Raw genomic sequence first — 115,206 nt, 5'->3', positions numbered from 1 at the left:
ACACTGCATCACCTTTCTCAAATCATTACTCTCTAATATGATACCACTTTGTACGCTTATGTAAAATGCTGTATAACGTTTCTCCTCCCTTTTACTGTGTGACCGATCGCTCTTTTTATCAATGACCTCATCTGAATAAATGTATATAAAAGATTTGTGCAAGTTTCATGAAACTGGAACTTAGAGTCACTTCTTGTATAGGACACTGCTAAGTGTAGGCTTTGAAAAAGGACCCTACTTTGGGGAGTTGTTTCTTCTTTCACAGTGCAATGATGCAACATGTTTTTAATAGAAATGAATGCCGAAATAGAGTATAACAGGGTACCCAAATTTAAAAAAAATCGAAGGTGGTGTTTTTTTTTATTCGCATTGGAATTTTTCTTTGTTTGATTTTTTTCCCATGTTTGCCTAAATATATTGTAACTATTGTGTCACTCAGATACCTTATTTATTTTTTCAATAATAGCCATATATTAGTAAAATAATGTCTGCAAGTTATGTAATAATGATTAAATTATTTCATGAGATACAGATTTCCAAAGTTTGCCATTTGTCGTTCGAGCAGGCATATTTGGCAATTTTTAGAAAACTAAATATATTTTTAATAAATATTATTACTTTATATTACAAGCAAGTTGTACCCATAGTTTGTTTGTAAAACGTTTTAAAATTCTATTAATTTTATTGTTTTAATTACTCACTTTCAAACTTGCCCCCTCCATCAGTGCGCGTTATTGCAACTGTCCACCTCTCCCTGCCTTACGATTTTTCTTGTCTCCAAATTTTTTTTCTGGTCAAAACTAAGTGTGGATTCGTTTATACCAGACACTAGACAATGTCATATAAAAACATCAGTTGATTTAAAAATGTCGACCAGCCACCCTTTGGTCGATCTTATCTGAAATCACCCCGCAACAACTAGCTTGCTCAAGCAGTTATGAGTTGTATTTGTCCCGGTGTCCCTGTCGTATTTGTTGTATTCTTTGTTTTCGTCGTTTTCGTTGCGGTAAACGCAGCAGACGCAAATGTCTGAATCAGCCCTAAATATAAATATAGCACGTACTTTTTGCCAGAACGTAAAAAACTAATCAATTTTTCTTTTAAAATTTGTTTAGATATGGAAGGTAGTTCCCTCAAACAATTTCAATGCTTCCAACCATGTGCTTCGCAAAAGCGGAAAATCGCATGTGTTCTGAAGTAATGTGAAAGGGTGCGCGAAATTTCGCATGTGCGTTTCATCGCTCCAACGATTTCGTAGAAGAAAATCGCACCATGTGAATCAGGCTTAAAGCCTGATTCACATGGTGCGATTTTCTCCTGCGAAATCGGTGAAGCGATGAACCGCACATGCGAAATTTCGCGTTTCCTTTCACATTGATTGAGAACATATGCGATTTTTCGCACTTGCGAAGCACATGGTTGGAACCCTTGAATTCGTTTGACGATACTAATTTCGATATTTAACAAAATTATAAAATTTTCAGATTTATTTATTAGCTTCTGGTAAAAAGTACGCTGTATACTTATATTTAGGGCCGACTCAGACGACTGCACTCATCGACTGCATTCGCATCAACGAAAACGACGAAAACAACTACTACGACGAACGCGACAAGGACACCGGGAGAGTCACAGCTCATAACTGCTTGAGCAAGCTAGTTGTTGCGTTGCTTGGCATGTCGCGCAAGGCGAACAGTTGTCCCGGTGGCTTCGTCACGTGGACGATGTTCCATATTGAAAGATGGCAAGTAGCAGCGCGTCTTGACTTTCATAGAGCATGATGGCCGCTGATGACGACGAGTTCAGACTGCTCTGTAAAAAGGAATACCTACTTCTGCGGAAAAAAAAAACTCCTGCTCCTAGACGGCAGCCCGCGGTGATGGCGGGTCAGGCCGTGCTGGCAAAACAGAGCCAAAGAATCGGAGTTTTACTCATTGGTAAGTCGACTTGTGCTTTTCTGCGAGCAGGTTTCTGGAATACTTTTTCTCTGCAGACCCTTTTTATGCTGCACAGCGACCCGGAGCAGTTTCGAAGATATTGCCGGATAATGCGGAACGCCTTTGAAAGACTCCACACTCGCCTGGAAACAAAGCTTACGAAGCAATATGTCGTCAGAGAGCCCATTTCGTCGCGGGTGCGGCTTACTATCACTTTGAGGTAAAATGGTATTCTCTTTAAACTTCACTGTTTGGAGTGAATACGAGGTGCAATTAAACTGGTTTATATGGCGAACTCATTACTAGTTTCTCGGCTTGCAGACATTGATGTACACAGCAATGTTTTGTTTTTATTCAGGTACCTGTCATCGGGAACGTCAATGCAGGATCTTGCACTGCAATTCAAGGTTGGAGTGTCGACAGGGGCATCCATCGTGCATGAGAGATGTCCGCATATATGAAAGGTGCTTCGCCCAAAACACATGAAGGTAAGCAAAGAAATCTGATTTCGTTTTTGATAACTTGTGGAAAAGAGGACGGTTTCACATGGAGCGATTTTAGTGGCGATTTCGCAGTTGCGACGGCGCTGTTGCGGCAAACAGGCAGGTTCAATGCGATTATGAAATAATCGGAGCTGCGTCAATTGCCAAACATCTTTCGAGACGTCACCAGAGCCGCTGCGACGGTACGAAAAGACAGCCAATAAAAACGCGCCTCATCCAAAACCAACCGTATCCTTAGTGTCGCATGCATGCTGTGAAAGAGTCGCTGGCGTCTCGTAATGAAAAAAACACTTGAAAATGGAGGTGGTATTCCGGTCGTGTGGTATTTACTGGGGGCCATAGCTTGCGGCGGTTGCTTTTGAGAGCACGTGCTGTTTGGGAATTTGCACAACGCTTCTGCAACGTATATTTCACACCGTCAAGATTGTTTATCTTTGCAAGCAGTACGTAGCAGTTCTTTTTGAGCTCTAGCTGCGAACAATGCGCGCCAATACGGCGTCCACTAAATACCGTCTTTAAAGATGTAGATCATGACGAACAACAAGACTCACAGTGGTGGTCTTGGGAAATTGGTGAATTTAAGTCCCCCCCCCCCCCCCCCCTGCCCCGGTGTACTCTTTCTACACACTACCAAACCACGGAATCATCCAGAATTCTAAATCAGGGGGTGTTGCAATTATTGGGGGGGGGGGGGGGGGGGCTGTTAGGAGGGGGTGGCCTTAGGTCTAGATGCATTGGTCAAGAAATTCTGAGGGGTGTCGCCCCCAACCTGGAGATAGATAAGGGGGTGTTGGAAGGGGCTGGCTTTAGGTTTATATACATTGCTTAAGACATCCTGGGGGGCGGGGGGTGTCACACCCCACCTGGAGATAATTATGGGAGTCGGGTGTACAAATCACTGCAGCTAACTCGTCCTTTGCAGCTGCTCCTAACTATTTCCAGCCAAAATATCTAAATGAATCATGTTGAAAGCTTTACTGTCAAAAATGGATTCTCAAAAAGTTTACACAACAGAGAGCCATTGATTTATGATTCTAGGGACGAACTTGGGAAGAGAGGGCTGCAGACCTGAGGATGTTGAGGGCCCCAATGCTATTACTGCGCCACCTTCGAAAGACGGGGTCACACATTACGCATCCTACGAATACAGTTTGCAGACAAATAGTAATTTGAGGCACCGCAGCATCCCCGCTTTTTTATGTCGCACGGCAACCAATGAAAGGAGCAGCCTGGCACGCGGCTTATGAAACACAGATGCGTCAGTGAGTCGCGTTCGATCGATGTCTGCAGACTGTTTTTTGTCTTTTGTATAAGCAGTCTGACACCGGCCTGACTTGGGCATAATATGATAGCTTACAAAAGTAAGTGGTGTGTACCTGGAGCTGGGCTAGTTGGCTAAACATGCTTCTGAAAGTTTCCAGCTGAACGTAGAAAAAAAGGAGCGAGGGAGAAAAAAAAAACAGACACACAGCTTTTCAGATCCAGTTACAAAAGTATTCGCAATTGTTCAGCGTCAACAAGTATTTCTCATATTTGAGGATGCATTTATTACCAGTATCACTATAGGTAAAGATTACATGAACGGCTTTTAAATAACAACGTAAAACCATGTGTGAACTTTGTGCTGTACTTCTATCTCCCATCAAGAATCACAGACCAAGGGAAATTGCCAAGGGCTTTGAGACAGGGCGGAATTTTCCTCATTGTATGGGGAACGTTGACGGAAAACACGGACATATCGAAGCCCTTGCCGATTCTTGAAGCCTGTACTATAACTACAAGGTGCTGTTTATGGGTCTACAAATTTGCTTTAACACATATGTTTTGGAAGAGCGCCTGAAGTGACCACGACGGCCATCAGCACTACTCTGTAGTGCTGATGGCCGTCGTGGACAACAAGTCGAGGTTTATGGCCACAGACGCTGGAGCGTATGGCCACCAAAGTGATGGTGGCGTCTTCAAGGCATCAAGGATAGGACAGTGCCTCAGTCAAGCTGCCTTGAATTGTCCACCACCAAATCTGCTGCCATCTTCCCATGTTATCGCCGCGTCCGTCTTCGTTGGAGACGAGGCATTTCAACTGAGGTCGGACTTTCTGAGGCCCTGTCCTGGTTAATACCTCAGTGATTATCTAAAAATATTCAACTATCGACTGTGTAGAGCGAGGTAACCTTTAGAATTGTTGCACTTGCATTATAATAACAAAAATCACAGTGTTGTCTTTGTCACATTTCCAGAAGGTGCGTCCAGAACGCATTCGAAATTTTGGCTACTAGATTTTGCATCTTCCGCAGGCCAATCGACCTCCTCCCAGACCCTGCCACTGGAGTCGTCCGCGCAGCTTGTGTACTGCACAACTACCAACAAGACGACAAGTTGCACAGGCTAAATGCCAATGCTGATTGAAGTCGACCACTTCGACAACATCGTTGATGGCCAGTGGCGCAAGGAGGTCTCTCAACAGGCAAACGCGTTGCTCCACCTACCGAGGCTGAGATCGCGGCACGTCGACCAATCTGTCCGAAAATGCAACATAGTGGCCACCGCAGTGAGAGACCTGTACCGCAGGTACTTGGTAAAGGAAGCTTCAGTGTCATGGCAAAGGAACCGCGCTGGACTGAAATCCTAAGTAGTGTCAGCGGTATGGTGACAAATCACGAAGTTTTCAAGTTTTTGTGTGTGAGGATCGTCTGACCTATTTCCGGTGGAACAGGGAGCTGAGACCACCATTACAACAATATTCTGCCACTGCGAGTTCGCTACTTTTGAACGGGTGCTCTGGTGAGAGACGGCTTCCGTGTGAGGGCCACTAGGACTTTGAACAGAGAAAGTGAAACATCTGTATTGTACCAAGACCGGTGCTACTGGAGGGGGATGAAATTAGGGACTCTCTCTGTTCATGTACGCTATTAATGTGCTTAACTAGGGGTGGACGTAATTTATACTCTGCCGCCCGTGGAGGAGTGACACAGTCCTCTGAGATCCTTGGTTGGATAAGTGGGACGAGTGTTTTCAGCGCACGTTCTGCAAGATCCTGAGCTAGACGCAGTCCTTAAAGGGAAGCCGGCACACTTCTTTAAAAAAAATGAGATAGAGCTTGATTCTAGCGTAGTTTTATCCCGTGGATATGAATATCGCGTTCGTTTTCCCCGAAAATGTAACTTCACGCGAGAAAACACGAAAAACACCCGACCCGTCGTGGCGTCATAAGAGGGCCTTTCGGCCGCAAAGCTCGTGTCACTCGAGGGCCGCGCATGCAATCCCTAGCTTGCCAGGTGTATTCCCCCGTACTGGCACAAATGTTAACATCTTTTTCTGCCCTTCTTAAAAAAATAAAATAGCAAGAGTACGCGTGCATAGCTTTTGTGGACGCTGCTGGAAGGAAGGTTCCGAGAACTCCTTTTATGGCGACACGCTCCCGGAAGGAGGGCCTTCGGTGGTATTCTAAAAATGATTTTCTGGAACCTCCATGCCCCAAATTATAAAAAAAATAATTTCGATATTCGAGATCCTGGAGGTGAAATGAAGACGACTTAAGTGTGTTTCCTCAAATACAAAACCGCTTCAGTTTCCTCTTAACTTGGTGTGTGAGAGTTATTTGGCTAGTCTCCGGAAGTATGTGCATTTAGGTGGTTCATGTAGATCTGCAACGTGCTGGCGGTAGTGTAGTGTTGAGAGGGAGTGTGTTTGTACACGCCGAAGAAGCGTAGCATCTGCCCTCTCTGCAGTGTGGGGTGGGCTGTAGGGGGTTATGTGGTTACGACGAAACTATAACAGAAGGCACGGCGAGTTTTCTTCTCGTCGTGCCTTGCGTTGTAGCTTCCTGGTCACGTAGGGGTCGATTTCGTCTGGCCATTGACAAGGGGTACTCGGATCGTCGGTGGCGTGCGTAGATGAGTGGGCGGCCTTGCAACACCGCCGCACAATGCAAATATTTGCCTTTTGGCGCCGGTGCACCCCATGACTCCAGCAACGTGTTATGTTCCTCTTTATTCATATTTGATGTCCGCCAAAAAGGTGAGCCTGTACTTGATTTTTTTTTCTTTTGTAATTGCACCTTTTTTTCTTTTGTTAGTAGTTATCTTTCAACATTTGAAGCCAGCAATAAAAAAATTGATTTCTGAGTCACCCCTGCATCATGTCATCTCTCTAGTTCATTTCCACCCCGGACCTGCTGCCTGCAAATCAGTCAATTTTTTTGTAGAAAATGGGTTGTGGTCTTTGCACCTTTTACGGACAAACTGGCGAACACTTTTTGTGGCAGGTATAGCCCAAAGTATATCGACAGAGTACTGGCTGATTCCCCACAGGGTAAGGTGCTATTTTACTGTTTTCGTTGGACCTACGCTGCCCAATCAGGTCTTTACTTAACACAGAATTCGTTTTATCGGCCGATTTTCATGAAATGAACGACACGCTGGACGCGCAAAACACATTCTGTACTTCCTCAGTGTAGGTCAGCATGAACAAGCTAACGTAAATGTTCAGCTTTTTTTTTAATTCAAAACAATATTAGCGATTGCGAACATGACAAAAACACTGAAGATAAAGGAAACGACATAAATAAAAAAAACCACAGGTTTTCAGATGAAAAAAAGAAAAAAAAAGCCAAAACAATCATGTTGGTGAAATAATCGCAAACTATGCACAAAACCAAATTGTCACAGGATTTCTATGACAAATGTCACGCGTGGCACGTGTGACATTTGCGTAGGGGACTCATTGAATAGTAAAAAGACCCTTTCTTGAAATCTGTTTGGGGATCTGACACGAAGGTCTGTCCAGAAACCGAGAATCGCTGATCGGCACTTTGTAATTAAAGCCATTTTACACGCGTGTCGCTCGCGTAGCACGCGTCCAGCGCGTTTACATATCACTTAGTTATTCTCACTATATGTAAAAATGTGAAGCTCGATTTTTATCAAACGGCTTTAATAACAAGGTTCTGTTCAGCGTTTCTCAGTTTCTAGACAGACCTTCGTGTCATCTGCAAACCGATTTGAAGAAAGGATCTTTCTTCTATGCCACGAGTCCCTTACGCAAGGTGATCGAACAGAAGCGTCAATTGTTACCGCCTGCAATTTTACAAAGGAAGCAACCACAACCCTCTCGTGGTACGCAAACGCCAGTTCGTTTTAATGCCGTACTGAAGCTTACATCCCCCGGCGAAAAATATTCACATGGAAGAAGCACACCCGCCGCCCCACCCCCGCGGCGAATTTTGAAGACGACGACGTAGGTGACGCATTTTTCGTATTTTTGATTCCCACGTTGCTATGACCACCGTGACGTCTTTCACGAGCCGCGTTTGATTGGCTGTCAGTCCCCTTCGCAAGAGCGGTCGTTCGCAAGGAAAGTTTGGCAAAATACGGAGTTGCGAATTAGTTGAATTCGCACCGCAACTGCGTTGGGCCGCAAGAACGGCGTCGCAATTGCGAAATCGCAGGCAAATTCGCACCATGTGAATCAGGCATAACTCGTTCGGTGCCGCACTCGGCGGCCGCCGCCGTGCGTGCGCTATGCCGTACTCGTCGCTTGCATACCCAAAAGCTAGCGAGTGGAAAACGAGTGAACTCGTTCGGTGCCGTACTCGGCAGCTGTCGCCGTGCGTGCGGTCTTCCGTACTCGTCGCTAGGCCTAAATTGTCTTCGGGGCTCCATGGACGGAGCGGCGTTGCTCTACGCCGCGCTGCCAGTGACGTACAGTACTGGTGCCCTCTCGCTTTAGCGCTGCGGGTCAGTCCCACCCACGTAGCATCCAATGTCGTGCGAACATTCCCTGGGTGTTCTGAATGTTGAAGGAACGTTAAAACACCATTCGGAACGTTCTAGGAACGTTCGTATGCGAACATTCCTTACAAGGTAAGCTGCTCAACATTCTAGAAACGTTTGTTGGCGAACATTCGTATGCACAATCTTCTTGGAACGTTCCCCTTTGAACATTCATATGTGCAACATTCTCGGAACGTTCGCTTGCCAACATTCCTAGAATTTTCGCAGGTGAAGCCAACTTTACGGAGCGTTCAAGCAACCTGTGTTTCGAAACACCATCCACGATATGCCACCTTGTGCCAAAAATATGCAAATTAAGTGTAGGTTTTGGAAACTTAGCATAAGGGATCAGTTTCATCTTAGACGAGTCTACCGAGGAATGTGAGATAAGGTGTAAGAGAAAAGTAATGGTCTTCAAAATTTGATAATGAGCTTGGCACTCACTGCGTATGTAGAGGGGCAGTTTTGAATAGACCTGATTTTTAGCATCTCGGATTCAATACCTTGAAGAAGGAATGTCTCGCTTGAGTGTGAAATGCCGTAGGTATCTGTTCTTATGCTCGGAGTGAGTAATCGGTTATGTATGCAGCATGTTTTATAAGTAGGAGTAAACTGCCGTTATAGTACAGGGTCTGGCTAATGCGCTAGAAAAGCGGCTAGATTGCGCTAGGCCTGGAAAAAATATATTCCGATTAAAAAATATTGATCGCTGTGTGAGGAGATTTATTATATGAATATATGTAGTACGGCTCAGTGGGGCTGTAAGCTATGCAAGCCATAATTGTGGAATCTTTGAAACATTCCTCAGAGAATGTTGCAGATGTTTTAGGAACGTTCTTAAAGGGACACTGACAGGGTATTTATGCTCGCCGAGGTTTTTAGTTGTACGTGACATATGGGAGCTCAACTACCCAGAACAAAATTTGCAGCTCGAAATTCGGTTTCTTTCCGCCCGAAAACCGCCGATCAAGAATTGGCCGGTTCGAGTCTCGCTCACTCTCTTTTTCGCGGTCACGGGCCGTTTTCTAAGGTATCGATGCGACCACCAAATTTAATCAAAGTCGTGGGTCACTGAAGGCACACACTAAATATTAAAAATAGAAAAAAATATGAAACCCATTTTTTGTGGCTTCTAAAAAGCTGTAAATACGTTGATTGAAAAAAAAAAGTTCCACAGACAACCGGAAGCATTCTGTGCGTTCGTCGTTTCGCGTATCGTGGGACTCGCGGGAACGGCGATGGCAGCGGACGACGGGCGTGGGACCTCTATTTCAGAACTGTCGTTCGCGGTACCGGCGAATTCTGTCTACCGTTAAAAGAGAAATTTGGGACTGATCAAAAGAATTGGTATTCATCCTGTACGACACGCCCGGCCACCAAGCCGATTTGCACGAAGACGTCGCCGAGCCGTCGCTCCCTTCTCGTGGCTGAAGACAACGCTCGCGCAAACGTCAAGCACGACGTGTCTACTTCGAGTTGAATATGCACGCGTACGATTTCTTTACTAGGTGCGAATGTCCCCAAAGCGTGGTGCTTCCCGACTTCGACCCGGGAGTGCTTTTGCTAGAGAAAAATCGACAGCAAACTTTCCAAGTTACAGTTTACCGGCTGAATTATTACTAAGGAAAGAGAACTACTAAAAACGGGATGCCCCCAGTAGCTCAGTGGGAAAGACGTCCGCTTCAGACGCGGTGGGACCGGGTTCGATCCCCCTTTAACTTTTTTTGTTGTTTTCTTCAAACAATTTCCGATGTTTACATATCTTTTTTTTTTTTTTTTTTTTTACAATCATCACTGAAGAAACGAACAAAAAAATAACAAACAAATGTTGTGGACGATACTTCGCTGAACTAAACGGTATGAGATTTCCGTTTTGACACTTGCGAACTCAATGTAATCACTTTCCACAAAATGCAAGGAGCATATAAATCAGGTAGCGTCCGCTTTCCGAGGTGCCCGTATATGTTCTACAGGAATTGCAGCCAGCCATTGGTCCCGATCCCGTTGATCTTTCGGAAACTCTGTCGCACAATGCCACTTTTTTTTCGGATGCAGGACATGTGAGCCAGCTCTTCACGCAACATCTTGGGTTTATTCTTTTCGGAGCCGATCATGGAAATTCACCACGGGCACTCACTACTCATCTCCAACTCCTCAATGTACAAAACAACTCATCTTGGAGTACATAACAACGAGCGGAACAAACATAACTGCAAAAGAATCGCACGGCAAGCAGTTCCCGCACGCCGTATCGCACGCCGTGTCGTCTGCTACCGAAGAGGAGAGAAAAAAAAACAAAAACAAAACGCACGGTCGGGTGCATAGAGGTCGGGTGTAGCCACGTGACTTCCGCCAGTCACTGTCTTCTCTCCACTTCTCCGACCTCCGTCGGGTTTCGGTTTCGGTTTCGAGCAGTTGCGTCTTTTGGCTTTATTAAAAAAATACGCTACTCTGTTGCAAAATATTAATTGGGTAGTCCTCCGACACCATAATAAAGCGCCTGGCAAAAAATAAAAAATTTTTTTTGGGGGGTGTCAGTGTCCCTACCTTGTTAGTATGGTGATTAAATGTTCTGTCGTGCTCAGAACGTTCTAAAAATATCCCATAGAAAACATTCCTCGAATGTAGCGATAAGTGCCTGCGCCACATTCTGACAACGTCGAAAGAATGTTCTTACGTAAATTTGCAACATTCAGATAATGTTGCAGAAGTTGTTTGGATGTACTGAGAACGTTCTTAGAACCTTGTTAGGATGTTTCAAATGTTGATTAAATGACCTGGTAATGTTCTATGTCGTTCTAAGAATATCCCATTGAAGACATTCCCCGAATGTAGCGATAAGTGCCTGCGCCACATTCTGACAACGTTGATAGAATGTCCTTACGTAAATCTTAAACATTCCAAGAATGTTGTCTATGTTATTTTGAACATTCCCGGAATGTTCTCAGAACGTTCTCGTGCTACGTGGGCAGACACGAAGCTTTGAGGCTCTCCAGAGTGGGCCGCGGCGCCCGAACTCTCGTGTGCTGGGCTGTACACATCTGTTTTTTTCGTTCTTTTTTCCTCGGGCGCATAAAAGCCGAAGTCCAAAATCCACTCGTCGAACAGCGTTCATCCACACCTTCTCCAATTTCCGGTCCGTAGGAAACTTGTGAAAAAGCACCTCCGGGTTGTGCAGCGGGTTGTTTAAGCAGCCCACAGCGCTACAAGTTGTACTCGGCATCTTTCGAGGAACAGCTGGGCAGTCTTGGGCGCACCGAGTTGCTCAATGACTCAACACGCAAATCACAAGCCGAAGTAGCTGTGGTACCGGCTCAAAGAAGCGCAGTCCGCACAACGCCCGGACCGGAGGAAAAAAAAGAGAGCGATACTGACGTCACGGCCCAATGTTGCCTTAGCGATCGGCAACCCGCTGGCCGCCCGCTAAGGAGCAGCGGCTCGCGGCGGGTCGCATTTTTATTATCGGCATTAGTTGAAAATGCGGCGTCCCCCGGACGTAATTTTTTGGGTGGAGTCGTATTTTGTGTCACTACAGCGCTACCAGTAATTTATTTCATTTTGAGTTTTGGCCGGAGTTGCCCTTTAAACTGCAACGTCACGGCGCATGCAACGCTCTCGTTTTCCTTTCCCCTTTTATTGCGCTCTCGAGCTGCTGTGGAGGGGCATGGTTTCAATGCAACTTCCAATACATTTTTTTAGGCAATATGGGCATAAAGTAGCCCACTTTTTGTGATATCGGTGATGTTTCAAGTTGGATTAAACAGAATCAAGTGTTCGCAATGAAAATCGGAACCACTTTAGATTGTCTGTATAAGGACCGACCCGACTGCGTTTCTCTCTGCAGTTTCCCTTCCTTGAAAGCCAGAATGATGAAAGTTGAAGGCAAGCCCGGCATGTCGCCGCTGGAGCGCTGGACCAACCGCTGGGACACCGGCAGCCTTCCCTGGCAGCGTGACCACCTGTTTCCGTAAGCAAAAAAAAAAAAAGAACGCCTATTTTTTTTGGTACACTCCAGAAGGCACTCTGATCACTTAGCATTTGTAGGTCCTCTCTATCATCCTGATGCCTCGTGACGTCATTGTGTCAGGTGACAGCACGCTCTCCTGAGCGTTCACACTGTCACTCGACTTCACAATGTCACGTCATCATTCTCTCTTCGTCAAGGATCGCCATCCTCTCCGTCGAGGCTACATTCCACGCACGGACCAGTGTACTAGCTAGAGGCCAAAGACCCGCTCATGACGTCATCGTTTGTGGATCCCCGACCCGCCCCAAGCGGCAAACACTCGAAGCTCGACGGAAGTCGTCGCCAAGCCGCATGTCTTGGCGACGCGCCGCGTGCTAGCGTCGCGCTCGTTGCGACGCGCTGCGAAACGCGCTAGTGGTGACACTGACGCAAAGTACGCAGCGCTGCCCATGGATCCACCAGCGATGACACTTGGAGAGGAAACTTGCAGCCCTTGTCTTCTAGTAGGTATGGCACTGCCACCGAAGCCCTAAAGGCTGTCCCTATAAATGCTATGCATTTGAAAGAAGTTGATGACTCGGCCCGAACAGGGTAGAGCGAGAATTCGTCTTATACGGCGCACAGGTTTGTCCAGTTCCGGCGGACCTCGTACGTTTACCTGCCGCATGCGCCGACGTGCATTTTTTCCCCGACCTCAATTATTGAGGACATGCCATCGAGCGTTCCCTGCGTGCCGTCGGGGTGCCCTTTGATTGGCGTGTCCCGCACTGCGTTTCAATGCGCAGACGCAATTTCGAACACTTACTCGCCGTATACTATTGCATCCGTTTCACGGGCATCTAAAAGACCTTCAGATAGAACTCGTTTAAAGGGACCATAAAATGACCTTTTTGCTTTGGCCAGGTAACTTTTACATTCAACCTTCAACGTTCACTGAATGTTGAACAGGCATCCGTTTCGGTTTATTAAGGTGTATTCACACGAAGGACTTTGTCCGCGGACACGTTCCTACAAAAGGCGTGACGTCACCTCTTCTGGGGTATGAAATCGGCCATGTTTCTGGCGAAAACAGCCGTCAAAACCAAGGGACATGTCCACGGACCTGAAGAACATGTCCTCGGACCTGATGTATCTTGCGTATCACGTGGGCGAAGGTCACAGATTATGTCCGCGGACCTGCCGGACCACGATGATAGGAGTTTTGAACGCGATCCAATTCTGCCTTTTTTCGAGTCCGCTGTGGCCCGCGGACAGGCCCGGGAACCGATCGCGTGAAAGTGCTCGTGGTACACTTCGTTGCACGAGCGGTTTTCTCTTTTTTTTATATGCCTCTCACGATTTTCCTACACGGATGAGCCTTTGCTCATTTTCCAGTACGATTAGTACGCACGAGCTACAGCTGTGGAAGATGCTCGAGGGTTCCTGCGCATGGTGGAAAAAGGAGCCGAAAAGAAAAAGAAAGAAAAGGACAGAAAATTGGTTTCGATACCAACATGGAGGCCAACAAGGCTTCACGAGTTGTGGCTTGTGCCATCATGATGACGGATGAGGAAGTCGCGGAAGCACCTAATACCGACGCAAAGAAGCCATGGATTAAAGCATGGATGTCCAAGAAGAAGCTCGGTATACACAATCTACTCTATCAAGAACTTCTGGAGAGCGACCCCGTAGAGTACCGTCGCTTTCGGCGCGTTAACTCCGACCAGTTTGCTGAGATTCTCTCGTCAATTGCATCATGCATCCAAAAACTTGACACTGAAATGCGTCCAGCCATCCCAGCCAAAAACAAACTTCAACTGCCGCTGCGGTTTCTTGCCTCAGGTGTGTGGTTATTCTTCTTACTTTTGTCCTTGTTTCAGCATATTTGAGAACTACGCTCGACTGTGCCGTGTTTCTTGTTTTCTTGCGAATTTTCAAGGGAAAGTCAACATTCCGCATTAGCCACAGCGCCGTCAACGGGTTCCTCGTTGAAACTTGCGACGCCATTTACAAGATGCTGGGACTAAAATATCTGATGTCCCCGCGGACAAAGGACGAGTGGCTGGCAGTAATGAGGAACTTTTACGAAACATGGCAATTTCCGCAATGTATTGGAGCGCTGGACGAAAAACATGTCACAATTATCAGACCTTCAAACTCTCGATCTGTGTATTTTAATTACAAGAATACCTTCACTATTGTGCTTTTTGCTCTTGTGGACGCAGACAGCAGGTTTTTGTAGATTAATGTCGGCGCACCCGGGTCTGATGGAGATGGAGGTATTTGGAGGACGACACCACTGCGGAACGCCATCGAGAACGGAACAGCCGGATTGCCGATCTCTGGACATGTACCGGTCGACGTCCGATCCGTCATCGTGGGAGAGGACGCCTTCCCCTTGTCTCTAAACTTGATGAATCCGTACACTGGTACAAATTTGGATGAAGAAAAAAAATACATTTAATTACAGGTGTGTTGTCTACATCGTGTCATTTCTAAACATCGTTTTCCTTATAGTTTTATTTTTTTTTTTTCAGATTAAGCTTAGCCAGACGGGTAGCAGAAATGCGTTTGGCATTTTGACAAACCGTTTTAGGGTTTTGCACACCGATGCCGAACCAGAAAGGGTCACCTCATTCGTCAAGGCAGCGTGTGTGCTGCACAACTATTTTCGAGCTGCACCTACGCTTTTTAAAGCGTCGAGGGAGGACCACCAGCGAAAAGGGACAATCTACTTCGGGCTACGAAGTTCCAAAGGGCGCTCCGGGGCAAGAGCTCTGGATGTGCGTGAGCGCCTACGGAGATGCTTTCATCATCATCATTCATCATTTATTATCCTTGAAGGCCCTTACGGCTATTACATAAGGGAGTAGTACATTTGCTTTTTGTTTTTTCTGAATAGAACACTTTCGCACGCAATTTTAACGCAATAGAAGAGGGAACTAGTCGGATAAAGCAGAAATGAAAGTGATTACAGAGGCGGCACATTTACGTGTGTCAGTTATGGTAACAATGGCATTTGGTAGTATGTTCCAATCGTTTATTGCCAAAGGCAAAGTTGAATTACTGTATGAAGTAGTTGACGAAAAAATGGGCCGCAACTTGCAGGAGTGATCAAAGCGGGGAAAAATCTTTAATGACGAAGGCGCCGTCGCGTGGCAGACAGAACAGGCGGGCCTTAATCTGTGGATAAATAACAAAATTTAACCTTATCTGCATGTGCAGACATGTGCAGAAGCAAAGAACGGGGAGTGTATATATAGATACCATTTCATGGTCTGTATATTGCTTTATTTACTTAACAATCGTTCATGCATGTTTTGGCACGTTTACCACCAAAACGTTTTGTGTTATACTCTAATTGTTCAACTTTATGTAAATAGACTTCCAAGAATCTTCAATGTTTCCTTATTTTTTTTATTTCGTCATGCTATAATATTGGTCACAATCTAATACACTGGCCCACTCCAACAAAAACAGCCGTCAGTTCCGAATGTAGTAAGTACGAAAGGCAAAGGATACAAACACTTGTTCGTTTCGAAGTTTCCCTTTCACATACGAATGGAAAATGCTAATTTTGGTTTATTATTTTTTAGTTTGTATAGGGTGCGTTGAATTAAATTCATTATTACTGTCTGTCTAGGTAACGCTTGACTAGTTCCAATACCTCAATTTGACACCGAATAAAATTGATGCCATTCAGGTTTTTCATATGTGACCTGCCACTACTCTTCCGAAGTTGTCAGCGTCGTCGCCAATTTGGTTAGTTGCGAAACTTTCGGCAATTTTAGTGAAAGCAACCGTGCGCTCTTTCCACCCAGAGCTGGAGCAGTCATCTGCTTTCCTTTTTCCGTCATTGCATTTTGGGCGCTTCACAGGAGCGCCAGACGCTTCCACATTGGGACTCGTTGTTTCGCGCGCTGTGCGTGCGGAAGACGTGCCAAGGACGGGTTCTCTCATCTCGGTCATAACAGACGCCAATTCTGTCTCACTGTCCATCTGGAAAGGCAAAAGAAATACGAATGCGTTACGGTAGAGAGAGAGAGAGAGAGAGAGAGAAAAAACTTTTATTTTCGCTCCGAGTCCGGAGCTCCCGTTACGGTAGAGGAAGCACCGCTCGCACGGCAGAATATTGCAAATGTCGGCCATTTACTGTTCAGAGTATTGAGGGAGAGATAAAGAGAAAGATAGAGAGAGGGAGACAGAGTTTTAGTAGTGAAGGGAGGAGGCCGATTGGTTGCGTGATCAATAGTAGATGTCACCACCGTAATATTGCGGGGGAAGCGAGAGTTGTTTTTTTTTTAAAGAGAAGCGGCAGGTCGGGCCCATGAAGGCTCACCGGCGGTTAGCCGTTTGACTTGCAAAATTTAAGAAAAGAAATAAAGAAGTTTACTCAATGGAGGACTCTGTACACTCCATTTGAGGTCCAAAACTGTTTCGTGGCCCTGAAGCTTGTATGAAACTGCATTCCGGCCAAGACACAACGCGCGGGCTGCCGGCAGTCAAACCCTGGGATAGTGTCTCGCAGCTTCATCCAGCGACTACCAGCACTTCAAGAGATTTTGATTAATACGAGTGAACGAAACAAAATGCTGAAACGTGTAGAGCAAACCCAGAGCTCGGACGTCACTCAAGCTAATGGGATTCGGTGACCTCCATCAACGAACGCTCCCCAACGTTTCATTCGATAGGTCTCAAGAATCAAGTTGAACGAATCGTTGAACCCGCCAAACGTTACCCACTCTATTGGGATCCTGTTGGTAAAACTCGTTTCACTCCCGGTAAAGTACAGGTTTGCTCCGATCCAAGAACAGGAGAGTGCGGTAGAACCTCCATCTGCCGTTGTACGTGTACACTGCAGCTTGGCCGCTCTTCGTCTTCATGATCTTTCCCTTCTCCCGTCTGAAAACGCGTCCCTTATTTAAAGAAAAAAAAAATAATTTTTTTTTTAAATATTAGACAACAATAAGCGGACAAATACAACTCGGAGTCGACACTAACTAGTCTTCCGTCAATGAACTTGCCTTCCGAATAAGGCCCATTCTGGGAGTAGCGCCGTTCCATTTCATTGGCAATCTGTTTCCAGAGCTCTGATTTTATGCCGTTGTTGTGGTACTGGTGGTTTTGAAGGCACCAAAGCTGTGGAAACTCTTTTACAAGTGCAATTAAACACAGTGTCGCTTCATTGCTGAGGGCCTTCATCGTTGTTGTCTTCAATGCCAGGTTCATCAGGCGTTGGTGGGATTGGAATCGGCCGTCACGTGCGTTGCGTGGCCGTTCTCTTGTAGCTTGGAACGCGGCGAAGCACAACCAAGGCTCTCGGCGCGAGGTGAGAGCGTTGGGAAGTACCAATCCTGAACAGTATAGCTCGTGCAACGAAGGCAGCGAGAAAGGTACGAGCTCGGACTCATAGTTCTCGCCTTGGTTCACGGCAACCATGGAGTATTAATTCGTATGTGCTCGGACTTGCACAAGTCCGCGGACTTGTCCGTTGTCACGTCGAAGCCACGTGATACGCATATTTCACAGGTCCGCGGACATCGTTCGCGGAATTCGTCCGCCGTGTGAATGAAATATCGACTTTTTTTTTTTCTCTCCAACTGACCGCAAAACAAGTTGTGGCGTAATTTTGACGGTCGTGACGTACTCTGGCAGAGGAACCAGAAGTTCTCTCGGCAGTAGGAGAATGGCGGCGGCGAGGTTAGGAGTGTGCCGGTAGGTTTTACTGCGCTGATGGCGCTGATGTCACCGACGTATTTTCTGAATCGGCGCCTCTCATCGCCTCGATAGCCATGGATACATCACAGCTGAGCGAGATTCAATTAGATATGTTGCGGGTGAGGGTGACGCGGGCCCGCTGCGACGCTGGTCGAAACGGGGAAGTCTGTGTGTGCTTGGATGCTGCGTGCGATGCTCCTCGGCACCACACTCATCCACGAGTACGCACACTTGTGGGCCTGCAGAGCCGCCCCGAGCTCTTCCCGCGTTCCGCCTTCCGCCGCACCCGCTGTCGCTCCCAACTTTCGCGTCGCGTCCACCCACCGGTCCAGTCTCGGCATACACTGACTTGACTCGGCTCAAAACCAAGCCGAGGTCCTCACTTTCCTATTTCTTTCCTTGTCAAAACAACAACAGCAAAAAAAGAAGAAACTGCCCGAGTTGGGGACAAAACATTCCGCCGCACCCTCTTCGAGAGCGGACCTCTCCCGCGGTTCCTAATTAGCGGGGGCCGCGAAACAGCACAAGCAGATGGCCCCAGTTCTCTCGCTCAACCCGCGGGGCAAGGGCGACCGACAAACGCTTGCGCTCCCTCACGAAATCTCCAAAATAGAGGAAAAAAGTCGAATTCTGCGACAACGTGGTTCATCGAGTGGCAAGCGGTGAACCTGCAACTGTTTCTTTTAAACCACCGGACTGCAGAAACTGTAATTCGGGCACTTCGGTACACTGCAGCCTTTCGCCAAGCGATCGATCACAAACGACGCCGACCAGGAGCAAATCCGTTCAGCAGACGACGCTCGGGGATCGACTGCGCAAGCGCAGTAGGGTCTTTCTATTGCTTCGTTTGCCCTACACACTTAAAATTTTTACACCCTTATTCGTGTAAATGGCTCGTCCTCTGGCTAACGCCTTTATTCGTGTAAGGGTGTTAGCCGCCGGAGGTGGTGAAAATCGTGTTAACTGCTAACACCCTAAAAACAATATGGCGGCCAGTATGCGACAGGCGATACGAGCCTGGCGAGCCGTACGCGGCTTCTCGCCGGAGCAAGAGCATACGGCTCGCACGCTCGTTTGGTGTCATCTGTAGGCGCAAAAAACTTTCCAAACATCTCTATGTCCAAGCGCCAACACCGCAAATAATACGAGTAAGGCCGAAACCGCTGGAGACTGAACAGCCGAGACTGTCGCCGAAGTCTCGCTCGGCCTGCCCAATGCCGGTCGCATTTTCATCGCATCAGAAGCGCTTATAAAGAAGGGATAGCTTTACAAAACACTGACAGGCTGGCTTTATTGAACAAAACGCCCACTTGCCGTGGACAAGTTGACAACGAATCGCTCCGACACCCTCTGTCGACAGCGGCTAGGAGGTATCGCACTCGCGCTCCGTGTGGCTCTCGATTAACTATTGCCTGTGCTCACCTCTGTTACGTGCGTTATCCACTCAGGAACGTTTGTGCGTGAACAGCGGCATTCAGCACCTAGAACACGCGCTGGGGAAGCCGCCTAACCTCCTTTTGTTGCAATCAGGCAGCATAACACGGCGACACAGCTGCCAGCGGAACCGAACAACTCGGAGCGATCAACACGACGGATGGACTAATGGCATCCAGCCCTCTAATAGTTATAGATCACCAACCGCCACACTTTTCAAATTGGGCGGCAACAATCCCCATCTAGCAACGAAAACAAAAAGTGATAAACATTTGAAAAAAGAAAACAGCAGTTTTTTTGCTGCCCACCGCGCGGTTACATTCACTCACGACATCGACATACACACAACACTGTATATACACACGAGCATACAAGCACTGATCAATTGCACAACACACAACGAATAGTCCATACAACCTACTTATACAAACCGCCAAAAAAAAAAAAAAAATTGGCTTGCTCATGTTCATACAGCCTGATGCGCCTCAACGGGTAATCGGTCTCTTAGCTGTAGATGAGAAATTTGGCCAGTGCGGTACAACCGCTAACCTGGGATTTTTAACGTGCATCACGCAGTAGTGATCACACGAACGCGTGCCGGTACGAAACTCATCCAGATCGAAACGGGCGGGGGCGGCGGGGATCGAACCCAGGAGGTTCCCAGCGCAAGCTTTCGCTCCACGCTCCGAGCTGAGACGCGTTAGCCCACTCGGCCACTTCCTCCCTTACAAACCGCCAACTGCCCCGAGCGGTATATATGCCCTCCTATTTCGCGCATCGGTTAGCCCAGTGACCACGCTAGTCTTAATCAAGATATAAAAAGATTACGCCAATTTTATTTTTCAATAATATTTTTTCTGCATTTGTCTTAGGTATAGGCACACATATCCCTTAATAACTTATTACAGCATAATGTATTATAATGATACGCGCCTAACTTCTAGTAACTCAACGTGAGTGACGAGAAAAAAAAATCGTGTGAATTCTCTCTGGCAACCACACTCGCGGCGTGGTTGCTATGGCGACGCTGTCGGTACGCGCGCCGGCAGCCGTCCAGCTGGTTCGGCCGTTCGGCTGGTTCGGCTACGGCCGAGTGCGCGAGTCCACGGTGAACGCCGCGAACGCAATCGAGAAAACAAAGCGTCGGCTACTGAAGCTGTACGTAATCGAGTTTCCGCCCGTTCGCTGCCGAATTCTTCGTAGTCTTCTTCCGCCCGTTCGAAAGGGAACAGCCTACCAGTACGATTACCGCCGTGGCTTCAGTGGCTTCATCTTCGGAGGGAACTGTCAACTGAATTAGTTCCAAAACGCGGGTGCATCAGGCAGCGCAACGTGGCGCGGTCCACGCACAAAGTCGGTAAGTAAACAAAACACTCAATGCCGTTCCATTCTTTTTTTTTTTATTTACGGGGGCGCGCGGTGTTTCTGGGTGGCTCAAGGTATGGGAAAGCAACCGGAAAAATCGGCGCCTGATCGACCATGGGGTGAAAATTTCAAGGCGTATCGTACGCAAACGACAGCGTTTGCCAGCGGAAGACTCGGCCGTCCGTGGCGAACGCATTTTTAGTATTTTTAAGGATGTTCTAGCTGCAAAAGAAAGGAGCGCCTTAAAATTTCACAAGGTAAAATACACTGCTGAGGAAACGACGCCCCTTTGCATGCAGGCGCCGATTTTTCCGGCAGAGTTTAGCGCGCGCGCTATGAAATGCAGTGTGCATTTAGGGAGAGTTTTGGCATAATATAATGTTGCTCATTGGAAATAAAAAAAAAGAAATGCTGGCATCATATGTTTACACACTCTTAGTCATTTTTGGAATCTTAAGTACCCTTTGTGGCAGGTATTGGACGCCAGCACATTTTACGTAGGAACGAAGAGTGGAATCCGGCCAATTCCCTTCCACATTAACATCAAATGAGTGCTGTGAAAGCAAAGAAGAAAGTGAGGGTGAAACAGTTCCTGCAGTAGTAAGTGCCAGACACAAGAAAAGTGCCCCGAAGTGGAAAATATACTCCCTTGAAAAGGATCCAACAGAAATAGAGGTTATCAGGTATACCGCCGAGCGTCACAGACCTGGACATTCCATTTCAGTTTTTTAAATGCCCATGCCCTGATGAGCTGTTTACAGCGATATTTGAGGGGACCATCCTGTATTGAACTCAATGCCACCATGAACACCATTTTCGGGTTCTGGTCACACCTCCACGCAGGATGTCCTGCTTCAGATCAAGGAGGATATCCTTGACAGAATCTCCTGTACGACAACGCGGGCGGTCCTGGCCCTGGATATAAAGGCCGCCTTTGACAACGTCAGCCACACGCTGGTGTTCGAGAACTTGGCCTCAACTGGGTGCGGGCCCCGGATGTATGATTATGTGCGGGACTTCCTGACCAACTGGATGGCCACCATCGGAATCGAGTCCATCCGCACAAGCACCATCCCGATACCGAGCAAGGGCAACCGGCAAGGCTCGGTCCTGTCACCCACCTTGTTACCTGGCGATGTGCAAGCCGCCTCCAATACTGGAACGGATTCCCCGGATGAAGCATACACTCTATGCCACTCTATGTGGACGACCTGACGATTTGGGCTACGTCGGGATCGGACAGCGGGAGGCAAGACTTCCTCGAAGAAGTCATTGAGACGGTGCAGAACTACCTCGAGGCCGGCAACCTCCAGCGCGCCCCCGATAAGTCTCAGCTGTTGCTCCTCCGCGCGGGCAAGCCAATTCCCGAAGAAGAAGAAGGCGGACATCCGCCTCACTTAAAGGATGGTACCCCCGTGCCGGTGGTGAAGCGGGTTCGGATACTGGGGCCTTCACCTCCAGCGGGACGGCGGAGCCAAGTACACGGTCGACCGACTCGTCAAGACAACCACGCAAGTCATGCGCATGGTGAGAAGGATAACGAGTCACAGACACGGGCTCGAGGAGTCGGACCTGATCCGGCTTACCCAACCACTCGTCGTGAGCCACATCACCTGCGCAAATCCGTATCTCAACCTGACCTGCTGTCGAGAGGTAAGGGCAAGATGGACGTGATTATTCGCAAGGGGTACTAGCTGGCACTGGGGGTGCCGCCGTACGCGTCGAACGCCAAGCTCCGGCGGCTAAGTGTAAACAACACCTTCCAGGAACTCATCAACATGCACCTAGCCAGTCAGTGGGAGCACCTGGCCTTCACATTGAGTGGGCGGCATGCCCCGAGCTCGCTCGGCATCCCCATCCCCGCATCGCAATGCGAGGCTATCCAGCTGCTGCTGGCCCTTTGGGACAAGATCCAGGTGGCACCAATCCCGTGAAAGCTGAACCCATCTTTGCATCCAGGTCGCTGGATGGCTCCCGGTCCCTTGATTCCGCTTGGTCCCGTCGTGTAGCATAGGGCCCCTGGTAGCAATCGGTTGCTAGCCCAGCATTTAAGCATACTCCAGCCTTTTTGTATGTAAAGCAAAACAATTACTGCAACTGAATACTTCTTACCTGACAATAATCGTAGTTTGCACTGCTCAATGCCCTTCTGTTTTATCTAAAATACCGCAACTAAGTACTCCGAGTACTGGTCGGAGCACTGCGGTGCAGGTGAAGTTTCTACTTCACCTGTTGCCCTTCTGTTTTATCTAAAGTACCGCAACTAAGTACTCCGAGTACCGGTCGGAGCTCTGCGGTGCCAGGTGAAGTTTCTGCTTATAAAAAAGTGTCTGCCCAAAAGCTTGCTTCGGTACCACGAGCTGCAACAGGAATCCTGATGCAGAGGCTTTAAGAGCAAGCTCCATGCTTTGAATGTTGCTAAGCATGCGCGCTTGTGCAGTGCAACTGTCGTTCAGGACAATGTGCTCATTCTTGGCATTTCAGTTTCACTTGCACTTAAAGGGATGTTGAACCGAAATCTGGATTCCATAAAACATGGCGGCAAAAGCGTGTAACAAGATGCTACAAACACCAAAACATCACTCATACAGCGATATTTCGAATGGATGACCTTACTTTTAAAAATAGGAGGCGCATTTGACAGATTTGTTTGTCTTGTTTCTCCGAGAAGGAAAGGGAACGACCTCGCGTCTTCTCCGCCTCGCCGCCTTGAGGGGGCGAAGCAGAGAGGAGAAAACAAGATATCTTGACGTCACGCGCCTCATCGGCCTGGTTCAATCTCAACCTCTTTCTCCAAAAATACAACCGTCCATTCGAGATATCGCCTTGTGACTACGAGTAGTGTTTTAGGGATTGTAGCGTCCCGCCTACGGCTTCTGCATCGTTTTCTGAAATCCAAATTTCGGTTCACCAGCCCTTTAAAGGGAAACGGAGTGTGGCAGCGATTGGATGATTTCTTGTGTCAGCCGGAGTTGCCTACCATTACCACTGTAGGGCAGCAAAGGCTACAGGCATGCAAGAGCGACTTTGAGAAGCGCTTTCGCAGAACAAGAGCTTGCGATAGAGCGTGTACTAGCTCGCACTTGTCGCCTTCGACCGCGCTGTCACCCTGGCAAGCCTTCGGCAACACCTTCAGAATGCCCGCATTCTTCAAGAAAGCCACAATGTTATGAAGATACCACAACAATGCCTGGCTTTTATTTTTTTCTAAAAAAGAGCATTTATGAAACTTTGAAAATGCAGCAGTGCACGCTCATTACCTTCGGTACTGCTTAGTACGTGCTCACTCACGCACACCTTATCCAGGCTGAAAAGCTTGTGTTCGGACGGGGCGTATTGAACACTGGTGGTGTCTTTTGACTGAAGTAATATGCAAAGTATGAACAGGAGTGATAAAGAAACACAACATTTAATGCCGGTCATCTCCACTTTTAAAAAGTATCTCAACGTGAGATTAATTTGACATTTCGTAGCAAGGGTGATGAATTCCAGACAGGGTGACACAAACCGTTTTGATAAAAACGTAAAAACAAAATGTAACTACTCCATACAGGTGCCTAATAGTTTGATGACTAGGAAACAACACGGAGGACTAGAGAAATGTGATGAATATAAATGAATAAAGCTGGTCATGAATTGAAGCATACTTGGGTATGTGAGCCACACAACTTGCAGCTGCCATCTCAAGAAAAACAAACAAAGCCTTTAATGACTTCGAAAATCGGAACAATCCTGGCAGGAGTTTCACAGACTTTGGCGATTGCACTATGTGATCAGCAATCAGGCTACAGGTGTTTTCTTGATTGTATTAATCACCTTGATTGCAACTGGCCGTAGCTGTGAGTAGATTAGAATAAGACAAAGCCTCTCAAGAAGGCAGCTCGTATTGTACGTCTTCTGGCCATGGGCGAAGCCGAAAAGCCAGTAGGCCGCCATGACCACAGTAAAGCCTTCGAAAAGCCAAATGGTTCCCTCCTGCATATTAAAGCAGAATTGATTCAGTCAGAGAATAATAAAGGCCGCACTGATGAGTATGATTTTAAGCATGAAATGCTTTTAGCTCCCGGCCACCAAACTGATGACATATCTTTTCGGGAACTAATGCCAAAAATCACTTCAAAACATCCCAGGTTTCGAAGTTGACCTTTGCGTTGGTTTTCTTATTTGAAACCGGCTTTGAAACCTACTGGGTCTCGAAGTCAGTTTTGGATTAGAAACGTGTACACTAGCAGGGTTCAAAATTTGCTGTCAAAATTTTGTTTCCTTGAGACAAGGAAAACAAAAAGGAACATACACACCACCGTCTCAAAACCAGCACAGCATACAGCTGTCATTTATTTCCACAAGTCATCTTCCTTGTCATCCCACACGCTACACATGCTAGGGAACCTATTCCTATACACACTATGAAACCTATTAATTCCGAGCTACAGCTTTAAAAAAATTATCCAACATTTAAATTACTTTTTTGTATGATATCTCACTACCGAATTCTAAACCAAGAGCGCATCATTCGTTTAAACCGTTTGAAGCAATCGCCTGACGAGGAGCCCGTTGTCGTCACGCTTTGACGGCGCACTTTAGTTCACCTTTCTGCCGCCGTCTTGGGGGGGAGGGGGGGGGGGGGGTCTCAGGCATTGTCCCCGCGCAAATATTACCACAACTGTTTAATTGATTGGTGCGGCACACAAACTTCTGTTCGGGCTGGAACTTGGTCAACAGTGTCTGAGATGAGCCCGACGCCCATTTCAGACATCAAATAAAATTTCGAAATTGCTTTTATAATCTCTTTAAGAGTTTGAATGCAGGCGTCTGGAATTCGCAAAATTTAGTGGCCGCGATTATGTCCTCTGTGACCGATTTGCAAAAATAAATGGTTTTACAGTAATGATCCAGATTGTGATTTGTTGGGAATTAACCAGTGCTGTTAATAACATGCTCTGTATTGTCCGCTCTGCTGGTGTTTTTTCTGCCGTCATTGCATCCACGCAGCTTGAAAGTGCACTGCTTTATGCGACAGGTGGCACGCACACACCGTGGCACTCCACTTCATAGCGTGGCATGTGGTGGCAGCAAAAGGCTCTGCCAAAAACATGCTAAGCACAAGGCTATTATCTTGTTCCCGAGAGTATAGTATGTTGCAGGTTAAGACGGTACGGTGAGGGGAAGAAGCTCCGTCTACACTCTTTCCACTTTAGCAGAAAGGATGCTATAGAGAAAAGAAGGAAACCGCCAATCGTGGCAAGCAAACCCTTTTTGGACTGGCAGAAGTGATGGGAGACGCCAGGCAGTGTAAAAAAAGGGGAAGGGGGTGGACTGCAAACGTGTTTACCAGTAATAAAAAGGGGGAAGAGTGAAAGGAGGTATTCTTCTGTAGATTCCTCTTTCTCCCGGAGCTGTGAATGTGCCATGGCCGGACTGGGCTCAACTCAATGCCCCAAATCATATTTAAAAAAAAAAAAATTATTGCCGGCAGAGTTTTGCGGACTCCTAAAATGTCTTTACTGAGAGGTTCCACAAACCCTCTTTCCAGAACCGTTGGCCTAGATTGCGGGCATGGGCATCTGCAGTACGTTTTGCAGGAAAAGGAGGGGGAGGGGGGCAAACCTTGTTTTCTTTCAAAGTTATAGGTTTGAAAGCTACACCCCTTCAGAATAATCCCCCGCCCCCCCCCCCCCCCCCCACACTTTTCCGCCACTTTGGTGACGCCCATGATTGTGGGCACCTCATCACTTACAAAATGTTTCCTAGGACCCATGTGTAGAAAGTAGGAGCCACCATTCAAGCCCCTGTCATGACTACAGTGCAGACATATCACAATAGCAGGGAAGAACAATAAATAATAATGGACAGTCTGACCGGAAACAATATTGGTACAGTTTCAGACTCGCCACTCAGCTTGCCAGCTGAGCCAGGCTAGAAAAACGAAATTGGCAAAGTGAATGAGTTGCGAGTATAAAGATGCAACAACAAAACCCAACTGGCATTCTTAGAAAATGTTGGGGCCTTCTTGTCAATGGAAAAGGCACTCAGTATATAATCCAATACTCTTTCGGATAGTGAGATTGATATCGTGGTAAGGTGGGTGCTTGTCCCAAGCTCTTGTTTTAGCACCAGTGGGTGTCAAGTTACACACAGCCAGAAAACAAATCAGCATAGCCAAACGAAGCACAGGACAATTGCATCCGTAAAATAGCCGATGTTCCATATTTCAATTAGTTTTTGATCTCACTCTGCGCAGCACACAATTCATAGCAGATGATTGTCCCTTTTTGGCTCTGTTCGCAGAGCCAAAAAGGGACTATCGACAAACAAGTCTGTTCGTCAAACGACGAACAGACTTGCCAGTCTGTTCGTCGTTTTGTTTCTGTCAGAGAATGATACCTACCTAGTAGCAAACAAACTCATTATTATTCCCTCATGTTAGCAGACGATGCGTCTGGTAGCGGTATTTTATAGCGAGTTCGCTTCACACGCACTGGCACCGTTCGAGTTCTCTCCCAGAATGCATCGCACTCGCAGAGTGTTGCACTGAGAACTGGACTCAAACGAATTCGCCAAATGCACCAAGTGCGGAAGACTGATGCTGCCGCCATCTATGTTGTAGAAAGAATACCGACCTCAAACCGAAACTGGCGCCTTGCTGTTCGGAGTGATGGGTGGGAATGCGAGAGTACAGTCGCTACCAACGTTTATCTACAAACGTTGGTCGCTGCAGCCTGTAGTTTATAGTTGCGATGACTTCAAGCAACTCGGCTGTCATAGGGATAGTTACAGACGGCGTAAATTTCCGCAACCAGCTGTCTACAAAGCAGCTGGTTGCGATCTTTCAATTCTCATAACCGTTTACACTGAAGAAAATGGATGATGCTGTCCGAGCAGAAGCTTGATCCATTTCAGCATGGCATTATGCGTGGACCACTGAAAGGGTACGCCTTAAAACTAGTCTGCTGGAATACCCAGCAAAACTTTTCGATTTCGATCGTCATTACAGGTGGATCAGATATTAGCTTTGGTGAGGGCGTTGAGAACGAGAGCTTTCTCGAACAAAATATGACGGGGCAAGTTAGCTGAAGTAGGTAAATGTTAAACATGATGATGTTGCCCAAGCTTCGGGTAAGATCACTAAATTTAGCTTTCTCTGATGCTTATTGGGCAGTCAAAGTTTCTGCTGGGGCAGTTTTGTCGACAAATGTTCAATTTTTCACCCGCACAAGTTGGTGATAAATATCTCGGGGGCCGCTGATGCATTTGTTCTGAGCATTTCTTTACACACTGGTATATTTCAGCGTTTTTACGGCAACAGAGCGACTTAAAACCTCCAAATAAAGCACGGTTTGTCAACTGCTTCCTTCATGAAATAGGAGACGCTCACAGTTCAAGCTCGCGTTTGATTCCGTTGCCCGCGGGACGCAATTTCTATCAGGAAATCTACTTTTTTTTCCTTTCAGTTCTGCGACACATCGTAGCAGACAAACTTTCGTCATCTGCTCCAGCACCTTGCCGGCCTAGCCGGAGCGAGGCACGACGGGATTGCATTTTGACGCAATCTCGATTTTCTCGGTGCAGCGAGTGCATGCATGCGTGGGGTGTCAGCAATGAAACGAACTCGGAGAGTGCAACCACTTGTGGAGTGCCGGCTGAAACGAACCCGCTCCACGCTGCGGGTGCCGTGAAACGAACTCGCTAATACTTCTTCAGTGCAAGCCGGTTGAGACCTCAATGACCAAAATCGGGCTCTCGGTGAGATGGAATGGCAAACTGAGAATGATTTCATGACCAGGGGCCAAACAAATAACAGGTGCATTGTATGGTGAGAGTATTAGCACCGAGAAGTTTGGGAGGCGACCTTTTACAGCGAGCCGGGGTGACGTCCTGCTGAGGACAAAATTTACCCCCTCACTCGCCCTACAAAGGCCGAGACGGCGTTAGCTGTCAACATATTACTTTCGTTTTTTTTTTTTTTTTTTTTTTTTTTTTTTGTGCGCAGTTTACGTAGGAAATGCGAATTATTATATGCGGCCTTATTGAGGTATGGTCTGTAGCTGCAGGCGAAACTTCAACCAACATTCCGAGCATGGTTTCCAGGGCAGACAGTGCATGAATCACAGATGGTATATGAAAAGAAAGAAATGCCACCACACTTGCAGGAGCATTGCAGTATATTTACATCTCGCACAATCAATGCTGCTGATGATTTGAATAAATTAAGAGGTTTTTTTCAACTTTGTTTCTAAACAAAAACGTCTCAGCGAAAAAGCTGCACTCTGCTCGAGCAACATGTTAAATATATTCTGGGCCATGGGGAGAAAATTACAAGTGAGACCGCCCAAAGGCCTTTGACTTAGATGCCATTTGTATGCCCGCAAAGCGGGGTCTGATGTTCTCCTAAAGCGCGAGACAAATGGACAGCAGAATCGTCCGATCCGACAGTCCGAACGCCGCTCCGAATTGAGACACACGCACACGCTTCCGACCTTGCAAGCGACACAACGATCCGTTCGGCTCCGCCCAGGAGATCCAACTTCCAAGCACTCCAGCGGAGGTCCGCGTTCATAGATCTCTGGTCCCAGATTGATGGTTTAGCTCGCACGAGCGAAGCTAGGAGCTCGTTCTTGTTAGCGTGCGCATTCTTTGCCGGGGCCATCTTTCTCGAATGGATCAGCGGGATCCACGCGTCCGGCTTCTCGTCGCCCGTCCCGTTTTCTTATTCGTCCCGACAGACCAAGTACGTCATCATGACGTTCGCGCTAGCTGTGCTGTCATTGGCTGGACGCATCCGACAATCCGTCCGCCGTGCGAAACTATCTGGCGCGTTTGACGCATGTCGGATCGCCGATCTGACGCCTGAAGCGACCAAATTTTTCGGATCAGGCAGTAGTACTGTCGGATCGGACGTCGGATCGGATGGATTTTTCGCGCATGTGTCTCGCGCTTAACTCATGAATCTGCAAAGAACAGAATTTCAGTGTCTGAAACACTTACACCGCCGCTTCCACAACCTTTTGCACAACCGCCTTATACCGTGTGGAGGGGACGGGGGGGTTCATCGACGGAGCTGCCTCCACCGATAGCTTTCCATACTTATAACCCAATTATAAAGGTAAACGTGACAAAAACGGTTGGAAAAGCTATGAAAATTCTGTCGGCATAAGTCTCACCCAGCGACTTGTACACTGGGTAAACAAAGCCCCGCTTCTCAACGTGCTTACAGCTCACAACGGCCGATGTTGACGGTGCCTTTCCCATCCTTAGTCTGACTGTCCATGCTCTCTTTAACCTCGAAGTTTTCAGGTGGTAGAATATGATACCAGCTTCTTTTTGGAAATTGCATTGCAGCGCTGAACAGTAGGTCAGCATGATCACAAACCACCGATCGTGAGGAAACGGGCGCAGGGAAGCCAGCTAGATGCCAGAACGCGAAGCGGAGTCCGTCACCAGACGTCACGGTACACCTCACCCAATCAAGACGTGGCGACCGCAGCGACACTTGTGTTTGCTCTGAAGACTAATAGTACGCCGTGCAAGCAATACCATTGATCTCCACGACAATTTGCTGGATCGCGTGTCTCCGCTTGGTCGTTGCAGCTCAGGTGCGGCCACCGGATGGCCACCTTGGGACAAAGATTATCAGTCAACCTTTTGGAGCGTTGCGGAGGCTGGGCGGCAGTAAGCTGGAGACATGTTTTCTGCTCGTTTGTTGTCATTTACCGAAGAAGTTTGTTAAAACCCCGAACGGTGAGAATTGCGTTTGAGAACACGTGGAAATTTTTACGAAAGCTCAGCATTGCAAGAAAGAGGGGCAACTCGTCTAACGCAAGTCTTACCGTTCTGGCGGCATGATCAAAGCTTCCTTGGCATGCCAAAGTGCTGCATCTTTGTCTTTGCACGCTTGAATACCGATCAATAATTAACGCCGTGTGGATTTGTTTCGTGAGTGCAAAGTGCATGAAGATGCATGTGCCTCTGGAGCAGCATTTTACTTTACTCTTACGACTGTATTTGTAACTTGCGGCACTTGCAGTTCAGAAACGGGCATGATCCAGTGGCGACAAAGGAGGGGTAGGAGGCTATGGCGACGGCGACAGATTGCACACAACCATATGAACGGGCCACGTTTGACAAACTTCAGATATCGCCGCTTCATACTTTTGCCTTGGAAAACCTACCTTCTTCCACAGCATTGCTCTATTTGTGCTGTCATGTGATCCATTTGAGTAGATTTGGAACATAGCCATGGTTAATACATAATAGCAACCACCGATTTCGTTTCCTATTGATAGCAACTCGCTGGAACAGCTGGGTGATAGAGAAGACGCCTATGTGCGACATACCTTCAAAGCTCTGCCATGGCATTGATTCTTGATAAGTATCCAAGCGTGAAAAGGCACAGAGACGCAGCAGTTTGGCAGGCCAAGGAAGCTTTGATCACGCCGCAAGACCGGCGAGACTCGACGTTCGACAAGTTGTGCCTTTTTCTTGCGGTGCCGCGCTGTTGCAAAAAAATTTCATGCGTTTTCAAAGGAAATTCTCATTTTTTTACACATTGCCAGCGTTTGGCGCTCCTTTCACTAAACAGAGGGGAGCGCCGCCGGAGACTGACACTCGAGCGTGCTCTTCGTGCTCCGAGCATTTCTTGGAGCACAAGTGACTTCTTTGCGCTCCGTGATGTCACGTCCACAAACAAGATGGCTGTGCTATTGTTGAGATTGTTGAAACATAAGGCGCAGCCGGACAGCTGCTCCTTTTCAGTCCATTAGTGGTTAATCCAGCAGGTAAAAACAATTTGATTTGAAAGCCAAGACAGCAATTAGCATTCCGGAAAAGGTTTGTTCATGTGCCTTGTCTGAGAACAAAGTGATCTATCGAGCGAGCGTGCTGATAGCTCGGCGACAGAAAAGTTGCCGAGAAGACAGTGGGACGGCTGCCCTTTTTAAACTGCTTAGTCCAGCTGCAGCGAATAAAGATACTTAGATTGGAAAGCCGAAGCATCAGTTAGCATTGCGGGAAAGGTTTGTTCGTGCATCTCGCCTGAAAACGAATTCATCTATTGAACGGAAGGTTACCGACAGCACAGCGACAGAAAAGTTGTTGAGATGAGAAGACAGTCGGAGCGCTGCCCTTTCTAGGATGCTTTGCTCAGAGAATCAAGATACTTCGAATGGAAAGCCGAAACATCATGTTCATGTCTCGCCTGAAACGAATTGACGTGCTACCTATTGAACGACAGTGTTCCGGTATCGGCATAGCACATCAACAGCTTCCATCGCATTCCGTCTCGCTGCAATACGGAACCACGAAATATCTGGCAAGTGTGAGGGTTTCGTGCGTCGACAAATGGGTTCAAGAATGTTGTCTTTAATTCAAATATAAACAGCTTGCACGGTCAATAAATAGATCAGCCAAGGTGCCTTTCCCCGCACGTGCTCGAAGCGAGTCACCAAACCTCTCAGAAATACTTAAACGTTCGTAGAAACTTCATAACGTCGCCATCTCTTTTACTTTGTACCCTGCCGCTCTACACTGGCTTTAATTAATTTACCACTGAAATAATTTTGGCTTCTCCCACCCGTATCCACGAAATGCCAGGTTCGTCATAACCGTGCGGTGGGAAGGAGCGTGTGCAGCTCGTCAATAGATTCGGTGTGTCGTGCTCCTGTACGCCATGCGCCGTTTAGTTGCTGTGCCTGGAGTATGAAACTCGGAGTGTCAGAGTAGGAGTAAAGGAGTGTGGACTTAAAGGGGAGCTGCAATCATACTTAAGCGTCTACCTCTTTTGCGGTTTCCACGTCTCTTTGGGTTCGGGCAAGCCAGCGGGCACGGAGAGAATAACTAAATATCAGTGAGTCATATTTTAACCGGACGACGCGGAAACCTCCTCCACCTACGAGGGCGACCCGCGTTGCCGAAAGCGCGGAATATGTGACGTCTTTGGTCCTGGGCTTACTACTGGTCAGAGACGCTAAAAGCTTTTTTTTTAGTCGATACAAAATATAAGTGTCGCGAACCGTTTCAATTATGTATGAAAGTAGTTTCTGTTCAGTATTTTAGATCAGAAAAGAAACAAATGCAGTTTATAAAGTAGGGAAACAAGAAAAGACCCGTCGACAAACCCGCCACCAAGCGGTGAAAAAAACGGCGCATACAGTAAAACCTCGTTATAACAAAGTTGAAGGAGCGATCGTAATTATTTTGTTATAACCATTAGTTTGTTATAGCCAATGTCCATTTCTTCCCACTATTAGCAAGCAAGGGGAATTATGATTGCTTTGTTATATCCATTAGTTTGTTATATCCCGTGTTGTTACAACGAGGTTTTACTGTACTAGAAAGGCGTAGTGGGATGAGGCTCCGCCGAACAATGGGCTTAGAAATGTCCCGGATGTACGCGGTGGCGCTGCGGTCGTATACCGGCTCGAGGATCCGACCGGTTCCGAGCGTTCCCAAGGCTTTCGGCGCGGGCTTGGCTGGCGATTTGACCCTTTGGCGGTATGGCAGCGCGAAGTGGCTCCCGTTCTGAACTGATCTTTACCCCGTGTTTGCCGTCGTTTGTGGCCAATGAAGTGTTATGCCGAATTAGTCTTTAATCGCGCGGCAAATGCAATGCGTGCTGCCCTGGCCGCCCGCTTCATACAGCCTAGTCAACACGTGCTTTAGTGGCACCCTCTCGAGCCGTCGACACTGAGTGCGGCAGCCGTGAGCGCTCGATGAGCTCACTACTTCACGGCCACTCAAGCCAGGACCTACGACGTCATGAAGGATGTTATTTTTTGCTTTGTTTTTGTAAGTCTAATTTGCCTATAACTTTTAAAATAAAGCGAAATTTGAGAAAAGAAAATTTTCTTTAAATTACTACGTTCAGTGCGCTCAGGTTCGGTCCAAATTAAAAACCAGTCAAAAAGTTATTGCAGGGCCACTTTAACGCTCCCAATGACGACAAACGAGCAAAAAACATGTCTTCAGCACGCTGCCGGCCAGCCTCTGCAACGCTCCAAAAGGTTAATTTTCCGTGTCCCAAGATGGTCGTCCGGCAGCCGCAATCACGGAGCGGGGAAGCGCAATTTAGCAATTGTCGTAGAGATCAGTAAAAAAATATGGAATGCATACCCTCCTAGCATCCATCAGGTAGGGATAAGCATTCTGTGCAGTCTATATGCCCATCAATATCAACGCATGTAGCCATTTGCAGGCAGTCGCATCCATTCGAAGATCAATCTGGCCTTCGTCAGGCACCAGCTTTCGCACTCAGCACACAGCCACTGTTGGTGGGCTTCGAGGCTGCTCGCATCTTCACCCTCCACAGGCGGGGGGCAGGCTAGGTCTGTAAATGTAGAATATGAATATGGCAGGTATTATTTGATAACACTTTATGTTTTGGCCGTGTAAAGAAAATCTGCATTCCATTTTCTAACATATCTGTTATGGAATAACAAGGTCAGGTGGAACGGCTCGAGTTCGCTGACTGAAAGACAGAGGGCTTATCCTGAACCAATATCCTAGCAGCCTTCGATATTGGTGTGGGGGGAGAGAAGGCTGAACCTCTAAAGATGTCTTCAAATGATTCTCTAATTGCTTAACTCCAAAGTTTCAGGCTGCTGCACTTCACTATTCTTAACTTTTTCCAACATATATTTGCGCTGTCGCTAATTATGTTTCATTTGCCATTTTTTTACACGCCCCTTCTCCTCCAATCAGAACAGCACGAGAGTCCGCCGTGAACAGACTTGGCATCATCGTGTGTCATATATCCCCGATGATTGCCTTCCACACTAAGATGCATTAAAGCCAAGGCTCGAGCACAAGCTCATAGCATCGCTAGATGGTCGCACTGCACGAACCCTCGTGCAGCTTGAGTATCTACTAGTACTGGTAAAAGCGAGCGAGTTGAAAATGAATACTTAAAATCGAAAAAATAAAGCGCGAGGGACAAGCACAGGACAACCACGTAAAGCCTGGTTCAAACAGTTGCGTTTGACCGCGTTGCGGCTGCGAGAAACCAGGACATCTCTGCTGCTTATATCGCGTGCCAAGATGATTCTTTGAATTGGAATCCACGCTTCATACGAAGCACAGATGTGCCGGTGACTCGTTTTCGGTTCTAAACGCAACGCAGACAAACACACTCAAACTCAAGTGTCGGAACCGACCTTTACGGTACAGGCTCACAGTAAAGCTGTGAGCCCGAACCGTCTCGCACGTCTAGCCTTCGCTTTAGTACATCTCAGGATGAGACGGAATGTATCGTAATAGAACCGATGTGGTCTCACCATTCTCAGCAGAAGTGCGTGAGTAACCGATGCTATTTTCGTGGTCGCTTGCACGTAAACAACCAAGGAGCTGGTACACAACGCCGGCATTCATCTGGCCTGAAAACAACTTGAGCGTTGGCTTGGCTTGAACAGCTTGGATGTCAGCTGCCCATTGTGCTTACTTGAACTTCACGAAATCCTCTAAATTGAGCAGGCTGCTTCTTGACTTCTGCTGTCGGCGCGTATGTCTGCAATTCGGCGGTTTCCGAGTTCGACGACTCGGAAATCATGGGTGTACCACCGCAACACCCTCTTAACACGATTTCGGTAGCCGTAGGGTGTAAAAAGGATGTACGAAGGGTGTAGGCCTTTCCGTACACCCTTGAATATTCAAAAATCATGTAAAAATGGTGTAGGAAGGGTGTGAGCTCGGAAAAACACCCTTTTAATACGAACCTGGGTGTTGAAATTTTTAGTGTGTACGATAGATGGCGCTTGGCTCTGAGCATTATTAGGGTTCCTCGATGCGCGCGCGCGCGCATTGAGGAACCCTAAGCATTATCAAAGTCGTCAATTTTCGTGAAATCTCTAATTATTGTTCAACGTGTAGATCTGAATATTATTTAACAAAACTTTTAAGAAACATTCGTCAGTAATTTGTTGTTTATGATCGCGGTGCTGGTGAGGTAGGCTCTTACCCAATAGGCGACCTGTATTTTGCTGACGTGCTACGGTTCCGCGGAAGCATCGCTGTGAAAATCCAGAGAGCTTTCGAAGGAAAGAAGGCCCAAAATAGTCCAGTTTTTTTTTTTAAACTCTATAGCGACGAATTTTCTTTAGCTCCCAATTTTTTAGTTCTTTTTGACACCTTTTGCGACGTGCGTTGGGTGAAATTCGATTTTAAAATCGTTTCATGGTCCCTTTAAAGAATCGGCAAATTGCCACACGCCGATAGGAACACGTAGAGTAACTGTATGGGCCCCGCTTGCGGAGCAGAGTATCTCAATATTGTACTCGAGGCGGCCATGTTGAATGCAAGGCTGCACTGCGGGAAGCGACCGTCGCTTCCTCGGGAGAGCTGGGGGCGCGGATAGGCCTCCTGCGCTGAAGCTCTGAACAACCTGTGGCGATCTCATTTTGGGTAGTGCAAGCTTATCTTATTGGGCCCCGTACTACTTGTGGGGTTTTGGTTGACCTTTTGTCTTTTTGTGTAGTGTTGAAGAGCGCAAAAACGCCTTTCGACGTCCGAAGTTGGCTAGATTCAATATTTTTTTAAGCGTGGCACGGCGTTTTTTGGTTTACGCTGTGATTGTCTTAGCGTAAACCTGTGCCTTGACGGCGTTAGCATTTGTTTATTTGTATTTTCATCGTTATCGCGTTCCGCGCCAGATCAGGCACGCTTGCACCTATGTGACAGTTGGAGACGGACAAGTCTGTATACTACCCAAGACAAGTCCTAACAAGTCCATTTTGACAGCGCTTCCTGGGCAACGCAGGAGGCCTATGGCGTGGCTGTGAGGCAGCGTGCTGCGGCGTGCGGAGCGGAGAAAATATAGTGCGGCGACACGCCACGCCAGCTCCATCGTCCCGTTGTTTGTCTCCCGTTTCTCTCTATGCCCTCGGTAGAATGTAGTAACCGACGAAAACGTCGTTCCTTCACAAACCATAGCTGCGCGCTGTTTGGTGGTCCGAGGTGCCCGGATGTGCCGGTCGCGTATCGCTCCGCGAGCGCCGCAGACGCGAGCAACGCGATCGTCCTCCGTGCCGTCTGCTTCTCAGACTTCGGAAACATGTTTTAAATTGTCACTCGCGTTTTACAACAACGCGATTATAATGTACCCAGCTGCTACACACAACGTTCAATGGTTAAGGAACCTTCCAGTTTGTTCCATTTTAGTGTAGGACGCTGGGCTGAAATATCTGTCTTCCTCGCGCAGGTTCCGGCTGCGACGCAGGTGACTTCCAAGCGTGCATTCCGATCCGTCAGCATCCCGAGTCCACGCTTTTTTCTTATCATCCGTAGGTCGCGGGTGTGAAAGTACTGCTGACTAAAAAAGCTCGCCAAAGTCAGGGTGTTCGGACTCCGGGCGACGAGCCACGTGCATTCGAGATATTACTCCGCGGGTCCACCGGTCGGAGACACGAATACCTTTGCTTGCTATTGACTGGCAATCGCCCTGATTTTTTAACATGCTCCTCCCATCAGCTGAAATGACCTCGGTGTGTTGCAATTTTTAATTTTTTTTTTCAATAGACAAATCGCCGGCGTATCATCAGTAATTAGGGATTTGGGATTTCCAGGTTGCTTAAAGCTAGCAGAGTGAGGTATACGCCATATAGGCGATATCAGAAACCTCCTCAGGATGTAGCTTCTTTTTCTTCACGCAGACTCCTGGCGAAGCATCAAGACGTTATTCTAGCGGGAAAACAGGATGCACAGGTCTACGTTCCAATGTCTGGGAAGGCTCCAGAGCTAAAGTGGTGAGGACTCATTTGACTGCACTTTTCTATCTCGTGGCACCAGGGCTTAGACATGAATCGCAGTGGTGAGCGAAAGCTACAGGCATGAGATCGCCTTTTTCAAAGGCGCTTTCGTGAAACGGGCGCCCGCGCCAGCATGACTCTTTTCAAAGTAGGTAGCGCGGCCTGGATCGCGATTTTTACCTTCCCATTCTGCAGCCATGACTACCTTTTTTTGACTGCTACTACCTTTTTACTAGCTATTTACTACCCGAACGATGCCCAAAAGCGCAAACAAGATGGTGGCACCTGCTGCATTGCCGATGGCCAGCTTTAGCGACGCACTTGCTGTTTCGGAACGCAAAGGAGGGGGGGGGGGGGGGGGGGGGGGTCCGCACAAAATCGTATCTCAAATATTGTAGGAGGAGGCATGTCTAAGGGTTGGAGCTGACTTATAACGATCGCAGCCTCTATTCCAGCACTTCGTGGAAGCAAGCTCTGCCGACAGCGCAGCCATCGTTGATGCAATGGGTTTAACTGGCAGGAATTTGGGGTTTAACTGGAAGGAATATAGCCACGTAGCACGTGTTAAAAACGTTTCCAAAGACAAGAAAGGTTTCTTACGTTTTTCTTTTATTCTTACGTTCTTTAAAATATGTTTTCTTTCACAAGGTACTTGGAAACATTGCACCACAACATAGCCTCCTCTATACTCACAAAGCCTGGCACTTCGACGACGGAGCCATAGAGTGCCCGGTCGCAGATTTGGAGCGCAAGACACTGGTAGCACAGGGCATTTCTTGAGGAACTTGGTCGTCGGCGCACAGCTTTTGCAGCGGCGAGGATCCGAAACGTGGTTTTCAAACCCGATTAGAAAAAAAAGCGGTAGCGCGAGGCACGCGAGGAGCATGAGCGGACATCCCATCGCTCGGGAGAAGTGTGTTTCGGCGTCTCGCCGCAGCGGGGCGCCTGTCACCTTGCTCTCCTAGAGAGCCTACGTAGGCTCCCTATGCTCTCCTCTCATTCGTTGTCTGCCGCTCTACCTCTTCCATTTTGGGCGGCTGCGTCTCATGGTGATCTGCCAGGCTTTGTCAGTATAGAGTAGGCGATGACCACAACCACGTTGGGATCAGTTTGCGAGACGCTCAGTTCTGCGATCTGAATTTGCCGTTTATGCCGTGTGCCGTGCGTTGTTGTCATGTTCCCGTGTTGGCGTGCATAGTTAACGTTCGTGCGCTCGACAGGGCGAGTGTATGCGTGGACGTGGACTGATCCGAGGATAGGCCTAACAAGCCGATGACGAGCGAGCTTCCGGCTTGCTTTACGTCATTGGCTTGTTTTATAGACTCGGAAATAATTACGGTGTGTACCTTTACTTCTGAGTAAGACATGCATCCCTTGGAATGTTTAGCAAAAACATTTGAGAACAATATAATTTTCCTACCTGCACCGCCGGTAGGAAAATCCTGTACCGGATGATGCGAGTTGTGTGATATTGGGTGCTAATGGAGACTTCGGAGACTTTATCCTATACAAGTGGAGATCGAACTATAGGGAGCGCTCTGAAACGTTCGTTATCTCCACATCTCGGTGTTTGCCCAACACAAGGCCTGTGTACATGCCTAAAGGCCTTGTGGGCATATGGACCTCATCATGTTGACGCCATCTTCTTTAACAGAGCGCGGGGCACAGTGCATCGTAAATATACTAACAATAAACGAAGTGATGTTTATTGTTAGTGCCCAATCTCTCCCGAAAGCATTTGCCGAAGAATGCGAGCTTGACCCACTTCGGCTTTCGTCCTGAGCTCGGCATATGCAGCGTGCATGCTGCATTATTCATGCAGCCCGGAGTGGTAACAAAAGAGCCCCTCTTCTCCCTCATGACGAGCGGAGAACACAAACTCCAGGTGAACGCCGACGCGGCGTTCGGTTATGTTAGCCGAGCGCTGAGTCATTGTTATTTGTTGTCCCCGTCCGTGTAGTTCTAAAGTTAACCACTTGGGGCGCCACGGTCTGATCTCCTTCCCAATAGGGAAGCGTTGAGTTGGATGCATTATCCCGGCATTCAAGCTAGTACTTTACTTAAAGCAGACATATGTTTTAGAGCGCAGCTCTTAGGGGCCCGTTCCCGGCTTGAGCGGCGTCGCCGTCGGCGTCGCCGTCGGCGTCGGCGTAACCAAGGTCACTCCAAGGTCACACGACCACCAAGGTCACCCCAAGGTCACGCGACTTCCAAGGTTATCCAAAGGTCACGTGACCCCCAAGGTCACCCCAAGGTCACGTGACCCCTCCCCAGAGGTCACGTGACCCCGAGGTCGCGTGACCCCCGAGGTCACGTGACCCCCTGAGGTCACGTGACACACCCCGAGGTCACGTGACCCCCTGAGGTCACGTGACCCCCCGAAGTCACGTGACCCCCTGAGGTCACGTGACCCATCCTGAGGTCACGTGAACCCTCGAAGTCACGTGACACCCCCCGAGGTCACGTGACCACCCCCAGGGTCACGTGACCCCCCGCCGAGGTCACGTGACCTCCCAGATGACGTCACCGGTATCCGCATCGTCATCGTCATCATCACTGATGACGTCATCAGTGACGTCACTGATGACCTCACCGGCATCCGCATCGTCATCGTCATCGCTGATGACGTCATCGGAGTCCGCATCGTCATCGTCACTGATGACGTCATCAGGGACGTCACTAATGACATCATCGGCATCGTCACGTGACCCCTCAAGGTCACGTGATCCCCCAAGGTCACGTGACCCCCCAGGTTCACTTCACCCCCCCCCCCCAGTACCCTTCCCTCCTCCTCCTCAAGAGCTGCGCTCTAATTCGGCGTTACAGGGAGTTTTAAGCGGCTTTCACTTTTTTTTTTTTATTAATCGGGAGTGGAACCTGAATAGGACGTGTCAAGCAACAGAAGAAGCTTGCATGACACCTCATATTGTTAAGAAAAAAAAATGCAATCTTCTTGTTGCTTTTTATGCGTACACGGCTGTGCGCTATCTTATTATGGTCGTAATTTTGGCACTGCAAAAGCTTATTCAAGAAAGAAACGATACTTATATATGTAACTTATTAACTGTCGTTGCAGGTTCTACGACAAGGGTCATCGCGTCGTCGGTGTGGAGTTTGTCGAATCGGCTGCCAGGGGCAGTTTAGTCGACATTGGCCTTCCTCTCGAAGAAGCCGAGTGCCCTGTACTCAAGTGCAAGATATTTCAGGTAGAGTTCTTATTCGTATGAAAAATTATATAGCACATTCCTTCCGGATAGATATGCCAGCCACGATAAGGGGAGTAATTTTTTGCATAAATGAATGGATGAATCAATCAACTAATCAATTGATGTTTTGTTGGCTTTAGGAAGGAATTGCACGAGCACGAAGTAAAAAAAAATCTATGATTAAAAAATAATCACGAGCACTGTTTTTCAGCTTTTCAAGAGTATTCCCAAGTCTACGTCCGAGTGATTTGATTTGTGAAATATAAGCTGACTTCATGTCACTGCGGGGCCACATTCCATGTTGAAAGAGTAAAGCAAAAAGGCCGCAGACCAATTTTATTGTCCTTGAACATGAAATGGAATTCTGCTTAGTAGCAGGTGAGAATAAATAACAGCGTTGGGAAACCTTTTACCGAAACAGAATATTGTAGACTATGCAAAAGGCGGGAAAGACCAAGCGTATCAGAAGGTGACCACAATCATAATTCTGCTGAGCCCTTGGAATAGAGCGGTCACTGCATCACCTAGCCAGTTTTATTTTGATCTCTAGTACATAAAGATAATAAATAATTAAGGTCAAGCATTTATTAGTGAAAAGACATGTTAGCTACGCCTTAGGAGCATCATCACCTCAGGTGGAAAGGATGTCGACGATAATAATGACGATGGGTAACATAAGGTTGAGACCTTCTATGTGGAATTTTTGCTAAACGCACACGATAAAAATATATGTTATTAGCTAGCATTCAACATAGGAAGCCGCCTTACGAATATAATAAGAACACGTTATAGCAACACCCTTATGACGCTAGTGAACACAGTGAAAAAGGAAGGTGCTGACACTTTAGAGATATGTTTCTCATAAAAAAGAGAGAAAGAGAGATAAGTTCATTATTATGGAGAAATGGTATTCTTTAAATGACACCGGCTACTCCATAAAAAAATATTACGTCTAATACCTTGTTCATATTGCTTCACCTGCTTTTATACTGTGTTTACTAGGAAATACTAAGACAATCATCTACGCGTGGCCGACTACGCAATTATGAATGTTGCACTATAGGTTCCTTGGTTCTCGTCAATATTTTACGTGGGTACACAACTTCCGCGAATGAATCTTTGACATACAACCTCCGCGAATGGATCTTTAAATTAGGCGCGCTGGTAGTACATGCAGTAATAATGCAATGGTCACACAACCAGTTTTATTAAACCACCGCTACCGCTATGCATCGTGGGACCTGTCATAGCCTCCTCTATACTCACAAAGCCTGGCAGTTTGACGACGGAGCCAAGCTACTGGAAATGGGTATCAGCGCAGTCAAGACCCTTCAAAAATGGGTGTTCTCCTTTACTTTAGCACACCCTCCCACACGCTTTTCAGACCTTTCAAAAATGAAGGGTGTTCCTTTGAGCAGCACCTTATTTTGTGATTAAAAGCAAACCATTAGAAATAAAGGTGATAAATGGATAAATTGATCGGTATGTCTTTGAAGCACCGTTTTGGCACCCTGTCAAGTATTTCAGTGTATAGGTGGCTCGCACATACGCAGTCCTCTTCTCGGAACTGGTTCGTTGCATCTATACTGACAAAGTCGTGTCTTGTTATACTCCACGTTTCTTCGCAGACTCCGGATAAGAGGTTCCGAATATTTGTCTGCAATGTGCTCGACTTTAACAAGTAAGTGTTCTACCACTCTTACACTTACTATGTGATAGCTCCAAGGTCGGAAAAAATCTCTACTAAGAAAAATTATCAGACCTGTGTGAATCCACACTATACAATTCCCGTAACAGCTGCGACACCTCATCAGGGGCTTTGCATCTTGCAGTAAACGTGTAATAACCTTATGATGACGTTGCAAATAATCTGCCTCGTGACAACACTGCGCGTGTGCAGCAACAAGTTTATTTATTTATTTACTTATTTATTTATTTATGTTATTTTCCTCAAAAAACCCTGGAGGAGGGGGTATTGCAGGAGGGGTGGGCATTACGCAGCAAAGCGGCAAAAATTCCAAAAACCTGTAAACAAAATACAAAAAAATACAAAATTATCACACCTGTATAAACAAGGCAGCGAGAGCACTGAAATGTACGCAAAATTTCATCATTATGAAACTATGACTAATCTAGCGCTATAAGAGCTTCTTTGAATTTATTCAAGTTCCTAAGCTGCACTAATGTTTTAAGGAAGACCGTTCCAATTTTTGGCTGTTTTAATAACAAAGGAATTTGCTAATCGATCTGTATTTGGGCGAGGATATGACACTTATTGGGTGTTGTTAATGAGACTTGAAAAGTGCGAACGGAGCGTGATGTAATGGTTCGGTGACAACGTGATTTAGCAGTTGGGTGACGCAGGTAAAGGACGAGAAGTCGGAGTATGCGAATCTTACAGCACAATTTTGAATGGCTTTCAACTTTTCGATAAGATAATTTTGGTATAGATCCCATATCGCTGCGGCATATTCTAGTTAGGGCGGATATGTGTTGTATAGGTGAGCAGTTTCAATTGAGGAGGGACGAATTTTATGGTACGTTGTAGATAACCAAGGGATTTACTTGCGGTGGAAATTACACTGCTTATGTGGTTGGACCATGAAAAGTCTTTACTGAAGTCCACGCCTAGGTATTTGTAAGTACAAGCTGATTGTAGGACAGAACTACCGATGGAGCAATTATAAGTAAATGGATTGGTGTGCTTGTGAAAGGAGACAAGTTTACATTTTGAAACATTTAAGGAAATTTGCCATTTATTACACAATTGTTTTATAACTGAAAGGTCTGCCTGCAATGTTACTTGGTCGTCGTAACTGTTAATTTTGGAATATAAGACGCACTCATCGGGCAAAGAGGAGGATGTTATCAGATACACGGAGTGGCAAATCATTAATGTATATCAAAAAGAGGAGAGGCCTTGAGGGACACCCCAGAGAACGGGGCATGTGTTAGAGGGGGTGCTATTTACGATGACGAACTGATTTCCGTTAGAAAGGAAGATGTTAATCCAGGATAACACCAACGGGTCTAGGTTAAGCAGGGCAAGTTAGTCGTCGATGCGGGACTTTGTCGAACGCTTTTTCGAAATCAAGAAAAATGGTGTCCGTCTGTGTGTTATTGTGGAAATTAATATGTAGGTCGTAAAGGAATCCGGCTAGTTGTGTTTCACAAGATAGACCCCTACGGCAACCGTGTTGTGAAGGGTGTATGAAGTTGTTGCGCTCTAGGTGATTGACACTGTTTGTGAAAATTATGTGTTCCAAAATTTTTGACTGCACGCTTGTCAAATATATGGGCCAGTAATTATATGGTGAAGACCTGGCACCGGATTTGGGGATTATAATGATCTTACCTAACTTCCGCTGAACGGGTACGTGACCTGTTTCGAGCGATTGAGAGAACAGTAAGGCGAGAGTGTCGCTGCTTACCACCTTTGTGTTTTTCAGTATTTTGCAGTTAGTGTTGTCTGGTCCAGCAGCTGATGAAAGTTTCATAGTGTTAATCACACTGACTATGCCGTTGTAGTTAACTACAACGGCGTAGTCAGTTAACTACAACGGCATTGTCAATGCTGGAGACATAGCTTCAGGAATCACTCTGTCGGTAGCAGTTGGGGGGGGAGGGGGGAGGGGGGGGGTCAGGCTGCGCTCTTGCGTAAAAACGGAGCAGAACGCATTCCTTTAACGTATTTGCACATTCACTGTTACTTAAGGGCTCATCGGAATTACCATGTAAGTAGATTGAAGTTACGGCTGAAGGGTTTACAGTTTTTCAAAACCTTTTGGGGCTATTCTTAAGCACACTGGGTAGAGGGGTTCCAAAAAGGCTCTGCTTAGCTTTGCGAACTGCATTCGTAAAATGTTTTTCTGCTTCATAATTGAGTAGCCACGTAGCAGATATGTTTTTTGCTTTGGCTAATCTAAATAAACGCTTTTTTCGTTGTTAATTTTTCTAATTGCATTGTTATATCATGGGGTAGGTGATTTGCTTTTACTGGTGATGGTTGGTATAAATTTATCTACTAGCTCGTTCAGTTTGTTACGAAATAGGTACCACTTTTCATCGACATCGCGATGGTGAAAACTTCGCTCGTATGAGAAATAGAAGTTTTCAAGTTCTCTGTTTATGACTGTGATTTCCGCGGTCATAAATTTTGATTTGCTTGGTTATGGGTTCCTCGTTCTAAAGAAATAATTTGAAAGTAGCCAGAATTACTTTATGGTCGCTTAGTTCTTTAACGTAATACAGGGATTGCAAGTTGCTTGGGTTTGTCATGAGTATTAAGTCTAGTATGTTCGAATTATGCGCAGTCTGTCTTGTTGTTTGCGTGATCATTTGAGTGAGGTGGTAGTTCTGTATGTAGTTTAAAAATTCACCATTCTTTAGAGCTGACACGAGATACATCTGACCAATTTATGCTTGGATAGTTGAAGTCACGGCAGATTATAAATTGTACTCTTGGGTACTTTTTATGCAAGCAGTCTAAAAGCGTCATTAAATTGTCTTGCAAATTCGGAGTCCTGCTTTGGCGGGCGCGAGCCCACACCTAAAACGATAAGATTACGTGGACCTTCGGATGCTATTCCCGTTCCGAGTCGAGTTTTGCGTGTTTCTCCAACTTTCCATTTTAATCATATCATACAAACCAGTTCCATGACCCGTATTCAACACTTCTACAATACCCTCAGGGGAGCAGATATTGATGTTTTTAACCCAAATTTCGTAGCTTTTAAGACTTTTGTAACTAACCTGTGAACATTTTGTTGTGCATCATTACCAAGGCGTCAAGCTGTTCATGAGCACAAAAAATAAATAAACAAATGAATGAATGAATGCTATCAAGACCATTTCTAAACGGCTGTCAACGTCCACTCTATGATGACGGATTGAATTTTTTATCGCGATTAAGACGCCCCCACCTGTCGTTGATGTGCAGTCTTGTCGATATAAAAGAAACTCGGGTAGGAGCGGGATAATTTCCAAGTCTGTGATAGCAGGCGTTTGCCACGTTTCTGTAAGTATAACAACGCCACATTCAGATGATTAGATTAGATTACATATTTGTTCTTGTTTTGGCGTGACATTCCGAATGTTCGAAAAAAGGGCTGAAAGTGAGCTGTCATTTGTGTTGCAGTGCGTTTTATTTATGCTTATCGGAGCACACTGAGGTACGTTTTGTGCTCCGTAAAGTATACGCTGAGTAGGGCATGCAGTGAGACTCGGGTGGCATGATGCGCCTTCACCGCAAATGCGGCCATCTATAGATGGCCGCAGTTGCAGTGAAGTCCCGCGTGACTCCTTCTATAGAGGGCGCCACGCGAGACTGAAATGCGTAGCTTTCCTCAACACATACATTTTTTTAGGCAGCGCGTTGAAACAGCTGACGTGATTCTAGCGCCCTCGATTACGAATCAACGAACTCGGAATGGAATCCTCGGAAAACCGCGGCCGGTTTGGGGGATTTCCCTTTTCAAGCACTTGGGGGTATGGACGGCTAATGCCCTACGTTCCTCGGAACGTGTGTACGTGTGTATGTGCGTTATTGTGTGTGCATGTATGTATGCGTGTGTGTGTGTGTGTGCGTGTGCGCGCGTGTGTAGGGGGAGCCCAACGTATAGGAAATATACACTGGCAGCCATAGCTGTGTGCGCGAATGCTGAGCGCGTGCTGATGTTGAAGTTCCACAGTTCTCTTTTACAACGTGCATTCCCCATCCTCACAATCGCCGGTCTTATCAGCCTACTAATGTCAGTTCATTCTGAGCTTGCGCTGTAAACGGCGCCCTCAAATATGACGTCCAGTGAATACCCCCTTTTGGGAAGAGTGAGCTGAATTGCCTGGCTATGAGAACCCCCCCCCCCCCCCCCCCCATCTCCCCTCAACTTGAGTTTTTGTGCTGTACATTGACACTAATGCCCATACCATGGTGTTACGTAACGCAACGCCTGCGGTGCACAGCACGTCTTTTCTCCTTGAGCACAAAACTGATTATCACAACTTTTGGCCTACAAGTGTTCCATGCGTGTTCTATAAAATAACCTCCTTTCTGGAAGCAGAGGTTCATTAAAAGGGATATAATGTACGGCGCAGCTTGCCGGGAACTCTTGGTTTCCTGATTAGAATACAAACGAACATATTAGAAATTCTGCAGTGCTTAGGGTCAAGTGTAGTTTATTTATTTATTCTTGTTTCTAATAGCACAGTAGTAATCCTGTTCGCAAGCCTGCATGTTATAACTAAGGGACAGATGAGCTGGCCAAGTTACTTTTGTTTTGAAACTAAATTACAATCCTAATTACTTTGCCTGAAACAACCAGATTGTAATGAAATTGCATTACAAACTACCAGGGTGGAAATTTAAATAATTACAATTACCAAGTTACTTTTATAAAGTAATGACGTAACTTGCAAGTTACTTTTCCATTGTGATATGAAAAAAAGAGTATTCATACCAATTATTTTATTTTCTGTAATTACACATAACTACAGGCCACTGGTATACAAAGCGTTTGCCTGCTTTGCTTCCCCTTCTCTGATATAGTTTTACAAAGAAAACGAAAAAGAAATGTTTAGTACCTGCCCAATAGTTCTCTTGCGACTAAAAATAGCATCACAATGGAGGAAACAGACGGCAGTAGATGCACACTTGTGAAAACTTGTTCTGTTTAACTCCTGCTGCACAAAAATGCGGCGTCTGTTCGAAGTATTCGGGAGCACAACCTGCTTCGGGGCTAGTGCCCCGCTCTGCTAAAGCCCCTTCCATATTATGGCACCCTTTCACCGCCATGTCGGTCGATCCTTGCATCCGGAATTCCTGGCTAGTTCGAAACTTGTGCTTGCAAAAGGAGAAGCAGCTTGTTCCTCCACGTGACGCCTTTTCGAGAAACGCTGGAACTAGGGATGCCGCGAACTTTTTTCGAATCGAAGTTTCGATGATCGAATCAAGCGGTTCGAAAGGTTCGAAAAATTTCGATTTTTCGAATTGTCTATATCGTAAAATTCGACCGAGGTCGAATTTTCGAACTTGTTAAGCTAAGAAGTTCGACGCTTTTCGAACCGTCGAACTTATTACGCAAAAAAATTCGATCTTTTTCGAACTTTCGAATTTATTGCGCTGCAAGGTTCGATGCTTGTCGAACTTTCGAACTTGACTGACCAAAAAATCGATGAATTTCGAACTTTCGAACTTATTTATCAAGAGAATTCGAAAAGTTTCGAACTTTCGAATTCTGAAAAGTCAGAAGTTCGACGAACTTCGAACGTTTAGGGTAAAAGTTCGACGTTCGTCGAACTTCGAAAGACCGGCGGACGGTTTCATTTGATTTCAAGTAGTGGGGTACATTCGTAATTTTTTTTTTCTCGAACTTTTACACGCGGTGCTGCGTTCCTTACGAAAGACAATGTCGTTTATTTTAATGTTCTGGCATGCTTAGGTTTAAAGAAATAAATCCCCGAAGGGGCGAGGAAGGACGACGGGTTTTTGACGATCATCGTTTGTGCCAGATTTGAAGCACGCTGCAGCCGGAGCTATTCATGGTAGATAAGTTATACTTTTTTTAAGAATGATCTATGTATAGCCTAGGTAAGTGCCGTCTTAAGATGTGATTATTGTTATTCAACGTGAGTTTCGAAGAAATGTCCAAACATGTATCTGCATGCAATTATGACCTAAACTTGATATTTATTTTCGTCTAAGTTGTTTGAGGTATCGCATTTAAATTAACACCACAGACAGTACATATCATTGCCATCTGCAGAATACAAAATAATATATTTATTGTTTTTTCACATTAAGGAATAAATTAACTCATGGGAGAAGATTTCTAGTAGTGTTCAAGTTCAGCACGTCATTAAAAGAAAACTTTTTTTTTTCCGCTTCACGTTCCTGGGACGTGTTTCTTTTAGCCTGTACACATTTTGGTAAAAGAAACTTGTTTCGAAGTTCTGAACCTCTGAATATGCAAGAATAGAACACTTCCGACGAATTCTTGATAGTTTTTTTTTTTTTTTTCTCCTGCTTTTTATTCCCGCATTTATTCTTTTTTTTTTTTTTTTTTTTTCTTTTGTTACTATTGGCACAGGTGTTTAGGTCGAAAAGACAGCTTTGAACTTCCGAACCACTAAGCATGTGACGAGCAGTGCCTTCTGACAACGAGTTTCTAACAATGACCATCTACGCAACCTTTTATGCAGTGAAGAGCGACATTAGCTATACATATGCATAACTAATTTCAGATTAAAATAAGCTCGACCACGCCCTCTTTCCCCGTATTGTTTTCTTTAACAGTCCGAAATACCTGCAAGGGGGAGAAGGAGGCTGAAGCCCCCCCCCCCCCCCCCCCCCCCGCTACCCTCTTCCCCCCGTTTTTCCTCTTCCGACGCCACTTGTATGGTAGAACGCTCCTCGACCTCGAGTTGTGTCGGCTTTTGTGCTTTTTGCGAGGCGATTCCTCCGTCCCAGAAAATAAACCTCCAGGACAATTATAAACTTCACCGGATCGGATTACTACCAGCGTGCAAGGGGTGGCGAGCTAGTTTGCCAGGTCGCTTAACGGTTTTTTCTGAGCCTCAAACCTCCTGCTCGCCCCTGGCCGTTTCGAACTGGAAGAGTCTCGTAAAACAGTGTGTTCGTGCAAATCACTACTGCGTGATGCAGGTTAAACGCCCCCCGCCCCCCGCCCCCGCCCCCCCCCCCCCCCCCCCCCCCCCCCCGCCGCCCGGCGGTCACAATTCTGCACTGGCAAATATTCTAGCACGTCCGGGACACTCGTCGTCTCATTTAATTGCCTGACCAACTTCGCAGAATCTAGATATCACACCCCTAACTTTTCTAAACTTGATTTTGTGAAAACGTTATTTGAATCTGAAACTGTGGAAAAACTTGAAAATCGGACTTCGAACTTTGAAAACTTGGATTAAAAAGAAATTCAAAATCTTCGAAGTTTTTTTGTTTTTTTTTTTTTTTTCAATTTAGCGTTAAAAGAGAATCGAAACCTTCAAAGTTTTCGAACTTTATGCAAAAAGAAATTCGAAATCTTCGAATTGTTCGAACTTCATGTCTATAAAAATTCGAAGCGTTCGAAGTTTTCAAATTTTTTTTACAAAGAATTTCGAAATCTTCGAATATATCGAACCTGAAGTAAAAAAATATTCGAAATACTCGAATTCGAAATTTTAGAAACCGTGAAAGCTTCGAACTTTTCGAATTCGAAACTCCGCTGTGGACAAAAGTTGCGAATTTTTCGAAATCAAACCTCGGTCGGTATGAAAATATCAAATTTTTCGAAATCGAACCTCAGTTCGCTTCGGAAATATCGAAACCTTTCGAAATCGAACCTAGGGTGGTTCGCGACATCCCTAGCTGGAACCGTGAAGACGTGTGGGTTTAGGACAAAATAGCATCTGCAGAAAAAAAGCAGTTGTTTCTGGTTTCTGTAAGACACTAGATTCGTGCAAGGAGCAGACGCAACAGAGTCTTGCCACGGACCTCCTTACCATAATGGTCTCAGAAAAAAAGAAAATCAATCACTTCGATTTTCTTTATATCAATTTCCTCTTTTTTTTTTTTTCAGTACAGTATCATTGTGTGTCCGAGCGCTCGTACTCGAGCTATTTACACTTCTACTCAAAAGGTTGGGTGTCTTCGAAATGTGTCCCTTTATAAGTTACCTAATGCATTGCTTCTTTTATTTATTTTGTATTTTTTTTTACTTTTCGCTCGGACTCAATTGTTTTTTGTGTGTAAAAAGAAAGTTGCCCATTAGATTTCCAGATGCACAAAATATACATGAAGCTAAAAAGCGATTAATAAATTTAAATAAATTAGCTCCCCAGAGTTATCTCTTAAATTACTAAATTTCCTAACTCAAAAAGTAATGAATTACATTACTAATTAATGCAAAAGATACGTAATTTTTGTGATTGCATTGCATTAGTTTAATTACATTACTGCCGTACCACTGCTGTCGGATAGTGCTTATAATATTAATAAAGATAAATATTTCTTACGAACAATTTTGTCTTGCTTATAATATTTCTGCATCTCTTGGCTTTCATTGCTGAGCCGAACCGGCTTGATCACGGCCGCTTCACTACGGTTTGACGCGTTCACTGAGCAGATGCGTAGAAACAGACATCCAGCTGAACTGCAATTGGCGAAAGTGAGCAGGCGAGCTGGGTATAGGAAACGTCATAATCTAAACCCTGAGACACGTACAACTGAAGTAATCGCCAAGACGACACTAAAGTTTCCCGAGCTCGTAGCTGCTAAAATCACTGAATTAGTCGCTGGAGGCGTGGAACAGCAGTCAGGATCGAGCCACGAACAACGCTCTTTGATGACGACATCCCTACCTCGTTGCACGCAGGCGCTTGTCCGCCGCTCGGCCAGCAACACGGCGATGCCGCCCGTGGTGAAACTTCAATTATACAACGAGTACCCAGACGACGCCATGCGCCGCGACGACACCGAAATACCGAAAAACACCGATTCCGAAAAAAAAAAAATAATAAACTCCGAAAAATACACTACCGAACTTGAAGGAAAATAAACCCGGAAAACAAGGAACCCTGTGCTTAACTTGCAGGTCAAAGCAGGCAGTCTAAACAAAACAGTTTATTTGCGCGGTTTTCTTTTTTTTTTTTTTTTGTTTTGTTTTGTGAGGTAGAGAGGGGAGGAGGGGGGAGGGAAGAGGGTTTGTGAGCGTGAGCGTCCCCATCACCCATTTCGCGGCTTCAAACTTCTTTAGCGAAAATCGTTGTTGGGCTATAGTTGGTTCATGGTAATGAGTAAAAACTCTTGTATCTCGTCACGAAAAAGCCGTATTACCCTCATGTTATAACATTCGTCGTCACGTTTTCAGTGCTTCGAGTCGGGCGTCTCAGTGTCTCAGACCAATTTTAATATTTTCATAGGTTGGGAGAAAAAAAAACACGTTATTGGACTTCGTATTTTGGGCAAACAGTTCACACGTTTATATTAATGTGTTGAAAAAATATTGAGGCAATTCTTTGACTGTCAAGATTTCGCCAGAGTAATGCTTCTTTTATTTCTGCTATCCATACTTATTGTGCTTACACGATGCGGTTTTCTTTTGGTTTTGATTGCTGAAAGTTATACGCCTGAAAACTGCGAAAACTCACATTTCGAAAAAAAAAAAACTATTTCTGCTATTTTTTTGTTTTTGTTGTTTTGTTTGCTGATCGCTGTTTCTTAAGTTAAAAAAAGGCATCTTTTCTTGAGACAGAGCCCCTCGTCAAGAAAAACATTTTGATTTTATGCCTTTACAGGCTAATGCCTACATCAGTGTCTGGTGATGCCGGACATGATATAAGACATATCGCATCGTTTATTGATTGATTGATTGATTGATTGATTGATTGATTTGTCACTTTTTCCCTATTTGACATTATTTTCTAGATCGTGTGCAGGAGAAATGGACATTGTGTGGGACATAGGAGCCTTGAGCTCAATTAAGGAGTCGGACAGAGACAGGCAAGCCGGCCTTTCGTTGTGGATTGAAAGAGCGAGAATCGCTTCTCCAATAGATGCAATCGATTCAGAGACTGTCGTGCCCGGAACATGTGCGTAGACGGTCTTCGTATACGACCACTGTGGCGGGACCGTCCCATGAGGTAGAAACCCGCCTCAGACGGTTTGCTGAATCATTGGACAATGGACACTCTGCAAACACTAGGGAGTTTTAAGGAACCATTTTTGCACATCCTATACGGCACGGTATAAGCCGTCCGGTACGAACTGCGCAGGCGAGTGTCTTCTGCTGTAGCGCATGCGCAATTCGCACCGGAGGCCCCATCGTACCACATCGGACGTGCGAGGACTGTACCCTAGAACTCCCTGGCGTCGGCGGACTGTCCCTTGTTCGGTGTTTTGAGCAGTGTGAGGCGCCGCTAAGCAGAGGGACCGCAGATTTTGAGGTATTGACCTAAAGCCTGGGAAACACTGCTGTGTAGCCTTGCCGGGAGCATTTCCACGAATCTGGTCGGTCGTAAGAACAGCTCAGCACTCTGGCAAGGGACGTATTATTCCGAGAATCGTCACGCGCAATTTCGCGAGCTCTACCGGAGACATAACTACAAATGGCACTGCCAGGTCTAACGCTTACGCTCCGGTGAAAAGTAATATTAATAGGGAGTTTTCGTAGATCGTTTTCGCCATCCCGCAAGGCCCTCCGCAACCCGCTACGATAGCGGGAACTCCGCAGTCAAGGCTATCGGCGCGCAGGCGCAGTAGCAACTTCTTCGTCGCGGAACGCTTAGCGGAGGGGGGCAGCGCGGTCTACGAAAACTCCCTAGCATCTTGTTAGCGTAGCAGCTTGGGCGAGTTGGTTGCTCATATGAACACACACTACAGCGCATACTGCAAAAGTACATTTACCGCTCATTCACACTGGAAGCGGATCCGCGTTCGCAAAGCGGTTGCGAATGCTGTTGTATAAAGATCCAGTACAATTGCGCTCGCACTCGATGTCATCAAGTGCGCGTGCAATTGTACTGGATCTTTATACAACCGCGTTCGCAACCGCTTTGCGAACGCGGATCCGCTTCCAGTGTGAATGAGTGGTCACACCGTACACTCACTCTTTACACAGGAAACAGAAAGGAAAAATTCAAACGAACCATTCTGACTGACAACTCGTTTTTATATACTTTGTCTTCTTCTACGTCTGGAGCTACCGAATTTCCCGAATCACGCGCACCAATCTCCTAGACGCCAAGAAATTTTTCTTATTTTTCTGTCATGTTGAAAGATGGTGTACAAATACAGTTTCTATGATTCCTGACGATATGTTCGGGTTCAATAATTTCTCTAGTTAATTGATTACTTTGCCTACCTGAAGTTGTACAACAAAGGGGGTGAACCTCGCACCTACAATCACGGCAAAAATTCGTCGTTAGTTGTTTATACAGCAGGAGTTTAGTCTGCCAGAACATGGCGACATTGTTACCCACTGTAGATAAGCAATTTAGCCAGTGCGGTACAACCGCTAGCCTGGGGTCTTTAACGTGCACCACGCAGTAGTGATACACGACCGCACGCCGGTACGATGCTCATCCAGATCGAAACGGGCAGGGGTGGGGATTGAACCCAGGATCCCTGGGTTCCGCAGCGCGAGCTTTCGCTCCACGTGCTCCGAGCTGGTGTGCGCCAGTGTTGCGGAGTTGCCACTCCGGAGTTGGAATGATTCCGGAATCATTCCGAATTTTCGCGACCCCGGAATGGAATGGGAATGGAATGGCGGCAGCGTTGAGGGGAATGGAATGGGAATGGAATTAGATGCCTTTTGCCCGGAATGGAATGGAAATGGAATGGGTCCGGTTCTTCTTTTTTTTTTTTTTCTTTTTTTTTTTTTTTTTGTTTACGGTCAGCGATTTTGAGTTAGTCAGCGAGCCAGTTGCTCAGAAATAAAATGAGCGGGCGGGACACAGCTAACCCGCGTGGAGCTCTAACAGACTTATACGCAAAAAATGCAATACAAAAAAGACGCGCCAAAGCAAAGTGCAGACGAGGGAGGAAGGGATGGCGGTGGCGCCTTTCGCGCAGGCGACGGGCTTTACTGGCGTTACACGAGAGCGAGCGAAACAAGAAACCAAGCAAAAGAACGAAGGCATGGAGAATACACGCTCGCACAGACTGAGATCTGAGAGCGGGGACGACTCATAACTTGCAGAGCTCTGATAACTCGTTGACTCCCGCGCCGCCGAAAAGTGATCTGTTATTGTTTTCGTATAGTTCGAGGAGCGTTGTTTAGCAGGCGGCCAAACCTGCTGCCTTCCACGTTCATTCGCGCGCACTCCTTTGAAGTGCAAACTGTGGGTTTGCTTCGGCAATAAAACAAAGCAAGATTCACTTCTCTCTTCTCCTCTTGCGCTTTGCTCCGAGACTTGTTTTATTATTCTGCATGTTTACGTGTAAGTTCGCCCTTTACTTGGTCTTTGTTCCGATGCTTGTTTTCTGTGTTATATGTTTTACATTCAAGTGGGTTAGGGTTACAGGCAAGCTAGCGGATTCCCGCTCATTTCCTTCGACTTTAGACTCTGCCTACTTTGTTTCACCTTGTGATGGACCGCTGCGGATGCTACGAGTCGCCCCAGGCAATCCAGCACCGTGAGGGGGACTGCACGCACGGCGCGTTGCTGCGCCCCAGGGTCACGCGACGCTCAGAAGGCACTGGATTGGTTTCGATGGCTCTCGTGCTGTCTGTTGCGGTCCATCGTAAGGTGAAGTAGATTGTCGTCACCGCTCTAGTCAAGTGACCGAACTGACTAGATCTTGCAGAAAGACTGTTTCGTGACATGGTGTCTCGTGCTGCGCCGTAGAGGTTGCACTTGGTCAGAGGATCTGTTCCTGCCACTGTGCATGGAGTCGCTTCCAGCAGCGTACTAGCCGTATTGCTGTGCAGGTATTTGAAGAATAAAGTATTTAATATAGCTTATTTCTGCGCCACGCACGAACTGGATATTTTTATGGTCTTATCAAACAAACACCCTGACCGCGTATGTCCTAGAAGACAAATGCAAAAAAAGTTTGCCAAAAAAATTAGTGGATTTAGGTTTCGCTGCTTTTTGCGAGCCACATGGTCGAAAGACCGATGTTTTAAACAAGCATCGACATATCAAGGGGCTTTCTTGATGTTTGCAGTACAATGTAAACAAACACTTTGTGCCACCAGCGCTCCGCTTTGTAAAAGCAGTGCTTTTTTTAGGCATTTTGCATCTTGTTGCAATTGTCTATGCGTTTGATAATGTCAGCTTTATGGTGCTTATGCCGGCAACACAATGTAGCTGTCAAGAGCCAATTTTTACGTTTAGGAATTAGAGGAATGGAATGGTACGATTCAGCCATTCCAGGAGTGGGAATGGGCCCAGTTTCCCCATTCCTAGGAGTTGAAAGGAGTGGAATTATCGCAAACTTAATTCCCCGGAATGGAATTGGAATGGAATGGGGGTGCCCATTCCACAACACTGGTGTGCGCTAGCCCACTCGGCCACCGATCCCCCAATCACGGCAGTGTATGCCTGTATTAGTACACCATCTTTGAACCTGACAGGAAAAGAGAAAACTTTTTTTTGGCGTCTAGGAGAACACTGTAGTCTAGGAGATTGGTGCGCGTGATTCGGAAAATTCAGTAGTTCCAGACGTAGAAGAAGACAAAGTATATAAAAAACGAGTTGTCAGTCAGAGCAGTTCGTTTGAATTTCATCTTTCTTTTTCGTGTGTAAGGAGTGAGTGTACGGTGTGAGTACTTTTGCAGTGTGCGCTGTAGTATGTGTTGATAGTAATATATTATTTCCATGATCGCAACGTTTACGATTTTTTAATAAATGTTTTGACCTTATAACGCAGATATGTGGCCGTGATGAAGTCGCTGCTGGCACCGAACTTTTCCTACGGTTTGTGGTCCGTAGTTTATGATGGTCAAATATCAAGAGGTAAAAGTCAAAGTTTTTTGGGTTTTTTTTTTTTACCTTTTTTTTCGGGACAGGGAGGGTGAATTCGTAAAATGCACTAATATACGCTGGCTGACTTGTGTCAGCGTGCTGTTGGTTTCTGGGGCACCCTAACGTGTCTGCTCCTTTTATCGTGATGGGTATATTTATTTTGTACAACTTATATTGGATTTCCCATCCCGAGAGTGATAGGGTAGGGAAACTAGGTAGAATTCAAATTTCATCAATAGATAGAATTAAAATGTCATCAATAAGAAGAACGTTGTTGTCGACTCCGGCAGTTTCTCTTTATTATTATTATTATTATTCTTTTCTATTATTATTATCAATTAATAATAATTAAGTAGTCGGTCGTTGTCAATATAATCTGTACAATCAATATAATATGTGCTGAATGTCTGCAATGGTTTTCTCGGCTGTAGGACTATTCGTCGAAAGACAATTCGTAGCAGGGCAAGTCGTAGCAGGGCAATTCGTCGCATAGGGCAATTCGTAATGGGGCAATCGGTCCAGATGACGAATCGTCACCCTATTAAAAGCTTCTTATGTGTTTAATTTTTACAGTTTATGAAGTATATATTGCTTCAAAATTATTAATTACGAATGAAGGTTCTCCCTCATTTGGTACTTTGCTTTATAGCAGAATGTTTAAGATTTGGCTTAAATGCTCCATTTTCGCAGTCGACGCTGTATACTTCCGTGAGTGTACGCCACAGCCGAGTTCTAAATATGTTTTCCATATTGCTGTCAGTTCACGAAAAGTTTTATTTGCATCGCTTTCTGAATCACTCAAACTGTTGGTATTAAGCGATCAGATTGGCCCGGCGACCACGCAGCCTCCCGTGCACTGTCAGCTTAAGAGGCTGGCTAACACAGACGCGCTTAAACTGCTTCGAGTATTTCTTTATTTACTTTGCAATTACCTGAAAGCAAGTACGCGTATGCTATCTCTTAAACGTTCTTGGTATAAATGGTCATGTTCCTTGTAACGACCCATTCCCAATGTGTATTGCTCGACAAACCTGTTGCGTGACCACTTTTCTCCTACCCAGGGCTCAGAATAGACTTTTCGTAGACCGTACGCTAGAGCTCCGCATTAGTACCGGGAGCGTTTGCCGTCACGTTGAGCACAGATTGAGCTGGCGGTCATGCACATGACCAGAAATTCGCAGAGTATGCAATATGTGAAAAGTCCCTAATGAAATTACACCTCCGAGTTCTTCGTCCAAGGCTGTTGCGAGGCGGAGTACAAGAATTCCTATTTTAATGCGCTCAATTTTCTTCGTTCAAATGGCTTCACGCATCAAGGCCGACAGTCCCTGCCACCGTTTCTGCACCACCGCTGCCGCTTCCGTTCCCGTTCCACTGTCTCTCCGGTCGTCCGCCAGAGGGCGGCGAGCGGTGGGCTGGAGTTGCGAACAGAAACCGGACAAAGGACCGTGAAGTATCCAAACAGGATACAACACAGCATGCATGTTTAGAAGAAAAGCCTCCCACCTTTCCGAAACTCCAAAAGAACGTGGACAACAAGGCGGTGTTCGAACTTTTCTGGGAAGGCTTTTGAACTTTATATTTTATACATACACGTTACATTCCCCCTCCCTCCCCTCCCCTTCCCAAACTCCGGTGAGCTGTAATGGTTGAAAAGTTTGTTCTAAATTTTCCTAACAAACATAAACTAAGAAAAAAAAAAACAGTTTTCGACTAGATGCCCCTGTGACGAATAGCCCTATAACGAATTGCCCCACGCGACCAATTGCCCTGCTACGAATTGCCCTGTTACAAATTGTCTTTCGACGAACGGCCCGTAGCCCGGTTTTCTCAAGGCAAACTGAATTCATAAAACCCATGAACGGGTGTCTTGAAATTTTTTGTATCTGCGGTATTTTTAAAACACTCAATCGTTTTTTCCTTTTCGCTTCTTTACCACTATTGAAACTTTGTTATAATACTTACATTTCGCTTCAACCGAAGAAACGTTTGGTACTTCTCAGAGGCGCCTTAACGCTTCAAGCACAGTGGTGAGCCTCACTAAACACCATTTGAATATATAATGCTCTTGATGCACGGTAGTTTTGCATAACAACTACCTGCGCCGCATTTCCTTGAACTTCTCGTCCTGACTCCAGATGGGGCTACATCGTTAGCTAGCCGCGGTTATGTAAACATTTTTTTTCCTGACGTTGTGGGAGCCATGGCGCCTACCACAATAAATCTCCCCCAACCCCCCCCCCCCCCCCCCCTAAAAAGAAAAGAATCACAGATGGGCAGTTTACTTGTCAATACTTTTATTTGCCGAATGCCTGTTGCATGCGTGCAAAAAAACATGCCGTGCAATAAAATAATTGGAGCACTTCATCATAGCACTTAACACGTTAGTTTTGTTTGGTGGTCGTCAGAAGTAACCAAAACGCATGAATGACCTTAAGGCAATCATTTCGTCGAACGACGTTCCATAAACAGATAGCTTCGTTGACCTGCAACGTTTAGACAAAGGGTCAATTTATTGAAGCGTTCCCGCGTTCGTTAAATCGATATTCGATACACCCCACGTTTTGCCAAACACAACCTTGCTGCCTTCGAAACAAGCATTTTGCGTGTTGCCAGGTTTACGGGGGAAGGGAAAGAAGTGGAAGTTCACGCCAACAACCACATATTGGCGCGAAGTCAAAGCGCAAATCTTCTCAGCGCACGGTGCATTGAAAGAAGTCAAGTGGCCCAAACTGCACGTGTCACTGTGTTAAAATATCAGCCAAGAAAGAGCACGTCATAAATAGGTGTGCGGAGGGCAGCACTAAAACACATCCCTCAGGGACAACATGAATGTTAGAAACTTGCCAAGTCCCCTGCTTCGCGAACTTTCATAAAAAAAATATTCAGAAGCTTTACTAGCATTGTGCTTGCCTGGGCTGGCCAAGATAATAGGTTGTGACCCACATCAGATTTCTTTTTTTTTTTTTTTCGTTTGCGAAAATAGTGTTTTTTTTTTTGTTTGTTTTTTTGCAGCTTTTTGGATCAGATAGACGAGGCAGAGTCAGAATGTGACCGCAATTTAGCCTAGCCGTGAAAAGATCAAAATCAAAACCGAAGTTTAGCCGTGACCACAGCACTTTCAAAATGGCCACCCCCTCGCTAGCATGCACCAGGGAGGAGCAACGTTCGCTTATCCGATTTTTGGGTGCAGAGAGCGAAAAACCTGCGGATATTTATCGTAGGATACTGAAGCAATACGGAGACGCCTGTGTATCGCTGCGGCAGGTGTACGAGTGGCATGAAAAGTTTCAAAGTGGAGCGCCCAGTTTGACAGGCGCACCTCGCTCCAGCCGGGCTCACGCTTCAACGACGCCGGACGCAACTTCTGGTGTGGAACGGCTCATACACGGGCGTGTCACCATCAACGAAGTGGCTGAAGAATCGAATCTTAGTCACGGCTCGACGCACCATATCATTTGTGACATTCTGCAGTATCACAAAGTATCCGCCAGGTGGGTTCCAAAACAACTTACGCCGGACCTTAAGGGACGGCGTGTGGATGCTTAAGAGACGCTACTGTAACGCTACGAAGCCGAGGAAGATTAATTACTTGGACGCATTGACACCAGTGATGATTTACTGGGTATACTACGACCAACCAGAAACAAGGCAAGGAAGCAAGCAGTGGCGACACGCAATGTCACCAAGGCCGAAGAAGTTCGAAACAGCGCCAATGGTGGGCAAGCTAATGCTCACGCTCTTTTCGAACAATAAGGGCCCAATAGTTAAACATTACATGCCCAAGGGATTCACCTCGAACAGTGAATCATACTGCAACCTGCTTGAGAACCACTTGAATCCTGCAATCAGGTCAAAGCGTCGCGGATTGCTCAGCTCAGGGGTGTTGCTGCAGCATAACAATGCGCGCCCTCACACGGCACGTACACCAGCAGGAAAAAATCAAAGGACTACGGTTTAAGTGTATTCCGCACCCACAATACTCGACAGACCTCACACCGAGTGATGTTTAGCAATTCGGGCCCCTCAAAAAGGCTCTCGGAGGAAAGACGTTTGATACCGATGATGACCTAAAAGCGGCGGTGCAATCCTGAGTCCAGAGCCAGCCACAATATTCTATGCGTTGGTGAAGAGTTGGCGCTCGTGTGTCGAGCGAGGAGGTAACTATGTTGAAAAGTAATAAAAGGCTTTTCATGATATAAATACTACCACGGAAATAAAAAATAAACTGAGGTTACCTTTTGACTCTACATCGTAGTTTTATGCTAATCCAAATTTTTGTGCCTCAAAGAGTTCATGCATTTCTCTTTTATTTTATTGACTCGTAAAGATTATGTCACGTTACATAAGCCCTGCCTGGCGCCGTCACCTCCCTCACCTGTGGTTGACCTTTTGTATCAGTTTTTTGCAGGAGTTTGCCGGAGGCAGTCATTCGGAAGCTATTTGGTAAGTGCATTTACGAAAATATATTTTTAATTAACGCACCCGGAAATATTTATTGAACTGAATGGCAATAGGGCGTTTCAAACACTTTAAATAATGAAAGTCTGTTGTATAAAAATATTCTACTAGCGCGAAAAAATTACGTCATATTTTGACTCGTCAGATGAAATTCTAAGGTGTGTGCTTTTATTTAGGAAGCGGTAAAGTCAATGAAATATTTTTGTTGGTTCTTGAAAATTAGTTGCGTGTTGTATATAACAACAAACATTACTCTCTAGTCTCGAGGGTCATGACCAAATGGTTATAGTATGGGGAAACTCCGGGATATTTGATTGAATTTAGGGGTATAACTGTTTTTAGTGAAGGAAGTGTTTCTAAATTACTACGTGTCATTTTTGTGCGCCTCGTGTAGACTTTAGATAAATTATCTCAAAGTCTCGTTTCGGGAGTGTACGGGAAAACCTCAACTACCGGCTCGAGCATGATGGCAACCCTCGTAATCAGCTGTCGGGTTCGGCGTCGTCGGCGTCGGCGTAACGCACGCTGCATTCTGGGATGTTTCCCACAATGACGTCACACATAACGTCACCTGTGACGTCATGTGTGACACATGACGGTTTCTTCCCGCAGTGCGGCCTTGGGTCTAGCATGGCCGCCCTGGGAGGACCATTGCGGTACTCTGACCCGCAAGCGGAGTACATACACCTTTTCAAAAGACACTCGACCCCAGGGGCAACAAACCGTTTTCGAGCCCAGTCACTGGGTTTGAGGCTAGACTCAACTAGCATCACTGCTAATCCTAACAAAGTGTACTGCGATTTCGATAGGCGCAGCCTGCGTAGGCGCTGTTTCAAAGACTGCTGGCCGACAGATTCTCGTCTTTTCCCGCTGTGCTTTGTGTTTCATGGTTTATGTATTTTCCCGAGGACATTAAGATAGCCATGTAATTTAAACAAAAAAAAAGCAAAAAAAAATGCTGTAATCTATTTTTGGGGGTACGCGCTCGACAGAACGAATGCGACTGGAATGTTTGTTCTCGTGTTTTATTTTTTGTTTTTTTAGCGATACGTTTTGACGGCGCCGTTCATTCGGCAGCGTGCCAAATGACAAAGCGCTTAGCTGTCGAAAAAAATTTACAATAGATGATAGCCGGAAGGCATGCATTTTTCACGCTCACAAATAACGTGTTTACCGATGGGCAGGACACGTACATGCAAACAATATATTGTTTGTTCTACGCGATACGACGTTATCTGAAATTAATTTATTTGAGAAAGATCTTAAATAATACAGTCACATCTTGACGATCGGACGGAATCCAAGATGACTTCGTTTTGGGGCACGTTTTGGGGAGAGCTTCCTTCCATCACACCAGCACCAAGGCAAAGGGACGAACGCGACTGACCCGTGGCCTAACCCGTCCCGAACAACTATCTTTGGAGTTGACTGAGGACTCTTCGCGGATTACCTCTTGGAGCGGGGAGAACACTCGTCATTGTTCCCAAAATCGCGCCGTGGGCCGTTCAACGTCCTTCTTCTCCTTCGTTTGCCGTGAATGCCGAGAAGAAACGCTTAAACGGCAGGCACTAGCAGCCCTATTTCTCACAGTGGAAGATAACACAGAAAGGGTACGCAGCATGCATCAGAAAAATTAAGTGGTAACTTTCAAGAGAGGCCAGAAAACGTCGAATGCACAACGGCATACCATTCGTAGAGAATCGCGCTGAGCGTGTTCCTGCAGTCCAAGAGAGGTGGAGGAGGAGGAAAAACTTTATTTGAATGCCAGCAATCGGTGGTACCTTGCCCCGCGCAGGGGGTGGTGACCAGAACGCGACGCGGCCCCCACGTCTATCTCGCGCCTTCTACTCCCCGGCCCCGATCATTCCTCTTAGCTAACCGGGATCGGGAGGGAGAGCCGCCCGGTTTTCCGGGTGTTCCCTTACCTCCCCTGCTATCATCTGCCCGTTGCCTCTCCAGGGCGGCCGAGATCTGCTGGACGGCCCTACGTTGAGTCTCTAAAGTCACAGCTCCTCGCCGCAGCCTCGAACTGAGGGGGAATCGTTGTCTTCTCGGTTGCCTCTCTCGGGTTTTTCTCATAGTCCCAGAGTACGTGCACCGCGGTGGCCCTAGCCTTCATGCACAGTCTACACGTATCGTCCGCGTAAAGTCCCGGGTATACGTACTTAGCTAACACTGGTGTTAGTAAGGACCCTGTTTGTAGTTGCCTAAAGATCACAGCCTCCCCCCGCTTGAGTCCAGAGTGAGGGGGAGGCATAGTTCTTCTATTTAACCTATACCACTTCACAATCTCGTTGTACGTAGTCACCGGTCCTTTGAACTATACCACGCACCGCCCTCCGAGAGGGCCACGTTTGCCGTCGCGCGGTTGGTGAGTCCTCGCGCCACGGCGTTGGCCGTCTCGTTGTGGTTGGTGTTGCCCCGCCCCGACACATCACTGCCCATGTGGGCTGGGAACCACATGATCACCACCGCCCCTTGTCGCCCTGCTTCTTCGGCTGCCCGCAAAATGCGGGCTGCCGCACTGCATACTCTGCCCTTAGCGTAATTCAACACCGCCGTCCTTGAGTCACTTAGCATCGTCTTGCAGCCGGGGTTGGCGATGGCCAAGGCAATGGCCACCTCCTCTGCTTGATGCGTGTCCCTGGTGCGGGTGCTGGCCGCCGTTTTGACTGCTCCCGTCGAGGCGCTCACCACTACTGCTGTGTACGCCTCGACGCGGTCTTGATATTCAGCCGCATCTACGTAGACGGCTCCCTCGTCTTCCGCGTGCCTATCCACGAGAGCTCCCGCCCTCGCTGCTCTTCTTTCTGCGTTGTGCGTGGGGTTCATGTTCCGCGGTATTGGACATACTCTGGTTCCGCTCATTAAGCTGCTCGGAACGGGTTCGGAAGCCGCCGAGCCGCTGCCATTAGGATTTATGCCAAGGTCCTGTAGGATCTTCCTCCCCGTCTTTGTGCCGGAGAGGCGCTCCAGGTGCGCCGATCGTTGAGCTTCTGCAATCTCCTCCAGAGTGTTGTTTACCCCCAGCTCCATGAGCTTCTGTGTGCTCACGTTGCCTGGGAGTCCCAGTGCAATCTTGTATACCTTGCGGATGAGGGCGTCTATCTTGTTTCGTTCCCCTGGAGTCCATTTGTGGAAGGCAGCCACGTACGCAATGTGGCTGATCGCAAAGGACTGCACTAACGTGATTAAACTTTCTTCCTTCATGCCATCTTTCCTATTGGAGATCCTCCGTAAGAGCTTCGTAGCAGACATGACCTTGGTGTTGAGCTTAGTGATTGTTTCTCCATTTACTCTGTTCCGCTCGAGTAGCAAACCGAGCACCCTGATCTTGTCTACGCCCGGGATTATCCGCCCGCCCGCCGTCTTGACCGTGATCTTAGGTCTCTCCACCGTGATCGGCGCGTCCTTTCTTCTCCTGCCTGCCCTTTTAGGTGATAACACTAGCAGTTCTAATTTTGTCGGGGAGCACACGAGCCCGGACCCTTCTAGGTATTCCTCTATGGCCTCGACCGCTTCCTGCAATTGGTTTTCTATGTGACCATCGCTGCCTCCTTTGACCCATAATGTGATATCGTCAGCATAAATGGTGTGTCTGACGTCCCTAACTTCCTGTAATCGGTTAGCCACCCCTATCATGACAAGATTGAAGAGCAGTGGGGAGACCACCGACCCCTGTGGAGTTCCGACGCTGCCTAAATCTTTCTCGTCTAGTTGTAAGTCCCCCGCACAGATTCTAGTGGTTCGTCCAGTTAGAAAGTCCCTGATATAATCGTAGGATTGCCTACCCATGTTAAGTTTTGAGACCTGGGCAAGGATGGCAGAGTGGCTCACCTTATTGAAGGCGCTCTGTAGGTCCAGCCCCAGGATGGCCCTGTTGTCACCTATGCTAAGTGGTACGTCTATGATTTCATTCTTCAGGAGAATCATTGCGTCTTGTGTCCCCAGCTTATTCCGGAACCCGATGATGGAGTCCGGGTAGAGGCCCGACTCCTCCAGATATCGTTGCCATCTGTCCAGCAGTACGTGCTCGAGAAGTTTCCCGACGCACGACGTAAGTGAGATCGGCCTGAGGTTCTCTACACTGGGTTGCTTGCCCGGCTTGGGGATGAGGATCGTTTTGGCCGTCTTCCACTGCTTTGGTAGTTTCCCTTCTCGCCAACACTTGTTGTAGTACTTCGTGATATTCTCGATAGCCGCCTCGCTGAGGTTCTTGATCGCCTTGTTAGTAACTCAGTCAGGACCGGCTGCCGATCTGATGTTGAGTTTTTGCATGGCTGCTCTGACTTCCTACGTTGCAATGTCCTTGTCCAAGGTCGCGTTGTCGGTACCCTGGTACTTCAGGTATTCTGTTGTAGGCATGGACGGTAGATACTTCTCGTCCGGACGCCTCTTGATCTCGACTGCTAATGGCCTTGTGTACGATCCTCGCAAGGTTTTCGTGCTGATACCCCTTAGTCTTGGTCTCGTCGAGGAGATGTCTGAGCATGCTCCAGGTCCTGCTCTTGTTCATTTGACCGTCCGCCTCGTTGCATACCTCGGTCCACTGCTGCTCGCACAGTAACCTGCAATGGCCTTGTATACGCTGATTGAGTTCCGCGATGTTCTACCGTAGTTTTCTGTTTGTGCGCTGACCCTTCCATCTTGCTTTGATTGACTGCTTAGCTTCCAGTAGGTGAGCTAATCTGCTGTCCACTCTGTCTATACTCTCGTCTGTTTCTATCTCCTTCGTGGCTCCCTCCATCGTCCTATTAACGTTATCCGTCCATTGATCGATATCCGTGATTTCTGATTGCCAGCTAGTGAGTGTCGTCCTGAAGGCATCCCAATCCGTGAGCCGGTGCTTTCTCTTCTCAGTGTTACCACCTTTCCCCTCCAGCGGGATGAGGACTTCTATTATGTAGTGATCACTTCCTAGGTCATAGCCCCGTGTTGTTCCAAGTGACCTTTCTCTACCTCCCCGCCACTTTGACGAAGGTGAGGTCCGGGGTGGTGTCCCGGGAAACCGATGTTCCCGTTCGAGTGGGTTGTTCGGGATCTGTGACGAGACTCAACCCTGCGTCCAGCGCGTCCCGCAATAAGTCTCTTCCCTTGGCCGTTGTCTTGCGGTACCCCCACACTTGGTTCGCGGCGTTAAAGTCGCCGCATACCATCAGCATGTTTCCTCCCGCTACCCTACATGCTTTATGAAACAGTGCTTTGAATTTCTGTTGCGTGTGAGTTGGCTTGCTGTACACTTTAACTAAGAAGGTGCTCTCTTTCCTCCTCCTTCCCGTGATAACCTCCACCGTGCAGTGTTCTATGGTGCTCTTTTCTAGTATTTTGTGCTCTACGAATGTGATACCCTTTCTTACGAAGATACAGACTCCCCTACCCTTCCCCTTGGGCGTTTCGCAGGTATCCGGAGGCCTGTTGTGCGATCGGTATCCCGCGAGCTTGGGTGTCTCCGCGGCATTAGATTCCTGTACCATGATCACATCTGGTTTCCTATCTACTCTCTGCAAGTGCTGTTGTAGTACCGCTTTCTTGTGTGCAAAACCGTTACATTTCAGTGCCAGACTACGAGGCCTTTTACTGGCGGAGTGGTTGTTGCTGCACGCCCTGTCCCGTCCATGATTGTTGGAGTTTGGTAATGATGCCGATTTCCATGCTCTGTATCTGCGCTTGTATTTGCGCTTGTAGCTGTACCTGTAGTTGCGCCAACCTACTCTGCATGTTCTTCTCGAGCGATGTGAGGCGCTCGCTAGTCTCCTTGCAGATTTCCTCCATTCTGTCCAATCTTTCATCGTGTCTCTTGAGCTTATCCATGATCTTTCGATCCCTGATGCTTTCTATGGCCCTCCTCTTGGGGGCTGGTTCCGTTGGCCAATCGGCTCTGGGGTCCACTTCGGTCTCTGATTCGTCCTCGACTATGGTCTCCGTCGTCTTTTCTGGTACTGGTTGTGGTGCCTGTTGCTGTCGCTCCCCAATCAGGATTGCCAGCTTCGCATTGATTTCCTTGATTATATCATCCTGCTCCAAGATTCTGCGCTTGAGCTTGTCGTTTTCGTCCTTGAGGGATTTCATCGCTGCCAGGTCCTCCTTCCTCTTCTTCTCGTAATAACTATTCACACTGGGTTGCTTGCTCTCGGACCTAGTTGTCTTGACAGCGTCTGCCCAGGAAGTTCCCTCCCTCGGCCGCGCTATGTCGCGGCGGCGACTGATGCTTCTGCCTTCCTTACTGGCTTCCCTTCTCCGACTGTCGGCTCGTCGTCTTGATACGCTGCGCGGATTCTCGATGGAGCGCGACCTAAACGGTGGAAAGTCTGCGTCTACCACTTGCTGCTCCGCGGCCTCCGCTTTACGCTCCCATTGGCGTCGCTTAACTATGTATGGCATCTTATATTTGTTTTTACAGCCCCTCTCCCCTGTTGGATGTGGGCCCCCGCATAGCTGCATTGCGGTTGACATTTCAGCTCGTGCCCTTCCTCCGGGTTCGCCATGCCGCAGCCGAAGCAGGACTTGTTTCCGGGATTCGGGCACACGTCTCGTCTATGTCCCAGTTTACCGCACGTCTTGCAAACATCGAAATGCTTGCGATATAATCCACACTTGATCAAAACTATGCCGTACTTGATGTAATGCGGTACCTTCTGCCCCGCGAAGAGCACTACGACCGCGGTCATCTCTCCGATTCTATGCGCCTCCACTGCCGTGGGGTTGTTCGTATTCACTATGTTTTCCGTGATATCCTCCGCCGTCTCTTCTATGTTTATGCCTCGAATGACTCCCTTGAGTGTTCCGTCAGGTGCCGTTTTATAGGCGCTGACATCATACGTCTTGCCTCCCTCGCTAATGGACGTCATTTTAGCGTATCTCGTAGCTCGCCGCTTGTCTGGGGTGCTAATCACTATAATGTTCTGCTGCGTATTTATACCGACGGTATCCTCGCCAGCCTCCTCCCTTGTGACCCTCGCCGCCCTTGTGACCGCCGCCATGGCAGCCGGGCCTCCCATCTTCGCTATATTGAGGCCGCCACGTGGCCTGACCACTATCTTGATATCCTCCTTCGGCATGCTTACTGGCATCCGTGCCCCTTTCGGGATTGCCGATGCGACTTTCTTGGCGTATTTGGCCCTAGTTCTGGGCCTGGACGACCGGTTGGTTGCAGCGAACTCACCGCTTTTCGTGCCGTTCGTGATCTCCTTGATTCGCTAGCCGGAGACCTTCCATCCCTCGACCTCTTCCGGTTCGATACGCACCCGGGGCACCTCGATGAACGTGCGCCCGTCGACGTTGCCGACTCGTAGCGATGGAGCTACAGCCTCTCCTGTTGACGTGGCCGTCGTTGTCTCGTCCATCATCTCGAACATGATCACCGCCGGGTTAGGGCTAGCGGCCGGTGGGTCGCCGCCAACGGCCGTACTTGTGCTAGGCCTACGGTAGGCTTAGCGGGGATTCCCGCCGCCCCGAGAACAAAGTCCACGTACCTTGGAAATGTCACGTACCACTTAGGAAAATTTGGGTGTCCGCCGATAACCCACACCTTCGCCCGCACTTGGGTACCAGTTTTAGAACAATATTGATTAATTAGCACTGAATAAGCTGGAATTAAAGCAGGAGCCGATGTCCTGCGGACTCTGTTTTCTTGTTTTCTTCTTCCACAGTCCAAGAGAGTGGCAGAAACTTTCTAGCTGATAGAGGGCGCGAGAATCGCACCAGCCACATTAGCATCGGCAACATGGCGGCGGCTTAGGAGCGGGTTTTGGAAAGGAGCACGCAGTTACTCTAGTGCATAATGACGTCGCGATATTCGGTTTATACGTTATAACCGCTTTGATGTCTTTTTTGGCAACAAATTGATGTCTCCGTGGTGTGGACAGGAGGTGGCTGAGAGGCGATAAAATCGGCGCTCGAATTTTGTTTCAGTGTCCCTTTAAGACCACGCGCCGTAGAATCTAAAAACCTCCCTTTGATCAAGAAAGAACTAAAGCTATGCCGCTTTAGCGTAATTTAGAGGCTTTTTTTGATGCTGATTTATTTCCCACCATTTGCAGGGGAAGGAATAAAGGTGCGTCTCGTCGACAAAAATGATCCGAAGACCCCTGATTTCTGCACGTCCCCGGTCACGGGTCACCTGTGGCACCTGACGGAGTGACAAGCCTCGGCAGCTATACCGTCTCCACCAGGACGGTTGCCTTTCATGGCGATACACTTGTCTTACTGTCACCGCCGCTGTGGCAGTCCAACACGATCTAGAAAACAAACCCCCCCCCCCCCCCCCACCGGCCGCACACACAGACACACACAAAAAATTAGAAAAGTCAATACTATTAAATTTACGGAGCGCTGCCTAATAAAACAACAAGAAAAAAATGACTTTGAAAGTATGCAACGCGATGGTTCAGTGACACCGTACAAAGAGTGTCTACAGAATGCCAGCAGCCAGTGAGTATCCCTGCAAAAACGAGCAAATGCGTTCGGAGTTTCTCAAGAGGATAAACTCTAAGATGTCGGATTCCGACAGTGGGTAGTTTGGCCGATATCTGGAGCGGTAAAACGGGCCCATTTTAAAGCATTACTTGCGGTGATTCAAGAAAAATAAAAAGAAGGAAACATACCTTAGTGTGGAAATAAAGCTGACCATTTAACCTTTCGGTTCCCGCACCTGATCCCTTCATTCTGATGTTTTCTTAGTTCCTCATTGGAGAAATGTTGTTTTTATATAAAGACCTTTCCAGCAGCAGTCTCGAACTGGGCAAATTACAGCGTGCGTCCCTGTTTTTGAGTGTACGTCAGTGTTACCCGACTGCGTTGAGCTGTGGGTTTCCTCGTCAGTGGGATGTGACACTCTGGGTATGCGAAATTTCTTACACTGGTGGCGGATAACGTGCTGCATTTTATTGTTTCTTGTGTGTTTTATAGCGAAAAAAATTTCTTGGGGCTTTTGAGAAAGAATTGTACCATCTCTGGGAACAAATACAAACAAAAATACAGCTATCTTTGGTGAGTCCGTGTGTGGCAGAACGAAAATACCTAGAATATCTGTTTCATTTTACGCAGTTTTTTCTCGCCTCCAAGCACTCAGCCGTGACAATCTACAGAGGTAACCGCTGAAAATATTTGATCACAGAAGATAGCCGAAAAACATGACTATCCCCCGCTCACAACAAAAACTTCAACAAATCTCATCAATCGAACAACAAATTGTACTACCCGCACAGTGCCGCATAATCCGAACAAGGTTTTTTTTGTTTTTTTTAAGATTCCTAATAATACAACATGCTTCACGGCATTCAGACGGAATCCGGTTTAGACTACGTTTTGAAGAGCTTGTCTTTTCCACAGTACCCAGGCAAAGGAACCGAAGTGTCTGAACGGTCCCCTACTCCGCACCCGATGAGTCATTTTTTTCGAAGAACGTGAAGAATTTCCAGAGATTACCTCAGCTAAGAACGCGAAGGCCGAGAAGGCTTCAATCGCCGGTATATGTCTATTTTCACTAATTAAAAGGTTATACAAAAACTTGAAAGTATAAAACAGCGAGGACGAAGACGGGAACAGGACATCAAAGATGTCCTGTTCCCGTCCTCGTCCTTGCTCTTTTATACTTTCAAGTTTTCGTATCTATTAACCAACACGCTCATTTTCAATTGGTAAAAGGTTATAATTAACGAATTTTAATAAATTATCCGACTTATCACAAAGATTAGCCACCCACATAAGGTCCCCCTGGCCGTATAACTCTCCTGCACAAACCGCATAAGTGTAACTTTCAAACTTTCAAGGCCTTCTTTAAACAGACCTGTAAAGCTTTAAAAATACAGTTTACATAGATATTGTGACGTGTATACTTGGCGATGTCCCCTTCATCGTCTTTCAGCATGATGGCCGAGGAGGACGAGGCCCGCGTGCGCTTGAACAGGGAGCGCGGGCCGAGGCGCGCTCTATGTTTTAAAGTACGGATATAAAACAATGGTCGACGGCCCTTGGTCTTCGTCAAAAAAAAAATATATATATATATTTTTTTTTTTTTTTTTTTTTTGATGGCGCCGAACAGGCATTTGTTCTATGATGTTAGAACAAAGGCAAAGTACCTCAGCTACAAGTTTATTTGGCACAATGAAGGTTGTTCATACGTGAGGAAACAAGAAGGCGCACCGACAATTCGAATTGAGCACGAAGGCGATCTTGAAAAAAATAAATAACAACTACTAGCACTAAACCTTTTTATTTCATTACTTCTTGCATAATGAAACCCGAAAGTTTACTTGCCGCGTGGCAGATAAACAATCTGAGTACGGCTATGGCGACGGCGTTATCTCCAAAAGGCACTTTCACGAGGATAAAGACGGGCATTTTTGCAGGATCTTAAACGTGAATTTCTATCTTAGGGCGGTCAACGATAATATCCTCTGTTCTTTTTGTTTTTTTTATGGCAATTAACGCCGCCGCAGAACTTGATAAGCTATCTTGGTGCAGATTATATTTCACAGATGACCTGTTTCCATTTAAATGTTTGGACTGCGAAAAGCAAAGCTTTAGATCTTGAGCTACTTTTCGATCAGTTTGGTTATTCTTTCGATGCAATCATGCTTGCAGAAACCTGGTACACTGAAGAGACTTATGTACTACAACTCCCTACATACCGCTCTTTTTACACAAGTGGTGAAGAGAAACGCGGTGGTGGCTTAGCCATTTTGACAAAACGTGTTTCTGGTGAACTAGTAGGTGATTATAGTTGCATCACTCAAGATTATGAAATGATGTGTATACGCAATAACCAGAATATCTTTGCTGTGGGGTACCGACCACCAAACGGCAACATTGAATCTTTTTTTTTTAATTTTTCGAGACTTTTTTGGTTTTTGGTAATTAAGAAAAATGTAATGTAATTTTTGGTGGGGACTTTAATATATATGAGCGCGGAAACCGTTGATAAAAAAAGTTTAGATTCACTGATCAGGACAAATGGTTGTGCAAATGTTATTAACAGACCTACAAGAGAGTGAAAAGCGAACTTTATCTGCACGTCGCGAGGAGCGGGCTGTCCTTACCTGTGGTCGGGGTTCCATGTCAGACTATTCATATCCAAGCTTACGTCACTCAGCTCGTGCCTTGTGTTGACGTCGTCGTCGTTAGACCATAGAGTAATGTACACAAGGTAAAGAGGGGACACTGCCATAGGCCCCAGCGGCCCAGATAGACCAGTGACAGGTAGCGCTCCTACCGGGCGGTATTAAGTATAATCTGATTCCGTTTCCGGTCAAGTTAGTTTCGGTTTCGGTTTGGGCGTTTCTGCTCCGGTTTCTCCGGTACCCTTCTCTCTCTCTTTCCTCCCCGCCTCGCTCGGTTCTCGGGAGCTCCTTAACTCCCAAAGCCGCTGGATTTTTTTTTATTTTTTTTGTGTTTTTTAATACTGACGCACACACTTGTGCTTTATTTTTTACGATAGAGTCCGTGCAAAATGTGTCAAACAATATTTCAACTTACTTCACAAAGCAGAACTATATATATTTCTTGTTCTTTTTCTACTGTAAAGCATTGAAGTTACACAATCGCCGCATTGACTCCTGGCTGGTGGAGCATTTTGGGGTCAACAACAGTAAGTGGTTCGAACACATTTTATTGGACCACATTCATGTATATATGATTTACTTCAGAAGCCCTGTATGTTTTATACGAAAGAGATCGATACTCACCAAAATAAATGAATATGAAGGACTTAGGCATATCGTACACTTCGTAATAGATTCTTAGCGGAACCAAGTTAACAAAACCTTTCCACGGAGAACATGCTGTATGATACATTCACTTTCACGCCGACTCGGGTACGGGAAGTAAGTGTAAAAATAAATAAGGCATCGCTATCCTTACCAGTCATGAGAGTATATTAACAGTGCGAAGCACACGCCGGATAGTACAAATTCCCGATTTCCGGCAAATATAAAAAAAAAAACAATTTGCATAGCCTCAAACTCACAGCGGTCGAGCCATTACCAAACAATGAGAGCTCTATTCGAAATCTGACAAGATTCAACGTCCCTAAACATTCCCTGAAATTGTTCAGAAAAGAAATATGGCTTCAGAAAAAAAGCGGCTAAAAAACTATGGACAGTGGATACAAAAGTGGATACATTTTCTTTCAAATATTTTTAGCCTCTATACACTATTTTCTATCGAAATTCTGTAGAAAGTGGACAAATAGTTTTGTTAGGGAGTTGTGATACACATTCGCTGGAAAAAGGGGAAACAAATATTTGGAGAGCAAGCTGCACCGCCCACTTAATAAGCATTTTTTGTTTTTGGTTTGGCAACCGCCTCTGTTAATACACTATTAACAGTCAAACCTGTCTCGTTCTTACTAGCCACTGAAGAGTGCAACCGAACTTTGTCCAAATTCCGGTTAAGAAATCAAACATGTCAACACAAGCGTATTCTGTAAAACAATTTTAAAAACCCTTTGTGGTACTCCTCTGGGCAAAGGCTAAAACCACCCAGACCTCAAAGTGTGCTATAAAAGGCGGCACACACTCCTCGAACATGTGTCACACTCACTATTATGGGGAAAAAAATGATTTTCTAGTTTCTGAACGAAATGAAAGGCAGCCTGTGATGGTACTACTAAGTTCCCGAAGAATTTTCCAGGCACGTGGTATGCTTTAGGAACAAGAGAGTACTGGTGAGGCCTGGTCAAGTTATTAGACTCATCCCATAGCAGCTGAGAACAGCCACAGCTGTAAGTTGTCTGTTCGAGCAAAAGTTTGATTAAATAGCCCCAAACGTAATAAAAAAGTGGACGAGTCATCAATTATGTTAGACCTGATGAGTGATGCCAGTTCAGAAATATCCTCTAGTGGCGGGAAGTTATCAATTCGAAGACATTCCACAATGTCTGAAATTAAACTTCCATGGTGCGAAGATATTTGCAACTCCTTTAGGAGGTCAGCCTTGTCATCCTCTACGTTTTCATTGTCCGACAGTTTGAACAGTTTCTTTATCCAGAGGTGTTTTAGTCCTGAGGTGAACTGATGCACATTTGGGTTTGTGTTGCAGCCCAGCATTTGTCGTATATAGCTCCAAAAACGTTCTCAAGTGTGTCTTGCTGCAGGCGTCGTGTAGGTAAGAACTTAAAGTCATGGGTGCTTGAAAGCTCATCCCAGAGCATGAGGACACTTTTTATAGTAACTTGCCACCCAATGATGGCTTCTGGCTGCCTCCTAGATTGGAACTACCATGCTGAAATCCATCCGAGTTACTGCTGGAGAAAATCAAGTATTTCAGATTCTCCCTTCAGAATGGCATGACGCAACTTCTGTCCTGTCTTCTTGAATTTTTTAGTTATTTAGACAATCTAAAAGTATGCACATCCTATCACAGAAATAGGCTGTAGCCATGGCTGCCTCAAGAAATTCCTTGGCATAAACAAGGGCTATGATTGCAAGAAAGAGTGAGGCACTCAGTACCTGTGGGCAGAGCTGGCCAAATTACTCATATTTTGTAATTAAATTACATTACTAATTACTTTGCTGAAAATTGCTGAAATGTAATTAAATTACATTACAAATTACCACAGCCAGAAAGTAATTAATTACCATTACAAATTACTTTTAAAAGTAATGACATTACTTTCGCATTACTGTTGTATACTTTTAAATATAAAGGAGCTATTGATAACTTCCTTTTACAGATAGCTTTATTTACATTATTTACACAGTTCATGGCACACAGCTAGAACTCCCTGTTGCATGTTTACCGATGGAAAGACGAACGCACGCGACTGATCCGTTTCCCACCCCAACCCGGACAACTATTTTTGGAGATGACTGAGGACCCTACGCGGATTATCTCTGGGAGGGGGGAGAACAATTGTCATTGTTCGCAAAATCGCGTCCAGGGGCCTTCGTTCGACCTACTTCCCCTCCTTCGTTTCCCGAGGATGTTGAGCAGAAAAGCTCGAATGGAAGGCACTTACCGGCCCTATTTCTCACAGTGGAAGATAACACAGAGAGGGTACGCAGTATGCATCAGAAAAAGTAAGTGGAAACGTTCAAGAGGGGCCAAAAAACGTCGAATGCAAAACCGCAAAACATAGGTAGAGAATCGCGCTGAGCGGGTTTTCACAGTTCAAGAGAGTGGCAGAAAATGTCTAGCTGATAGCGGGCGCGAGAGTCGCACCAGCCGCATTAGCATCAGCAACATAGCGGCGGCCAAAGAGCGTTTTTTGGAAAGGTGTAGAGGAAAAAGAAAAAGTAAAATAAAAAGAAAAGCGCTCTTGTGTATTGTGGACACAAAAAATATGCCTGGTGCGAAAAAGTAATTAGGTAATTTAATTACAATTACCGTCGCTGGAGTAATTCATTACATTACTAAATTACCTGCTACAAAAAGTAATGAATTACATTACAAATTACTGAAACAAGTAATTAAATTACTGTAATTTCATTACAGTAATTGCATTACTACCAGCTCTGCCTGTGGGGCACAATTTTCTTCCATGTTACAGAAAGGTTATTGAAAAAATGTGTCTCTCAGCAAGTTCCGGAGCCAATTGCAAGCTGATCTCATGGATAGAACAATAAAGTTCAACGATAGAAGACCACTCAATGACCTCATTTCCAATGCAAAGTTTGTAAGCTTGGAGATTGCTCTTTGTTGTTTTGGGAAGGTGAGGAACATCGAAAACAATGTAAACGTGTTCGCTGTCAACTTAAAAAAAATGGCTTATCACCACACACCCCAAGCTTACGTTTGAAGCCCCCTAACCACAGACCACAGCCTTTACTGTGAAGCCAACAGTCTTAAAGGGGCGATGCACTGATATTTGTATTTTGTGCAAATACCGCTTAGAACGAATCCCTGACGTTAATGATCTGTGAAATACCCATTCGTTTTCACCACACCCAATCAAAGTCGCAGAAAAAAAAATAATAAAACGAGCGGATTTCACCCCCTCAACTCGCAGCCAGAACAAGCGGTCCCGTGATCTGGAGCCGATTATATGCCGCCAATGTTGATCATAGCCATGCGCTGGGGTTGGCAAGGCACAGGACACGCGCTGAGTTCCAGACATTGTTATGGTTCGGCTGTTGTCGTCATTGCAGCAACCGGACACAGGACACTACCCGAATGTTTCTCGAGCTGTCGATTATCACGAGCCCAGATCGAGTGTCCACGCCATGCTGGGGTCCAATCTATGAGCCGTATTCAAATATCGTCACTGGGCGGTACTGCTACCACCCAGCTACGTCATCAGGTTTTGCGAAGGAGAGATTGAATGAAAACACTCGGTTTTGTCCTCGAAATTACAGCGCAACAAAGAAGTTTCTTGGTCAGTGGCGTTGCGTGCGAGTATCCTTGAGTCCCACTAGTGCCAGTAAGCTCGTGTGAAGTGAAAAACCATAGCCTCCTAGGAGGCTATGGAAAAACATTCCAATTGAATGTCGTTGCACCGCCCATTTAAGCTCCCGAATGAGAGAAATGAGGAGACTGCGTTAAACAGAAGACGTTGTTGGAGTGTGCACAACAGTGTATGCAAGGGGCTAAACGCATTTCCTGGAAATTTCAGACAGCATAACAACCGAGGCTCTATCTGCAATGTTAGAGGTTCGTTCAACACCGTCATCTGTAAACCCATGGACAATGTCGTGTGCAGGGTCGTAAGTTAAATTCTTTTTTTTTTAAACAATCTCATCGAAAATCAACATGCACACACGTTCAAGTGCAGCCAAACAGCCTGGCAGAAACAACAGCGCGAGAAGCTCGAACCGATCGGCTGCACGAATTCACGCCGAGCATGCGAGCACGCGGGCGGTCATGCGTCACCTTGATTGATGCAAAGTCGACCGAACATGATGCAGCAGAAAGCACAGATGGAGGCACGAACGGCACAGACGAACGACGCAGGGACGAGCAGAGGCCATGCAGAATGATGCACAGGCGACGGCGCGCAAGCAGGCAGGCCATGGCAGGCGCCATTCATCACGTGGTTTTTGTGACGCATTTGATTTAAACTATTTAGTCGTTTTAAGTACTTCAAACAATTTTAAAGCATTGCGATTTAAAAAATAAATACTTTTCACAGAAAGAGTTTTAATTAATTTTAACCAAATTGTAGAAAAGCGCCACGTAGCGGAGGGTATGAAACGCACTATCTGGGCCGCGAATCGGCTCCTGTGTCCTCTCTTTACGTTTACTATATTACTCTATGGTTAGAATAGCTATAAAAAGAGACAGCAAATAAAGCGAATCAGAACATAACATTTTCCCCTACCTTGTTCTTTTTTTTTTTTAGTTAGGGGAGTAAGCTAGAGAAATAAGCATATAACGTTTTCCCCTCCTCTACTTGTTTATTTGTTTTAGAGTTAAAAAAATAACGAAAAATGCCAAGTACAAAGAAAAAGAAATAAACAACAACAAAACACACACGCACAACACAAAACACAAGTCACCGTTTTCCGCAGTTACTTCCGATCACCGAGATCCACTGTTCTGTTCAGTTTCAACACTTATTTTTCTAAATTAGATTACTACTTCTGAAGCAAAATGGCAAAAAGAAAAGCAGTTCAGTTCATTGTGCGTCATAGTTCCCATAGCGCCCTGGTGGCGGACGATCACGTCCGGAGCGCCCCCGAGGCATAGGCGTAGGATGAGCGGTCGAATCCCCCTTTCTTGGTGGTGAGTCTATGGTTGGGCTGCACACAGGCGTTAGCGATCCAGTTTGTTGCTGTCCGTTCCACCTAGGCTGTCGTGGCTGCCAGTTATGGTGCCTGTGGCTGACGCTAGCGGGGGGAACAGCAACTTTCGAGAACCGACAGCTCTTAGCAGGGGTCGATGTGTTTTGGCTCTGGCTCTGTTGGTTGGTCTTTGGGGCTGCTGCGGGGTTTGGGGAGTTCCATACTCGACCGTCTTCCAATCGCAACGTCCACCGGCCTACGCGCTTTTTGTCAGACCGTGTGCGGCAGAACGAAAATACCTGGTATATTTCTTTCATTTTACGCAGATTTGTTCTCGCCGCTATGCACTCAGCCGTGACAATCTACAGAGGTAACAGCTGAAAATATTTGATCGCAGAAGATAGCCGAAAAACGTGACTATTTCGCGCTCACAACAAAACGTTCAACAAATCTCACCAATCGAACAACAAATTGCACCGTGCCGCATAATTCTAACAAGGTTTTTCTGTTAGAAAAATTCCGAATAACACGGCATGCTTCACAACAATCAGCCGGAATCCGGTTTAGGGTACGTTTTGAAGAGCTTGTCTTCTCCACAGCACCCATGCAGAGGAACCGAAGTGTCCGAACGGTCACCTACTCCGCACCCGATGAGCCCTTTTTCGCGAAGACCGTGATGAATTTGCAGAGATTACCTCGGCGAAGGCCAAGAAGGCTTCGATCGCTGATATATGTCTATTTTCACTATTGAAAAAGTTAATTAATGAAGTTTCATTAATGAACCGACTTATCACAAAGATAAGACAAAGATATATATATATATATAACAGTTCTTTTTTTTGTGTTAACTTTACAGATCTTTTTTTCAAAAAAGGCCTTGAAATTTACACTTATGCGGTTTACGCAAGTGAGTTCTACGGCCAGGGAGGCATACTGTTAAGGATAATCGTAACGATAAGTAAAAATATTACGTAAAAAATCGTAATGAACTTTTTTTTTTTAATAATGCCAATATTGTACCGCTAAGAAACCTGCTGAGCTTCATTTAAAACCATTAATGCAGCCACTTTCGTGGAGACCTGAAGCAGGTTGGGAGCGTGGACGCGCGCCACAGTTATTACTCATGCAACAGTCGCAAGGCTGGCGGTTCGAAAACACGGACGACAATCTTGGTATCAGCTCTTTCGGACCACCAGCCGTGCGCCTGTTCACTCTAGCCCGGCGGGTGTTCGGCATGTTCGCCGCTCGGGGGCGGGTCTGGGACGCCTGAAGTATGGCGGCTTGCGGAGGCTGTTACGTTTCCGGCAGTTCGACGACGGAACGGCTGCCAAAGGAACAGACAGACTCTCTGCTGAAAGAACGATATGTCTTTATTACAAAAGGAAGCTCGCTTTTAAGGATCCTGCATCCAATCAGGAACGGACAAAAAGAAAGAAATGCAATATCGCGCCGCACCAACTAATCTTATCGGAAGCGAAGCGTAGCATGGCACCGCAATTGTTACAGCCTGGCCAATGCTACCCAGTTCGGAAGTTGATCAACAGGCTGACGCCTCTTGAGTAACTGGAGACGTAGGAGCTGTCGAAGCATCCAAAATGGCGAGAGCTGATTTGCGGCCGTTTCACCTCGACGTAATTTGTGCTTCCTGGATGAGTAGGAAAGAGGCATGTAGCACGCTGCAGGTCTTGGTAGCCGACGACTTCCCAGAAGTACGCTTGCGAGTCTTGGCAAGTGACCAGGCTAGAAGGCCACAGTCGCCAGGTCTTGTAAGGGTCGCTCGGGCAAGGGTGCTGAAGCGCGGACGCCGCTCTGTTCTCGGGCAAGGGTGCTGAAGCGCGGACGCCGCTGTGCTTGCGAAGCTTCGAAGAGGCAGGACTGGGGCTGAACGAAGAAGGCAGCCGAAAAGGACCCACATACTCGGGCAGTCTGGAGCTCGGGCAGGATAGCAGCAAGCCGAAGAGCTGAAATGACTTGGTAGACGAGCGGCAGAAACGACATCGGAAGCAATCCGGCGCCACAACCCAGCAAGGCCAGACCCCTTGAAATCATTAAGAGCGGGACAATGCTACTTTCGACAAAGTTAAGTGCAGTGATAAGCCTCAACATCGCAAAATCTTAAACTAAAATTTGCACAAAAAAAAAAAAAAAAGATTATGTGGGGACTTTCTCGCAGAATTAGAGTAACACTAAGGAATGCGGCTCAAGCAATTGGCATTGGCGTGATTGTTGCCCTTCTTGTGCCGCACCGTGAAAGTAAACTGTTGGAGGGCCAGGCTCCACCTCATTAAACAACAGTTTTTGTTCGACATCTGATTAAGCCACACGAGAGGGCAGTGGCCAGTCTCGAAAATAAATGAAGATCCTTTCAGATAGCACTGGAGTTTTTCGATAGCCCATACCATACAAGCACACCCTTTTTCTACTCTGCTGTATGCCTGTTCGCGTGTTGTTAGTTTTCTGTGGCGTATACAACCCAGAATGTTCCTCGTCCTTCTCGTTTACTTGACCGAGGACAACGCCCAAACCACGGTTGCTCGCGTCGCACTGCACTATAGAGGTGCGCGTGTAGTCTGGCGAAGCCAGCGCAGGATCGCTCGCTAAAAGCTCTTTGATACGGAGAAAGGCATTCTTACCTTCCTCGTTCCAGAGCACGACATTTGGCTCTGCCTTGCGAAGAGCGTCTGTGAACGGGCCAGTGATATGCGCAAAGTTAGGAAATCAGTTTCCGAAATCGGGCTAAACCGATGAAAGAACGCACGTCCGTCTTTGTTTTCGGCAAAGAAAAATTCTTTATGGCCATAACCTTTATTTCGGACGGGCGTCGCTTCCCTTGGCCCCCAACGTGGCCCAGATACCGTTTCAGAGTTAAACCTGCTTTGTGTATTCCAGCGAATACTTCCTGTAGGTGCAAGTGCTGCTCCCAGCTACTGGAAAAATAGCCACGCCATCGAGGTAGGGAACTGCGAAAGACTCGGCACCCTTGAGCACTTCGAAGGGCGCGTTCTTAAGTCCAAAAGAAAGGACAAGCGGGCGGAACGTTCCGAGAGGGGTAATGAAAGCTGCCAGCCTACTAGCGTTCTCCGTGAGAGGCACTTGCCAATAGCCCCGCACGAGGTCTAGTGTTGACACGTGCCGCGCCGCCGACACTTTTTCAAGGAGTGCCTCGACATTCGGGATGGGGAACACTTGTCTTGGTTATCGCGTTGAGTTTTCGGTAGTCTATGCATGGCCGCGGTTCTTTACCGGCGCTCTCGACAATGAATATCAGAGAGATGTAATCATTTTCTCCAGGCTCAATTATACCCAAGTCCAGCATGCTTTGAACGGATTCATTCAACAGTTTTTCATGACGGGGTGAAATTCTGCGAACTCGTGTACGGAAAGATTGATCAGAGGTCAACTCGATGTCATGTTGCAACAGGTTAGTTTTACCTGGACTCGGGCTAAACAAGGCTCTGTACGAGTCTAGCACCTCTTTCAATTCTTCCTCTTGCTGTGCATTCAACCGTGCGCCTTCAGTTGTCCCCGTTAATATGTCTTCTGTAGAAGGAAGCGAGCACGGGGATGGGAGTGGTGGGGTTGGTACGACAACTTCTTCAGGTTCATTTAGGGCGATACTAACGACCTCGGTGCGTTCGAGAAAAGGCTTCATTAAATTGCAGTGATAAATTATTACATCATTCAGTTTGCCCGGAGACGTCACCAAGTAGTTAGTGTTTGAAATCTTTCGTTGCACCACCACCGGACCATCCCATGCTACTTCAAGCTTCTTTGCCTTTGAAGTCTTAAGAATCAGTACTTTGTCACCTTCCTTAAACGTTCGTTTCCGAGCGTTCCTGTTGTAGTACTTTTTTGCACGCTGCTGGGCTCGTGTCATGTCCAGCTCGACTAATTCCTGCGATTCGCGCAAGCGCTTCAACAGGGTGAGCACATACTCGACGATCCTCTTGTCGACGAATTTGTCTTCCCACTTGTCCTTCAACAAGGTTAACGGAAATCTCAGTGCGCGCCGGTAAACCAATTCTGCTGGAGTAAATCCAGTCGCCTCGTGGCTGACAGAGCGCAATGCGAAAAGCATTGCCGGAACAGCTGTGTCCCAATCCGCTTTCTTTTCGTAACAAAGCGCACGCAAAATGCGCTTCATTACCGAGTGAAACTCGGTAATGAAGCGCATTACCGGTAACGAGCCAACAATGTCTACCACCAACTTACGGAATGGTTCACCAATTATGGGTACTTGAACTAAAGGTGCCTTGACCTTCTCATTTGGTCGACCCGTCCTTTGGCAGACATTGCACGAGCGTACTCAGTACTCAGAGTCTTTGAAGCAGATTGGCCAGTAGTAGTCGTTTATCAACCTGCTCTTCACGATTGCAGTGACGCATCTTCTGCCTGTTCCTTTTTTAGCGTGCGTTTATCAACCTTCGTCAAAAGCTGAAAGTTTTCGCTGACTGGGCTTATCAGCTCTCGATTTGACTCAGAAGTTGCGGTCTCACTATCGTCGAGATCTGGTTCAGACGCAGAGGGAACGGCGGTGACCGTCTCGCTCCCGTCATTTTCTTCCGATACCGCGACAGCATTCGTCATGGTAGCTTCCTGCATTCGCTTCGTGTGCGCCCTTGTTATCACCATGACGGGTTTTACGTCTAGCTCCATCCCTGCATTTCTTAATTCCCGCATTGGGGGGACTTGTTGGAGAAAATGTAAGGAATTTTCTCAGGGAACTTATCGGAAACGGCTGCTTCCGTCTGGAACTTGCCGAAGGAGCCTTCCATTTCAACTTTCGCTGCCGGCAAGCACTTTGTGTCTGGTTCGAGTGCCTGCCGTACCCATACACATGCCCCTGTGAAATGTTCTGGCTGAACGAATGACGGGTGAACGACATCAAAAGTTGCACCCGTCTCTCGCAACGCCTTGCAGCTGACGCCGTTCAGTCATATCGTATGTGTAAGGCAGAAGCAAGTCACTCTCTTCCGTTAGCAGATTAACAGACACACTTGCTTGCCGGCAGCCCGCGGCGATATGTCCTGGCTGTTGGCACTTATCGCAAATTAACGGCCGCTTTTCTTCGAACTTTGAAGCTTCTACTTCCTTTTTCTTGGCCGTTTGGGGCTTCTCTGCCTTCTCGGACGCGTTCGCCGAGCTTGTTTCCTTTGAGCCTTTTTGAGACTTTCTGAACGGTCCCGAAGGTTTCCTTTTTTGCAGTTCCTCCGAACTATCCAGCCTACGAGAGCAGTACTCATCAGCTAGATTAGCTGCCATCTGCAAAGTAGTTACATTTGGCTTATCCTGTATCCACAGGCGCATCGGTTCCGAAAGAGTTCCGTAGAACTGTTCAAGTGCAATCAGCTGAATAACACTCTGTTTATCGTCATACGCGCTCGCGCTTTAGAGCCATTCCTCCCGAAAGCTCATGGCTTTGTACGCAAACCCGGAGTATGACTCCCTTTGCTGACGCCTTGTTTTACGAAACTTGAGTCTCAAGGCTTCCGTGGACAAACTATATCTATGCCCAAGCTGAAGTTTCACCTTGTCGTAGTTACGCGCCTCTTCGACCGTCATTCGTGCGATTACGTCTGCAGCCTCGTTTGGGAGCAACGTCAGGAGCCGTTGCGACCAAGTATCCTTCTCAAATCTGCCATTCGTACATGTCCTTTCGAAGTTCACGAGGTACAAGCTGATGACGTTGCCAACAGAAAACGGCTGCATGAAACCGCGCATGTCGAAGTTTTCGCGGCGTGTGGCGACCTCAGATGCGGCTGCACCTTCAAGTTTGTGCAGCTGAAACTCTTAACTTTAGTTCAACTTTATTTTCTCGTAATTGAAAAGAGACCGCCTTCCAGCATTCCTCTATTTCGTCGTCTGCTGCCCCTCATTTGTATATTGCGTCAACAATTTCCTGCTTGCGCATTGCCTTCTGGGCTGATATGCCTAGCTCTTGAGCTAGCATAACGAGCTCGGGTTTCGTTAGCGACGTGAGATTCATGACTGCCTAGTCTTTGAAATGTGAAACATCACACTACCGCTAATTTCAACCAGCTAAGGCTCCCAATGATAGCAAGGAAATCGTGCGCTCAACAAATCGGGCACCAGGCCGCCGCCGACGTGCGCTCCATACCGCCGCCACCGCTGCCACCAGCTGTTACGTTTCCGGCGGTTCGACGACGGAACGGCTGCCGAAGGAACCGACAGACTCTCTCTGCTGGAAGAACGATCTGTCTTTATTTTATTACAAAAGGAAGCTCGCTTTTAAGGATCCTGCATCCAATCAGGAACAGACAAAAAGAAAGAAATGCAATATCGCGCCGCACCAACTAATCTTATCGGAAGCGAAGCGTAGCATAGCACCGCAATTGTTACAAGGTCTCCTTCAACGGGTGGGGCCGCGTCGCTGTCGCGTGATTTCAAACGCAAATTAAAAAGCATCGCCGCGCCTGGGACATAAAGGCTCCCCGCTCGCACCTGTAACTCGCACAACCCGAATGATACACATCTGGCAGCACATCGTTTCCGTTGCATCGCGCGCCCTTTAATCTACACCGTGAAGCCAAACGAATATTCCCTCCGATTCCCGAATCATGGCGATGAACAAGTTTCGTCTTGCCCTGCTACAACTGGCGGTGACGCCCCACATTTCGAGAAACCTCGAAAGAGCCAGTGAACGAATCAAAGACGCGGCGTCTGCGGGAGCGAAGATGGTCTGCCTTCCAGAATGCTTCAGCTTCCCGTACGAGCCGAAGTACATCGCAAAGTACGCCGAGCCGATTCCCGGAAAATCCAGCGAGATGCTCTCACGCTGGGCCCGTGAAAACCAGGTCTACCTCATCGGCGGGACATTGTCGGAGAGGGAGGACGACAAGCTCTACACCACCTGCTTGGCCTACGGACCGGACGGTTCGCTGCTGGCCAAACACCGCAAGGTACATCTCTATGCGACCGATGTCCCCAGCAAGTTCACCTTCAGCGAGGCGGGCTTCTTAACGCCGGGCGATAAAGTGACCACCTTTGACACCCCGTACTGCAAAGTGGGCGTTGCAGTATGCTACGACATGGCGTTCCCGTCTTTTGCCGAACTGTACGAGCGGCTCGGCTGCAAGTTGCTGGTGTATCCGGGAGCGTTCAACATGTACACCGGACCGTTGTACTGGGAGCTGGTCTCGAGGTCTAGGGCGGCCGACAACCAGGTATACGTGGCGTCCGTGTCGCCCTCGAGGGACGAAACGGCATACTACGTCCTCTGGGGACACAGCGTGCTGGTAGATCCCACTGGCAAGGTGATCCGGTCGGCTGGGGTCGATGAAGAGATCGTGCTTGCTGATGTCGATATAGACTTTTTGGATGCGGTGAGGCGCCAGCTGCCCCTCGCCAAACAGAGGAGGAACGACCTGTACTAAGAGGTTGTCCCCAGGCATGGGGAAACTAGCGTGGTGCCTTCTGACACAGTGTAATGTCGACGGCGCAGTAGTCTCTGCCATCTACTCTGCGGGTGGAAATCCGGATGTTTGTAGGGTGTTTTATGTGTGGGTGCATAAAAATATTCTTTGCGGGTGTTACTTTGTTTTCGTTGCCTGTGGGTCCGTAAACGTTATTTAGTCCACTAAATATTTTATGTGCGTGTTTTTTTTTTATTGTCGCTTTTTAAAGCAATGCCACTGTTCTGTTACCCGAGAAATGTTATTTGGTGAATTTTGAGTCAATAAATATAGAGTAAATGTTGGTGTATTGGTATGATGGCTAGAAGGGAAGTGTGATGGGCGGTGCACGCGCGCCATGATAAAGATGAGCGCGAGGCGCGATGAGCATTCTTAAAGAGCCAACATTGTAGAGAGAAACCATGTCAAACCATGGAATGTATGGTAATTTAACGGCGGATGCCTCCTGTGAGGATCAGCCACAGGCGCGCACGCGCCGCGTTTTCACGTTGCGAGGAGGAAAGCAGGCGGAAAGATGGGGACTCTCGTAGACGACCAAAACCGTTTGTCGCCTGCTCGCTGCACGCGTATTGAAAACGCGGTTCGTACAATACGTGACCACGATCAAGTAGTTGGAAACTCTCTGTAATGTAGGCTTTCTAAATAGTTTGGGGGCAGCTGACCAGCCTGCTGGCTGCAGCCCCTCTGGCGTTCCCCAAAATTTCCATCGCGGAATCTCGACTGCGAAATAGACCCCATAAGTGATGACGTCACAACATAGAGCTCCGCTCCAAACAAACCGTTGCTAGGGCCATTGTTATGGACAAACGCATAGGGGCTCGACGTGAGGTTAAAAATTGCTGATAAAAAAGTAAACTTTTTTCTAAGCATTGTGTCTTCTCAATATCTCATCATGAAGACTTTTTGTATCGTCTCAGTACCATAAGTGATGACAAGAGCCCGAAATAAAGTTTCACAGACGGTTTTGTCGTGCTCGCAGACGACACAATGACTTCGCGTATTCAGTCACTCTTTCCGAGTGAGCACACGACCGCGTTGTGTGAGGTTTGTGACGATCGGCGAAACTTCTCTTCTCGGGGTCAACATTCTGTGGGATTTCGGAAGCGAGGAATTTCCGTGCACAGCTTTGATCGACGCTCGAGGTACGCACGCGTGCGAGCGCCTTATTTGAGAAGGAGAAAACACTGCGAAGCCGATTCAGGTACGACGACTGCGACATGAAATGTATCAAGGTCGAAGTGCAGGCCAGCGTACGCTTCAGGGATCCCCGACAGCACAGCTGCTTTAGTGTACATCTGTGGGATTAAACAAACTGTTAGCAACAGACATATATTGTAGCAGATGTGAACGGATTGCCATGCTTAAAACAACAAAAAAAAATAAAGATTTAATCGGCGAACCTGTGCCTAGAAACAAAAGAAAAGATGAGCGTCGACGGCGCAGGAGCGAGCAACAATGCGTCGACGCAACGAGGTAGAGGGGCCAGCGATGAACCGGGGTTCCGGTGTGCACTCGAAAGTGACCCACTACAGGCCACTGCCATTGTACGTAAAAGTGACTAATCGTTACGTGACCAAATCATATACGTGACATCCCAGAAAAGATGGCAGCGCACAGGCAGCTACTGACCCTATCTGGGCCGGATCATCGGCCGGAGCTTGTCCGATGCGTTGTTCGTTGTCGTTGGTCTGTTCGAGTTGATTTCAGATGCGGGAGCTGTCACATGAAGCTGGTCGAAATCTACATCAGCGTTCAGCGTGGTCTCTCACATAGGTTTAACGCTGAAATACCAAGGAACGGTATGCATTTCGCTGGTGATCGACGGGGATATTGCTGATACTACCCCGAAAGGAACAATCGGCCTTGCGTAGCTGGAACCTCGGATTGATTCGGATATCGCAAGGATAAACTTTAACGCGACGCGTTTTATGCTCTTGTTGAACATAGGAACCTTGAGGTCTTCAGTGAAGTGTGTGTAATATATTTGAATACACAATTAAGCTATGGAAATTGCGTGAGTCGTACTTGGCAGTGTACGATCGTGGTGCCGCTTCGTTTAAACGACCGAAGGCTCACTTTGGTTGTGCGGCGCAAAGGAGAACTGGTAATTCCCGTGCCGTGCTAGGTGGTGTTGTGCTGCTTCCCAAATTGTTCCGGCTTAGGCGTGCACTTTCACGGAGCACAAGTTTGCAGCGCACCGAAGAGCTTCGTTCAAGCTAGTAGTTCCTGTGCCGTGCTAGGTGATGCTGTGCTGCTTCCTAAATTTTATTGGCGTAGGCGTGCACTTTCACAGAGCACAGGTGTTGTAGTTGGTATTGAATCCGATGGTATACCGCACGTTTCGTTGATACATACGTTGCATCAACACTCGTTACGCGAAATGCAAGCTGTATGGACATTTGATGGCGCGTGTATCACTGGGGCGCGTGTTACCTACCCAGCTCACCCGTTAACACCGCTTCGCGGCGATAGCCTGCAACGGCTCCTCGCCAGAAAAGTGATCCCGTATCTATTTCAGTTCAGTTCGTCCACGGCAGTCGTCGAAACCCCGAAAGAGTTCACTTATTCGGACATAATGCCACTACAGCAATGCAGCTTCTTTGCTGGTCAGGATAAACTCTCTTGTGTCAATTTTGTTATATTGTCACGAATGCTTGGTCCAGTCCTTTTATCAATCTTTACTATTCTGGAAAGTTTCAAGCCATACTAGGCTGTTATCGTATGTTCTGGTGAAGGTGCTGGGTATTTTAACCTTAGCCCTTCACTTTGTGTGCCCCTTGCGGCTCCTCAGCCGAGTTGCCCGACAACATGACAAGTGTGGCGGGCTGTCCCGCCTTTTTACACCCCCAGCGAGCCGTGGACCAAGTCCAATCCCGAGCCCCGCAGAGAAACCGCAAGACGAACGAGTCCCACAAGAGCGAACCCCGCAAATAGACCACGAAGAACCTAAAATCTGAGTCAGTTGCTGCTTCCAGGAGTAACCACCGGAATTTCGTCTCCTGCCAGAAAAACCGAAGCGGATTAAGCCAGCAATGACAAACCCGTAGCACCAAACCGCGTCCGCTCCCACCATTGTTTGCATGCCCGTCGCACCTGGCACTCCGATGCCCTTTCACGGTGAGGTGTATGAAGACGTCGAAGACTGGATTGAACAATATGACCATGTCGCCCGCCACAATGGGTGCACAGACGACCAGCACCTGCAGAATGTATACTTGTCGTGGAAGAAACTGCCAGGTACTGGTTTGAAAATCATGAATCCCTCCCAGCATCATAGGAAGTTTGCAAGATCGATCTGAAGTGCATGTCCGTCAGCCATCACCGACAAAAAAGGACCGAATACCTAATTCGGTCCAAGACACGGCCCCAGCGAGAGCATCATCGCCAAACTTGAATTAACAGTGGAACTTATTTATAAGAACCATGTTACATTTCTAAACGGAACGATCATGCTATCAAAACTAGAGAGTACCACGCCAGGACAAACATGCATGCCAACTCTTTCTTTTTCTTGTCGAAACGATACAAGTGTGCAGTCAAGATGATTTTTTTTTTCAGCTCTGTAACGCCCTCGCGCACTGCTGGGGGTAATCTCTGAATAAAGAATAAAAAAAAAAAACCAAGGGGCTAGTGGTGAGCAAGATAATCTCAATAATTAATGCATTTAACGAAATATGTGAGTAATGACCACCTGGGAGCAAGCTCGCAAACCAGTGTAAGCTCACAAACCCCACACTGGTTTGCAGACGACGAACATCCGGTATAAACCATAGGAAATGCACGTGGACGTTTTTGGTATATATTTAATATTCTACCACCTACGACTTCAGCTTTGAGAAAAAAAAATTCAAAACGTCTTCCAAAACTACGTTCGCGTGCCCAGCTTCAAGTAAGCAAGTGTGGAAATGGAAATATGCAAGGCGTGCCAACTGTGTCGGTACTTAAGGCCGCACCTTGTATGTACATACTTGAGTCCCACTAGTGCCAGTACGCTTGTGTAAAATTATAAACATTCCGACCTGCTTTTACCGCGTGGCCCCTTTAAAGTCCAGAGATAGTGGCGAATAAAGACTTAACGAGGTCATGAAACGGTATCGGGTTGGAATATTCATGATTTTGCAGAGGTGTACTCGTCCTAGTCTGGCCCAAGCATACTCGCACAGGCTGTCACTGATTCAGACGCTTCTTTGTCCCGGTAAAATTGCGAGGATAAAAGGGGACTATTTCTTTCAGTACGGGGAAGAAGCACACCTCAGACAGGGTATGCAGTCTGTCTTTTGTGTGCTGTGATAGAAGTGCGACTGCGACTTATAACCCGAAACTGCGGAGCAAAACCGCATCGAGAATACCCTATTCCGACCCGAAGAACACCTGTAACCAGATAAACAACAAAACAATACAAACACATTTTGTTTTTGTAGAACGCTCTAGGTCAAACTTTTGTGCAGGCAAAAGGTGTCAAACACAGGCTCTCACAAACAAAGGACAAATCACATCGCAACAAATATAGTTGGGATAAGTAGAGAGGAAAACCCAATCGAAGGGCGTCATTGTTTTCATTCGAAGAGCTGATTACTGTGCTGATGCACTTCCGTGTAGGCACACCTGACAAATTGGGTCACTGAAGAATATTACCACAAGCACACTGGGTGAAGCTGCTCAAACTACTACCTCTGGCTCGCCTGCCAACGAAGACATGCGAAGATCCATGAGCCGCGGTCCACTGCTGATGCATCATACAAAAGACAGCATGTAGAAACTGCCTGAAGCGTTTTCCTTCTCTGCATGCCTGGCCAGTCACGTTGGTCATGCAATAAATAAACTTGCCTCATTCATTCTGATGAACCCGAGGATCACAGAATCATTAGTGCGTGCATTATGCGCGCGTCATGGTTCATTATACTTGGCTACGGGAAGCTCTTGGATGGGCTGCACATACGACACACGCTTAGGTACTTCTTATAATGATGTCAAAGTTTAAATTTATTTTCCAGCCCATAAACTTATTGTATGTTCAAAATAACTCTAGTACTTCTTCACGCCGTTGTCCTTAAATAAAAGCTCCTTTTGTACATCGATTTTGAAGAGAACACCTTCATTCACGATACATGTTTTTACACTGAATAAAACTTAGCTGAAAAGCCTATCTGGTAAAAACAAAATTCATATCATAAAGCATGATTATGCAGACTTTTACATATTCCAAATACTCTTCTCAAGATACTGCATTTCAATTACATTCGGTAGTAATTCGGTATCTCGCAAGTACCATTGGTCGAAAATTTGCTACTGTATCTTAATTACATTTCTTAGTATCTTGTACTCGTTACCTCAAATACATTTCCCAATCCTTGAAAAAATGATCGCGGGAATTTTTTACGGGTAACTCGAGCGCAAAGTCAAACCAATTGAAAACTTCAAGCGGGAACCATTTAACACTGAACAGGAAACAAGCCTGAACCAAACATGCAGACTCGAAATGATAATAAAAGAATAAAGCGCGGTTCAAATCAACCCGCAAAACACGAGAAAACGGGTCCCGGAGAATTCCGGAGGAAAGGAGTGACTTCAACGGTCACGTGAACGTGACGTTTTGCTGTTCCCTATTTGCGGGTCCAAAATGTTAAACTTTTTTCGGCCCCAGAAAGAGCCAAAGAGCCCCTTCTTGCCCTCCTCGCAAACCTTCAGCTGAATGGGGTGGGGTGAGGTGCGCTAATTGCTTCTCGTGAACCCAACAAAAGGACGCAGGGATGTTAAGAGGCAGTGGCTTCTGTTGTATTCTCTCCCTCGAAGCCATTCAAAAATCCCACAAAGGAAGCTTTTTCTCCCTCTTCCGCCCGGGATCTGCGTTTTTCCCTTTCCCTCTCAACCTTTCTGCCTTCGGCGTCCCGACACGCTTCTCGTCCATTCACTATCCCGCGCGTTTCTGGGCTAAAATGGCAGGAATTAGGAGTTATAGACATTTTCCACAGGGGCGCCGCCATCTTGAATTGTCGTCACTTCCAGTATGGGCGACGACAAAATAATAAAACGTTTCCACCTGTAACTAGCAAAAAAATACAGGGGAGCGAAAACGAGAATGTGTGACGGTTAAGCTTATATCCTAAATGTCTTCTATTGGCGTGGCGACGGCAAAACAATGTTTTCGCCCATACTGGAAGTGACGACAATTCAAGATGGCGGCGCCCTTGTGGAAAAGGTCTATATATAACAAAAAAGGGTTCCGCCTCTTTGATTTTTGCGGGCCCGTTTTGTGGCTTGGTTTGGACCGCCCTTAAAGACCGACGGGCAGTCAGAAAGGAGGAAACGCTCTTTTAATTCCTCCTCTCCTTTCGAGAAAGACGGAAACCTTTCTCCTTCCGGCGGGGAATAACTCAGAGACCCGATAGGTGTGGAGAGGAGGGGAGAAGAGTGCAGGAGGGGAGAGAGAGAAGAAAACTTGGAAAATGATTTCTGCCCCTCAGAAGACGATTGTGTAGGTCGGCCTTTAATTGGAACGAAATAAGAGAACAAAACAAAAAAGTTTTATTTGCTTATTTAGTTGCTTTTTTTATGTTTGTCCCCACTAAGGCAAGCATGTCAGTTACTTTCAGGAACTTTCTGTAGGGGAATCATAATAGGCTATCCCTTTCATAAGGGCAGATATTGTAACGCCAAGACAGGAAATAAGCTAAGAGCAGGATGAGCCCTCAAAATGCGAATAAAGAGTTATCTCAAAGTTATACGCCTTTTTGGACGGACTCCCAGAGCTTAGTACGTATGACGAAAATAATAAATTGGTCGACAACGACTAGAAAGGCAGCAGCTAGTGTTCTCCGTGTCCCTTTCTACTTTTCTCTTTGAAGAGTACAGACATCTGAATGGCAGCGTTGGGTGTACCCTACTTGAAGAAGGCACGGCAAGTGCCATGCGGACCTAAACTATAGCTGAGAGCTCCTTAATAAAATGTTAACTCGAATATTTTAGTAGGGGGTGAGAGTTAGACCAGTTATTTCTTCACCATTTATTTTATCAGGGTCTACGGACATCAGATGAGGGGATAATTGTCACGGCAAGTTGCGTAATTCACTAAAATTTCTTAATTAACTTTTTTAATTATGGTTTTGGGGGATCATGTATAAATATCAGTATTGACGGTAATATCATTTGATTTATCTTTCCTTAAGGGCCCTCCGGCGCGTCACATAAGGGGAGGGAGGATGTGAGTGAACATAATGCAATAATTTGAACACAAAGAAAAACAAAAGTAAAACAAAAGTAGAAACAACAGTAATAAAAACAACATACAGTGGCATGCTGGTAGGACAGGGGTGGATAGCAGAAAGCTAAAGTGACCGACTGGCGGAAAATGTGTGGTTCTGAAATGCGTACTATTTCCAAGGGATAGTTATACCCTGCGGAAAAAAAAAATAGGTATCAAAGGCTAGTGTTTTGCCTGTTATACGTTTGATACAGACACTGTGATTGAGGCGAGGGGAAAGAAGTGTGTCATATATCGACGTGATTTGTTGTGAAATGTATGTATGAGACACACTCGAGACGTTACTTAGCGGTCAGATAATAATGAAAGTTCTAGGGTTTGTTTATGTTGTGTGATACTGACGTCGTAGGACTATGTTGATCTAATAAATCGAGCTGCAAGGTTTTGGATTGCATTAAGATTATCGGCGAGGAAGGTTTCTGAAGTATAGCAGATGGACGATGTAAATTCGAGTTTCGGGCTGACATATGTTATGTACGGAAGTTTTTTCAGGTGAGAAGGTGCTGATTTCAGGTGGCGTTTTAAGTATCTGAGGGTACATGGTGCTTTGGTGGTAATATTGTCGATATGCTGAATCCATGAAAGCGAAAGAACCAAATGAACACCAATGTACTTATATAATGATGTAGTGCCGATTAAAACGTCGCTCGAAGAGTTTGGATAAAGCATAGCAGATTTTTTCGTGTGAATGATATAAGTTTGCTTTTGTCACGCTGAAGAGTCATAAGCCATTTATCGCACCAAGCGCCGATTCGTGTTCGGTCATTTTGTAGAGTAAGATGATCAGAGAGGTTTGAGATCGGGTAGAAAATGACGCAGTCGTCGGAGAACAGTCTGAATTTTTAATTGATTCCACACGGAATAGGTCGTTTATGTGTCCAAAAAATAAAAGCGGGCAAAGCCCTGCGCCTTGGGGAACACCAGAAGATTACGTTTACCAAGGGTAATTTATAATTATTAGCTATTGTGAACTTTACTCGGGAAGTGAGAAAATCATGGATCCAAGAGACGATGGCTGCGTCAAGGCCAAGTACCGAAAGCTTAGAGAAAAGACGATTATGAGGCACTCGATCGAAGGCATTGGAAAATCCAGGAATCTGGCATATGTTTGGTACAGGGGTGTAAGCGGGCTAGAGCCTTTTGTATCAGGGCTGGGAGCAGCAAAAGTCCCACTTTGGAGCAGTTTTGGAGCAGTAAAACGCTCGCTTTAGAGCAGCTCGGGAGCAGCAAAAATAAGTTTTGTAGCCGTCGAAGTAGGTTTTGCAGCAGGTCACGGAGGTCAAACAAATGTCTAAAAGTGATTTGTTGTTTCTAAATGTGAAAATGTAGCAAAAATATATGTGTGCACATCCCAGAATAATTTTCAAGCAACATACATACACACCTTTCTATTTCTATTGCGTTGAAATATGGAATATTGGCAATTTATGCAAAGGAAAGGCTTTGAGAACCATTCCGCCAGCAGGCAGAGTCATGATAGACTTTATATGGGAGGCCCCGACAATAAAAGCCTAGCTTGAGCCACGCCAGTACAAAACCGTCTACTTAATAGACCAATTGTAAACATGTATCCAGAAAACTAAACCACTGCAAGGTGTCTGATAAACTACCTTCGCTGACTACAGTTTTTGTTTAATAAAGAATACACATGTTCAATCACTACTTAAAAAGCCCTATATCAAGTTTAGTAACAAAATACAAGGCTACTGACATTTGACAAAAATTCAGATGCAAAATAAAATGTGTATTTTATATCTTTAGACTACCACAGTCACTCGTACATATGCAGCTTTAAGCATCGACTAGAAGAGCAACGCAACCTTATGTACTCCATAAAATGCTGTGCATTGCGTGTCTCCATAAAAAAATTAAGGTACCACAACATGTCTCAGAATAAAGCAGTCCTTGCTGACCTGTTTTCATTAAATACACATGTTCTTAATCCCTGTTCATAAAATACAGTAATCCCTACACCCAAGTTAACATACAAAACTATATCTATATTACTTTGGATGGAAAAGTATATTGTCTTAAAGATATCGCAGCCACTAATACATATGCAGCATAAACACTGACTAGAAGAGCCCACAGGCTCCGTGTTCAAAAAAAGGGGTTGTGACTAAGCTGAATCTGTGTAATTTAGAAACAACTGAAGTTCACCTTTTTTTTTCACAGTTTGAAGAGCAGAGTCAATTTCTTTTATGCGCTCAAGTACTTTGGGCAGTTTAGAGTTCACATCTCTTAGCAGGAGGTGTCCACTCCCCACCTTGTCCATGTCCTTAACTGCCTCACCCTTGCTTATGAGTTCTTGTGCATTCAGTAGAAGTGCTTTAAGAGAAGACAGTTTGAACGATACTGAAAATGAGATGTAGCTGATCAGGCGCTGATCCCTGCGGGGCAGGCTGCCTTCTTACGTGACAAAAAGCCCACCAACTTCTCTCTACCCTACCCGACCCCCCCCCCCCCCCCCCCCCAACCAGATACACCTATACCCGAAACTTATACGAGTAGGGTCGCTATAGCAAGTTAAGGTACGTTCTTGACAGGAATCGGCAGCGCGGGAGTGTTGTACGGCATTTCTGATGTCACCCGCACTCCTCCACGCTAAAGGAAAGAAACAAACAAGTGTGTAGCACTGCCAATTAACCAACTCGCTTAAGATCGCGGGTATTGTTTTCGCTAGTGGTCTGACGGCGGGGGACAACACACGACAGCGTGCACATTCGCGCACACAATGATGGTTTTGGTTTCGTTTTGATAAGAAAAATTGAGCTCGAGAACGGATGTGCCTGTGCTCGCGATTCTTCACGGCTAAGCGTCCAAATATAGTAGGCTACCAAATAACAGGTAAATCTAGTAAAGACCACTAACTTCTGCTCATGTTAATGGCCAAGGTAGCCCACCGGTGCCGAGGCACCAACTCCCACGATCACGGCAAATCGGGACCACGGGCAACTGCATGCGCGCTCCAACCGCGCCAACCAACTATGCCCGAAACCAAACCGATTTGTTCGTATATCAAGCTCTTTGTAGTAAAAAACGACATCGCACTCTCGATGAACTAAAATCGGCGCCTCGCCCTTAGGTTAGACATGGTTCGGAGCCCCAGTCGAGTTGAAACGAGTCACCCGAAGTGACACCTAAGCAAAAGTACACACCACATGGTGGCCCGTGGCCAACAGTTTTCCGCAAAATTTAGAGAAAACAATAAAAAAAAAAGTTGAAATTGGCGTTTTGGAGCAGGCTGGCGCAGGGAAGTGAATTGGCGCAGGGTGGCGCAATTGGCGCAGCGCTTCCACCCCTGTTGGTAGAATTGTTTTTCATGTTAACAAGCAGGTCATCAGTAAATTCGGCAAGTTGGATTTCGCAAGAAATATATTTAAGAAAGCCAAGTTGATGAGGGTAAGCAAATTAATCGCGTTAAGGTGATTGATTATGCTGGAGCGGAGTGTATTGTCACCGAGGATAAACGGCAAGGCAGGGGTGAAATAAAGAAACTAAAGGTTTAAAGGGGCGAACTTGTTGTAAACAAAATATGACATACCTAGGCGTCGCGGGTGTCGATGTCAGCATAGGAGGAGGATCGAGCGCTGGCGAAAGACTGACTCCGGCTCGCGCCGGAGTCAGTCGGCGTCGAAGATTCGGCGCGTATAACATTCGAACATCAAAGAAGCAAGAGGTGTTTTTTTTTCTTTTTTTTTTTAATTTACCGGAACGCGACATTTTCAGAAATACCAAAAAGGTGCATCCGCTCCCAGGTTTCGAACCTCGGCCCTCTGCGTGGAAGACAAGATTGATAGCCATCCGGCCATGGGCGCGCTTGCTGGGAGACGCGCGTGGCACTACTCCCCCCTGTAAAAAGCGCATAGTCTCGATCAGACTTGTACGTAATCCGTTAAAAGTAACGAAATTACTTGTAATCCCTTAGGCCCGCTTCAGACAGAGCAATTTCGCACAGCAACTTGACGTGGCGACACCAGCAACATGGGCTGCCCGCGTTCACACGCAGCAACCGAATTGTTCCGACTTGCCATCATCATCATTCAATGTGATTTTTTTTCACTATCTAGACGCCCAGCTACGCGCTAAAAACGCGTTCTTATATCTTTGAACGGCGTTGAGAATACTAATTCATTTTTCTGAAACTGTTTATTTCCGAAAACTATCCATTTCAAACCAGAACTAAGTCTTTAGCTGTCATCAACACAACCACAGGAGTGTCACGTGAAAATATCGCGTCCCTGATTGGCTGCAGTCGTTTCAAACGTCTTCGAATTGCACCGAGTTGCTCGCTCGTTCGAGCCGGACCCGTTCTCAGCAATTCGTGTAGATCTAGGGAAAGCTAGGGAACAACCCACCAGCAACCTCAAAATTGCTGTAAAAGTTGCCCCGTCTGAAACGGGCCTTACATTTATCGGTAATTTAGTAACGGAATAATTACATCTTTTCTAGAGTAAGTTTAAAGTAATTCCCTTACATTTTTTACGTAACGGATTCCTTGTAATCCGTTACATTTTTTTCAGGACCAGCCCCCCCCCCCCCCCCCCCCCCCCTTCTAAAGAAAAGGTCGTTTTTATTTTGGTGAAGTTGAGCGCAGTGGACACTGTCACGCGTATTGGCCAGCGCAAAGGGAGGCTTGGCACTCTTCAGTTCTGTAAAGCCTTTTTTTGCAACTCCAAGCCCCTGAACCTATTTTCTTTTTACACCCTAACAACAATGTCAAAAAATCCAAATAAACATTTCTACAAAAAAAGGGGGGGGGGGGGGGGCAAGTTATATCCGCTTTTTTTAGTCTTTTTTTTTTTTTTTTGCGATCGAAAGCGGGGAGAGGAGGACACCAAGTGATTGTATGCCTCTTTCAGAAGCTCGAGGCGGTAAGTGCACAGACAAGAATTAACAATGTCCTTCTCGGTTACAGTGACTACGGCCATTTTCATAATGTCACAACACGAGACAACGCTCCATCTGCCATAAAATCCACTAAAAGGGATGTAACAATATGTGAAGGCGTCATTGCCACAAGCATCCTCGTTCGTTGCTGCACACTTATCATCTTCTCTTAGAAGACAGGATGTATCTTTTTCTGCTTCTTCCCCTTTTTTTTGAACCTGTTTTGAAAGCTGCTTACTTTTTTGTGGTCCAATTTCTAGGGCTGGCCAACTTTATTTGTCAATTTCAGCCAGGTTATCCGCATCTCAGTCACCTTTTTGTGAGTCAGCTTTTTGCGATCACTCCGAAATTAATAATTGTCTTCTTTTTTTTTTTCGCTGTTTGTATCCCAGCACGACGCATCTTATCTCAAGCAGAGATCTTTAAAAATAAAACATAATGGTGACTGACGTAGTCTTGAGATTCTGGGCTTGAGGAGAGAGTGAAACTCATGAGTGGGACCATAGTGTGGCTCAGTTCTCTGCCCTTCGCTGCCCGTGGCAGCAGCGGAAGTCTATCTGTAGAAAACCGGAGTAAACTGCAATCGGTCCGTGCTCCGTGCTTTTTTGAACGGCATCAAGAAACGTACACACGAGGTACACTCGGCAAACGCGCGTTTACATTTCCTTGTTTGAACCGACGTTCTGATTACTTTTTTCTATTACTTATATTTATATCCTAAAAACGATTTCTTATTCTCCAATGCGCCTCAACCGACGCTTGAGCTGTTCAGAACCAAAGAAAGAAGGATATCGAGACAAACCTTTTTTTATTATTTAATTATCGCCTTACTGTTACCAACTCTACTAAGACTCGATGGGTGACTCGAATATCAGGCAACGGCTGCAACGATAAAGCTTTGCCCTATCTTCGAGCTAAATAATACTTACATTGCTTGGCTGAAAAAGCTCAATATTAAATATTCGTCAGGCACAATACAGCAATCCCATCCAGTGCCTAAGTTCAAATGGTGCTCAGCGTAGCAGTCGACATCTTCAGTAAGAAATGACGCAATATATGTCTCACGAAACTTTCGAGAGCCAGCTGTTGCTCAAAATACTGAAGGTCAATAAATGGGACAGGTGGCAACAGTAAGAACTTGAATAACCTTCTTCCTTTTGTTTCTTAATTGAGGAAAATAGTGTTGAAAGTAACGCCACGAAAGTAACAGATTACTTTTGGGCGTAACGTTCACTTACTTTTATGAGAGAGTAATTGTAATTGTAAAAAATTACAATTTAGCCTTGAGTAATTGTAAATGTAATTCCTTACAATTTTTCAGTAACGTGTACAGGTCTGGTCTCGATGGAAAAAAAAAAGAAGTGGGGAGACAAGAAAAAAGCAAGATTTACAACTACATTCGACGGAAGCGTCGAATACACAAGGACGAAGAAGTAGACAAAGACGTGGAGCACTCACAACTGAAAGTTTATTGAAAAAAGCATAGTTTTAATTCCGCCTAACTGGCTCCTCGCACAGAAAGAAAAGCTCTTTACCAGTCAGGTGCAGTGACGGAGCAGTGTCACATGTGCTCTCTCCTTGCTAATACAAAATGCCTCGTAAATTTATCAAGCCGTTTTGTCTGCGTAATTCCCGAGAATTGTTATTCTTTCCAATGCCGGGTCGTATGGGTACCTATCGCAGTGCTCTGTCAGATAGCCCAACGGGGACTGTCTTAATGACCATGCATGTTCTCTTGCCCTTTCGTTAGTACATCTACCCGTCTGTATCAATGTTTATTATTGCGACATCATTACCAGTTCTATGTTATGTCCCACAGTGTCCAGCGTGTGTCCATTCAGCCCAAAAGCTCCGAACGATGTCCCGGGCGCTCGCGTTGGTAGAGCGAGCACTTCATCGCTTCGTCACGTGGCTATCTTGTATAGCGCAATACGATACATCCCCCCCTGTTTTTTTCTTTTTTTTTTTCTTTTTTTTTTATGAAAATGTCTTGCGATCACGTTAGTTAAAAAAAAAAGAGAGAACACATTAAGGCACTTGATTAAAGTTACAGTCATAGTGTAGTCGCATAGGAGGCCTTGTTTGCCGCTGGGATCTTCGTGGAGGAGATTGCGAACGTCTGCTTAAAGGCACTACACTCTAAGAAAAAACGGAGGAGAAAGGTAGCAAAAGCGACTGTTCCTCCTTGTTGCGGACAAGTTGCCCAGAGAAGGGAGGAACGGCAGTTCAGACGAAAGAAGGAGCGCGCGTTCCTCCTTGTTCAGTTGGCGCAGGGGTAGAACATCGCGCTACTGACGAAGTGGTCAACGGTTCGATCCCCAGGAAAGTAAAGTGTTTTTTTTTTTTTTTTGTAAAGTTTTTCTTTATTTTTGTTTACCAAAACACACATAAACAAACCCAGACCGATGAAAGGAAAATTAAAGTCCTTATTATTCTCCGAGACGTTTTCCTCCTCCAGGCAGACCGGAGAAAGCTTTCGCCCTCCCGACCCATCTTCTTTCGGTTTCGTTTTTCGAGCACATCGCGCACGTTGTTTAATAAATTAATCTTGAGTTGATTGAGCTTCAGCGGCAGCGAAGGCCGCCTGTAATTCCGTCTTTTAGTCCAAACGTGCAGAACATTTCGGTTGCATTGACGTTTTTACCACTAATTTTATCAAACGAGCTAACGAAGCCGCTAGAAACAGCGAAGTTCCGGAGCAGTGCCAGCAGCGCTACATACACTGGGTAAGACAAGACGGCCGTCTCGCGGAACTACAGCAGCGAAACCACGAGGAACTGTCGACGTTTTCGACGTTATGGAAATCGCGGGAACTGCGTCCAAGGAAGGCAGGTATCCTGCCGGCTGCCTGGGTGCCTTCCGTGCTGAGTTCGGTTCCGTTGTCCCGTGCCGAGTGCCAACCGGCGTTCAACGTGATTCTTCTGCGTGTCAGCAACATCGTCAACGTGTTTCTGTATTTCTTTGTGTCAGCGACATCGTGATGGCAGTGTTGTGGGTTGTGAACAGAAGACTGGAATTATCGCCGATGTGACCGTGTGTTCGCGTATCAGTGGTGTAACAACAAGATGAGATGACGTAAACTGTCGGGCATTGATGCCGCTGGTCGGGCCGTTATCGGAGGGGCCGGGGTGTCGCAGGATGACATTCCGCTTTACATTAAAGAGTTTAAAACCACTTGAGGGATTAGGTGCAGTCGATCGACGTGTGGATAGTCATGTTGGAACGCTGGTCTGAACGGTAAGCTCCTATCGTACAGTGGCCAATGTGACTGTCGGTCCCCGAGAGCGATTGCGCTCTGGGGAAAAGACAACACTACGAAAGTATGACGGAAAGTACGTATATTTATAATGGAAGTTTAGCATAAAAAAAACAAACAGGCAAAATCGGAAAAAAAAAAAAACGCTATCCTTTATTTTACTGTTTAAATATATTACGGTTCCTGTAGAAACTGCCCTCTAAGTGGCGCGCTGGGATGAGCGCTAGAAGTTTTCGAGCTCGCAACGGCGCAGCTCCGTACACTTAACAGTTGTCGGAAGTCGCGGCTTTGACTGCATTCAAGTTGATCGAAAAGCGATTTCTGTGCCCGTGAAGCATCACTTCCAGCTGAGTGGATATCTGCTCTACAGAGATTAATTCAAGACGGCAATTGCAGCTTTGCGCGAACAGCACAAATAGAAAAACGAACACTACAATATAAATACTGGCTACGAAGGGCCATGCGGGAAAACAAACTCATGGCTTGGAACCACATTGGAGCGGCTCAATTTATTGGCTTTCAAATAATTATGGCATGATCGAGCGTCTTCTTTTTAATAAGAGATTCATCCCCTGAGCCATTAAAAATAGCCTCAGATGTATGACATTGCTGGAAAAAAATGAACATGTTCGGAATATTTTTTTTTGCTTAGGGAGTCACCGAAAAATTCCGTGCGTTCAAAACGACCACTATAAAAGACGGAAACGCAGGGCTCGGTAGTAGTGATCGGGGTAGTGTGCTGTTGTATTGATGTTTGTATGTGCGATGCCTGTGTATGCGTTCTATATATGTTGACCTGATATTTGTAGTGTGCGCAACGTGTCTACATGTGTTAGGGATTCCGATGAAAAGGAAATGCAATTGTGGCGTAAAAAAATATAAATATTTTTTTGTAAAACATGAATTGGGCGGTACCTAGCGCCACCTAGCCTAGCTACGTGCGATTACTCTGCTTGACCCTGCCATCTGGTGGCAAGCGATTTAACATCCTTTTACGCTACGCGGCTACGCCATAATTTCGTGTTACCGTGCTGAGATAAGCCAAGAGGTTGCTTCGGATTTGCTTTTTTTTGAGAGCGGCTTTGGTTTTGCGGGCGAATGATTTTCACTCCTCCGTGATGTGCGGTTGACGCTACGGTTGACGAAGGAATTGTGGCTCGAGGAATAGCAAAGGTAGGACATAAAGTGCGGGAACTGAGTGCCGGTTGTCTCCGTTGAACATCGCATTGCTGACGATGAGAAGACTGAGTGACTGCATGCTTTCGAAACGTAAGTTTCTTTACCTGCAGGGGTAAAGAAACTTCGGAAATAAATACAGTTCGCGGAAAGCTCGTGTTACGTTTATATTTCCTGCTCCTCTCGCTTCGTGCAATAGACTTAGTGTTCTCGTTAAGCCTTACCGAGCTCGATTTGCTCGATTCGTGGCCGCCATAATGAGATGCAGTCGACGGAGGAACTTTTCCTCCCCTGCTTAAGGGACGAAAGTTTCTCCCTTTCTGAAGGAACATATGTGTCAAGATCGTTCCTCCCTTCAGGGAGGACTATACTGACCCTTTTTTCTAAGAGTGTAAAGCATGGCCCGGTGATGCCACGGACGGTAAGTCTGTATGAGTTTCCTCGTCCGGGGTGTCATCTTGCAGTGTGTTCGGTCTAAAAGGCTCGCTTGTCGGCAGCAGATGTTGCCTGTTCCTCCGAATAACCCTGCCGTCCTCGGTTAAAACTTGGTACGACCTCGGGCGTGTCTTGGCGACGACTTTTGCCTTCTTAAACCACCATCTCTTTCTGACCCTGACGACCTGGCCCTTTTCCGATTGCGGAAGTGGACCTCTGGAATACTCGGTCTGGACGTGCATCTGCACCTTCAAACCTGGCTGGTCACCGAATTCGTTAGTACATCTACCCGTCTACCCACATATGATTTTCCACAACTCACGGGAATGTTTTACTCCACCAATAAGGCACAGTCCACCAACTGATTTGCGTGCTTCTTGTGGCATACGTTTGCATCTTCCGTTTCTTGATTTATTCTAGAGTGCGGCTCTTAGGCGCCAGTTTTCTTTTTCCTGATTTTTTTAAATACACTTTATTTTAATTCTTTTTTTTTGGGGGGGGGGGGGGAAGGGTAAATGCAGGAAGTATTTTTTTTTTTTGTCAATTTCCAGGAAGATGAAAAAAGATGCCCGAAAAGCCAAAAAGGACTGCCCTGCAGAAAGAATAACACAAACTCGGGACAAAGGACGGCAAACATTTCTTCTGAAAGAAATGTTTGTCGTCCTTCGTCCCGAGTTTGTTTTATTCTTTCTGTGGTCAGTCAATTTTACCAACACGCTCTTCAGTTCATGTGAACCAAAAAAGGAATTGCGGATTTATTTACTATTAACGCCACCAGGGTAATCCATTACATTACTAAATTAGCTGCATCAAAAAGTAATGGGATACATTAGAAATTACTCTCAAAAACGTACACTACAGAGAGTTTCCGACTGTTGGATCGGGGTCATGCGGTTTGTTAAGGGCAGCGTTTGCAATACGGACTGCGAGCAGGTGACGAACGTGTTGGTCGTCTGCGAGCTTCTGAGCCTTTCCGCCTGCTTTCCTCCGTGTGTAGCACGATTGTTCCGAGTGCAGAATCCCTGTCGCAAAAGTCCCGCGTCATTAGCCCCACGTTTCGAAAACCCCGCGTTCATTTACCCCGTCCTCGCTTTCCCCGTTCCACCCTCTTCGCACTTCGACCAGCAATGTTCAAGGTTAACCTAATGTGTTGAGGGCCCACAAATGGTGTTTTCAGTAAAAGGAATAACAAAATAAGGTTAACTTCAGCCGCAAAAAAACTTACATGTCTGCTGGCAGCCCGCCATTACATATGAAATAACAAAACAGAAATAAATGTACAGAATATACACACTACAGAAAGTACGTAAAAAGGAAAGAAAAGAAGGGAGAAAACATGTATCACATTATGACGGCGATGCCAGCAGCATCCCATACATTCTGGCAACCTCTCGTGACTCTGCCCCGTTTGACGGCAGTGGGCTGCGCACACTGATCGTAATTGTCAGTTGTCAGTCACTGTTTCAACTACCTCGTTGCATCTATGGAAAGGTAAAATGAAAATCACACTATCCAGAATGCACCGCATCCTTTGTCGCTTGCGCAGTGGACTGCGCAAATTACTGGTCGATCTTCTGTTCTTGTGACAGAACATACTGAAGAGAACCACACTCGCAAAAGCTCACACACGCAAAGTTACCGTGTCGCCTACTCAAAATCTCGCCGTAACCGCTGGTTGTACTAAACTGTGCGATGGTAACCGCGCGACTGCGCGGCGTTCATTCGTGATCCATGTAAGTAAAGCGCTGCGCTTTACACCGCTTTGCGGCGTAAAGCGCAGCGCGACGGATGGGTTAACGCGCGCCCCCGTTATTCGCTAAAACGACCATTCGCTCAAATGTCGCCGTTCGCTAAAATGTCATTCGCTCTTGTGATATGGACCCGCTGTCCCCCATGTACCTCCGCAAACGGATGCCCATACCATTTTGCTAAGCAAAGTTTCGTCGACAACATCCTTTTTTTCTCAATGTTAATGGTAAAAAAGAAATGTCGTAAATATCGCCAAATGCCTAGACAAAACAAAATGTTTGAGAAAAATATTTAAAAAAGTAAGCCCACTCTGTGGATCGAACCCGGGTCCACTGCCTATAAGGTGAGCTACGCTACAATTTCCACTAAGCTACGCTACAACTTCGAAAAACTCGTTTTGACAATTCGCTTTACAGAAGACATTCGGACAGCACTAGAAGGCGTGAGTGGAGTGCCATTGCACGGCACGTGAACGTTCTGCAAGAGTGCCGTTGGACGGTACTCAACATTACATTATATATATAGGCTTTCCTCCGTCTGGCGTACCCTAATTCGCCGACATGTTGCCCGCTGACCATAGTTGCCAGACTACCGCTACAGCGGCGGGTGTATGAGGGAAAGGGAGAAGATTTCAACGAAGAGAGGGGAAAGGGGCGGAGGAGGAAATGTAAATAGAGGGAGAGAATGTAAATAGAGGGGGGGGGGGGGGGTCCTGCGGGGGAGCGTAGCGCGTTTTCTCCGCCGCCAGCGTCGGGTCGCTGGTGTCGTCGCGCTACCCTCGCCGTCGACGACGCTTGTTCGCGTTGTGCTCGCGTCATCCGTTTTGCCTCCTGCTTTGAGGCGCTGGCGTCATTTGCGCGTTATTTGACGTCGCCGTAAAAACGTGCTCGCGCCGCGCACGCGGGAATTCGTTTAGATGACCCGTAATAATTACTTCCTTGGTTTATCTGCAGCGATGCAGCGATAGGCTCAAGAATACCCATCGGTGCTTGCAAATAAACCCTAAGTTCTTTTTATACATAATTACAAGGACTGCTTGAACTGGAGTGGGTGGCCCTAAAACGGGCCGTTTGCTGGGGGTGTTCAGGCACACGAATACCAATCGGTGCCACAAGCCTGAGGAGCGGTCCCTGCACCTGGTTCGGCCGTTGATGGAATTACATTTGCCTTTCATGGCATGATCGAGTTTGAGATGCGCCCTTACGACAAAACAGGGTTCATTTCGTGCAGACGGCTTTTGTCAAGCACGCAGTCTTTGCCGCTCAGTTACTATGTGGTTCACACGGGTTAACGTTTTCTCATCGGCATTGATAATAAATAAAAAGTTTGAGCCAAGGACAAGTCCACAAAATGACACAAAATTACCCATTTCGTGGGTAAATGGCAAGCATAAATTGCCACGTGCATTAGCCACGAACTACACCCTCCCTACGTAGCACCGTTTGTGAACAAGTGTATTTCTATAAGTATCTGTATCTGCATTCCAGAATAGAAGTTGACTAACGTAGAAGTTAGGGCTAGTTAATATGAAAACAGCGCAAGAACACGGACAAGAGGAAGAAGGTAGACGAACGAAGCGCTGGCTTGCAACTGAAGTTTATTCATGCAAACATCGAGTATAGAGACTGTAACGTCATAGCAAACAAACAAAGAGAAAATACACGACATGGACGCCGCGTGCTCCTAAGCCACCGTCATGACGGTCACGCTCTGTCACTGTGTGTCTAAAAAGCAACATTCCTGATAGGATAAACATAGTGAAGGACCGCTGACACAGCTTCCCCCAATCTTCCAATTTTCCGCGCTTCAATGGTTTCTCGGAGGAGTTTATCTTTATTCCGTCTTCGACAAGTGTGAGATGCATAGAAAGAATAAACTCACTCGAGAAATCATTGAAGTGCCAGAAATCGAAAGATTGGAGGTATCCCGTTGGAATCCCGGAGAAAAGCTCACAGGAGAAAAGGTCACCGGCCATTGAGTATGCGGAAAAAAGCCCACCGTTTTTTACCCCTTTTTTTTTAATATGGAGGTTGCTGGATTCTTCAAAACATATGTCAATTTATTATTATTAAAATTCGTCAACTTCGTAAAAGGTTAACAACTTCTGTTAACCTTTGAAAACAGGCTACACCACTAGGTTACTTTGGTTACAGTGGCAATGGCGATGCGGCGACGTTCGCTGGTTCCGACGAGAGTGGTTACGACTAGGGGTGTCGCGAACTTTTGTCGAATCGGATTTTTAGGTCGAACTTTCGGGGTTCGACTGGATCGAACCGGTTCGACGAACCTTCGAAACTTTTCACCAGATTCGACCGGTTCGACTTTGCGGACAGTGTGGCCAGACCTTGATAGACGCATGTCTAGATTTGGAGAATTTATTTTTATGCAAATGGTTATTTTATTTTATGAAGAGTTGGAATTAAAAGAAACTACTTCTAATCACTAAAGACGTTAATAACTTTATTTTTTTTGTACTGTATTAACTGAAATAACCAACCAGCGGTGCCCTTAATTCATCCATTAGCCATTACCATCCAACCCGAAGCCAACTGGCCAGCCTGTCGCGCATGCGCACAGTATGCGAACCTCAATACAAGGTTCGTCGAAATTTCTACGAAAAGTTCGAAAAAGTCGAACCAGGTCGAACTCGAACCTCGGCCGGTTCGCGACACCTCTAGTTACGACTAGGGGTGTCGCGAACTTTTGTCGAACCAGATTTTTAGGTCGAACTTTCGGGGTTCGACTGGGTCGAACCGGTTCGACGAACCTTCGAACTTTTCACCAGATCCGACCGGTTCGACTTTGTGGACACTGTGGCCAGACCTTGAAGCAAGCATGTCTAGGTTTGGAGAATTTGTTTTTGTATGCAATGGGTTATTTTGTTTTATGAACAGTTGCAATGAAAAGAAATCAATTTCCTATCACTGAAGAGGTTAATAAGTTAATTTTTTTTGTACTGAATTAACTGAAAGAGCCAATCAGCGCTGCCCTTGATTCATCCCTTAGCCATCACCATCCAATCCGAAGCCAACTGGCCTGCCTGTCGCGCATGCGCACACGAGTCGAACCTCAATACAAGGTTCGCCGAACTTTTCACTAAAAGTTCGAAAAAGTCGAACCTGGTCGAACTCGAACCGCGGCCGGTTCGCGACACCCCTAGTTACGACAAAACTCATTTGACGCAAAGTGAATGTTCCTGTTTTATTCGACATACATTAGAACTTCTAAACGTAAAAAATTTTGTTTTAACATTTATCTAATTCTTCGTAATGAAGTATGTTGGTTGTGTACTAAAACTGAAGCTTGGCCTGTCTCAGCTTCGTTCTGTACTAAACTGTAGCTTGGCCTGGTTCAGTTTCGTTTTATTTCAACATGGCGGCGACAATCGTTCTCTGTGCGTGCTCTGTGTCGTGCTCAACCTATTTTCTGTGCATTGGTTGTCCTGTTATCCTCCTCCTGCAATCCACATCAGCCGGAAGCATGCTGTCTAAGTATTGTGTGCCCACCAGAAAGAATATCCAGTCTTCTCGGAAGCAAGGCTGCAACTAGGGCTGCTCGGATCGTGGATTGGACGTCGTCGATACTTCAGCTTGGGCGAGTTGGTTAAACATGCTAATACTTCGCAGCGCACAACAGACAACACACCATCAAAACAGATACACACAAAGAAACAACACTCACGCAGCGCTGACTGTCAACTCTCGGATATATTAATCTTCGTTCTTATCTTTCACCCTTACGCACTAAAAAAGAACTAAATGTTAACCAAGGAAGAACAGCGAAAGAAAAATAAAAATAAAAAGAAAGGGGAAAGATTAATATAGGAAAGAAAGATGGAAAGAAATGGAAGAAAATAAGATCTAGTCCTACTACAGTAAAATTACTGAGGAGGTTTTCCTAAATAATATAACTCTTTTCTTGATAAGCTAATCGACGGGGTACTAACGCATACTCCGTCTAGCAGGTCTATGCTCGCGGCTTCGATGATTTCTCGAGTTAGTTTGTTGTTGCTTCGTCCCAGTACTGTGCAATTGCCCAGAAGGGGGGAACATCCACAACCTCTACAATGAATGCCCAGATGGCCTGAGTTAGCGTTAATGGCGTTGCAGTTATGTTCCCGGAGCCTGTCATTGAGACAGCGCCCCGTCTGCCCAACGTAACGCTTCCCGCACGTAAGAGGGAACGAATATATCACTCCCTCTGCACAGGAAACGAACTTGGTCTTGTGAATTTTCGTGCAGCACTCTGTTCGAATAGGCTGCCCATTCACCCGCTTGCACAGGCTGGAAAGTCTCTGCGGAGCTGAGAAAACCACGTCGACGTTGACTCTGCTAGCTACTTTTTTAAGCTTGTGTGACATGTTGTGAATATAGGGCACTATAACAGGCCTTGTAGTGCGTTCTCTTTTTCGGTAGTTAGAAGCTTCGGCTTGCTTGACCTCCTTAAGTAGGCATTCAGAGACTGAAATTAATATCGACAAAGGGTATCCTGCTGAAACCAAGCGAGTTGTTTGCGTTTTGAAGCTCATGTCGGTCATGTGCACGCAGGATTTCTTGAGGGAGTTTTTTAGGCAAAGTTTTGCAATGCCTCGTTTAACAAGTTTCGAGTGTGCGGAACTATGATGAAGTAGTGGCTTTTTTGCCCTCGGTTCATAAGACCAGCAGATGTGACAGTTTTTAAGGAACAATCGAAGGTCTAAGAATCTTATGGAATGCTCGACCGGAAGTTCGTGGGTAAGTTTTAACGGATCAAGGTATTTCTGGAAGGTAGAAAGAACATCGGCCACCAAGGTGGGGAAGGTGCGACTGTTACTGTCAAGAAAAACCAAGTAGTCATCCACGTAACGAAAAACACGCACTATTTTTGAACTGTCTAAGTTTTGCTGTAAGATTCTGTTGTGGAATGCCAGAAAGAGGTCGCTGAGCACAGGAGCTATACAGGACCCTATACATATTCCTGTTTTTTGTAAATATGTTGATCCATTCCAGGTGGCAAAGGTAGAATGCAAATAGGTCGATATTAGGTCCAGGAAACCCTTAATGGACACCCCTGCTGCATTTTGGAAGGCTATTACACCAAAGGAGTCAACACTGTCCTCTATGCACATCAGGAGCCGATCTTGAGGTAGGGCATAATAGAGATCCTTTACATCAATAGAAAAAGCCATGAGTCGTCTGTCCTTTGGTTCTTGAAGAAATTGCAAGACGTCATCCGAGCTTCTAATCAAATACGGATCATTTATGTCAAGAAGGTTTAGTTTTTCTTGAAGGAACAAAGCGATGGATTTTTGCCACGTGCCTCTTTCAGACACAATCACCCTGAGGGGGCACTCGGTTTTATGTGTTTTGGCATTGAAGAAAATCTCAAGGCTAGACAGTTTTTTACGGTCAATGGATGAAGCAAGTTGCTTCAGGTCCAGCGAATTACATAATTGCTTGGCTCTGCTTTTGATTGTACTTAATCGTAAGTACAATCAAAAGCAGAGCCAAGCAATTATGTAATTCGCTGGACCTGAAGCAACTTGCTTCATCCATTGACCGTAAAAAACTGTCTAGCCTTGAGATTTTCTTCAATGCCAAAACACATAAAACCGAGTGCCCCCTCAGGGTGATTGTGTCTGAAAGAGGCACGTGGCAAAAATCCATCGCTTTGTTCCTTCAAGAAAAACTAAACCTTCTTGACATAAATGATCCGTATTTGATTAGAAGCTCGGATGACGTCTTGCAATTTCTTCAAGAACCAAAGGACAGACGACTCATGGCTTTTTCTATTGATGTAAAGGATCTCTATTATGCCCTACCTCAAGATCGGCTCCTGATGTGCATAGAGGACAGTGTTGACTCCTTTGGTGTAATAGCCTTCCAAAATGCAGCAGGGGTGTCCATTAAGGGTTTCCTGGACCTAATATCGACCTATTTGCATTCTACCTTTGCCACCTGGAATGGATCAACATATTTACAAAAAACAGGAATATGTATAGGGTCCTGTATAGCTCCTGTGCTCAGCGACCTCTTTCTGGCATTCCACAACAGAATCTTACAGCAAAACTTAGACAGTTCAAAAATAGTGCGTGTTTTTCGTTACGTGGATGACTACTTGGTTTTTCTTGACAGTAACAGTCGCACCTTCCCCACCTTGGTGGCCGATGTTCTTTCTACCTTCCAGAAATACCTTGATCCGTTAAAACTTACCCACGAACTTCCGGTCGAGCATTCCATAAGATTCTTAGACCTTCGATTGTTCCTTAAAAACTGTCACATCTGCTGGTCTTATGAACCGAGGGCAAAAAAGCCACTACTTCATCATAGTTCCGCACACTCGAAACTTGTTAAACGAGGCATTGCAAAACTTTGCCTAAAAAACTCCCTCAAGAAATCCTGCGTGCACATGACCGACATGAGCTTCAAAACGCAAACAACTCGCTTGGTTTCAGCAGGATACCCTTTGTCGATATTAATTTCAGTCTCTGAATGCCTACTTAAGGAGGTCAAGCAAGCCGAAGCTTCTAACTACCGAAAAAGAGAACGCACTACAAGGCCTGTTATAGTGCCCTATATTCACAACATGTCACACAAGCTTAAAAAAGTAGCTAGCAGAGTCAACGTCGACGTGGTTTTCTCAGCTCCGCAGAGACTTTCCAGCCTGTGCAAGCGGGTGAATGGGCAGCCTATTCGAACAGAGTGCTGCACGAAAATTCACAAGACCAAGTTCGTTTCCTGTGCAGAGGGAGTGATATATTCGTTCCCTCTTACGTGCGGGAAGCGTTACGTTGGGCAGACGGGGCGCTGTCTCAATGACAGGCTCCGGGAACATAACTGCAACGCCATTAACGCTAACTCAGGCCATCTGGGCATTCATTGTAGAGGTTGTGGATGTTCCCCCCTTCTGGGCAATTGCACAGTACTGGGACGAAGCAACAACAAACTAACTCGAGAAATCATCGAAGCCGCGAGCATAGACCTGCTAGACGGAGTATGCGTTAGTACCCCGTCGATTAGCTTATCAAGAAAAGAGTTATATTATTTAGGAAAACCTCCTCAGTAATTTTACTGTAGTAGGACTAGATCTTATTTTCTTCCATTTCTTTCCATCTTTCTTTCCTATATTAATCTTTCCCCTTTCTTTTTATTTTTATTTTTCTTTCGCTGTTCTTCCTTGGTTAACATTTAGTTCTTTTTTAGTGCGTAAGGGTGAAAGATAAGAACGAAGATTAATATATCCGAGAGTTGACAGTCAGCGCTGCGTGAGTGTTGTTTCTTTGTGTGTATCTGTTTTGATGGTGTGTTGTCTGTTGTGCGCTGCGAAGTATTAGGACGTCGTCGGCTCTCACGAACCGCGTCCGCGAGCCTCACGTCGTTTGCTTAATTCCTTTACGTTTCCGGCGATGAATCCCCCAGCCTTGGCCTCATCCCTACAGGACCTAGCTGGTGAAAAACAATCTACAACAACGCGGCGTCTTTGGAATGCGATTACTATGATCAGTGGCTCTTAAAACCTCAGTGGCCCCCCTTCAATTGTGAGCTCTCTGTGTGTGTGTAGGCGTTGTAAAGAGAGCACTTCAGTGTGAACGCTCTTACCCTCACAGTGTGCAACCTCTTCGAATGGTTATTCAACAGGCGGCGCTGCGAGACGCGAGCCTTCGGCGTTGCTTCAAATCGCAGTGTGGTTCTCAAAGTGGGCACTTACACTCATTTTCATACATAGCGTGCAAAACTGTCAAAGGTACTGAAATGGTGCGCAAGAAAATACAGAGAAAAAAATATCTTCTTCCGCGCGTTTCGTGGACGGGTGGTACAAGGCGCTGCCCTGGCGATACCGGCGTCTCGGCGGCAGCGGTTCAAACCCCACTAGACGCGCGAAGTTCTTTTCTTTCCTTTTTTTTAGACATACTTTTTGTGCAAGATTGTGCGCATTGCCCGAACCGTATATTTAAATTCCTCCTTCTTGCTTTTTATTTATAAGTCTCCGAGAGACCACATTTCTACCATCTGCTCTGCCGCTTTGCAAGTGTTATTTGCCTCCAGCAGCGAATTATATTTTTCTTTCGTGCAGCATGGAATGAGGAATCGCACTGATAGCAGCCTTGTCCCAAAATTTATAATAGGACGTTAATCGACAGTACACTGTTAGCAAAAATAACACGCCCAGACGTGTAAACCGTTGTCCCATAGCGGACACGTCGAAACGTGTTCGTTTTACACGGAGCCATCTGTGTTTTTCGTCTACACATGAGGTGCTGTGTAAAGTTAACACGCTACACCGCGTTTGCCTTCCGAGAAGCACGGTTCAACGTGTTCCTTATGAAACATGGCGGCCAGCAGCCTAGAACAGGCGAGGGACGAGCCCAGCCAGCCGCGCCTTTCAGCCGAACTGAAAGCATACAGGACGCGTTCGTTCTCGTTCGATGTCTTTTATGCACAGTAAACAGTCTCCGAGCGGCGGACGTAGCTACGTGCAAAGGTACCTACGTGCATCGTCGGCGGTCGGTGGCGTCGGCAGCTACGACAAAACCGCTAGACAAAAACAAAAACAAAAAAAAAGAATATTGAACTTACATGGATAAATAGCTCAAGCAAACTCTTGTAATCGGGCGGTAACTTCCGCCACCTAGTGCGATTTCTAGCAACCAATGAAAAAAAAAACAGGAGTCGGTTAATATGCTGGGAACTATCACGAGTAGACTGCTACTCTACATACATCACAGACAACACGAGCACCACATAGGACACAGCAGCGACACATACACAAACACAACACCGACAATACGCCCGACACTTCCTACTAACAACGGACTCTCCCCGCGGCGTATATATGCTTGACATGTACGGGTGAGTTCTTTGGTCGCTGACCGTTACCGATTTATAGAAGAAGACACAAAACACGGCAAAATGGACAGCCGTATGTAAGAACTGTTTGCATTTAAAAAGTATGGAGGCAAAATCTGTAAAATTAGTCCTTTGCGAAAAACAACGATGTACTAACAATAAATCTTAAACCGGCCATGAAAAAGTTCAAATTTTTGTTATTTTCATGCTCGACCAGTGTTATGAGCAGTCCGACTCGCTTGAATCAGATAGAAAAACAAATGATTGGGATTTTATCAGTACGTATTCAATAATCAATGGAAATTATACTTGCGCAAGGCATTTTTTATATATATTATTGTGAAGGACATCCGCCCAACACTTCACTTCCGCTAGTTGTTGTACGTGTACGGGAGCAGACGCCTTCACTTTTGGGGCGTTTTGATGCAGATTGTTGTCGTATGTCGTGTTGGTGTCGTGCGAAGCGGTGAGGCTTGGGAGTTTGTGACCGGTGTTATTCGTGATCATTAATGTGGCGCTGATGCGTTTTTTTTTTTTTTTTAATATTTCTATATAGCCACATTGAAAATTCACGAGCCCGTGGCACTGCATTATGCTAAAATCGCGAGCTCCTTCTCTGTTGACGTCGTTTTTCTGGTAGCACTCGTGGATACTGCAAGCGTTTAAACAGTGCACAGTCTCGCCTACATCCGCGATGACGTACTCGACCTCTTGAAACTTATTGCTTGCGTCATTTTGGAGTACGCAAGGCAATTATCTCGCTGCTCTGGTTTCGGTTATAAAAGCAAGGCAAAACGCTCGTAGTTCCCGCCCTCAGTACACGTTGGACATCTTCCACACTTTGACACTGGATAACTGGATGAACGAGGATTTACATTTACTTCAGAGGTCACACTCGCCGCTTCCTCACCGTCGAGCAGCAGGATCAGCTGGCGACAAGCCGCGTATGAAAGGCTCGAGCATCAACAGCCCAAGTGCACTCGGTGCCGATGCGGGCGATGCGGGTTTCTGTCAACCGCTAGCCCAGCACAGACCGTGACCGTTCCAGCTCTTCGTCATGACGCGGTGTTGCAGAAAGCAGCGTATAATACCACTACACGGACCACCGAAGCGAACGCACTGTTATCGTAAATCTTGGCTTGTGATTGCGCCTAAATTTGTAAATAATCTTATTCTTTTTTCTGGAGACGGAAACGAAGGGCATAACAAAATCGTTTGCATATTCCGCATACCTCGCAAAAGCATCAGTCACCTTGCGAGAAGCGCGAAACACGGTGTCCGCACCGTCCTGGCTTCCCAGTCTTTTACCTGCTTTAGAGCAGTTTGTACCTGTTAGTAGGTATGTCTACTGAAACTGCAACTTGAAACTTGGGGCAGTGCCAGAGGGAAAAGAGACACATTCGGGCCTCTTCCCAATGTAAAGAAAAACCACTATGTTCTCTACGTAAAAAATTGGTCTCAGTTCATGCATCTGTGGACAGGTAGAAAATCTTGCCCTAGTTTATTCACACCGCATGATGAGCGCAACAAACTCACACGAGTCACACGAGATTTACAGGAAAACATCTGTGGTGACTTAAGTTTCCCTGGAATTCTGTATAACCGGTCGTTTGCGGGACCGAATCATCTACTCGAGCGGTGCGTCGCTGTGCGAACACGTCGCTGTGCAAATGCAGTCTAACGACACGAAGCATAGAAACGGCAGATTTAGGGAAACTATCCGAAGTCCCTTGTTCAATTCAAACGACGTAATTTTGTTGAAAACGTCCGCAGCATTTTACTCACGGTATGCGTCGGGAATCTTCAACATTTTGAAACGGAACGAAGGAAGATTTACTTTTATGAACGCTCGCTGCGTCCTCCCCGACCAGCTGGACCGGATCAGCTGACGACGACGGGGCTAAACCCATCAAACGCAACCCCACAACTACCAATATGAGCTCCGCGTTAGTGCGGGTTTCTACCTACAAGCACCGCACCACACACCACGAACGTTTCGGCCCTTTCTCGCATCGCCCTGTTGCCCCAAACAGAACGAGATCGCCGAAGAACGCAGCGCTGTCGTGAACCTTGGCTTGTGGTTGCGCACTCGTGGACCCTGTGACTCCCCTCGCTTTCAAAGCACACACGACGAACGGTACTTTCCGTCTTCCGGGAACGACACAGGGGCACTTCTCCGGTCACGTCTTCACTATGTGCTCGCAAACTGCGAAGCTCTATGCGAAGCTTCTCGCGTCCCGTCAAACCAAAACAATAGCGGCTGCCAGAAATTTCTCCGGTCAAACAAAAAGAACGAAAGCCAACCGGCTCTTGCTTCCACCGTACATCGACGTTAGATCGGCCAGATCGCTTGCAGTTGAAGCAGTTGAAGGTTGAAGCAAAAACGAAACCAACTGCAATGTCACGTGTTCACATCGAAGACACGCTTTTTATATCCATTTTAACTGTTTTGAACGAATAATTGGACCCATGACTTTATTTGTGGTGTGTAAGAAACTATTATCAAGAGCCCTAAACTAAATGCAAACATGGGCGACATGAGGGAAGCCGTATTGCCATCGACCAAAAAATGGCGGCGAGCCACGGTAAGCGCGGGTTTCGCCAACGTCCCGCGACATGGCGTAATTGCTTTTGGTGCATATCTGTTTCCGAGACATGTTTCTTTCCGCGGCATTTGTCTCGACGGTCCTTTCTAAGTGTGTCCCCAAGCATTCCGGTGCTTCGATAGCCGGCAATGCCGCGGTCGTCGCCGGAGGCGATGCGTGTTATCGAGGTCGGCTACACGGTTATGCGTGTATGACCGAACCAAAACACGTTTTTTACAACCTCGCATGATATCTGAACGTATTATCCGTTACTCATCGTGTAAATTTATGGTAATTTGTGTAAATAGCGTGTTTTTCACCCCAAATATTCACCAAATACACGGCACTTGCTAACAGTGTAGTTGTGACCTGTACAGTTTATTTTGAAATAGCTGTCAA

General features: G+C 46.4%; 2 protein-coding genes and 1 pseudogene across 2 annotated transcripts; all 3 read left to right on the top strand.

The window, feature by feature from the left end:
* The first annotated feature begins 11,990 nt into the window (after positions 1 to 11,990).
* On the top strand, positions 11,991 to 68,679 carry LOC115323390 (thiopurine S-methyltransferase). Its single transcript, XM_029983770.4, has 8 exons — positions 11,991 to 12,178; positions 37,312 to 37,404; positions 40,484 to 40,613; positions 42,242 to 42,294; positions 52,036 to 52,110; positions 55,984 to 56,069; positions 60,480 to 60,524; positions 68,579 to 68,679. Exons 1-8 carry the CDS (start codon positions 11,991 to 11,993, stop codon positions 68,677 to 68,679), a joined length of 771 nt encoding a protein of 256 aa, XP_029839630.2.
* A 1,729-nt stretch (positions 68,680 to 70,408) lies between these two features.
* LOC115323389 lies at positions 70,409 to 71,467 on the top strand (annotated as a pseudogene).
* Positions 71,468 to 83,736: 12,269 nt separating this feature from the next.
* LOC8035088 (omega-amidase NIT2) lies at positions 83,737 to 84,704 on the top strand. The gene has a single exon (XM_040208673.3). The coding sequence runs from the start codon at positions 83,776 to 83,778 to the stop codon at positions 84,589 to 84,591; it is 816 nt and encodes a 271-aa protein (XP_040064607.1). The 5' UTR covers positions 83,737 to 83,775; the 3' UTR covers positions 84,592 to 84,704.
* Positions 84,705 to 115,206: the final 30,502 nt, after the last annotated feature.

This window comes from Ixodes scapularis, unplaced genomic scaffold (genome assembly GCF_016920785.2).
Source record: "Ixodes scapularis isolate PalLabHiFi unplaced genomic scaffold, ASM1692078v2 PGA_scaffold8__174_contigs__length_109621045, whole genome shotgun sequence".
NCBI classification, from domain to species: domain Eukaryota; kingdom Metazoa; phylum Arthropoda; class Arachnida; order Ixodida; family Ixodidae; genus Ixodes; species Ixodes scapularis.
This window is presented reverse-complemented; position numbering and strand designations above follow the sequence as displayed.

What these genes read in the sequence shown, in the direction of transcription:
- LOC115323390 (XM_029983770.4), top strand. Translation starts at nt 11,991, where the DNA reads ATGAAAATCGGAACCACTTTAGATTGTCTGTATAAGGACCGACCCGAC. An exon ending in AAGGCTCCAGAGCTAAAGTG is followed by an intron (nt 37,405 to 40,483) that starts GTGAGGACTCAT and finishes CTGTCGTTGCAG; the next exon opens with GTTCTACGACAAGGGTCATC. An exon ending in TGATGGTCAAATATCAAGAG is followed by an intron (nt 56,070 to 60,479) that starts GTAAAAGTCAAA and finishes CTTTTGTATCAG; the next exon opens with TTTTTTGCAGGAGTTTGCCG.
- LOC8035088 (XM_040208673.3), top strand. Translation starts at nt 83,776, where the DNA reads ATGGCGATGAACAAGTTTCGTCTTGCCCTGCTACAACTGGCGGTGACG.